The sequence below is a fragment of the Stigmatopora argus genome, chromosome 11 (assembly GCF_051989625.1).
Source record: "Stigmatopora argus isolate UIUO_Sarg chromosome 11, RoL_Sarg_1.0, whole genome shotgun sequence".
NCBI classification, from domain to species: Eukaryota; Metazoa; Chordata; class Actinopteri; order Syngnathiformes; family Syngnathidae; genus Stigmatopora; species Stigmatopora argus.
Genome location: NC_135397.1, coordinates 6,733,747 through 6,836,512, shown reverse-complemented (window position 1 = coordinate 6,836,512; position 102,766 = coordinate 6,733,747). Strand labels below are relative to the sequence as shown.

Below are 102,766 nucleotides of genomic sequence, written 5' to 3'. Positions count from 1 at the left end.
AAGAATGTGTGATCATTTTCTTACCACTGTCACTTGTTTACAAAAGTTGGAGTCAGCATGCAGAGGCTTGTCAGAATATGAAGACGTTGTTTCCGCGATAATTTGGCATTCTTAACTTTCCTGAGGTTGCAGCAATCTAAAAAGCTAAGACAGTAAAAAAGAAGAAGATAAATGTCATTGCAAAACCAGTTAAACAAAAACAAAATTGCACCTCACAACGCATTAAAACAACTAATTAAGTAAAAACATTGTGAACCTTTATTTGACAGCAGTATGCATACTTGTGTGTATATATCCATACAGAACAGTGGAATTTTGCTGAAGCAGGTAAAAAAGTCTACAAGTGAGTGCCTAGCATTCATAAAATCATCACACTAAAACAACATATAAAATCAATTTCATAAACAAAGGCATTTCTTTATGTTCCAAAAAAAGTTGTAAAAATTTAAAAAAGGATCCTTCATTTACCAGGCACTTAATTAGTTGTGGTGACTGACAGTCACTGTTTTGACCTTATTTTGTAATTTGTGTTAGCATTTTAGCTGCTTGGCCAGACTATGCACACATTGAGCTGGACCTAGATAAAAAAAACAAAAAAACAATGTATATATAAAATAAAATAAAAACAGGGGCTTCAATATGAATCAACGAGCACCTGCAACAAAGAAGGATGTTTAGATAAAGTTAGTGCAAGGCCTATACCATTATGTACACTGGTCCCCTTTTGTAGCATTGCACACACAAAAATAAGTGGACCTCTGCACATAAAGCAAGTTTAAACACACTCTGGATGGATTCCTGCCATTCAAACACCATCACGACAAATATACACGTTACTACGGCGCATTTGGAGCACCTCAAGGTTAATAAAAAGCGAGAAAAAAACACAAATAAAATATACAAAATGTCCATGGAATCAGTCTCATCATTCTTGGAATCAGTCTCATCATTCTTGGGTGTATACCAACTAAAAGATCCAGTTTATTGTTGCTTGTTTTCTGCAAGTCTGCTCATGTTGCAGATCTGAAGTGTAATTCATGTGCAGAATGGAGCTTACATGGTCCAAACACATCCACAGAACTGGTTAGAAGGGGATGACGCGGGCTGGATAGAGCGTGCATTTGATGGTTTTGTTTTTTCGTTTGTTTCTTTTGGACCGTACTCAAAAACAGCTTGTGCTTGGGTTACTGATTGGAGCTGCATTTGAGAAGGGAGTTCATAAAGAAACTCAGATTTGATACATGCAGGAAGTTGAACAAGAAAGTGGTCCTCCATGTAGTGTTTTTAAGGCAAATGTAAACTGGCGGCGCTGCTCTGAAGTAAACAGCCATTCCGGGAAGAAAAAATAATAAAAATAATCAAAACAATGTGAGCGTGTGCCACTGATGTGGCAAACTCCTTCACATCCTCCTTTCATAAAATGTCAGAAATGCATATTTGAAACTCTTCTTCCCTGAAATGTGTGACCTTGCTGTCTTTATTTGAAGGGGCAAGGGTGTTCCCCCCTTCTTGATGTTCTCAGACTTTGCTGTCAGAGGGCAGCTCCCCCAGACTGTGGACGATGTCACTAAAGGAGGGGCGTTCCTTAAGGCTGGGGGCCCAGCAGCTGACCATCAGCTTGTACATTTTGGAGGGGCATCCTTCAGGGGGTGGGAGCTTCAGCTTGCCATTCTGCAGGCCTAGCAGAGGGAAGAAAAAGCTCAAGAGTTTTTTTATTTTATTTTATTTTTCAAGGACTCAAACTTTTCTAAACAGATGGAATGCAATTCAAAGAAAAATAGCAAGGAAAAATAAGTGGTATGACGTGAGAAAAGATGCGAGACTGACCTTCTAGCACTTCATTGTCTCCAAGTTTGGTGTACGGCATTTCCCCGAGACTGAAAACCTCCCACATGAGCACTCCGAAGGCCCAAACGTCAGACTTGGTGGAGAAGTCGTCCTCAAACACAGACTCTGATGGAAGCCAGCGTAGAGGGATCCAGGCTTGTCTGTAGTGATAGTACTCGCTGTGTAAACACGAAGAACAAGCACTCTTAGCAATGATGTCTACATCAGGGGAATGAATACTCGACTCCCAACGACTTGTCTGACCACTTATAAACGTCTTTGCTGAGGCTGAGCGCCGATACTTTGACGCGTCTCTGACTGCTGACGAGGCAGTTTCGTGCCGCCAGGTCTTTGTGAACGAAGCGGTGATTGGACAGATGCTCCATCCCGTGAGCGACTTGGGCACAAATGGAAACCTATGGAGGAAGGTTCATGTTACATTTGATGTGGCAAGCGTTACACGTAAAAATAGCTTTCAATAAAAAAAACAAATCTGTTTCCTAAATAATGGTCAGATTTGATTTGATTTCATTGTAGGTTATTTTGATATTTAGACTGCAATTATTTAGTGTAAATTTAGAAGGAATCTAATGACAACAATAAAAACAGGGGGTATTTTAATTCCATCTTTCTCTTAAAAATATGCAGACTCTATAACAAGGATGCTAATCCACACCACTTACTTTGGTTTTAGTGCTGATAGGCTGAGATTTAATCTTGTCGTCTTTGTTTTTGGAAATCCTCAGGTACTGCTTCAAGTCTCCCTGGTTTGACAAAGACGAGAAGAAGACATTTGAAATGAAGCGGAAAATCTTTAGAAAAACATTGGCAGGTATCGTCGAGTGAACCTACTAGGTCGTAATATTCCAGAACCATGTAGTGGGGCTCGGCCTCCCTGCACAGACCCAGCAGGCGGACCACGTTAGGGTGGCTAAGCTTGCCGAACATCTCCGCTTCTCTGCGGAAGTCGAGCTGGAGCTGCTCGTCTCTCGACTGGAGGCTTTTCACCAGGACCACCGTTTCCTCCTCCCTCTCCTCGACGCCCTTGGCTTTGGACAGCAGAACTTCGCCAAACTCTCCTTTGCCTGCGTCACACGTGGCAGTTTGCTCACCTGTCGATAAACTGATTTCCTGCTAAATGTTTGCATTCGGCATTTTGCCTCACCCAAAGTAGTGATGGTTTGCAGGTTGGCGCGAGGGAAGTATAACTTGTCGCTGTTAACGTGGCTGTGGCGCTTGTCGGTTGTTGCCATGGTACCCATGTTGGTGAGTGCCACCGCCTCTTGGATCTCTGTGGTGGTGTGGCCATTTTGTTGAACAGCACCTCCTGATAAACACAAAGCACTTGATCACATCAATTGAACGATTTTAGAGAGTGCAGATGTCATCATGATGGGAATCCAACAAAACGTGGATGCATGCATTCTATAAACTGTAAATAAAAGGAATGAAAACATGGCGTACCACAAAAATGTATACCTAAATAAGCTGTTTCCCAATATAGCCTTATTCCAAGAGATGGTCGGGCATATAAATGCCCATTTAAATTAATTTTATTACATTTGTATCCAGGTATAATCTAGTGACATGTTCAAATGAAGAGTGATTTTTCACAAATATTTTCTTATTGCACCAAGATCAGCCGCTGCCAGCCTCTCCCAGTCAAAATGAGTTGGATATCTGATGCCGTCAATAGCAAACAATGAGTAAAACAAATACAAAATATTTTAACTGATTTGCATTAATGTATGCATTAAAGTGTAATATTCTAATTTTCGGACGTTTACATCACCTCCAATTGTCTACTCTAGCATCAAATGAAATATTATTCTCAGTAGTTCACAAATCAGACACCAGATAGCAGCAAAAACATTCCAAAAAAAACGACAACAGAGGGAATTCAAGCTACCCCAAACCCAACTTTTCATTCCCCCCAGCAATGTCTTATCTCCTAATTAAGAAGCTCCGAATGAATGAAACGTGTGCAAATCCTGGTGTACATAAAAAAAAGCATACCATTGAGACACTCCATCTCTGGTTCCTCTCCATCTGGACGTTTGTGCAATCTTTTGGCATTGCGCCTTTTTTTGCAGTAGAACATGAGGCCGAGAACTACGATGATGTACGCCACGGCCGCCCCCACAGACAGGCCAATGGTTTGAATCATCTTGTAGGGTGCTCTGTCCTCTTCCTCATCGTGCGTCTGTGCTGGTTTATCTGTCGGGCGCAGACATCCAAGCAATATATATTAATAATGACTAAAGTAGGCTTAAAGAACAGCTAATCTCTTGTAATTACTGTATGACTAAGCAAAATGTTTACACTCATTTGTCTCTCTCTTACAACAGCTATGTGTTTATTCAAGCATTTGAACACGCTGAATTTAACAGTCGTAAACTAATGGGTCAGCGTTTTATACACAATAAACTAACCGGTCTTCCACCGTAGCGGGCGCCATGGGTTTACCTGCTATAAATTGGAAATGGAAAGCGTGACGGCATTTAAGTCTATCTGAGCTTTGGACAACACACAGGAGACAAAGTGTTATTAGATTTATCGCCTGCCCAGTTCCATGAACCTCCCTGACAGTCAAAAGTAGCCGTGGTTATTAACCTGTCAAGGTGGATGACAGAAGGAGTGGGGAGATTTAATGAATGCTTTCATCCAGCATGTGGATTTGTGCCCTGTGTCCACAGTGTGCTCTCATTAGGCGAGTGTGTGTGTGTGTGGGTGTGTGTTTAGAACTCACCAACAACATAGAGCTGAGCCACACGGTCTTTGATGCTGCAGCTGTTTCCAGCCACACAAGTATATCGTCCGGTGTCGTCGGTTGTGACGTCAGAAATCACAAGGGAACCATTGGACATCTTCTGGATCCTGAAATGAGGAATGAAAATTTTGAGTAAAGTATCTTGTTGTAAAAAGTAGTAAAAGTTTGTTTATATTTACGGGAAAACTTAAATGATAATGATTAGCTTTATACAACTGTTCATACACTTTTCCTGGCAAATAAGGGGATAAACATTTTGTTCCATTAGGGCAAGGGTGTCAGACTCGGGTTGGTTCGCGGGCCGCTTTAACGTCAACTTGATTTCACGTGGGCCGGACATTTTTAGATATAATATTTAGATATTTTTTTTAAATAAATGGATTAAAAGAACTGGATTAAAAGCACTGAATATTCCGTTTTTTATAGATCTAAAACAATGTTTATTTTAGCTTTTTAAAAATATATATTTTTAGATTTTACAAAATGATTTTTGAACTAAAAACAGAAAAAATGTATTAAAAATTTACAATTATTGATTTAAAAGGGGGAAAATCAGGAAATTTAATATACATCTATACTCTTCATTTTAATTTGATCCTAAAACAGAAAGTCGGCACTCATCATTTACTTTCTCGGGCCACACAAAATGATGCGGCGGGCCAGATTTGGCCCCCGGGGCGCCACTTTGACACGTGCATTAGGGCTAGATTTATTCAAGAAAGATCTCTGCCAACACTCCGAAATGTACTGAACCTCCTTCTATGAGTCAGACAAATGGAAAATACCGACTTAATTTCCGACATTAAGAATAACAAATGAAGCAAACCTTTTTTGGCTAACTCTAAGAGTCCAGAAATATAGAGTATTCCACATTTGAATACTAAATTGTTGTTGAAGACACTACAATGAGTCCAAACAAAGCAAGTTGATGATATCAAATCGTTCTTACCGTCTGTTCTTACTGATGTCCAGGGTCTTGTCTTTGACCATCCAGTGGATGTGAGGTTCAGGATTGCCAGTTGCCTGGCAGTGCAGAATGGCCGTGTGCCCTTGATACACTGTGGTATTCTCAGGCTCCACTTTAAATCGGATGTACACTAAAAGCGTACACGAAAAGAATTACTACGTAGACGCGCACACACATTATTCCTTAGTTACTCTTTGTTCCCAGACGGGCAAGTACTAAAAGGCTGTGGTGACTGTGGTTGCTCAAAGTCACACTCTGCTGGACAAATGTAATTCATTACTAGACTGTAAAAAGGCCACCAAGCGCCAGTAAATGTTGCCGCTGACTGAGGGCGATCAATGAATGTTTCCTCGTGAAAGTCTCCTCAAACACACTGAAACCACAACCACTTGCGAGGTGGGAGTGGCGGCTAATGTGGTAGTGCAGTTTTCTCTTGAAGATCCCTGCTTACACCTTGACGAATGAGAACTTTACCTGCCACTGTGAGGGACACAAAGGCTCTGATCTCCCCCTGAAGGTTGTTGGAGGCGATACAGGTATAATTGCCAGCGTCACTGCGGGTCACTTTGGAGAAGTGAAGCTGGCCGTTTTTTTGCTCCACGTGGGGTGGCAGATCTCCCCCATCTACAAATAGGCAATAAAGGACAGAGCTATGAGTATATTCCATTGTGTGCATTGTCAACAAAGTGAAACTACACTGATACAAAGATTTCCGTTACGCCTGCACGTGTTGTATATTGTGATCTTAAAGCTCACCTGCTTTCGACCAGCGGATGGTGGGAATTTCTCTGCCTTTAGCCGAGCACTGGATGGTGATGTCATTATCTAGCTCCAGGCACTGGGAGGGCTGGGGTGTCGGGGTGAACTTGAGCTTCTCTGAAACAAGTCAAAGAACACACATGTTACTCACGTGCGAAACAAAAATGCAAAAGGGCGAAATATGTCAGGCTCATTCATTGCGTTTCAGTCAGTTGGCTGTTTGACAGTAGTCATTGTAAACATTTATAGCACTTCATCCAAAATCAAAACAATTTTTGCAACTTCAAAGATTTATATACAACTGAGAGAACCCTGTAAAACCTGTAGTAGAGCCTGCGGGCTGCACGTTTAAGACCGCTGTTCTAAATCGGAAAAGCAGCCAAACATAATTATATGTCAAATCATCTATAAAAAAAAATACATCTTCGAGATAAAGTGACACAATGGAGCTCAGACTAAAGCTGCTTTGCATGAGTCATGTTAAACATGTCTGTGGGTGTCCTCCAATGCTTCCTATTTAAAGAAACAAACACAAAGGCCCACAGGCATTACCACATTTGTTTTAGATTTTCTCAGGGCCCTTTTTTTTAAACTTTTTTCTTGGAATGACTCCAAACAGTGTAGGTAAGGTAAATCTCTCTGTCTTACCCAGCACAGTGACTCGGGCCTGGCCAGACAGTCGACCACCCACGGTTTTGGTCTCGCAGCCATACATCTGTCCGTCATACACCTCCACGCTGTTGATCCTCAGAGTACCATTGGGGAACAGTTTAAAACGGGAATCCTGACAAGAAAATAAAATAAAAAATAAAAGACAAATCCACCTAAATTGGAGGAAAATGTGTAAAACATTGTGGGGGGCAAAAATACAATATTTTTTCCACATTGACTTTATTTATCATTATTATATTAGATATATATTATTATTGTAGTCATATGAAACTGTGGAAAATTCCTGCATTTTTAATAAATATTGATTCTGTTCAGTTTATCCCCTAATAGGGCAAGTGACTGTTTTTGGTAATAAAAAAACAATATTAACATTTGTTATACATATATAAGTAAGAGAGGCGAAATCCGCGCTATGGAGTAATGCTAACTTTGTTAATGTAATTTTTTTATGATGCTTTAAAGACAAGGAAGAATGTATTGACACTAGTGTAGTCCAAATTAGCAGTAGAAGTACATTTTCCTCAAAAGTTATTCAATTTAATGCACTGGTGTAAATGTAACGCATTACTAGACACCGGTCTATAATGGGTTAAAAGCATGTTCAACGGCAAACATTTTGCAGTACACTGTGTCTTGAAGTAGATCATAGACAAGTCAATCACACTGTCAATATATGCAAGGGAGAGAAAAAAAGGCATCACACAAGTCAGTGTGGCCTGTGAGCGTGACAACTGACCTCTGGTGTGATCATGATGTTGTTGCGAAGCCATGTGACCTCGGGTTCGGGAGTGGCCTTGGCGTGACAGTGCAGATAACCCGGTTTACTTTCTTCCAAACGACTGTCTTGGGGCCTTGTTACCCACACTGGGGAGGCTGCAGGAGAAGCAATCTACGTGTATCACGTAGGCTCAAACATTTCACACTCCCTCTCACAAGGACAGTGTAATTATAACAGCTATGTATTTGATTGGATGACAGGAAACGTGGACCACACAGGGCAGAGGTGGCAAACTCTTTGACACGGGCCACATTGTAGTTTTGGTTTCTTCGGAGGCCCATTAGAACAGGGGGTGCCGTTATAGACTGATCATTGGCAGTTAATTGATTAAACATTATTTCAATTAATTTATATTATTTTATTAAACATCTAAAATGCAAACAGTAAAAAAATAAATATTATTCATGAATACTATTCTACATTTAAAAAAAAGAAAATATTCAGATTTTTTGTAGTCTTGGTTCTTTCATTGAGGTCTACATATATTGTATTTACATTTTATTTACGTAAGAAACACAATCGATACGCGATTGACTTTAGCGGCCACACAAGAGGATGTGGTGGTCCGTAAACAAAAACTTGAAAACATAAAATGTATCGTAATCACTTCTGAGTGTGACCCTCTTAAAAAAAATGAAATGTCAAAAAACGTGCAATGTAATGAGCTTGTTTTGGACTCACTTGCAACAGTGAAGGTAACTTCCTGTGTCCTGCGACCAGCCTTATTCTGAGCCACACAGGTATAGACTCCAGAATCGCCTGCCTCCGTTGGACTGAAGACCAGATCCGAGCCATCCTGGTGCACTCGCCCTTCCAAGGGCACCCGTTGACCTTCCCTCTCCCACCAGACTTCGGGCTGGGGTCTTCCTCGTGGGGCGTTACAAGGCACCCGCTGTAAGGTGTCTGCAGTGAAGACCCTTGACATTTTGGACACCATGTCATCGATCTCTGTCGTGTAGAGAAGAGCAACAAACAGAGCAAAGTTGTGAAATTAGAGTCATTTGAAATTTTCAAAACAATAATCTAACTTATTGAACGTCTTGATTCCCACATCTATGTTCCAGTTATTTCAATACAATTCCTCTGGCAAACAAAGGCAACAGTAGAAAAGAGCGAATAAGTTGTTTTAAGTAAGGGAATTAAATCAGTAAAGGGTTTTGTCAAGTGAGCCATATAAACGCGATTGAGTGTGTGATCTTTGCTACAAAGACACCCAAAACCACATGGTTTTCTACGACACAGGATGGAGTGTTTTTAAGGATCTTTAATACTCTATTGTACAATGAGACTTAAAAGTTGGTCAGCGGTCTTAAACTTTTACAGGCAGTGATCAGAATCAGTTAATAAGAACAGAGGGAAAATGCACATATTTCAGCAGATGAAAGCGCGCTTGAGCTGGGAAAATTGGAGGTGGGCTAGCTTGGCTGGGTATTCAGCCTGGGAAATGAATGAGGTGGAACCGTGATAGAGAAACTATTTAAACTTGTCACCAAATAATGACTTCTATTGTGACACAATCCCCTTTAATGCCTGGAGGGATTACCACCCGATTAGCTGATTTAAGGTATTTAAATGGGGCTGCAGTTCACTGGGTTAAAACTGCAGATGTAGTCATATTTCATTTCACTAGAAAATAGTGGTTTGAGAGAGGGAAAAGTTCCCGGGATGGTCAAGCAAAGAAATTCCATCCTTAAGCAGGTTCAAAATATTTGACTTGTATGCACTTACATCTGAAAAGGGAGTATGATTAGTAAAATGATTACATTAGCCTGGCCACACAAAGCTTCCCCAACACCAATATGCGATACAGCGTATGGTAGTTCTTATACAGTTTTGTTTTGACGTGGTAGGTTAAACACATCAAGTGGAAGAAGCAAAATGTTTCCAGATATCGATAAGTAAATGAGATGATATGGTGAGATATGGTTTGCAGTGAGGGACACTTCAGACGACTTTCCATAATTGAAATGCTTTCACACAGTCAGATAACCCAATTTGCTTTGGTGTTTTTCTTGAAATTGTTCTACAGCTACAAATTTGTTTGTTTGCGTTTACCTGCGATGAGCAGGGATGCCTCGTGTGCGACTTGGGAGCCGCTAACGCCACGGCCAACACACTTGTACAAGCCTGTGTTCCTGGGTTTGACCTGGGTGATGAGCAGTGATCCATTGGACAGCAGAAATATGCTGGAGGAAAAAAAAAAAACATTTAACAATCCATGTCTTCCCATTCTTCTTCATTCTTCTCGCTATTTGTTTATGTTTGATCAGCACGAGAGGCCCCACAGCACAGTGGGATCTGGCATAATTCCTAACCCCGCTGATCCAAGGAAACATCTGGGGAATCAAGTTAGTTCTAATTAAGGCCAAGAAAAAGCCTCTAAAAACAACAGTTAAACCCTGCGAAGCAATCTATTTTAAAATATCTTTGATGTAGGAAACCCGTCCTAGTGGCCCAATTTGACCTCTGGCAGTGGTAGCAATTCAAGCAGCACAACAAAACATAGCTTCAGCGACATGTCAATAATGTATGATGAGTATGACGAGGGAATTAAGGGAGATTAGTTGAAGCCAAAGCCTTAATTAATTAAAACAATGTGAAATTTGGATGAGTTAGGAATGAGTTTTTCGCAGTATACGATGGCTTTGTCATTATGTATTAATGCTCAAATGTGTGCATTTGATGTAAATGCTCTAATATACTGATGATTGTTTTTGATATGGTACACCTGTATTGTGTGTGTGTGTGTGTGTGTGTGTTTGGGGGGTCTTTTGACTGATGACTGAGCAATAAAGTCCTCTACAAATATGAGAAGAAAAGAGTGAATTATTGAGCACACAACCTGAATTCCAAAGAGGACTTTCTCAAAAGATGCATTTATGCAAGATTTATCTCTATTCATGGTAAAAAAAAACCAAGATCTGACACTGTCTTTGTTTTCAGAGAGAGGGATGACTCATAACTGGATAACACATTGCAAATATCCACAAAACAGTAGAACAAATAATGGCTATCAATCTACAGCAAACGCCTGAGTCTGGTGCTGAAATGACTAATTAGCAATTAGCTGTCTAAATGAAGCCGCATCAGTCCCCATTTAATTACTGGAAGCTGCATCAAATGGCCATGTAGGCCTATAAATTTAATTTTAAAAAATTGCATTCAATGTTAGACTGCAAGCTTCAAGTCAGGCAGCCACGGCAACAATGCAGCATGTCCCATCTTGGGTCGCATAAACGCAAAATGCATTCCTTAATGTGTGATTCATCTTAAGGCTACGATTCTAGGCTTATGGGGCACAAGGGAATGCCCCTCAGCAACATAGTTTATCAAATAGAGGTGATGTATAGCAGATATACAATAGTGCTGAAGTTAGGCTAGGGATGAACTCTGAAAGGGAAACACAACAAGGATACTGCAATGAGGATTTACCGCGTTTTGTTCACCAGCAGCTCACTTTCATGGTACCATTCTAGAGCGGGCGGCGGCACGGCCGTGAACTGGCAGTGGAACACAGCTTCTTCATTCCTCAGAACCACCTGGTCCTCAGGAGTAACCACCAGTCGAGGAAAGCTCTTATCTTTTGAAAAAGGGAGACAGACATCTTTCACGATTAGATCTGCAGGCATTAGACCATCAAGTTATATCGCATCTGCGCACTTATGAAAAGCTGCCAACAGCAGTGCAGGCCTTCAGGTGCTGCTATGTGTCAACACCTAAGGGGCCCCCAGGCAGACTTAATTAGGTCACTGAGTTTTTCATTGACCCATTGCTTATCAGAACCATCATTTCTATGGCAGGTGGAACATAATGATTTTTTTTTTGTACATGAGGACAAATTCTACACAGAAATTCACAACTTGTCAAACTATATTTTCTTTCCTCTTCTTTTATTATGTCAGCTTAGCAAGGCTGGGTAAATATTGAACTGAATCCAAATGAATTCGAGTACCGTAAATTTTGTTTGTTTTAAATAGGTCAAATTTATGGGTTCAAATTTATACAAAAACAAACAACTCTCACAGCACGGTTTAATTGCCATAAAGTTGTTTTTTTAAAACACTAAATTATTTGCTAAATATCCAGGCTAGACTGAAAATATTTTGAAACTCAGTATTAGCGATCTTGGCTATGTGTTCTGATGCCAGACTGGAGAAAAAAATGTGAATGTTGCAAAGAAAGACTTCTGAACAAGCCGAAGAGATGAGTAGCACTAATGACAGCTCATGAATAATTGAAACTTTTTCCTTATTTCGATGTGGCCTTATTTGACATGTTTTAAAAAAATATCTGGGATATATCTCTTTTAGAACACTAACTGTAATACATTTGGATGTGTATGCAGCATTCAAGAGATTGGCTTTCATTTATTCTTTGCCACATGAGAAGCAGTCTACAAGATTAAAGGCCAAATTAGTCTACAGAATACTCATGGGGTATGTATACATTTGGTTACCCAAGAACTTTGTGGCAAGGCTGTAACTGCATTGAAAACCTATTTAAAACAGTTGACCGGTGCCTCAAGGTGAAACCCAATGGCACTACTGAGGGTGGTTAGTGGGTAACCAGAAACTAAACAATTATCTATCTTGCCTCCACTCTGCATTACAGTGTGTGTGTGTGTGTGTGTGTGTGTGTGTGTGTGTGTGTGTGTGTGCTGCAGGTGGCTAATTAGTGTGATGCTGGCATCAGGTTTCTCAGACAGATGCTGAATGAACAATACTGTAATTCTCTCTTTGGTATATGGAAAAAAAGTGCCACATAAGCACATACATTGAGGATAAATCGTAACAAGGAAAATTACAATTACAAATAAATTCATGATTCATAACATTGTATATGGCTAGTTTTTTTTAAGATGTAGAGTACAACGAATCTGTTTGCCCAGCATTAATAGTGTACTTCTTAGCTGTGTTTTATTACCTCAACGCAAAATTTTCCCTGCCTGCGAACTGTGCAAAAGCAAACACTTGATGCAGAATTCAATTTCGAATTTACCTATTATGTTGAGAGTGAAGTTACTGTTGCTGCAAACATGGCCAGCTGCGTTTTTGGCACAGCAAAAGAACAGACCATTATCATCTGGAGTGGCGTTCTTGATTGTGAGTGTCCGCTCCTTGTTGTTGATCTGATGGCTCTTCTCAGTCAGTTTCACACCATCTTTGAACCATTGGCAGGTGGGACTATCAGGAAGATGTGAAATGAGATTGAGGAGAAGGTTTAAGGAAGAGGTGTTGAACATTGACAAGAAAAAAAAAATCGTGATGAACCTCCTTTTTCTTGTACCATCCTCATAATAAATCCATGCTCTTTAGGTAACATGGGACACTCACCGTGGGTGTCCATCTATATGACAGCGAAGCGTGACTGGGGCTGAGCTCTCAATTTCCCCTTCAGGCTCCTTTAAAGTCACACCTCCGCTTTCTAACCCTGCAAGAGCACAAAGAATGAACCTCTTAAGTGGCAGGATGGACAAACAGAATGTGTGAAAGAGATTGCCCGGTATTAAATGCTTATTTTGTTATCCATTTAAGATAGACAGCTCGCCATGCGGGACGAGGTGTTGCAATGACACTGTAGGCTAATGATGGTTAGTTTTGGTCTTGCTCAGGTTGTGTGTCTAAGTCAAGGTCACTTCTGTCAATGGCGGAGATAACTTTGTGTATAGGTGTGGGGAGAAAGCTACAAGGCCCACAAGACTTAACTTTTAATTGGTTGCAGAGAAGCTCAAGAATTCTAATAAACCCAGATGGGCTAAACACCGAGTATCAGAGACTTCAATTAGTATGTCAGACTGAGTCAAATCTTTCTAGAATGAAAAAGGGAATTTGTTCCAACCTGTTCAGAACAACAAGTGGGAGCCACATTCAGGTGGGATACAGCATATGGGCTGGCTTTTAGCAATTATGAAAGAGCGTTTGTTTTTTCTAACAATGAAAAGCATGTTTCAACCAGGAGCCATTCAGACGTAATCTCTTTCTAATACAATTGTATAGAACGACCCAAAATGCCTTGCTAAGTCTAGTGACCTTCGGTCCACCTCTGAGTGATTAATTATTTGACTCATAGGTAGTATGAGCCGAGACTGTCATCATCACATTACAATGAATGTGCAACAAGGGTATCCATAGAGAGGAACCCTGGCTCACCACTGACCTCCGTGTACAAAAACCCATTCATATTCACAATAAACCATTGACACATTAAACCTTATTGGTTAAGCTACTCGATTACTTTGGTTCTTGCCAAAACTAGATTTCTTGACACTTGCACATTCAACAATTGAGTCCCGAGCTCAGGTTTCTCCGGCTATCCACTTGACAAACAGAAGGCACTCTTTCACAACCTATTAAGAAGCGCACATAGTACTTGCTCAGAATGGCTGACTATGTGTCTAAATGACTATGCACTCGCCTGGCCTTAACATCATAATGAAGGGGGTATACACACGGGTAATTATTATAATGCTGGAGGAGAAACAGGAAGCCAGATCAACACGAGGAAGGATTGAAACAACATAGTAAAGGCAGCTTGTTTGTTGCCACATCCTGGTTGCCTTGTCCAGGCAATATAATCTGGGTTTTTAATTTGAGTGGCAGTACCATATGTGTATGTAAATGCAGGCTGGACACATGCAGTGAAATGAATTCATAAATACAAAATTAAGAATGCCAGGGAAAAGCAGGGTGTCAGATTTGATCAGCTGTGCTCGACAAAAGGCCAACAAGCCACTACTTCAAATTCAATCAACACAGAGAGATGATCTTGCTGTCACATGGTGGCACGCAGAGGTGAGCAGCTGCATTGTGTCAGTTCACATAAAAATATTAAAACCGAGGCGTGTGTCCATGACAGAATATTCGATAGCCAGCCGATTTGTGCAAGTGATCGGTAAGGATGTCTTAATGGCAGAACTGAATAAAATGTAGGTTGGGGACACTCACAGTGACCTTAAGATGGTGTGGGTCTTTGCTTTTGTTTGTGAGGCTGAGTGCGGCTTTGTAGATTAAATAGGGTGAACAAAATTATCTTTTTTTTTAAATGCCATTTTCACAGCACCTAACATATCGCCCAACTATTCTATCGCCACATTCCGCGGAGTCAGGCGAAGCGTCGCCAGAAGGACCGACAAATATGCTGACAAAGGCGAGGCACGGCCCCGACGCCTCTGATGGACGCGGTCTCGCCATGGAGACCCAATGACCAGACAGGACAAAGGGACGAAGGGGGGCTGAACCTCTATTAGTGAACACAGAGGGGGATAATTACTCTGAATAACTCTCAACTGACAGGATTTGCTTACCCGCCATTGAGAGTAAGATAAATTAACTCTCTCCCTCTCGGGAAAGACTTGAGTGGGGGAGATGGGCTGAATGGAGATGGGGAGATAAAAATCTCCTGTGGTACTGTACATGTAGATCAACCTGGCCCTGCCCCCATAGCTCATATTTACAACTATGCACGCAATATAGCATACAGATGAGTGAACGCTTCGGCAGAATTAGCACCAGAGGGGGTCTTTAAGAATTGCGTGTAGCTTTATCACCCGTTAAATGTCTGTTGGGGAAATATGAGAACATTTGTCATAACATGATCTGCTTTATGTAAAGCGATCCACAGACAAAAGCCAACCTGCGGATCTTGGCAGAGACAAATGAGTTGATACGCAAAAACAAGTACGGCATCCACAATACACAATAATAATGGACAATTTGTTCATGAAAAGACAACAGGGTCTTAGAGTCAAGTGGAGTTTGGCCATCTTTCAGGAACCAGATATGTTTGACCATAATTTACTGTAACAATACTTTTGATCTTTACATGCCACTTTGCACTGCGATTAACAAATCCTATGATAAAAACCTTCCAAGATTTAAAATAGAGGAATGAAAATTAATCGCACACAATCCCTTTGAACAGAAGGCTAAGCACTCATGTGTAAATGTCACAGAAGGAATGCCTAGAAGACAAATGCAATGTCACGGCGAGTTTTCACGGCATCATGCTTTAACAGTCCTTAATTTGCATTTTCTATATGAACAATAGAAAAAAAATATCATCTTAATCTATTCGATTTTTAAGTGGGATGAGAGTTGATTGGTAATTTGGTAAAATAATGAAATGCTTTTAAAAAAATCATAGGAATTGCAATTTAGCCCATTTTTTTTTCATATATGAAGACATTTTAGGCTGTGGTAACTAGTGACCCATAGTTGCCAACGACTACAACAATCATGATGAGCTGTTAAAATAGTTTTCTGTAGTGTATTGGTGAAAATTGACCAGCTTCTTTATGAGACATTACAGTAGTATCTGTATAATTTTTCCATATGCTTGCTCATGTTTTATTCATGCTGCAATTTCATCAATAAACAGTAAACTATGCAAGTAATGCAAGTCACTGTTCTAAGGGGATTAGACACTGAGCTATAAATAAATGGGCAAAACGTGGTAATGCCACAAGATATAGATGATTTTGTGCCATGAGAACTGGTGTTTCATGTTTGACTTGTTTGCTGGGCTTTATTAACAGACTGAATCATCTTCAGTTACAACAGATAAAAGGAGTTTTCTTTATCGTTAGAAAAGCTTTAGAAAACTTAGGAGTTCATTCTTGGCAATGACACAATGCGGTTAACATCACAGGCCACAAACAACAGCTAGTAGTGATGCATGAAATCAAGCTTAGCCCTTATCTTCTATGCCTGCCAACAAGAAAGACATGCTCATTGGCAATCCTATCCATTTTCCATAAAGTAACAGAGGGCAAGAAAAAAGGTGAGAAAGTAGAACCATTTCATCACCTCTCTTGCTGCCATTTGTTTTGTTTTTCATATCCATAACCTAGATGTACATCCCATGATGAAACCAAAGCTCAGGGGTGTTCAAACCGGTCCTCAGGGACGGCAGTGGTCACATGTTTTTATTCCAACCGACAAAAAAGACACATTTTCATGAATCTGGTGTCTTATAAAACTATAATCAGTTAAGTGCAGTCAGGTGACGCTTCTTTCAGGAGAAAGCTCATCTGTTAAACTGTCCATGCTGGATCAGTTGAAACAAAAAGCCAGAGCCCACTGCAGCCCTTTGTGGAATAGTTTGGCCCTAGCCATTAGGAAATTTCCCACAGGAAATCCAGGTGCTTTCATAGATAATGGTTAAGACATGTTTTGAAATTGAACACTTACATTTAATGTTGAAAGAGGCATTAGTTGAATGGAGCACCTCTCCTGTGGCTGCGTTTTCCGCCACACACTCAAAGTTTTCTGCGTCCAGGAGGCGGTCCACTGCGTTAAACTTGAGATTGCTACCCTCCTGGTAGCGCCTTTCGCTGTTTTGCAACGGCTGCCCATTATGCAGCCAACGGTAGGTGACGTCAGTCGGATCGCTGACCTCGCAACGGAGCATGGCGCTACGGCCGTGCAGGGCGTCCTGTGACTTGGGCTCCCTGGTGAACTGGATAGCAGCCTGGATGGACAAAACTGAGAGAAAGAGGGGGAGTAAATGACAGGAACAATCGGCCTCGTAGGAGATTGTCTTAACATGATCTGAATGCAAGGAGGAAAAATAGTTCATGAGATGAGGCTGTGAGGTGTCAAATTGAAGGCACAGCCATTCAGTTCCATTAACACATACCCACGCACGTACAGAACATACCAGTCAAGGGCCATCAGTTTGCAAAGACGGCTCTCAAATGCGGCACTAAGTGGTGTACACACACACTCCCGCACACTTGAATCTTTCATGACACGTCTACCAGGACTGTGACATGCATTTTTTCTGCTCTATTTAACCACATCGCACTAGAGGGAATTTAAAGACTGAACCCTGAACCGAAGCTCCAAGAACACGATACAGCCGTGCAATGTTTTTAACTTGTTATTTGTGAAATTAGCTTTTCTTGACTGGAGAGATAATGTGAATTAAATGAGTTGCATTTCAGTCCACTAATATAATTTCTCAACAATAAATGGAATAGCATCCAACTGGGTTTAGAAATGTGTTCCGTTTATTATTGCAGTTGTAGATAGTAGTGATTTCAAAATGCACTGAACCATACTGAGATACGTTTCTTTCATTTAATTGAGCTTCATATTAGAAACATCCCTCATTATCTATTTTGTTTGTTTTCTCCATGTTTGAACTGAAGCACTAATCTCTCTTCATGCTCCAAAAACTACCACAACGGACCATTATAATCTGTCAAAGCAGTCTTCATCAATGAGTTAGCATACCTGATGTCAACTATGTTATCATAAGGAATGGTCCACTGCTAAGAGTTGATGAAGCGTACAACCAGCAGTGTGTGGGTGTTGTGTGTTATGGGGGAGGGACGTGTCACCACATATTGAAAAAGTACAACCTGGAGCCGAGCCACAGGAGAAATCTTTCAATAATGTTAAATCAAAAAGATAATTGAAGCCTAGGCAATAGTTCAATGTTGACCCTTACCACCCTTGAGACCGCAGTGTCTTCGCCATCATCTGAAGGAACCCACTTGATCAAACCAAAATCAGTGAGACAGCTGGCAAAATAACATACAGACACAGCTATATTATCTTTGCTTCTCACCAAAGTGATATATTTTTATGAGTCGAGTGGCATCAAATAGTGCAACTTATTTTAAATCTTTTGACAATGTGACAATGAAAAGATATGTGGGTCAATCTACATGGTGGTCACAGTCTGGTGGGCATCTATCCAATCAGACTACCAGGATGAGAAAACCCTAAGTTCCTCAGGTGAAGCCCCTCCACCACAGTGCTTGTACATACAGTATATACTGTCTGCCGTTTTGGAATGTAGAAAAGGAGCATTGGAGTTGAGTTGATGGTTTACTCCATACATATTGATGTAAAGTTTCAGGGTATGTGAGCGGGCATGCCTGAGTGCACAAAGAGAATAACTTCCGGGAAAAGTCCCTGTAAAGACAGCCAGTAGACAGATGAGGTATTTACCAGAGAAAGGCTGACGAGATGAGGAGAGTGATGAGACGGAGGGAGGGACCGTCTATCACATCTGAGGATGTCTGCCGAAGTTACCGAGTTGTAGCTCTAATCATAACGAGCAGGCGCCACGACCTACATCTTTCAAACACACTACAGTCCTGCCTGTCTCAAAGCAACAGCCATGCAAAGGCTTTAAAGATGGGAATTATATATAAATTAATACTATATACAAATTACAACTTTCACTGCATAAAATGATTCTCTCTTTGCCTGTGTAAAGGAATCAAAACCTGTAATCTGATTCACGCTGCCTCATTGAGTAATCATTGACGAATGAATGCTTGCTTGGTGGGAGTGCACAGAAGGACATATAAAAAGATAAGCAGGACAAACACTATCTTAACTTCTGAAGGAGCTTCAAAGGGAAAGGAGTTGAAAGGGAAATTTTGAGCGATAATGCTTGAACAACTAGGAAGACCAAATCCTATCATGTTAATGTTCAGAAAACACAAATAGAAGTAGAACATTTGAAAGTGAAATCTAAATCACAGACGTCATTAATATTGTTTTTCCATTAAGATGCTATATATAAACAGCGTACAGGAGATAAATTACATTTCATTTTATAAACAAAAAATCCAATCACTAGTGGTAAACTCAAAGGAGAGTCACATTTTCATTAAATAAAAAATGAGTCAACAGGTGGTTGAGTTACAACATAAGAAAGGCTTCCAGAAGCTCCTCAATGGCCACCCATGCAAGTGCCCTTCCCGTTGTTTCCTTAATCTGCTGCTACGGCGAGCCAAAGCCCTGAAAATTAATGGATGGGAAAATTGGCTTTGCAACTACAAAGCTGAGTGCGTACTCCTGGCTATTATAGGGATCAATACACACTCTCAGGGAATTGCTTACAATATTACAGTAATGCACCGGTGAGAGCTGCAGGTCCTATGCAATATTAACATCCATTTTGATGAAGGTAACTGAACCAACGTGGAAATGAAAAAGTAGGTTAGCAACACTGACGGCAAAATCTGCTGAGAGCATACAATGTTTGTGCACAGGGATTCTTTTCGATTCACTGCACAGGAAACCCTATTAAGAGTCCCTTGCCTATCTGAAATATCAGGTTAAGGTCGCACTTAAGTCAGCTTGATGCCTGTTAGCAAACACAAACAGGACTTACAAAGTTCATACTATACATCTCAAAAATTGCATATCATAACAAAATACAATTACCGTAAGCTCTGGACTCGAAGTGGCAGTTTTTTTTGTTTATTGCTGATAAGGAGGCCAAGGAGGGGCTTCTACTTAAGTGCACTGAACAGCAGAGATTCTATCCGACTTTTCAAAAATGCACCGCGACACTAATGCACATAGCTCTAGGAACACTTTACTCTTTAAAAGCATCTAATCGGGCCGATGGGGTGTCAGGAGCAGTAAGAAGAGTAAACAACATGGTACAGGAAAGGAGAAAAAGATGTCCTGTGGCCAATTAATTGTAACGGCTACATTGGAGCACAGTATTTGGATGCCCATGTACAATATTTAGGCTTTAGGAAGCCGCAGGGTGTTTTTTTTTAACCTCTGCATTGGAATGCAAAGTCAGAAAGGATGCAAAATGAAGTATAGCACAAAATAAAAGAAATAATAAGAAGAAGATCCTTTTTTAATGTTAAACTGATAAAATGAAAAGGCATGGAATGATAATAATTCCATGATCAAATCTTAGAAATCTACCCTGGATGACAGCCCGTAAAGAATTTTTTTGAGAGAAAACACAGACCATCCATCACTCTGCAGGCAAGAGCTTGAGAATTCTCAAAAGCTGAAAAGAAAACCTAAGATGAAAATCACTGATAGCTTCATCCTCAGATGGGTTTTCAAGCCCAGATGCCTGCAAGATAAATTGGAGTGAGAATGAAGGGTAACATCATGGGGGAACTGGATCGTATTGGCAGATCTTTCCTTGCCTTAAAAACAATACTGCATCAGTGTGTGGCATTTGTGTGTGTAACACAACAGATTTATGTTCATATATTCTATGCTAGAAGAACTGCCCTGAACAAAAATAAATAGGAATGGCTACTCCTATGTATGTGACATTGCATCATGACAAATAAATCCAAACTAAGGGAAATAAAATTGGATATCATGGAAACAAAATTATTCTGGAAATAATATTGTACATTTCTGGCATTCTAAGTTTTTCCTATGCACAAAATGAATAATAAAAATGATATGCCTCATAATCCCCCAAAAATGCTGTAAATTAAAATAAATGAAGAAATATACCTTACAGGGACTTTAAGGTGCCGTTTGTAACCACTGATCCCCAGCCAATACTATGGTACCTCACAATGCAGTGTGTCAACATTGGGGTGGTATCTCCAGCATTAACTTCACAAAGAAATCACCAGAGCATGAAGCTGAAATGTAGCCTAAACAAAGAGGTCAGGCGTCCTTCTTTATCTTGACAACAGGGACGTTTAACAGGACAAAATCAGACTAGGTACAGTGTCTCCATCAAGCCATTGTAACCACAGTGACAGTTATGCGCACTATGGACTGGTCTCATCATTGACTTGGGCTTTTTTGATCTGAAGGTTTTGCTACAAGGTTAAAAACAACGGAGCTTAAACTGGGACCTGAAGATCTCCATACTGTTAGTGAAAGAACTCAAATGTTTCATACATCAGGACACTATACACAATATTGTACTAGGATCTTGGAACAGATGAATATAGCTTAACCTTGAACAATGAAAATATTAAAAGTGAACGTACAAAAGAACAATTCCCGGCTGCCTTATTCTAGAGCGCCGTTAAAACGATGCCTGCTGGTACTATTTTATATCTGCAGAATGGATCGCTGTGTTCATTCCACTACTCCTGAAGGGAAACTCAATTGAAAGAGGATCATTTCTTACCTATGCCATGGGTATGTAGAACCTGCTACAATATTGCAATCCCTGCTTGCATTGTACTCGGTAATTGCAATGGGTAAGTGATATGCTTTTGCAAGGGAAAAAGGCCAGGCTATTATGACAAAGGTAAATGAGATGTCCTTCATTTTCTGTATGGTGTTCCCTTTTTAACAATGATAGCAGGCGGTAGCTTCTGCACTAAAGCAGATAAAGGTAACTCCTAACTCCCTGCTTATTACCAGGCAACATTGGCCTAGCAACCAATATGCAAGAACTCCTGATAGACCAGATCCCATCTGATTTGTCTTGTCTACAGCTCAGCAAACGTAATCTATCTGATCTAAATTTTGACAGATGTACTGCAGATGATAGCTGTTTAAATGTCTTGTTTACAAGTTTTGCCAGCGAGTGACTTTCTTGTTAATGCTCCTGAAAGTATATTTTGACACGTCACCACTCCATCAAGAGGTCCCATCCATCCTAACAAGTCTGAGCATGCCTTCACTCTGCACTTCAGAAAGGAGGAAGTGTTCCCACATGGTCTCCATGGCAGAAATATGAATAGAAAATACTGACACAACAATGTGTGAAAGAGGTTGAACAGCCATCATTATAAGAGGCACACTAGGAGGGTGCCAAAGGCTTCAAAGTGTTTGTCAAGCTTCACCTATAAACATCTAACACTGTGTTTTAATAGGCCCCCCGCTATATTCCTTGATTTATGTTAAGTAGGTAAAAAAATGAGGACAATAATTTGACCTCTAGCAAACACTACTCCGATGTCTATTAAGCAGTGAGCAGGAAGGCGAAAGGAAAAGTTTACGGTGGAAATGTGTAGCTTTCATTATTTATGTAACAAATTAGAATGCAGCAATATTATAAATGATGTAATATTTTTGCTTTGTGGAATAGGGTGAGACAATCGCCTGAAATCCATGAGTCTCCATTTCAATGCTTAAGAGTTGAGAACACTGCGAAAGCAAATCATTGTTATGCTATTTCTTACTATGGTATAGTGTGTGCCTAAGTGGCAGGTTGTTCATGAAGAAATATTGCACAAATGTGTCCCTCCACACCTGCCTTAATAACTGTCAAGGTGTATGTCAAAGCTACACCTGAATGCGGCGGCTTGACTGACCAGATTTCAACACCCACTCATAAGAGGCCTAATGTTGAAAAATAAGTTACCTAATTTTTCCCCACGTGTAAATGTTGAACGCTTGAGGACAAAGAAAGGGTAGGCAAATTGAGGGGGGAAAGTACAGCAAGGAAGTTTGACAGTAAATTACAGAGAACAACTAAATATCAGTAGTGGAGAGATAACCTTTGTGGCATGTAGACATGTGTTCCTCAAAGGAACTGTGGGTATTATTACCCATGCTAGACAAACCTTCTGAAGTAGCCGCCATCCTGTAGCACTGCTTTTATGAGACAGTGAATTTGGAGGCAATTATTAGATTAGGTTGGATTAGGCTTTGCTTTGGTGAGGGAGACTGGGCTGCACCGTCCGTCTAGGGTCTCAAAACGCGGCACTAATCTGATAATGAGACTTCTCAGTGGGAACCCTGAAAAGAAAGGCTACTATTCCTACTTGTTTTTTAAACAAAATTTCCATATAATCAAGAAAGCCTAATGTGCGGTATTTACAGAAGAAAGTGTTTAGACTATCCTGGAAATGGTCTGGGTTAAACTTAAAGGGTCTGTTATTAAATACAAAAAGCACAGTAGTGTTGAACATCTGAGGTTATGCCCTGCAATTTTCCAAAATCAGCACCCGAGCAATGGAAGATTAACCTGAAGTGGAGCAGAGACGTTCTGCCATTTGCACCCAGGCTAAACACACAAGCCTGATAGATGTTACGGACCAAAGAGTCCAATTTTTAAGTGGGCATTTTAAGAAACAAAAGTGGCTTCGAGTTCAAATCTTTTCCCCTGGGTTTTGAACTCAGTCTTAATAAGTCTTACACAAATTCAGCAGAGAAAAGAAGTACTGGAGAAAGTTTAGTATTCTTTTAAAACAGACTATTTAGATTTACTGTATGTTGGGACAAAATACGACAAAGTATTAACAGAGCTGCCCTGTGAAATATAACAAGCTTGCAGCAAGATAGTTTGGCAATGCATCTCCAGAGTCATTTTCTCTTCATTATAATTCATGAATGAATGAAAGTTAAGTCTCTTGTAGCAGAAGCATTTGGCCAGAAAGTCTGGCTGTCAGTGCTGCTTTCTTCTCCACAGGCAGCATATCTCAGTTATGTGAAAGCATGAGTGCTATCAAAGAATATGGTGGCAAAACACTGAGGACAAGGGAGTGGCCCAAGATAACGATGAGGCGCCTACCATAAGACATAGGACAACAGTGCTGCAATTAGGACTTGTGCACTAAAGTTCTAAGAGAAATCAAAGGTGACTTTGAACTAATCTGGTGATAACTGTATACAATAGCCCTAAATAGGCCATTGTGAGCATCTTTAGCAAGGAACATTCCTGAAAGACAGTTTTTGGTTTCGTTCTCAGTCATTTTAGTGTCTTTACCACCACACTACAGAGATTACACACGAGTGTAAAGTAAAATGTGTGAAGGAACCATGAGGGAGCATTTTACATTTCAAATACCACTTGGGTACTTTTACATTTTGTAGATGCAGTGGGTTTTGCAATGTGCGACTTGCAACATTTTCAACACCTCTGATGATTTGAATAACAGTGGAAGGGCCAGGGTGCTGCAGACCTCCTACATGCCAGAGCAATTACCTTTGAAGGCAACATTACCATTAGCATAGAGCGAGGTGTAGGCACTCCAAACATCGTTGGGTAGGTAAAGGATTAGAAGTTAAAGAAAAGAACTATTTTCCCAATATTTGTAACTAAAATATGTAAACAAAATGCATGTAAGTATTTGTTTAAATGAACGGCTGCTACTGTTGTAGCTCTGTGGATGACTTCCAATGTGGAGTTGGCATGTCTTTCCCGTGCCAAAATACATTCAAGGGCTCCGGCACCCCGGGGAGAGTGAGGTTGAGCATTATGAATAACGGATGAATTAAAAAATCTTTTAATTTTTATTATCATGTATGATTAACTGTATAACTAATAACTTACAAAGTCTGTTTCTTGGCAACAAGCGCTACTTCTCATCTTCCTACCAACAGGTAAAGCAATTAACATCCATGCTAAACCAACGTTGTCATCATATTCTATGATTTGATATGAAATTAGAACTGTATTGTAACTGCATTTACACATCAGCAAACACAAGCAGGCTTCCTGTCTTTGTAAACGTAGTAAGCACTGGAAAGCATTGAAGCCTGACTGGCACAATGACCTCCCTCCAAGTATGCTGTCACTCAGATTCTAGGAAGAGACCTCACACTGCAGGAGACGGCGCAACCCCCCTGAGACTTCACGGAATGACACCTTTACAAGATCGCACACTCGGAGGCCACTAATTGGCTTGCCAACAACGGTGTGTGAATACTAACTGGACGAGAGGGTAGCAGCTGTTGTTATAGGCAGTTCCCTCAAATGTGAAAAGCCACAAAAGAGAAACGTGACTATACCCATATACATGTCTGCCTGGGTGGAATAAAAGGGAGGAGTATCACAATGAACAAACACCATGCCTACAACTAATTACTTGGATATGAAGTTGGAGCCCGCCTTCTAATTCCCCTGGATCCTCAAGTGTTGGGCGATTTTAATATTGAGATCGTAGATCTCTTTATTCTGTGATTTAAGGGCCAATTTAAGGGTGCCCTTATACTACAAAATGAATTGGACATTAATATCTGGTAATGACAAACTACAGTATAATCTAAACCTGTACACACTACTCGGTGTGTAACAATCTGATCTAAATATTCGTCAAGCACAACGCAAACAAAATGGGTGGAAAACGCCAAACATCAGCCAATTTAACTCGTTAGGATATCTTAACCACAGAGTTTCTGCCCACCCTGTGAACCTCCCTGACATGCTCAGAACACACTGCTTCATTGCCTGTAAAATAGACACAGTGGCCTATTTATAAAGGAGGATTAAGTATAGAAAAGGAGTCCGCAGGAGGGCCTTATATTGGTGCCAACACTCCCAGCCCAAGGGAGAGAGTCCATTACTAACACAAAACAGCACATATACATAGCCTGATGTGATCAGTAGTTCAACACAGAGCATTCTGAGCTCAAGAACTATTTTGTGAGGTGATCGTATTATAAGACTGTGGCTATAAGAAAATGATCAAAGTAGCATTATCCCAAAAGTGGCTTCTGGGCACTGTGACATCATTGGGACACTGAGATGATTCAGTGAAGTGCAAAGTGGGTGGGGCTACACGATCCAAGTTATTTTGAAAAACAGGTGAAAAAAATAGTCGTCTTCTTTTAGAACTTTTACATTTACTTTCACATTTATGCTATACTATAATGTTATACTTCTCATGTGTCAACATAGTGAGTGGGACATCATGGTGTATAGAATCCACCCCATATTATAGTACATAACCCAGGACAAGAGAAAAAATAAGAGAAGAGCTAAAACCATGAAATAAAACTGACACATAAGATACCTTTTTATTTTCATCAAGCATTTCATAAAGAAATATTGATCTGAGGCGCTTTGCACCATGAGGTCCAGACCGAGACATGCCCCTCTAATGATCAATGGGCTTACAATCGGGGAGGGATGTGAGCTGCATCATAAAGAGAACTGTACTTTGCTATACAGTATGTATAGGGAAAAGCCTACAGGTCACCGATCTTATTATGTAAAGTAAAGAAATGAGAAAATACAGTTAGTTGGGTTTTCTATTTCCAGGTTCAGAATATTTCTTGATCACACACAAACACAAAATCCCTAGCCCTACTATTCTGCATTTTGGTCTTCCAAAAGAGTGCTCTTGGTGTTCCAGGCATTTCCATGCGAACATAGCCACACCCTGGGAGATGATGGCAAAAGTCAATTAAGGGTCATTTATTTTTCTGCGGGAAGTGATGAGCTTCTTATCTTTAAGTGTCCACTCCCATGGTAGAAAAGCAGGGTTTCCACAACACATTATCCATGAAAATTTTTTCAAGCTGCTATATTTTCAAGATTTTAAACTACTTTGGTTGAAAGCAAGAATTCGGTCGGACACAATTTGGGAAAAATACATTATTCAAAAGATATTTGTGTGGAATGCTGTTTGGCCTCAATCCCCTCAAAGGCATCGATTCTCCTTTTCTTCTTCCTGTACAGTTGCTCTGTTCGGTCAAGTCAACCTCTATACAACCTTTGGTGACCTGAATATAAACACATCTAAACCAATTCCCCAAGGCAAAAGAAATTGATGGGAATAACCTCTTGCATTTCTATTAAGTGCGCAACAAAAAAGAATGGAGCAGCCCAAAAGCCTGGCCTCAAGGGTTGAAGGCTAGGGTGTCAGTGAGGGCCAACAGTGAGATGTTTTGATGCCATGGGAATGTCCAGGATACGTTTGACAAAGCTGCAGGACTAAATTGACTTAAGCCCCCAAGCCAAGGCTTCAACAGAGGGAACAACCGAGTCTTCACATCTTGTTAGACCAGCAGCACTCAAGTGATTGTCAAAACAAAATCAGAATCAGCATAAACACGCCTGTACAATTCACAATGGAATCCATCAAACTCCGGAGATACTGTAAAAGTAATTCCAGCAAATGACATTTACTGAAGAGTTATTTAGATGCTATCGGCGGCCCATGTCTTTGTGTTAAGGGGATTAGCACTAGTGTGCCCAGTGTTGAAAGGCGCCTTTGTGCCTTCAATCTTTAGCGAGATGCTAGTGAGGTTCTGATGTGTGTGGAGGGTGTCAGTTATCAGGGATCCTGCCATGCCTTGCTAATCTCTGGCTCGGCAGAGCTCCCGAAACTTGGCCAGTCTGTTTTTTCCGAGTCTTAAAGAGTTTGCTCAGAGTAGGGGGACAATGATAGGTATTCACGGCGAGAGCCACAGAAGGGACCAGCCTCTCTACTTAAGGAATCATTGCATGCTTGTATGGGGAAGGACAAATCTCTAAAATGTGTATTTCTCAAAAATAAAATAAAAATGAAGGTCAACGACCAACTTGTCTTAAAACTATATTAATACCTAATTGATGTTATGTTAGTTCCTACACAACATATTGGTCAAGAAAGTGTAGGCCTTATGGTATCAATGATCAAAAACAGACATTGTTAATACTTAACAATAATTTGTATACTAACCAAGTAGAATGTGTTTCACTAATCAGTAGATTAATTTAATATTTTTCTACATCATGATTTTTTCAGTAAAAATTTGCTTAAATATTTAAATAGACAGGGGAAAAGAAATTCAGCATAAAAGTGCTTCTGACAGAAAAATCTTCCATTACACATTTTAAACGCAGTAATAGGTAATTCAACAATGTGCAAACATTGTTGCTGCAAAATTAATGCAAAATGTCTGCAGGGTACACTAGTTAATGAAAAAGTAGGTCACAAAAATGCAGTACAACTACAATGTATTCACTAAATATGAGCATTGCTACACCCGCCCAACTCTTCATAAGTCTAATGCCTTAATTAAATAGAAGTAGAAGCGCAGGGAAAAGAAAAGATAAGCAACTACGCTAATTAACTTGTGATGCTTGCTGATCAAGATTAAGAGGGGCATAATGGCTTAGTCCAACTAAATGAAGAGATGATTAAAAATGTTTTTTTAAATGCTGAAGCTATTTAAGTTTCTTTTATATTTCTGCAGGGGTGAGAAAAAAACCTCCTTTCCACTCCACCGGAAAAGACTAACCCAGGGAGGCGATCGTAAACGCTTGGCTGCCAAACTTCACAGGGCAGCATCTCAACTCCTCCTCAGGTGTCCTGTCCTTGTTGTGCAGTCCAAGTTCAGTGTCTGGCACGACCCCTTGCCAGTGAAATGGACACACACAATCTACCCTTTTCAAAGTAACAAAGCCCTCACAGATTGTTGTCTAGTGTTTGTAACATTAAAGCCTGCATTGTGAAACCTTAGCATATCCTGAGAAAGTCGATTTAGTGAATTATTATAGATGAAATGATGCAGATTCCTACTGCCATCTTATTTTTGGTGTTGGGATAATATCTTTGGAATTTGTCAGCACATTATGAAGCGGTTTGGTGATTGGTCCTTGAGGAGTTCTATGTGTATGTGAGCGTTCATTAATCAATCATAAACAATTTTCCAATTATCATCGATGGAGTAATTGTCTGTTACTCGTATTCTATTACAGCAAAACAATTACCAAATTCCTAAGAAACTGTCTGTGATCAAAACACTAAGGATACTGCACACAAAAAAAGAAACCTGAAATGTATTAACCTGCTTGACAAAAGAACAATAATGACAAATCTTATTGGCCTTGACAGCGTTGAAGAAATGGAAGCCTCCTTCAGTGAGCTAACAATGCAAACGCGTCACGATCGAGCAATCCGTAGCGTCCCAATAACAAATCGCAGCGCTCGTCGCGCACAAGCATTTTGGCACTACAAGTGGAATGTCGCTTGGTCCTATCCCCACACTTTCCACAAATTCTCTTTACAAAAGCAGCCTCCCGGATGAAAGGAGTCGAGTTAATTGCCTTATCTACAATAGAAACCACCCTGTGAGGACCTCCCATTTCCCCCCGGCAATTAGTGCTACTTCCCTCCAGGTACAAGTTGTGGGGTCGCACTTATATGGCATCAACGGCTATCCCATTAAGAATGGAGCATAATGATATATTTTGTACCAGGTAATGAAACCAGTGAATGTCACATGAAAACATTTATATCTCTCGGTTCGGTTGTAACCCGGTCTTTTCCCTTCTCTATCTCACCGCGAACAACAAAAACACTATAAACAATAATTACACGCTGGGAAGCCCGGTTAACCAACCACTCTAGTGAGCAGTCCTAGTTTTTATGATTACAGCACAATCGTTCAAAGCATCTACTTCCTGCTTTACACCCCCAGCTCATGTGAGTTGTGCACACAGAACAATGTTTTGCTTTTCCCATGATTTAAGCTGAAGGGGGTAATGAAGGAAGTTGGGTTGATAAAGAAGAGGTTTGTGACTCTTATGAGACTCGTGAGGATGTTTTAAATGTTCATGAACTGTGCGGGAAGTGAGTCACGAAACCCTCTGTCATGGGTTCTTTTATATGTACCCCACAGCCTTCTTTATACTGGACTGGGATTTGCTGAGTGGTGCTCCCCTCATCCCCAATGGGCGGGCTGCAAAACTTCCAACCCTGCAACCCTTTTGAAACCTCGAGAATGAGCTGTTTACAGTTGTTCTACACGGAGCCTTGTCTGCATGAATATGGCTAACAACTCACTCAGAGTGGGTTGAGCAGCAAAGATTGCATACCCAACATACCTCTAACAAAAGAATGTTTAATTGAGCAGCCTTGTAAAACTAGTGAAAAGACTTTGGTATATCACATACTGTACTATAAACTAAAGCACAATGCCGCACAGGGCATCCATGCATTTTTCGGCATTCTCCAAATCTTCTCAGACTTCATATAAGCTAGCATCAAGAACACAATTATTGGGACAACCCAAAAATGCTACTGAAATATTGCCAGCTTAAACATTTATGATAACAACAGTTGGATAATGCAAAAGACATTTTCTATTTTGACCATTTCTTTGTCTAAGGGTTTGGAGTTCATACACAGTTGAAAGTTTTGATTGATAGCATTTAATAATTGCAAAGTATTATGAGGGGTGAGCCAGAAACAGTTTATAGTGATGTCAGGTTAGTACCAAAAATCTAGTCGAATGAAGAGGTAAAACTAGTTTATTGCTCTAATTCAGCAATCCACACCTGACTGGTATTTTGACCCACTCCATGAGCAGACTACACCACGTCTCATGTTTAAAGGGAGTCTTTCATAAACCCTATTTTAAAACCCTCCGTAGATTTAGATTGATGGTGTAAAATTTACAATTACCATGAGAGCTCGTGAAAGTATCTTCAGGGAGGGGAAAAAAAAGTTGTTTTATTTATTTTTTGTATTTTTATTATTTGCTATAAACGGTATTTTGTCCCAGGGTCCCTTAATAGTGTCAAGTGAAGCAATGCAGCTACAAAACATAAATGAGCATTCTCTTGAGACATTTTTCATAGCACTTTGCACAATATTCTTTTCTTGATAGGCCTCACTTTTGAAAAAAAAAAGCTAATCTGACTACCCAAAGAAGTTCTAATTTTGTTGTATCTATTAAATGGCCCTTTTTAAAGAAGTAACCTCAATTTCCAATATGAATTTTGGACAAAAATATGTATTCATGTAAGGGTACAACCGCAGATACCAATCCAAAAACCATCTAAAGACTAGCTATTTGAATCTATTAGAGCCCAAAATGTTCATCCATTACTTGATATACCTAGTATGTGCATGAAAAATCCTGCAGGCTTTCCTGCAAAGAAATTACATCTGAAGTGCTGAGTTTCACTCACCTCTGTGCGTAAGGGAGTATTTTATTTTATTAAGGGGGTGTTTCGGTACAGAGAGCAGCTGTCGCCCCAGCCGGAACTGTACCAGTGGGCTAGTAGGGTGCAATAACGTGGGCGCTCTGACCCTGGAAAAGTGAAGCATGATACTTTGGCTCCTTTAGAGTAATGTTATTTCTATTAAAATGCCTTGTTTTTGTTTTTTTTTAAAGCCAATGAACACAAGTATAGCAAATAAATGACCTGTTTTATATCAAGTTTCAACGATCAGATTTGCCACAAAGTCAAAATGTGACAACTGCGCATTTTCTTTTGTTTTACTAGTATTAATATGACGACAATACGCATCCCATCAACAGGCACACTAGCCCAAGGCATGCTGATGTAACATAAATCTGTCCCTCTTCTCTCCACCCCTCTCTTTCTTCCTCTGGCTGCCTGGGCAGTTGAAAGTCAGACACCCTGAGAAGCTGGCAGTGAATGCAGTATGGAGTCTGCTCACATTTCAAGACAAAGCACAATCCTCTTTCAGAAAGGAGACACTCTCTAAACCGCTATTTATCACCTAAACCAGTTTTTCTGCCTTATTTCACACCCCTGCCTTACAATTCTACCTCAGTGAAAAATGCTGTGATTTTGAGTATAACGTTCATTTGTAACAGCCTACTCATAAAAAAGGTTTAATTTTGCAAGTTTTAAAAACATCTTGCTTGCTTCAAGCGGTTTTGAAAAAATAGGAGAGTTACTGTTTGGATATTCAAATAGAACATTATGTCCATCATCTGATTGCCCTCGCATGTGTGACTTAAAACAGTTTTATGAATATCCATTGTTGGCACATATAATGCGTGAGTCACAAAGTGACACTGCTGGACGTATCAGTACCGCTACATTTTGGCAAATAAGTGGTAAAAAGAGAAATTCACATTAACCACATCCGAACATGGCTGACCTCACCGCTGTCAATAAATGAATGTGCAAATACATGTGACTTAAAATGATATTCTCCTTTGCTGTTTGATACTATCTTGATAATCCCCCCCAAAAATAGAGGAAGCGATCTTTTCTGTCTGAGACAGATGGTGAATGTGAGCAGAGTCTGTCAGTGAAAAGTGACAATTTGTCAGATTTAAAACCTTGTGGCTGGTTAAGATGGAGTTTCCTGTGTGAAATTACACGATGGAGATAATCAGATAATGACCCTTTAAGAAGTAGATTTGCTTGGTTTAAGGGTGAGAGGTCATGTCAGAGAGAGGCCCCAGTGTTTCAGGACCTCGGGTTGAAACACAAGTCGTGGCCTTTGATCCTAAAGTTTTAACTCTGCCCAATATGTTTGACACGTAGCCAAGAAACAAGACTGACACTTACAGCTGTGGGTCAGGGTACTCGTGTCAGAGTATATACTAACAAAGAGCCATTGATCGGAAAAAGCGATTTCGATTGTGTTCCATGTGTTTAGAGGCACACAAAGTGTGTCTACACTTTTAGCCACTGTAGGTTGTTCTTATAACAAATACCGATGAATGATCTTAATTTGAAATTAGCAAACTCTGTTCGGTGTTAATATTTTGTCTTTCAGAGACTATAATGAAAGACAAATGAACCTGAATTAATTTATCATATTCATCATGCTTTACACTCTGACTTCATGAGCAAAATATGAGATGCGAAAAACCCAACGGTTTCATTTCAGCGCAGGTAAGCCTGAAATCATTGCAAGTCGATCATAAATAGCTCTGAATGGCCTTTTTAAAACGCCATCATAAAATGCTGAAAACGGCCCTTTGTATGTGGAATGTATCGCGCAGTCAGGCACAGCTATTTAACCTGATCTAAAGCAAAGGCACATTTTCACGAAATAAGAAGCATATGGCTCGACGTTCAATTACACCTATTTTCTCTCTGGCTTACTCCTAACAAGAACCACTTGTTCTCTGCTCCTATGCTTGTTGGAGAATCATCTGGCTACACAGCTTGGGTTGAACCCCATAAGATAGACACCTAAAAGCAGCCAGAGTTTATAAACAGACCTTGAATGGACATTACAAACTTTGCTAGAGCAGGACCACATAAAATTGGCTTTGCAGGCATACAACCAGAAAAAAATATGAGAAACACTGACTCATCGTAATGCCATGAGTCAGCCAGTGTTTCTCATAGTCCTCAGTCAACCAAAGTGAGTTTAGAGAAATTCTAAAAACCATACAACAATAAAAAAGGTCACTTACTAGGGTGAATGTTTGAGTGAACATTTGAGGCTTTTAATATAAGATCTGATTAGAATGCCAAAATAATATCAGTATGGTGCTGGTCAAAATCAAGTTCATCACCAAGTGCCCATATATTCTGCAAATGAGTAATTACATGGGAAATTGGAAAAATCCATATATCCTGCAGCTTTTCATTTTTCAACGTATTTTCTTAACTGCATTCATTTCAAAAGTAGGTCATAAGTCACTAAACGGGATCCGATGCCACATCAAAAAGTGATTTTCAAAGAGAAGGCACATCACTATGATGAATTACGTAACCCAGACTCAAGTTAATGAGAGGCAGCACTGAAGAGTAGGGCAAAAGGAGGACAAAAAGTTCTCGGGCTATGTTTCTGGAAACCGTAGTGTCCAAACGGAGATAAAAAGATGAATTCCCGCAAAGTCGTATTGTAAATAATTTAGCATCAAGTTATTTCTTTGCTGACAGTTGGTTCTACAGAAGAAAAAAAATCTGCAAATAGAGTCAAGCTGTTTCCTAAGAGGGGGGAACGAAGAGAAAAAAAGATTTTGATGTACTATATGTCTATCTTTTTGTTGGCTCCTAATTTTGCACGCATGGGCCGATTTTTCATGCTGGCATAAGGCTCCTTCGAAGTCTATACTTCCTGCTGTAGACTGGTTTCAAGTCACTCGGAGTCCATCTGTACTGAAATCTGAGCTGGTGACCTCAACTTGTCTCCGACCTTCTAACCTCGCCTTGGTCCTTCGTCATCTTGATGTCCTGCAGCTGCCCAAACCACCTTCATTCAGGCCTGAAATTTAAAGTTTTTACCGAGGCGCAATGGAACCCTGTTTACTTTATCCTAACACTTAAAAACTGAGTGCGGCCAAACCACATTTTTTACTTGTGGTGGCTCTTAAGAATGGAATTATACCCCACCGGATAAGACCAGTCTTTTAGGTACTGTATAGGGACAATAAATAGCCTCAGTATCTTTTTTTCTTTTAGAAATATTCTCCACCATGAGAGCTGTAATCTGTGTTTTCATTACATTTTAGGTCATTGAATTGTTTGTTAACTACAACCTTTATGCTTGGTCTCTATCTTGAAACGCATTGAGTCTACGATAATAAAATACCAGAACTCTTTCTGGCCCACACTGAGATTGAGAGTACTTTTTCTAAACAAAATTTGAACATGAACCAAAAAACCGATCCCCCACACACAAAACTAAAATTGCAATGGCAGACAGATGGACGGCGATAAATTCCTAGCATCCCGACAATTTTCCGAGGGCGGAAATCCAGTATGCCTTGCCCAAAATGTAGTTGCTGAAGCAGGAGTTATTCGATTTTCCATTTCATTTTAAAGTAGTTCACAAAATACGGTACAGAGTAATACCATACATAAATCCACGCACATTAGATGGTCCCAATGGAATCAAATGAACACATCTGTAAAAGGAAAAAAAGTGTTTACTGCCAGGGTGTGTGAGGGCCAAAGAAGCTGTGGGAGGCTCAGGTCTGGTGTCTGGCAGCATATTCTGTAAATGTCTCCCTCCATTTCCGAGCACAAGGGAACCCACTCATGTTTAATGCCTTTTGAACATGTTCGGCGTTATGGAAAGAGTAACATCGCCAGAAAAAAGATCAAACAAAAGGCGGAAAAGCTGCAGGACATCCACTCTTTTACTTGGAAGACATGAGAAACATTGATTTAGAGCTACGAATAGTACTGCTGGCCTAAATCGTTAATAGCCTCGTAAAATACAGTTGCCTTGTCAAGTTGTGTCCAGGCGGGCGTTTCTAGGAAGCACATAAAAGTATAACTTTGCTCGAAGGTGAATATGGGTTTAAAAAATTTGATTCAAGATGGGAAATAATTACTAAAGACTCGAGTCAATGTCGGGTCAGTAAGAGACGCCAGTGGGCAGTGATCGGCTTTACAAAAATGTGGTGAGGATTTTAGGACATTAAATTAAATAATTTTAAAACCAAAACAGGCTATTTATTCTCAATAGACTTTATAACCATCTGTTGTGTATCTTGTACAAACTAATGAATACTGATTTGCAATGTATATATATCATTACTTTCACATTAAAGTGTCACAAAAGTAAACTTACAGCCCAGCAAAAAATATATTGGCAAGTAAACTTTTCTGCTCGCCCCAAAAAATAAAAAATAATAATAACTGTGTGTGACAGCCTTGCCATTTGAAAGTACAGTAATCATATTTTTCATTCCTAGCCTGGCAAATAAGATGTATAACTTCTGAAAATAAAAAGGTATCAAAGGAAAAAAAAAAGGGGGGGAAAGGAATTGTGGGCGAGTTTCATCTACACCCAGGGCTTGTGTGTCACCTGACCTCGATTTAATTTGGCGCCCCTGCGGTTGTCGGGAAGCCAGCGGTGTACCTTTCAAGCCAATCTTTTATTTGCTTCAAGAGAAATGACAAGCTAGGAGGAGGAACATGCACAAAAGCAGAGTCAGTCATCTGCCTCGGATCCATCCATAATGACTCAAGGGCAAATAGCAAATACCGTAAATTCCACACTATAGAGCCTCGCTAACAATAAGCCGCTAAATCTGTCATTTTAGAATGAATACTTCCTAAATTTAGGTTATACACCAGCTGATAAAAGCCTGGCACGTATAAAATACAACCAAGTTTTGGCATCTCTTCTTGTAATACGCAAAAAAAGATAAAAGGAACTCGTGTTATTAGTTGGAGTCACTCCTCTTAATTACAGTACATCCAAAGCTCCCCAGGCATTTAAATTGTCAAAAGTGCAACGCTAAACATGCTGCATATAAACACGGTGATCACGCAGAACTAGAATGAGCACCTTACTGCCAAAGGCTATACGATACGGAGGCCACACACCAGAATCAAACAAAAGAAATTCATCAAATCCATACACGCCATTTTCTTCTTCGCATAGTGACAGTGTGCAATGAAATTTATTGAGGGATCTACGCCTCCTCTAGTTTTTTCAGCTTCCATCTGCACAACAGGAAGCCAACAGCCAAACACGCTGCCGTCATCTCCTGCGCCTGCTGTTAACCAGGCCGGCTGGGAAGACCACAGATTGTGCCTTTCATTCTGACCACACACACACACACATGCACACACGAACCAGAGACCTCAGGCCACGTGGTTCTGAATGAGGAAGGCCAGGCTATGCCCTTTGGACTAAACATAGATCTGGATCTACAGTGAAAAACGACGCGTGTGGAACAAAGAGGACCACACGGAGGTCCCCATCCGCTATGATGTCAGGCTGGGAGGAAGCAACTAGAGCAAAACCGAAAGGTCCTGCGTTAGCTGGCCCAAGAGGTGCACCCGGGGACCATTCGGGTTAGACACAACACTTTAGTATCTCTCATCACTTATACTGATAACAACAGGAAATGTTCTCCTGAGCTCCCGCACCTGCACAGAGAACTCCATTGTTACGGGATCTGTTAACGTTTGTCCACTGTAGGAATTTAACCTGTTGCTACTTTGGAACAATGATGAATGCAATGCACCACGCAAGTGCTGATAATCATGAATAAAATCTATGGTCTGATGTATGGGACCAACAAAAGTTTCAAGCTTTTTTCTTTCTCCATTTTATGCCTCAAAAAGCAGACGTGTTTTAGGTTGTTGGTAGCACAAAAACAAAAATCAACGGTTCCGAATTTTCATGATAAACAAAAAACAACAATCATAGCAGAGAAATTCCATAACTTTTGGGGTACTGAAGTGAGGAAGGATGAAGAAAAGAATGCAGGACAAACAGGAAGCACCTTTGTATGCGGGATGGGGAATCATTCATTGACCATTTGAGATAAAAAACCACAACAGGAATTCAATTTCCTGGTTGTAGAGAACTTTCATTTGGAAGAACCGAGAACGTATTTGGAAACGATAGACTAAACATTTAGATTGAAAAACTGCCGCCCTTCTGCTTTTGATGTGCCAGAACTTGATACATACTCCAAGGGAGGCGAGAATTCAGCCAAGCCGAAAGCAGGGCAATGTTTAAAGGGATCTACTATGTGGCACGGTTGTGAAGCTAGAGCGAACAAATTGAATGGAAGCTATGGAAGGTGAAGTAGAGTGCAAGTCGGCCCTTTGTGAGAGCAGAGCATGAAGCCAAGGAGGTTCTTTAACATAATTGAAACTACAAAAAAGACTTTCTTTCTCTGGAATATTAATTATGATTGACAAATAGAGCAGTTGGTAGCACAAAAACAAAAATCAACCCTTATCAATGTTTTCTTCACTGTCTATTAAGAAGTAATTCGCCAGTTAAGTAAAACTGACTATATACAGATAGATCACTTATTGAATTTACAGTAGCAATGTCGTATTAATCATTATTGTGCACATGAAAAAGTACAATCACGATTAAGATTTTGTCCAGATAAAAGGGTGGTGCTGTTGGGGTTCCATCAAACCACAAGAATTTAATCAGTTTAACAAAAATTATGGACTCTTAAGCTGCAAATAGTATAAAAGCAAGGTTTGCCACAAGGTCCCCTACACAAACAATAATTCAGACCAACTGCAGTGTTTTGTTCAAAGACTTAAACGGTCCAGCCGCCAAAGGCTGATGTTCAAAACCAAAGCTGCCCTTTGTTTTTCTTAGCAATTTAAGAGTGGACGTGTAACATAAAATCTCATAAAGGCAAAGCAGAAACGTGAGCCGGTTGATTTCTAGTAAAAGAATCCTGTGTGTGTGACGGCTGTTCCGTGTCTTAAGCTAGCAGAGCAACGGAATGAGACAAGCGTCGCTTTTCGGGGCAGTGGAACAAAGACAACTGACCTAAAAAACGACAGAAGAGAGCTTTAAAAAAATAAAAATCAGGGGCACTCTAAAACTTGGTTGACATTCTAAATAAGTGAGCATGAAATCATGTATTCACATAGTGACGTATTAAAAAAAAAGAGATGCCCGCCGATGCCTTGTCTTTAAAATGGGTGACTGTAAATGTGTAATAATTGTAATACGCATCACGATAATAAAAAAACGTTCCCATGATATTTCACTAGAATTTTATATTATCACTGTGTCAAGCGCGAGTGGAAATCTGCCAAGCCTCAAACTTGCGGCACATTTTTCCTCTCCTTTTTTCATTTGTTTTAATATCGGTGTGATTCGGGGGTGGTTTCCTTGTTTCTGGCAAATTAAATCCTGTCCAACTCCCACCCCACTGTGCAGTGTGCCAAACAGAGTTTGTGTTACCACGACGACTACGGACCACGCTACGGGTGACCACTTGTCTTCAAGCCTGGCCAATTGTGAATAGAAATACGTGCCAAGAGCAACTTCCTTGTATTTTTGCTCACAGGGGTAGTCCTGAAATGACATTTGGCGCTATGTGAATGTGGCACATGCAGCAGACACATCACCAAACACAAATACTCCAAGGTCAGGGGCTAGCCGGTTATCCCCGTGAACTTTAAGATCCGGCGGAGTTAAAGGCCCATCCTATTTAACGCCAGTGTCCCTTTCACTCGGTTTAAATCTGCTAGTGCGGTGGGCCGATTGAGAGGTCTCTGGTGTCACTCTGCCTGTGGCCCGTTGCTATGATGAGTTCATTCAGCCTCGGCACACAAAGAGTTAATGGCTGCCGGGATTATGCAATGACATGCCAGACGGCTTTCTCCTCTCCCGCTGTCCTTTATTCCTTTCCCCTGTTCTGATGGGAAGGTGCCCAAATTCGGCATTCCTGCACGTTTCAATCTGGGGCATCCGAATGCGACGGCAGTGCCCCGCATGCTTGGCATCGGTGGGGGAACAAAAAAACAATTGTGTTGCGCTGTGAGGAGACTCACACCTGCCCTGAGGGGAGGTGTTGTTGAAAAGGTTTACAGCAATGTGTGATATCCTGAGGGGGACAAACTACTATCAGGAAAGTATAAGGACTAATCACATCCTTAAAAAGAAATTGATGTGTTATCTATAATCGCTGAGAGATTGTCCAGAAACGGCTCGAGACTGCCTCCGATAACATTATGAGAGAAAATACAGAGCTTAGTTTTGTGTTTGAGGTCTCGGGTTCTCCTTTTTGTGAGACTCTGAGTTAAGTTCTATTTTACAACAATTTTATTTAATGCTTATCCAAGTCAAACCACAGCATCAAGTACCGAAGATGTGGAATGTTGACTTCACTTGCAACCACAGAATTCATAAAGAAGAGATGAAAAAGCCACACAACAACAGAGGAGTAGTCATAGTCTAGAGGTTGTGGTCAAAAGTTGTAGGCCACGTGCCAATTGGAGCTCTGAGTGTGGTTGACGACTCGCAGCTTAGGTCGCTCGCCAATGACATTATGAACGCGAAAGTCATTTTCATCATCTTAACATAAGCCACATTGTGGGTACTTGATTAAGTGTATTCTATACATAACCCTCTGCTTGTCTTGTTAAGGAAATTCCTAAAACATCATTCGTTCACTTTAAATGTAGACTTTATATTCAAACCTCTACAAGTCTAAAGCAATTCCAATTAAGGTTTGTAAAGCATGACAAATGAAAATAACGGAAAGCGTGCAGGTAAAATGATTTACATTATCTTTATATAGCTCATACTCCCAAATTATGAAGAAAAGCATGTAGATGAAGAATAAGCAGCAACTCGATTCTTATAGCTTACACAAAATCCATTTACTAAGCCAGACTATTTCTCCATTCATTTTTTTGGTGAAGAATTTCCACTCAGCCAAATTGGTGCTGCTAAATCGCTGCACTTCCCTCACCTTTTCCATTATCAAGAATGCAAAAAGCAAGCGATTACAGATGACCAACTTCCAAGATCGAAATGTCCTCGTGGAATAAGTATATTGAACTACTTCAGCAAGGTAACACACAAGAACATTGTAAGAGAGGCCGCCTGCAAAAACATTCACTTAAAAAATAAGGGCAACTATTTTGAAGGTAAGACATAAAAATAAGAACTTGCCCTATAAAAGCCTCGAGTTATCAAATGAATAAAACTATTTGTTGCCCGCAAGAAGATAACGGTTCCCTGGTGTATAATGGAGATGAATCATGTCAGAAAAGAAGTGGAAATGGTTAAACTGCTTGAACAAAATAAATGGGCAGAGAACATTAAAGAACGCTACAAATTTGGCAGAGTTTTAGGTTGTGAGTCAGACAGGAGATAGAGCTGCAGGCACCGAGTGAATAAACATCAGAGATCCTTCCAGACAAGACAGGCAACACCAGAGCCAAAGAGACCCGTAACCACATAGGAAGGAGAGCTCTACAAGGCCTGACTCTAATCACAACCACAGGATCCAGAGCCAGCACAAAATCCAGAGCCAGCACGCACACTTTCTCACACACCAACACGGGTCATTAGGTGCAGTAATCATCATTTAAAGTGAGCCGCTAGGCCGTTGCAGTCATTTTGTTGGCTTTTGTTGCCCGCAGAGCGCAAAAGCCATGGGGAACTGAGGCTTTCTTTGCCACAGATATTTGATCTGACTCCAAAACTCTGCCAGAAACCGTATCACCGAATAGTTTAACCGCCGCACATAAACACATCCATTCCTTTTATTATTTGTCCATCAACTAAGAAAATGGAGGAAAATTGCTCCCAAAAGCATCCACTTTTTATTTTAGGTGGGGAGATAAGCCAAAATAGGCAAACTAGCCTCTTTGAAGCTAAAGGTTTGCAGTCCGAAAGTCTTATGTGGTCTAAAAAAAACTTTGAGGGTATAAAATTAAGGCAAGATGCGTAACATATCCGCTCGTTCATCTTGTGGCTAAATTGAGTCGTTTGATTAAAAGTCACGGACACACACTGTGCTTTTCAGCCTCCATTACTCCTTTAAAGGAAACTCACTTAACCAAGCTCAACATCCTTAAAGACGGAAGACCTGGATTATATTTCAAGGTCACACACTGGAGGGAAGAGGACGGCGAACGAGAGAAGACAGACACATCAGTTCCAAAATGACAGAGAACCCCAAATCTGAGAAAGTAAGACATCATGATTGGAGTGGGGGCAAGAAGATCCCCCCCAAGGGGGAAAATGCGTCATAATGGGGTACGAGTCTACGCCGCATATATCAACCGTTTGGAACAAAAAAAAGTGGACTCTCAAGTTCAAAAAGCCTTCGTTTAAAACAGAATAAACACGGTTGATAAATGACCAGTAACATGAGCTGCATAAGACCGTCAGAATTCCTCCCCCAGCCCCACATTCCCCGCAAACGGGAAAACGTTATGATGTGCACAACGAGATCTTATTATCATCAGAGTCTTTTCAGTCGGTTCTCTTTCTTTCTTTCTTTCTTGTGGTTAGGCGCTTTTGTTTTGTTGTCACGCTCAAGTCCTCGAGTGGAACACCCTGGCTTGGCTAAAGAACTACGATTTAATCAGAGTTCCATTTCTGAGTGCAGGTTAAGCCACAAGACAAGCTGGTCAGCGGGTTTTTTTGTGTGTGTGTTCTTAAATTACACCATCAATCAAAGCCCAACTTGTTTTTCACCTGAAATTTAAATCTATGTAAAAACAATAATTTCAAATAAAACATGACTACTGAAGTGAACTACTTTGTTGTTAATGCATTACCTTTGGAAAAATGTAACATTTAGTGATGAACAAAAGGGCGATGATTTTACGTAGCGTGAGATCTACATTTGCATACACACATTTGTCATTTTATTGCATGAAGATTCAACTAATTTATTTGAGTGATACGACAGGGCAATATCACACACATGACCTTTTTTGGGGTCCGTAGTTTTGGGATAACATTTTGAACAGTGACACCCCACTCACCTTTCTCCTTCACTGTGTCATAAAATATTTCATGCATTTATTTACTTCTGCTGAAGCTGATGCGGCATTAAAAACGCAATGTAGTGAAAGCCTCCTTACAAGCAACACATACCAGACCAGATACAAAAATGTTAAAAACAGTAAAACTATAGTACAGCATTTTTTATGGAGGATAAGTTCCACAGTGCAGTCAGATCAGTGACACGTTAAACATCACAATCTCAAGCCTTTTTAAATGCGTTCAAACACCCTTTAAGCACACTTCATCGCATCTCCAAAATTGCACATGACATTACTCAGCATATCATTACATAGTTTTTGCTCCGTGCTAATGACTACTATTGAAATTCTGAAGACCATTTTGACAGCTTCTTTTTGAACTTCTAATACTACGTTGTGTTCTAGCCTATCTCAGTGCTGCCTGGCAACGTAACACTACATTAAATGAACGCAACTCTTGCTTGAAACTTGCCTTAAAGCTTTTAAATGCCCTGAAAAATATTATTAATACAGCTGGGATTTACCGTACTTGTAAAAGTAGCAATTGGAAAAGACAATTTGTGCCAACAAGCTTCTTTTAAAAATAAAATAGTATGAAATAGGACATTCCGAAAGTAGGCAAAGAGCCCTGGCTGTCGCGATCGTACCTGGCTTGACTATTCATGCATCTTGTAAACAGCCGCCGGCTCTCCTGCTGCCCCGCACACAGAGCTCACATTCATCCCAAAGTGGGCACCCTTAGTAGGTTAGACGGGTGGGGGCGACAGGCATACTTCAACTTAAGAGGACACCCGGCCATTTTGACGACGCCTAATGCAAATACGCGTGATGCGCCATGTTCCACACATCGTCTGGTGCTCAGATTATGGTCACCATTTAGATACAGCAAAAAAGATAACGAAAAAAGTCACTTTTTTAAAACAAAAAACATAAAAATCACTAGCAAGGTAGCGACGCATCAAGGCCAGACATGCATTATGAATTGCGCCCATAAAGATACACTTCCCCCATGAATATTTTGTATCATGTAAAATGGCATTTCGAGTGTGCTGTAAGGGCACAGACCGAGAAGCACCGAGAATACATTTAAGTCAACGTGAGGATGTATTCAGTGATGCGTGGATGCCTGCCATCATCCTACATTTCCTTGCTTATCATCATTGCAAATCCGTCAAGTCGGATTGAGTGACAAGGCTGCGCTGCTTAAGATAACAACCAAAACGCAAAGAGCATTGGGCACGCTCGTGAGATATTACGCCATTTTAAAAGACTAAAGTGAAGATTGATTTAAACTCAATAGGGAAAAATACATTTCTGTAAAATGAACTTCAAATTTCAGACAAAAGCAAAAATGTGGACGGCCCATTTTGTTCAGATGCCTATTGGTTTTGCATGGATGCTAACATGTGGGTGGAATTTTAATAATCACAGTATACTGTCTTCTCAGATTAATACAGAACAAAAATAGTCACGACACCCACTCTGCAATTATATATAGGGCATCTTGCATGTTTAGGTATTTGACACGACACATTATATGAAGCTTATCTTCAGCATTGTTATCAGCTTGATCACAGAAAAAGCAAAAAGGCAAGTTTTCAAGCACAGGAGTAGGATTGTTCCCCAAAACCATAAATAGCTACATCTCAGAATAGTGAATCACTTAATTGGTTGAATAATAGTAAAAAAAAACATTACATCTTTTCCAGTGACGCAGTTAAAGAAGCAGGTAAAATTTGACTTTCTTAAGTAACCATAGGCACACAATTTTCTTATTGCCTGCCATTGACGCCAATAGACGCCCAATCCATTTTGAATGGGAAAAATGCATTGAACATCCATCGCACATTTTACCAACACAACATCATATATACTCTGTGAAAATTGAATATTGAAAATATCCTACCTGGCCCGGCAGTGAATGAATGAAGTTGTGAATCCATCTTTTCACAAAACAACAACAACAAAATAGTGTAATCGTGTGAATCAAATTAGCTGAAAAAAGATTAAGAAACTGTTTTTAAAGTATACAGGAGTTTTACTACTGTGCGTGATAGATGCATATTAGTTTGTGCAATGAATTGTACGGTAGAAATGCAGTACCAACCTTGTAAGCAAATGAGTACAGCGATTGCGTAGAGCGGGTCGATTCGGAATCTTCTCCCGTCCTCTCCGCGTCGATTCCCGGCCTCTGTTGTTAGATCCATGTCCTGCTCGTGGAGCTCCGATGCTCCTCTCCAGAGCCGTGAAGCGTGACCAGGAGGCGTTAAAGGGATCCGTGCGGGTCAAATGACCGCCGGTACCTGCGGTGGTCCCCGCGTGATCCGGCTTTGGAGCTCACCTGGTCGCGAAGGTTGATTAGCGAGAACGGGACATGTGGGGACGGTTCGTTAGCTTCCGGAGGCCGGCCGTTCGAACGGAGCACACTCGGACCCAACTCGATAGAAGACGCGCAGAAAGTTCGGCCAGGGAACTTAGGGACTTCTAACGACGGAGATTGGCGATAAACTCAGGGTGCGATGTTTGATTTCAAACCGGCGTTTGTGGGTCGCTCCAGGCCGGTTCACAGAAGCGCAGACCACCGAGGCGCTCGTTTTCACTGTGGGGGAGTTTGTTTCATTCCGTCCGCCGTGTTTCCAAGTTGGCGTCCTCCCACTCCCCTCAATCAATGTGTTTGTACAACCCAGTCAATTGTGCGCTGGTGAAACAAATGTTTCCTGATGTATCTTTCAAAATAAACTTCAATTTTATCTCTTCTTTTAAACTTAATGTGTGGTTTGCTGATTGTACTTATAATTCCTAGATTAAAAAAATATATCCATAACATTTTTTTTACTTTTGTCTCCCTGATAAATCTGAATTGAAAACGTGCTTAAAAAAGAATACATTTTTTATCATGTTTCCCAAATATGTTTGAATAGCCATCATATTTTATTTAATGTGTCCTCATGTGACTTCACTTCCAGCCGTTAATGACGCCATTGTTTCTAAAAACACGATTACTACATCATACGCTACAAACATTAGCAACTTCCGGGAGAGGTCCCATAAACAAAGAACACAACGTCGCCCTCTGCTGGTAAATCAAAGGCAGACGCTTCTGTTTCCAGCTGGACTGGGCGTCTACGACCGGTTATTGCGCAATCATTCGCTGTCAAACCTTTCAGCCATTCCAAATTAAAACAGGAGGAATTATATTTTCTAAAAACTATCAATATGGTACGTATGTACATATTTTTTTCTCCATCAAAAATATTACTTTGTCTATCCATGTATGCAAATAACCAAACAGAATTAACGAAGCACACCAAACTGTGTTAAATGGGAGTCACATCTGCCATTACAATGTGTTTTGGATTTAGTGCATTTTAGACAAAATATATTAGACTATATGGCAAAGCATGACTTTGGCAGTGACAATTTAATTTCTGAATCAACATTTACAGTGAATGTTTTCACTATTTGAAAGCAATCAATCAAAAGAAAGCCCTAATCCAGTATCCTGTTTTGAAAAAAAAATCATAAAACATTTCCCCAACATTATTTTCTTTAGTATCTTCATTTAAAATTATGATATAGTACTATGAGTAATGTGCAAATCTATCACAAATCACATTGTTGAGATCTAAACATGCATCACATCCTGATCAGTGTAAACAATTTGAAGAAGTCACGAGTAGACCACTTTAGACTACATGGCACTAGAGATCATTCAAGGAGGGGCAAAAAGTTTGCCAAATTTCTAAATCTTTTCGTGTATGTATACCTTTAAAAAAGTAGATCTCAGGGTCGCGCCTCAAAACTTTTGTTAGTGTTGTGAACACAGATATGCAGCAGAATCCATACATATCTCCAACCTAAAAGACAAAAGTAGCAGCCTATTTGACTTACAAATGTCACATGATGACAAAAAGGTTTCCCCAAACCCTGCACATCCCAAAGCTTTAACCCACGGTCACATCTCAACAGGCAAATATGAATTTCAAAAATAAAATTACTGTAATAATAATCGGACATAGGCTTTGTCATCATCATTGACTGACTCAACAAACAACAACAATAAAAGCCTAATTGTCATCATACCCAGAAACTGCGTATGACGAAATAGATATTGAATTGAATCTGAAAAATCATAGCAAATTAACAATACGTCATTTCCAGCTTTACACAACTCACATCTACATTGAGGACCAAAACAAAGTGATGCCTCACTGTGAAGAAAAAAAACAAAACAGAAATGGCCACCCAAAGGGCAGACATTTTCCAATTCAAATGGCAGTTCTATTTTAGCCAATCAAACGCAAGTTTTCCCGCTTTTCCCTCTTACCCGTGACATTTTTTAATACCCGAATCTGTAAAAGTAACACTGTTTTGTCCATGTCTTCACTTTGTCTTTTTAACATCCATATTGCTTGGGGGAAAAAAGGAGAAGGCAGTGAGGATGTGTGGGTATAACTGATGTCACAATATCTCTTGTGTTGTCATTTTATTTAATATTATTATTATTTTTTGCCTTAAACATGATTTGCCCCCTGATCAGAAGTCAAATAAATTTGCATTTGGGATACTTACAACAACAAAATCTGCAAATAGTTATTTATACTTCTACTTCTTTTTTAAAACCGCTCAAAGTGCACAGTGATGATGAGGAATCAAAATGGTGGCAAATCTAAACAGGCACAATGACAAAAACTCCCCGTGCATTCCTACAAATGAAAGGCTCTTTGGATGAGTGTGTCAGGAGAAAAAAAAAATCTTTGGGTCCAATTGGATTTCAAGCTCAGTTTCCCGAGTAGAGATTGGTGGTGCTGGAGCTCAGGCCTCGGCTCACCCTCAAATTATTACTTCCTCGAATCTGTGACTAGATAGAAAGATTGTTAATGCCGTATAAAGAGACATCCTTCAACGTTTTATGTCGTAAATATTTTACAGCAAGTACCACCTCACAAATAACAATCAATGCCTTACCTGGAATGGCTCATCGCCCGTCTTGTTCAAGTAGTTCAAGGAAGCTGCTCGCTTCATGCTGGAAAAAAGAGCAGAAAGTCATGACATGTCGATGACACGTCTTGATTTTTTCTGTCCTGCCGTTCGTACTTGGTACTACGAGGTTCAGGTGGTCCGTTGCCTTGCAGCTTCTTGACCAGCAGTTCGCTGCTGCGGCGTAGGACATCTCGCAGTTTCCCCAGAGAGCCACTGCGTTGGAGACTTCCGCTGCCGTCCTGCAGACACACACATACGCAATCCAACTAACCCATTGGAGACAACCTCACAACACACTAAATTCTCAAGATAAAAAAATGGATGATTAAGAGTATGAGTGAAGACATGAAAGTAACATAAACCATGCCATTAGCAGACTAAATACTGTCATTGTCTCTGTGTAAGTCATTGACATCATTTAAATAAGATTCATCACCGACAGGGGGTGCTGTATTGTACTTTAAAACATTAAAAGTATACAACTAAACACATCAAATCCATTTCAACACTAACAGTAACATCGAGTGATATTGTTTCACTGTCATTGACAGCGATGGATGTCCAATCTAGTTTGACTGGGAGGGCCAGAATCAAATAGGAAGGGATGCCTATCACTGTCAATGGCAGAAATTGAGTTAAGAGTAATTCATATGCAAACATCATTTGCCAAAAATAGCACACATTTGAGTATAATATCTGTAATCCGAGCATTAACATTAAATCTTAATATTCTGTTTGCACCACAGATGATTTCGTATATACATTATTATTTTATGAATGAAAAGTTATACAATTATGTAGTAGACACATTAGCTGGTTTACAATTTTTTACTCAAAATGTGCCTTGAAATAACAAATTTCAGGAATAAAAATAAATAAATAAACTTGAGCAGCAACTTTTCATTTGGGTCAAATTGGATTGAGTAATTTTAAAAACTCTCATTAATTGCAGAAAAGTTGGTTTAAGAGGTTTAAGAATTGATCGCATTGAGAACGCATGTCTTTGACATGAGGATAATTTTTTTTGTACTCAAATTACTTTTTATATTTTACCAGTAGGGGACACAAACATTTCATGCATTCTGAAACAAAGTGTGGAAATGAGCATAAAGTTTTTGGCACCATTTTTTTAACATGTAAAAATGCCAACGCAGAGGAGCAAGTTCACAAATGAAACAGAACTTTATTTGGGATACCAACAAGAGTTGATGCAATCATCTTCACAATGCAAATTGGTAAATATGACGCAGAACTACTACTACTGCTACAAGACCTAATGCAATGTTCTTTCACTTTGGGGAAATAAGGTCACACTATAGATATATGTCAAGAGTAGACAGTTCAATAAATAAGCATTCCACTAACACAACATTATTGATATTTCAATTAAGTGACGCACGCGCATGGTCAATTCTATAGCTGAGAATAGAATAGAAGCAGAGGTACAGATGCTCTCATCGAAAGGAATGAAGGCAAGTAGAAGACTGAAGCCAGAACGTGAATGCACCACAAGGACAGCCAACGACGACACGCTCGGTGTTAAAAATCATTATACATTCACTCAGCAAAATGTGAACTTTCTGAACCATGTCTTCTTAATGCCGAGGTGTTGAAAAGAAAATATTTCACCTACGTGACCATGTTTAGTTTGATCGCTGTGCACGCAAACACGCAAACGTCAATTGCGACTGCGCCACGGCTTCTAAATGACAACAATAAGAAAAGGCAATAGTGCGTGTTTGAGACCGTTACGTCTGATTTTCATCTGAAATTGGTCTGCTTACAAAGGATGCAGCTTCACACCACCTTTTCCAATTTACAAATGCGACCTAGCAGTCAAAAAGTCTAAAGACAGTAACAGCAACCGCATAATGGCAACAGCTTGATGTCATCTGATAGTTTGCCATCTGAATCCGATCATTCTTTACCTGTTCGTATACTGCTTTCGGAATATTCAGCCCAAAAATGTGCATAAAAATGTAAACAAATCATACAAAATGACATAAGCTTTTTTTTCTGAACCTACACGACAGAACTAAAAAGGCTCCGTACTTCTGGTTGACTCCAATATTTTGATACAAACGTGAAATGTTGTAGTACCATACTAGTTTAGGCATTTGATCTGGACATTTACTGTAGTTCATAACAATGAACATAAAAATATATGTCTGCATATAAAAAAAATATGTGGGTAACTAGAGAACTTGAAAAGTTTAAATATGTGATGTAAAGTTAATGATTTAAGAATAAATGACCGGAAATAAGGCTGGATTCACACTGCAGGAAAGGTAAAATTAATGTCATAAATGCTTGTTTGTGGCATAAATAAAGGAACATGATTTTAAAAAAAAAATTGAAGACTTGTCAATACAAGCTTTAAGTCACTACACCTTGCTGTAAAATTAAATGTGTTTAACCAATAGTGAAAAAGTCAACGCAGACCACCTGAACTTTTAACATTCATATTCATTACTGTTCAATTGCATCTTCTCACTAACCGTTGTTGGCATTTGTGGCGTATTCTACATGCAATTCCGGTCGGTATCTGCACATGCGGCTAGTTTTGTTTCCCCCAAGGGGAAACGTGGGCGAATGAGAAAAGTGTGACTTAAAATGGTTTGAGTACTTGGACCTGCAGTGTGAATACAGCCGCCTATACACTTTGTATGCGTAACATACATACGGCTAAAGCAAGTGGAGGGTAAGAAAATGAAGGAAGGGAGGCAGAGGTTGGTTACAAGTGCGCACCCGCACTGTTCTGCTCAATGAGTGAAAGTTTCCAACATAGGGTTAGTGGAAGGATAGGAAAGTGGCAGAGAGAGGAGATGGAAAACCAGTAGGGGCGAAGACGAGAAGACCAAACGTCCCGGCAGCTCTCGGTCGGACAGCGGACTGATGCGACAGCTGAGGGAGGGGAAGAGGGGCTTTCTCTGCTGGGGAGGGGGGCGCACCGGGGAGGAGCGACAACATATATCCTTTAGCTATTGGTTGGAGGAGGGAGAGAGGGATGGAGGAATAATCTTGATGGCTTAGGCCTGATAAGAGAGAAAGAGAAAAAGAGAGACAAAAAAAGGGAACAGGTTGTAAAAAATGACCAGCTCAGGGTTGGCCTTTCTTCCTCACATCACTCCTACTTCTGTCTAAAAAAACTTGGCGCAGTGCTTGATCTAAACTACAATTTGGGAAGTCATTTGCAGTCAGCAATCAGTGGAATTGAAGAAAAATATTCTAAAAAGGGCCACAATATTGTTTTAGACACCTTCCCGAAATGTATCTTTCAAATGCTTCGTGAATGAAGATATTGCCATTTTCATGCACGTTTGTCTGTGTCAAGAAGGTTCATTATAATTATGAAATATCTTGCTACAAATGATTTGTTAAGTCCTTTGATTAACCACTTTGAAGATTGTCATAGTATTAAACGTGCATAGTGGAGGCCCATATAGTTAAAGTCAATTCTAAATTGAACTATTTTGTGAGAGGCAGCCCGGTGGAGCGAGTGGTTAGCATGCCGGCTTCACAGCTCTGGAGTCCTGGTTTCAAATCCAGGTTGGTTCACCTGTGTGGAGTTTACATGTTCTTTCCGTACCTGCGTGGGTTTCCTCCGGGTACTCCGGTTTCCTCCCACAAAAAAAACATGCATGGTAGGCTGATTGGACACTCTAAATTGCCCCTAGGTATGGGTGTGAATGTGCAAGGTTGTCCGTCTCCAGGTGCACTGCGATAAGCTTGCCACCGATTCAGGGTATCCCCCGCCTCTGGCCCAAAGTCAGCTGGGATAGGCTCCAGCACCCCCCGCGACACTAATGAGGATAAAGCGGTTCAGAAAATGAGATGAGACTATTTTGTGAGACTCAGCAATTGTAATACTAACATTACACTTGCTGTATTTTTACTAGAACCGGTTAGTTTTTAATTTTCTTACTTTATTTTAAATACATTGTTTTAAAATTCAAACAGCATCGTGGAATTGGTATGTTGGGAGTTTAGAGGTTCCACAAACTAACATTTGGGTTGTTTTTTGGGATTACTTGATAAAACTGGTGGGTTTTAGGAATCCGTTAAGGTAAACAAATGTAATAATGTACTGTAAATTTGCATACTTTAAACACGCACCCAAAGAAACCAAACAATGACCTTGCATGCCTCAGGTTTTGGATGCGGCATGTGGGTGTTTGCAGTCACTGTGACTCTGCAGTTTTTGATTCCTCTCCGGGTCAAAGTCTGAATTTGGCACAGTGTAGCCTCCAAGTAAGTGTGCGCGTTGCAGAGATGGACCATTAGCGAGCGTCAGCACTGAAAAGGACACTTAAAATTGAGTGTCCATTGACCAGATAGGATTATGAAACATCTTGCAGTAAGCCAAAACAGGATCAAATTCACTGATGCAAATTCTCTACTCTAATCCTTCACTTTCCCTGGGCACTAATACACCAAAACACTTGACTAGATTCCAACCCATCCGAGCTTATTGAATAGAGATTTAAGGGAGAGTACAATCCACTGAATGAGGAAAGGAATTTTGATTGACAGGCTGATTGGTTGTCATGACAACAGTGACGACAAGGTTAGTAAGAAAAGAACAAAAAGCCAAGGTTGAGGACGATGTCATGCAAACAGAAGTAATGGCGAGATAGAGAAGCCAGATCATGCTTTTTATGAAAACACATTCAAACACATTAACAAACAATTGCTAAAATATTTGGCCAAAGACCTTCCTTGCACACAGTGCAGTTCGTCGATGAAAAATTCGATTGCATCACTTGTTTTTTGCGAAGTCTCTATCAAGAAAGGTTGCTAGGCAAGAGTTTAGGCAACAGATATGCTTTCCCAGATATGAGATGCATACTGCCTGCAGCTTTGTACAAAAATGATGGCATTAATGTTATATTGCTGTGAAATTTGTGTCAAAAAAACCTCTGAAAAGCAATATGAATTTGTTGTGTGTGTATCAATCCCTTGTATTTTTAGGCACTATTGTGTAGCATTTGTATTAAAATGTGTGTCGCAAAAGAGATGCACCACCTTCCCTTCATGTCAAAATGACTCACTCAGAGAAACAAACACCAGGTTAATATGGCACCCATGTGAGGGCACACGGTCCATTAGTGTGCTTGGTTTAGTCCTTGGACGGGCATGGCGGCATGCATGTTTAAATTGGCTGGAGCGGTGAAGGGTGAAGCTGCATAGTTTGTAAGTGGCACAGGCTCGGCGAAGGCACATTTACTGGCACTCATGTAAAATTCACCATGGGCTTTCTTTTAACTAGGACACACATTTACAGCTGGGTTTCTCTTAACTGTACAAATTGTCTGAAATGAGAATTGACACATGATACTGTTTAAAAAAGACGCAAACATTAACCTATTTCTACAGCATTAAAACAGCAAGTTGATTGTAATCTGCTAAGTAAATTTATTATACACTGCAAACAAGTAGGTAAATCATATTTCATGGTTGATATAAAAAAGGATAACGAGGGAGGAATTTAAATCTGTCGGTGAATGCCCGAGTAAATTAACTATTGTGATATGTAGCCGGGATGCCTGAGCATGAGCCTGTGCCATCTTTTTTTTTCGCAAGTGCTTTCTTCCCTTGCAGAAGCAATGCCAACAGAACCGCGACAACGTATTAAAATGAGACAACGGCAAGCAACATAACACAAAATGGTATTCCAAAGCATATGGAGACACTGTCAAATATACGATATGTCGCCATGCCAAGACACTCAATCAGCTTTATCTTTCATCAAAAAATATTTTGGTAATAAACCCTCATAGGAAAAACAAGGCACAAGGGAGCTCGTACATTATCGTCACTAATTGGTGAGTTTCTGATTATGTTTAACAAATATCCCAATGAGGCAATTGCAGTGTTAACACTCCCATAAGACCACCTTGTTCTTCCCTTAAGGTCAACTAGATTGTATATAACTCAATTCAAGTGGATGTGTACTCACCCCGTTCCATTCCACGCCCATACTCACTTCCTCGCCAGTTTCTGAGCCGCTCTCATACTTGACGCTGCTCAGGCTCTCTCTGCTCCTCCGCCTATCGCCCTCAGCATCCTTCAAGATCTCCACCATACGCGTCTGGTGGACGGGGTCAAAACCCTGATGGGAAGAACACAAAGACAAAAACAATTCATAATCGCGTTAGCAATAAGTAAACATTAGCCTGGTCGTAATGGTTGAAGGTGTGAAGCTAGCAACTATTCAGCTGAGACAGTGATACATTCATTAAATTTTTTTATTGGTATGAGATAAGAGTGATATTCAAGGAGAAAGGAGGCGGCTATCACTTACTGTGTTACTCTGGATCCAAAGCAATGTTGAGGGAAAGGGGAGAAATATAGTGAGATTGACTATCCCATTTAGACAAGAACAGGGAGCGATAAGCTGTTTCACATGTAAGCACATTCCATATTCCCCCCCAATGAGGCTGACCTGCTTGCGAGATCTCACAGCGCACTCCTCCAGGGTTTCGGCAGCTTCCAACTTGCCCTGACGGCGGTAGAGAGCCCCGAGGTTCCTCAGTGTAGTGTTCACGGTGGGACTGAGTACACAGAAAAAGCAAAACAGTGTACGTTTAGCTAAAGGTGATTTTAAAAAGGCATTCGTGAAATCAGATCTATTTGCAATTTCTTTAAAGTTTGGCCAGTGAAACATAAACAATGCAGTTAAAAATGTGTCATAAGATGCAAGAATTTAAAGGTGCTACTACAGCAAGTGACTTTAAAATGGCAGCACAGCATATTTTGAAAACAAATCCACCCATAAAAGTGACAGCCTAATAACGAAATAAGCTCCAAATTAGTCTTCAATATTCAACTGTTTTTGGCTTAACCCACTCAAAATATCTCCAAATAAAAAATGATGTCACACACAGAATGAGCTGCTCACTTTTTATCTTAAGCTTTTACAGCCATTGTACATTAAAATTGCATGCGATTGGTGAAATGACTTGGAAAAGAATGAATTGGAAGACACGCAAATATTTTATAACACCCCTCCCACTTGAAAAAAAAAATAACCCTGCCGATAACAACCTAACGCTGCATGAAACATAAGTGCCACACCTGTTTACTTTGCAAGCTTTATACCAGCCTCCATATTCTCCATAAGGCGTGTTATCCCTGTGTTTGCCCTGGAAGTAAAAGAAAACAGGTCAATGTGAATGGGAGGAGCATTGCAAACCAGACCAACAGCATTTTTATGTTTTATGTTTATATATAACAATGGTTTTGCCTAAAGCTGTTTTGGGCTGAGTCAAAAATTGTTTTTTTTTTTAACCCATGAAAAAGACCGGATTATTTTCCATGATGTGAACTAACCTAACCTGTTCCTCATCAATGATCTTGAAAAATGGCATTGTTCATTTATGGACTATTTCTAAAAGTCACAAAGAGGACATGGGCATCCTCACCTTGCTCATCTCCTCTCTTTCCTCAGCATGCATCCAGATAGGCTTGTTTTCAGCTGTAGACACACACACGAAATAGGTTCGACAAACTGCGCAACACGACTAGAATACACCACACACACACACACACAAGATCCCTTGAGGCTTCTCTGAGTTGATGATGAACAAATGATGATTCACTGAACTACCTGAGCACGGCATATTGTCCTTCAAGCAGGGATGAATCTGTTTTACGTTATCTCAGTCTGCTTTTCGACGATTGTAATGTTCACACGGTAGAGAAATTTTAAACAACTAAGAGATTTAAAAAAATCATGAGGATGCAGATAGCATACATATTTTGCAACCACATGTGGTTAAATGCAAATACGTGTTTATTTAAGTAATATTACGAGTTGCGTTTAACCTTTTGTTTGATTAAAATCTGAGCAAATTCTTGAAGGTTACCCTCAAAATGTCAGAAATATAATCACTTTCATTTGTTACTGAAAGAGGATTGCAACATTGATTCTTTTTAACTGCAGTAAAAGAGAATGCAATTGTCATAGTTCAGACAAACAAACTTTTTATTTCTCCAAAAGCTGTTTGTTAAGAGTCTTTGAGTCCTTTGAATGTTGAAGGCATGCACCTGCTTAGAACATCGTCCACTTTTTAATCACCTGTCCATCACTCTTCACTGGTGTGAGATAAATTACAGGTGGACGATGACACATTACTGGAGATGAACAAGAAACAGAAACAGCTCTGATGGGCAATTAAAAGTAAACTACTGCATGATTTTAGCTGCTTTTTTCTGTTATTAAATCTTTTTTGAAAGTCAACATTCACGGCATAACTTAATCCTTACCATCAACTGATCCAAACTCTTTCTCATGGGCACGAGTCAGAATTTCTTTGTACAGAATCTCCGCCTCCTTGTATTTTCCTTGTTTGAGAAAGCAGGACGCCTAGTAAACAGAGAGAAATAAATCCAGTTTAGGGGGAAAAAAAAAGAAAATGGGGCTGAGACGCCAAATAACCAGCAATTAGCAAGACAGCACAAACCACTTCCACCAGGCACCGTTACTCATGCAAAACGTCATAGCAACACATGGCTTTTATTTCTGTCTTGCAATCACCGCATTGAGGAGCCACATGAATAAAATCAGCTGACGTGATTCCGCTGACTATCGCGCAACAAGGACATTAGTATAAACACAAAAAAACCCTCTTCTTGATGGGTCACATGACAATCTTATTATTTTAACTTCCATAAAGGGCTACCTGAGAAAAGATCATGTGACATACCAGGGCAATTTGTTTAGAACACACACACACGGTATCCAATAAATTTCAGGCAATTAGTGGTGTATGTCTCACCAGGTTATTCTTGGTTTTGGCCACATTGGGATCATCCGGGCCCAGCCTACATTCGTAAATCTCCAGGGCACGGCAGTAGTAGTATTCAACTTCCTCATATTTGCCTTGATTCTGACACAGCAGAGCCAAGTTGTTGAGCTGTTTGGCCACATCTGGATGGTCTTTCCCAAGCACCTGATGATTGATACATACATTTTGGTCACATAATGATACATCTGCCTCATGACTTCTCTTTGCAATTGACTCCTACAACCCTGAGATGCTTTGATCAGGATCCGGTGGGTGGATTTAATAGCTTCGCGATCAATAAAGATAGATGAAGAATGCTTCCGGGCAAAGGCAGACGCGTAGGAGCCTGCTGAGAAATGTCCAATTGCGTTTTCATTTTACAATTGTATGCCATTACATTCAAGCTGTGTTCTCGAATTAAACACAGTAACGTCTTTCCCACAGAGAGTCAACATATTAAAAAAAAGATTTGTCTTTTGTTAGGGCCCCTGCTTTATTGTTGAAGCGGTGATGTAGTGCAAGGGCTGTAACTCTACCTTCTCTCTAATCTCTAGAGCCCTCTTGCATAGAGGTTCAGCCTCCTTGTACTTCCCCCTCTTTCCGTACAGCACGGCCAAGTTGTTCAATGTTGCAGCAACCTGCCCAACATATTCAGCAGAAATGAGCAATTCTGAACACTAAAAGAACATTTCCACGTCCTTATGAAGGTATAGCTGCCATGGCAATTCTTACCGCGGGATGATCTTTTCCCAAAGTTTTCTCTCGGATGGACAGAGCATCATTGAGAAGATGTGCCGCTTCTTTGTATTTATTCTGATCCCTGAGAGGTGAAGATGGAGAAAGTTCACAATGACAAGTGACACAAATGACAAAAAAAATGATATAACTCTCGTGTGGAGTCATTGCTGACCTATAAACCAACGCCAGGATGTTGAGCATAGTAGCCACATCAGGGTGGTCATGTCCGGAGGTTTTTTCCAGATCTTCCAAAGCTTGCTTACAGAGTGGCACAGCAACCTCATACCTCCCTTGAGAAGCATACTGGATGACCAAGTTGTGCAGCGTTCTCAAGCGAGCTGGGATCTCATAGCCTCCCTGTTGGGCTGCAGCCACGGCTGCACTGTTGTGTTGATGTTGCACTATGAGGAGAAAAAAAGTAAAACAGGCATAAGGCCTAATTCTAGAGGGTAGTGTCCATTAGCAATGGAAAAGTAATGTCATTGGTCTTACTTCCTTGCCCGTGCTCCTCTTCGTCATTGGGGAAAAGATCATCCAGAGAGTCCTTTGGTGTTTCTCTGTCCTTTTCCTCCTGCTGAGATTAAAAATACATGTTTCTCATCAATTAGAAGATTTGGTGCCTTTGACGATATTAGACGCCCAATGAGACATGGCAAAACGACTTACAGTGGGGGAAACGTCTTCGTCGTATTTCTTGAGCTGGTTCATGAACTCTAGATGTTTCTTTTCCTCCTCGAGTTGAGCGACACTCTGCTCGCTCTTTTGCAGCTTCTGTTGGGTGTTGGCCAGCTCATCCCGCAACCACTGGTTCTCCTGGCAAAGCCTTCTCACCTGCGCACGCAGCTTCTGCTTCTCGGACTCCACCGCATTTAGGTGGTTGGAAAGGGCCATCATGACCTAAGGATGATGAAAAACATTCAAAAAAAAGGATTGCGAAAAGGCTGTGAAAAAATGTCTCAGCAGAAACTTCCCAGTGTACCTGTGCTTCACCAAGTCCAAGCTCAATCATCTCTACTGACTTGCGCAGCAGGTTGGATTTCTCATGCACAAGGTTGGCCTCCTCATCCTTTTTCAGGCACTTGATTGTCTCCAAGAGACTATGGAGAATTGAGTTGTGCTCATTTTTGAGCGCTTCCAGACCCTGGATTACCAGTTTGGTGTTGGAGATAATTTCCTCTTGAGAGAGCTTTTCAAGCTTTTCTTCGCGGGCATACACCATGGTGGACATCTCTATGAGTGCTCAGGGAAACCTGTGCGCATTACAAAAAAAAAGTGCAACATGGTATTACAGAACTGATAACACCAAAATGAGAGCAGGATGAATCAGCTCGACTCATTTCTGGATGATGTGGTCAAGAACAGGTTTCTGTAAAATGAGGCATTTTGCTCATTTGACTGAGTAGGGATCCTTTATATAGTGGTCCCCCAAAAAAACAAAAAGTGAAGCACCTACATTTTACCATTGAAAAGAGATTCCAAGTTAATTTTCAGTTCAAATAGTACATTTTTTGTTGAAGTAACAGCAAAAAAAGCCATAATGACACGAATAAAAACCCTTCAAGCAATCTCTAGCTGGTTTTAAAACCTTTCAGAACAACAGTCCAAACAACATGAGTGCATGTTAGGAAATACAACATTGTCCACACACAATGTTTAATAACAGATCCTAATATTTGTCAATCATTGTATTAATTAGTTTACGTGCAAAAGTCGATTAATTGCTAGACTAGTGTTTACTGCGTGTATGTAAGTGCCAAGCCAAATCTTGGCTTTGCTGAGATGAGGGCGTTAACAGTCCTTTAGTGAGCCAATGGAACAAGTAATTTTCTCAGTTGTATTACTCATTTAGTAACATCACATGCAGAAAGGGGCTGATTGCCCTTCCATCTGGGATCCAAGCAGCTGTGAGCATCAATAGGAAAGATAAAAAGCAACTTAATGCTGGAATAATTATACTCTAATATATATTAGCGGGGTACTACAGGCTCTGATACCTTTTCCACTTTATCAACTTGAATGAGAGCGTCGCCATCCACAGAACTAAAGCTGATGAATTTAGAAACTGACTCAAGAAAGGGTTTGGCCTTTTTTTATTTTTATCTTCACTTTTTTTGTACAAAATGCAGCTGGACTTGGGGACAAGTTAATATCCTAAAATCTGAAACGGCTGCACTTTTTTTAAAGCACAGACCGCAGTGCCTTGAAATAAAATACTAACCTAGCAAACCCAGTGAAAGCACTCAAACTGGGTGTGTCACTACTTTGTAATAATTATGGCTTTACCTTAATGTTAGGCATAGCACGTCACATAATCACAGCTGAGTTCTGTCAACAGAGTTTTAATTATGACGCTACTACAAAATGGCACCAAATTTAGCAGATTTTTCACTTCATTCTCGGGTTCATGAGCCTGCTTATTCTAATCTCCTAAAGAATTTATTATGCTTTTTGTGTGACTGGAAAGATCTCTTACCTTAATCTCTTACTCTAGGTAGATTATAGTTTGTTAAATGGGTTGTGTCAAGTGATACACGAAGGGGAGGTTTTTACAGAAATGAATCAAAATGTAATGTTATAGTTTTAGGGCAACAATTGATTTGGGAAAAACAGGCCTACAATATTTACTCTCTGCATGAGTGGTTAACATGTGATAAGTCATGTGATGCTAGCTACTTTTCTAAGCACAGACAAGGAAACAAAAATGTTCACAGCAGTAGAAATAAAAGCTGCTTTCGGACAAGAGATAAAGCATGCATTTTGCATGCAAAGTTTTTATTGTTCAAGTCTTTCAAGTGAGACGACAGTCGATCAGACCTCATTTAACCTTTAACATCCACTTTGTTTTCACATCACAAAAATCGAAATCCTCAAGTTTGATCAATCTACCTATGAAGTCACTTCTCTTTGAGAGGGAAACATTTGATGTTGCGTTCATGAGAGTCCTCTCAAAAGCTATTAGACGTTCCTCCCACAACTCAATGCAGTGTGTTAGAAATAAGCCGGCCTCAGCGTTTCATATAACGTAATAATATGCAACACGTCAACATGACGCACAATAAGAGATGTTTGTCTTCTTTGCTCCAGCAGATATCTTTTCAATTGCGTTATAATCTCAAACCAGAAGGGCAGAACAGTGCAAACTGTGTAGTTAAATTAATACACATTTATATCCAGTAACAACAAGATGAGAACTAAAATGATTTCTTCTTGGACTATCTGAAGTCTGTTAAAAATCAGCCTTGAAACGAATAATACGAAGCTGTTTGGTAGGAAGGTAATCAATGAGCCGTCGCAAATAATTCGTGCTTGCAAACAAGACACTAACCTGTCCAGTGGTAAATCTGAGCCTTATGAGTCTGGAATGGAGAATAGCTGATTTCAATAATGCCGCGTCTTCCAGCAACAGACAACCACACACAAAATTAACTATGCTCATCCGCAGAGATTCTTCTAGAAACGAGAAAGGACTGCCTGCGAAACACTTTAATGCAAATGAAGGACATTGAGGGTGGGAGCGAGGGAGAGACGAGAGAGCGAGCTGGGGTAGGAAAAAAGAGAATGGCGCTGGCTGTAGGATGACAGTGACCTTCCTTCATCGCAACAAACATATTCAGCTAAGGGCGCACATCCAAAGATAGCCCCGCCCAACGCAGGAGGAGTCGCAGAGTGCAGAAGAGCAGGTCGGATGGGGGGAGCAGCCATGGAGACAAGCTCCTCTGCACTCAGACACAAGGGAAAAATGATGGAAGCGATGCAACGACAACTGAATAGCCACAAAAGGAGTTTAACATCCCTTCCAGTTTCAGTATTGAAACCTATGCAAATCCTATTTCACACTTTCTCTTTCTGGAGTAGTACATTAACTCGTTAAATCACCACACGGAGTAGTGAGATGAGGGCTGCTGAAATCTTGCTCAAATGTGTTTGTCTCATCATCAACAGACCATAAATATGATGTCTTATATTAACACCCCAGTTTGGGATTCAAAGTTTTCACATGACAAATACATACATTTTGACTCACAAATGATCATGCGAAGCTGCTATTCAAAGTTTCATTTTTTTAAATAATTAGTTAGACCAGGCATGGTTATACTACTTTCTTAGATTTTTTTGCTCATCAGATTGTATAACTAGAAAGTATAGCAATGTAAAACAGTAATTAGTATGAAGCAGAAGTGAGCCTTTGTAGGGTGAATAATTACCAGAAAGCAATACAAAGTCGCTGATAAGGCAAGCATGTCATGTGTTTTTTGTTGTTGTTTTACAGACATGATGACTCGGGTTTACTAGAGAGCCCAACATAATGTGGAATCATAACACCCGTGAATACAACCTAATGTAGCTTTATTAACAAAAATAAGCAAAACATAGTTTTCATAATGATAAATCCTAAAGCGACACGAGCTGTCGTTGTACTGACAATCCTTTGTTTTAGTAAAACTAGTGGACACAGCCTGGGAAGTGTGTGGTGCATTTTGAAAGTGTGCCTATTTGTTCCATTGACAGTAGATGGGATGACTAAGGCTTGAAATGGAAATTGGATCAGAAATGAACAGGTGCTTCGGTATAACGATGTGATGCTAACACACATTTCTAGATCACATTGCGGATATTTACATCATCGTTCACGCATTTCCAGTAAGCATTGTACATAAAAAGCAGTCAGATGACTGAAGTAGTCACCCAGGAGGGTGTGGCAGGATGACCACAAAGAGAATGAGACATAGGTCACTCATTCATACTGCGTCTTCATTGTAAACAGTGAATGCAGCAGATGCCATTTTGCCACTATGAGCTTCCCCTGATGCATACTGTTTTTGGGGGGTCGTGAACAAAAAATTAACATGTACACAAACTGCTATTTACCTCGAAAGCCAACAAGAGCTGATTCATAGCCTAGATGTCTCCAGCTCAAATGTAAGAAAAAAATGTAATTGTATCATTTGAATGCGTTTGATTGAATTGAATAAGGTATTATTTTTAATCCATTCACAAAGAACTGGCATCGAACATTTAATGGTCCATTTAAATGGCCATTATTACCTGAAGATTAGATACTGCTCGTGGTAGACCTTCTGCATTCCAGTGAACGCGATACGACATTAGGCATAAAATAACAATTCCATGCATTATCGACATGCCACGTTGTCCAGATCTATGACGTAATGGATACTTTGTTAAGGATATCGTTCTTCCTTACGTAGCTGTAAACATCCACGGAGATGTTTTGAGCAATGTTAAAAGTAGAGCCTTTAAGGTCGGTTCCGCGTTGTCGTCAGTGACTGTTTAGCTTAGTTAGCCTGTTAGCATCACCACTCCCTGTTTGCAGCAGATTCGCCGCGTTTAAACGTCATCGGTGGTGGCAAAGCGTGCAATTGTGAAAATTATAAGTATATTGACTCAATGTCAAACTGAATATGAAATCCTTTGTGATATAATAGATAGAAATAGAATGTTCTTACCGACAGCCAGCACCTTCGCCCAGCCCAGCCCCTTTAAATCCAAAATGTCTCCAATACCGCAAAATTCACCCATCAGCCCGTGCGGCGAAGCAAATCTCAGTGACGTAATGTTTTGTTTTTGTTTCTTGTCATTGCCAAATAGTTTTTAGATGTAAATGTTGATTAAGATTGAGCATCAGGAATAAAACATTGAGCATTTACAGGGTTGAACACGTGTCTGGTGATTTGAAGTAAAATTAAAACGAAAACCATAAAGCAAATACATAATTTTGGGACAACATGAGCGGGTACTGCCATCTAGAGGTAGAGATGGTCATTGGCATCACGTGACTCTGAGGCTACATTTGTACTAAAATGAAACAGGTCATTTTCTTTACAGTCATTCATTATTTGGTGAGGGATATGAAATTATGTATCAATGGCTAACCCATTATAATACAACGAAATAAACAGAAAAAAGTTGAAGAAACGTCGATGGGTTTGCCACCTTGACGCCATCAGCATGCGACGGGAAGTGTTCGCGTTCACTCACGAAGGACGCGAGGAAAGAAATTCTCATTAACTAAGGGATCAAGGTTTGTTTTGCATTTATTACCACATCTTATATATTTGATCTAGCTTTTTGAACGTGAAGATTTATTTATTCTGCTGGATGAATGCGATCACAGGCTTTTTAGACTGTATATTCAGCTTGCCAATTGCCATTTCTTTGCAGCCACACGTCGACTAAAGTTAAGATTGACTAAAGATGGTAATATATATTTCCTAAATGAAGGTGATACTATAGTGACCATATGTAACCACAAGTGCGATTTGTACCTAAAACACATCTGATTGAACTGAATTAGTCAAAGGATTGCAGAGGATCAAATAAATCCAGTATCTAATTGTACTTTATTTTTTTATTCTGTGCAGCTTTTGGAGGAGTGATGGCGGTGTCTTGTTTGGCTCGAGCCCTGCGGTCCCTTTCCCTCTCCCAGCCAGCCTTGCTGTCCTCTCAGGTACCATATTTCATTCACATTTCACCAGTGCAAGCAGCTAACGTGCAGTTTGTTTTGACAGGTCAAATTGGGTGTCATGTCGTGTGTGCCAGTGTTATTACCATTTTCTGCGTCTGGTGCAGCTCCTTTCCGGGGATTCCTTACCACAGCTTCTCTGGAGCAGAACAGAACTTTTTGGAAGTACAGAGAGAAGTACTCAATTAGACCAATGGGAATGAAAAAGACTGGCGGAAGAGATCACACGGGTAAGAACACGTCGGTGGGCCTGTATTTAGAACGATTATTTTCAACTCTTGGGCTGGATGATAGTCATTTACACCTGTTTTGTCACTCTACAGGTAGAATTAGAGTACATGGCATCGGTGGCGGCCACAAGCAAAAATATCGCTGGGTTGACTTCCAACGTCTGCGCTATGATGAAGATAGCGAAGCAAAAGGGCAGCCCTTTGACGAGAAGATTGTTTTAGTGCGATATGATCCATGCAGGTGAGTTCTGTTCCTGCTGTTTGGTTTAAGTAGATTGTCTCCATCTCCATTTTCTTTCCAGATCAGCTGACATCGCCCTGGTGGCTGGCGGCAACCGAAAAAGATGGATCATTGCGACAGAAAACATGCAGGAGGGTAACATCATTAAAACATCGCCCATCATTGGACGCATGGCAGGTATGAAAAGTATTTTAGCAGTGGAAGTAGGTTACTGCCAACACGTTGACATGTTTTATAGTGAAGGCAAATGAGGGTGACTCTTATCCCCTCGGAGCACTTCCTGTGGGCTCCCTGATAAACAATCTGGAGGTTCAACCTGGGAAAGGAGCAGAGTACATTCGAGCTGCAGGTAATTTACAATGAACAATTCTCACTTTTATATAGGACATATAACGGATGTGATTCCTAAATGTAACCACTTCACTATCCATGTTCTCAGGCACATGTGGTATTCTCCTCCGTAAAGTAAATGGAACAGCCATTGTTCAGCTTCCATCAAAGCGGCAGGTTCAGGTGAGCTAACATGTGGAATGTGTGACCGGACAATTCGCCGAAAGACGTTCCGTAAAGTAGTAGCCATTTGGACACGCAATATAATTTATCAAAGCTGGGGATTGATGTCCGACACTGGGAAAAAACAACACTAGAAGACTTATGTGAAATTCTAAGTGCCTTGGACAGACTAGAGGGCTTAGAGAACAATACCTGAAAATGCAATGGAACACACTTTTAATTCTAGTTCAATTTTAAATAATTTCCCATTATTTTAGGAAATATATATTCAAAATGATTTGCTGAGAATCTTAAATCAAAGATTAATCTCAACGTTTTCTATGCTGGTATAAATTTTCTGGAGTAGGATTTCTGGATTTACAATTTCATTACAGTAGTACTTACTGTTAATACTACTTTATTTTCTCTATTTCTTCTGTCACGTACTGTTCTGCGTGATCCTCAAATGGCTACTACTTTAAACGCAAGGACAAAATAAAAAATATGAAAAATTGGTAGCACATTGTAGTATTTGTATTTAGAAATATGTCCAGTGGGGGGCAGTACATGCCCTTGTTATTCCTAAATGAATGTTATCTGTAACAGGCCGTATATGGCCCGCGGGCCGAGGTTGAAAAACATGTACACACATGATCCGGGGGCGGGGCGAGCGCGCAAATCCCGTTTCGGCGAACTGTCCGTCGGCGAAACGTCTTTCGGCGAATTGTCTGAGTACCTGTGGAATGACAACAACTCAAAACGTCAACAGCTAAGAAATCTTTGTCATATTTACCCACACAGGTACTGGAGACATGCATGGTAACGGTAGGCCGCGTGTCCAACGTGGATCACAACAAAAGGATCATCGGGAAGGCGGGCCGCAATCGCTGGCTCGGAATCCGCCCGTCCAGCGGCTTGTGGCAGAGGAAGGGAGGCTGGGCCGGACGAAAGATTAAACCGCTGCCACCGATGAAGAGTTTTGTCAACCTGCCTTCCATCTCGGCTAACTAAATGACAGACATATGCTTGGAATAAAACAATGCATGTTTGTACAGAAGATTAAAAATTTTATTAAACACAACTGCCTGTGAGAGCATGGAAAGAAAAGAAAACAATATAAAAATTCAAAACATATTTACAACTATAGTAAAACATGCAGAGTAACCCATATTTTTTTTAGTGGTAAATTTAAAAATACTGTTACGTCCGTTAAAATAGGGTTTGTGCAAAGACACTGGGTGGCATCTAAAGCGGTGGGACCAAGGAAATGGTGTGCTGCCGTCTTACCAGTTGGATCGCATAATGTTAAATTTAGGATAGTTGTCAAAATTGTGCAGCCCATCATTGGTCCTGCGCCTTATAAAACACCCCCATGCTACGGCGAGATTTAGAGCAAAGCTGGACTTTGTCTAATACATCAGAACACTTGACACTTATGCCCACCGAGTCTTTTAAATCATTTGGAAATCTTCCCCACAAAACTCAATGCTGCTTCACAGCCAAAGTTCCATAATATATTATTTAAGGGCCAGTGGGTGTGCCAGCCAAGACAAGATGGTGACTCCTCTATAAACGCAAGTCTCCAGGCAGACGGCGTGGTGGCGGCTACCAAATAAACAAGTGACAAAAGGCTATAACAGATGGCCACGATGCACTCAGAACACCAAAAGGAGCTTGAAGCCATCAAACAAACACTTGACACAACCGGGAAAAAGTTATCACATCAATATAGGTAGTGGTATACGTTTGGGAAAAGAAAACCTCAAAACCAAACTGTCCCAATTTGGGTGTCAATGTATATCACACCACAAAAAAAGTGCATTACAAAGTAAAGGAAAATGTAGGAGAAAAGACATACTTCTAGTGTTGTATTCAATAAAACAATTTCTTGAGTTGTGGAAACGTGCTGAATTTGGCATTTTGTCAAGAAAGAAAGGGAAGCCATTTGTGCTTTCAATTTAGTCAGAGGGCAGTTTGCAACTCATAATAGTACATATAGTATATATTTCTATACAATAGATCAAAAAAGCTTTTCACTATAAAAAGCAACAACACAGAATGCCGCTTGTCCATTCTTATTGCAAAAAATTCACGTAATAGGGAGTACCATCAAACATAGGGCACAACTATACACTCACACGCGCACACAAAACACAGGCAGTGTTAAGGACATCTGGCAAGACTCCATAGACTTTTCACTGTAATTACAATAAGCTTGGCAGTTGTCTCAAAGCAGGTTTCCAATCACACCAACACTTGAAATAAGAGGGAGGGACCAATTGACTAGAATGATTACAAATTATGTGCATCTAGAGCCACAGAACGCTGTATAAAAATTGGTTAGGATGTACAACCCTATTGGATTGCTAAATACGTCGTCGGCCTCACAGCTCTGGGGTCCTGGGTTCAAATCTAGGTCGGTCCACCTGTGTGGAGTTTGCATGTTCTCCCCGGGCCTGTGTGGGTTTCCTCCGGGTACTCCGGTTTCCTCCCACATTCCAAAAACATGGTTGGTAGGCTGATTGGACACTCTAAATTGCCCCTAGGTATGAGTGTGAGAGTGAATGGTTGTCAGTCTCCTCGTGCCCTGCGATTGGCTGGTCGCCGATTCAGGGTGTCCTCCGCCCGCCTGTGGCCTAAAGTCAGCTGGGGTAGGCTCCAGCATTCCCCGAAACCCTAGTGAGGATAAAGCGGTTCAGAAAATGAGTGAGTGCTAAATACAATTTAATGACTCCAAACTATTCAGTGATACTAATTACCGTTTCTAGCACGGGGGAGTGAGAACCAAATGTGACTTTGGCACATCACTGCACATTAGGATTTGCCAGTATTTGTTAAATTAGTAAGGGCTTGTGAGTCGCCAAAGAATCGTGATCCGCTCTGGTTCTGTTAACCCCAAAAAAACCAAAAAGTCAAATAAATTACAATGATAAACACATCAGGGCTTAGAAAAAGCAAATTTGGCATTCAGCTATTGGGCATTTGCTTATTCTTGTGTCATGATATCCTGTTTCTAGGTGACTGTTACTATATCTTAAGCACTGGATTTACTTGATGTGTGAAGTGATTAAAAAATATGTGCACCATTTAATTATAGCCATCTCTTAAAACACCTAAAGGAGTTGTTATTTTTGCTTTGAAGTACACTCAGAAGTTTTGTCTTGTGAGAATTGGGGAGGGGAAAAAGAAGCAAATGAATGCGCAACATAAGCAAAGAGCCTTTCTGTAAAGTTTCACAGCAATATTCCATTGACTAACTTCAAAATCTCACGCGCACACACGCACACACACACACGCACACACACCACTGCACATCACCATCGCACCCTCCATTTTCTACAGATTAACAATACATGTAGAATTTCACAGAAATAATAACATGTTAACAGAAAAACAAAGTGCAAACATAGCTGCCATTATCAAAATGTGGCAAATTGTCAAACAAGTCAAAGGACCTCCAAGGCGGTAGCACAACTTACAAAATAGTACTTGATCTTTTTGTATTGTGTAAAAAAGAAGAAGAAAGGAAACCAACAAACAAGAGCCCACAACATTTAAAAGACCAGGAGGACAACATGAATGTGTGTATTGAACACATGAATGCAAAGTCAGTAAGATTTCCACAGGAAAACTATTACTGCCATTGGCTTTCCCTCAAATTGATGAGACGAGAGCAGCGCAGGAGAGACTGGCGGTCCCGAGCGGACGGCTGCTCAAGTCACACAGGTTTGGTGTAACCAAAGATTCCCACCGGGAAGTGCTTGACGTGAGTTGGCCACTGGGCAGCAAGTTGGAAAAACTTGACATCGTTCCACTCCACTCCATCAATTGTGACTAGGAGCGATGACAAAGTAAAACGAGGGATTCATTTAAGATTCGAAGGAAGTTGCAGATACAAACGCCGTTGGTTCCATTATTACAGCGGCGATAAAACTCAGATTTCAGACTAGGATGTTAAAACAAATTACAGTAATCCCTCGATTATCACGGCTTCACTTATCGTGAATTCAGTACTTTGCCATTTTTTTCCCGCACTTAATTAAAAAAGATATATTTATAAATATACATATATATATATACACATATATATTTATATATATATATTTATTTATATATACACACACATAAATACACACACACACACATATATACATACACATATATACATATATATATATATATATATATATATATATATATATATATATATATATATACACATACATACATATATATAAACATACATAAATATATAAATACTTATCTATAGGGCCAAATATGGTAAAAATATAAAGCGCATCCACACCAGGGGGCAGTATTACCTCTCAGCATTGTGTGCTGGTGTTTGGCAGTGCAAATCAACCTGCTAATTCCATCGATCACTTGGCTCTTTGAGTCCAGCTCTTTCTCTTTTGGCTTCTTGCTGAGAAAAATAACTGCAGGGGGAAAAAGAGAACAAGGGAACATTGAATATATTTTTTTTGTGCTTGGCTTCCTTTTCTATTAGTGTGAGACCCAAGTAAGCAAGAGTAAAATTTCCTCCTGCTTGACTTCACTATCGTCAGTAATATTGTGACCCTCGGCCCCCTCCCCAGCGACCCTTTGATTCCTTGTAACACCCGATCTATAAATCATTCCCATCTTCAACTGTATTATAAACTATGTTCATGGTTTAACCCCCCAGCCCAACAAATCCCCTCAGTGTAGTACCTTTTTTGTTCTTTTCCTTGGTGACAACAGTCATGGCCATACTAGGTGGAGGGGTGACATCCCCAGCACAGGGCAGCCGACTGACTTGGAGAGATCGGAAATTACTCTTCAGCGTGTTTTTCAATCCAACGTCTCGTTTCTCGCCCTCTTTCTTCTTCTCGGGGCCTTGCCACGTCCAGTAGTCTACCTGTAGACCCATCACTTCGCTGCCAGAGCACGGAGAACTGCAAAGGTAAACACTTGCAGTCACATACCACAGCTGCTCAAACAGTTACCACAACTTGGAAAATGATTTAGCTCTTTTGTATAGCATATCAGAGATTATGATGTGTACCCAGCTCCGGAAAGGGCAGTGGACACAGAGGGTGACTGTGGGGGCGTTCCCCCAATCTCCTTCCCGTATGGACCAGCCGACGGAGGAGTCGGGGATGCCAGGATGCTTGTGTTTGCCCCCATCGCATCATCAGAATCCACTGTGAACAGAATAGACAATCTTAAGACACATCTCGAAAAACAATCTTTCATGTGCTTAGTGACATTTTTTAATCTCTTTTGGTGTAAACAGGGTCCTCGCTTTACAACACGGTGGGTAACATAGATTGGTATTCAAGTCATAGTGTGTTTAAGTTGAACACTAAGTAGTAGTCGACGCATTATTCCAGTAGAAATGTTTTAAAACCATTTTTTAACCTTGAAACATTGCACTGTTAAATGTCTATTTCAAGGTTTTAGTAGGCACAAAATATAGTATATAATACATAATATTGAACAGTTGTACATGGGTAGGTTATGGACTAAGATATACCGACATTTTGCAGCATTATTGTCATGGTTGTCCTTGATCGCAAAGGAAATATGAATTATTTATTCAGACGCATCAATATACTGCTGTACATTTAATTTTGGATTAATCCGAGGGCTCTGTTCTTAGCCAAATCAAGTCACAGGTTAAAAAAAAACCTACCTAACCTAATGGACTTTAAAAGAGTTATACAATATTTTTAAAAAACAGTAGTAGAATGCAATCAAATAAGTGCATCTTCTTTAACAACGTAACGACATCATTGTCTTATCCTACTGAGCAAACTGCATTCCTTTCTTAACCATTAACTTTAACAATCTCTTAACCCTACGTCGTGACTGCCATAAACCGAAAACTCCTTGTATGCTTAAATCTACATTTTTGACCTTTTTGTAAATATGTGGTAATTTCATTTGGCACGTGGGTTCCACCTTACCTGATGTTGAGAGGCTTTGCTCTACAATACCAACTTTCACAACCTTCAAACAGAAAACAAATGCAATCAGAAATTAAATAAAGGTTTGTAATTTGTTTAAAAAATAAATAAATATAGACATACCCCAATAAATGGCACAAATTTCTGACAAGAGTCTTCATCCGGGCTGCGGGGAAAGACAATAAAGAGGCAGTTAGCTTGGTGGAAGTAAGGACAACAACACTCCAAGGTGCAACACTCAATGGTCCTGGAAGGGAAGATGCCACTATGCCCCATTGTATCAGAAATGGCACATGATTGGCTTTGAAGTGGAATGATCATCTTGGGGATTTTATGAGATGAATGAGAGAACCGTTCCTTACAACCAACGTTTACACGAGGTATCGTTCAGTGTGAACATCTTGAGCCATACATGCAAAAATACCATTCCGTTCTCCTCACGGGAAGGAGCACAAATACTACATTGTATATTATATCTATATATAATTGTTTATTCCTCTACGTAACAACCAAGTCATCTGGGTCTATAGTGTGAATGCAGGTGCAAGATCTTGCCCCACATGAAGCTTACCACCTCACTAACTTCTTGCTTTGTGGAGTAGTGACTCTAAACCTTGGGAATAAAATAAGACTTTATGGATAAAAGTTTTTGGACACATTCATTGCAAGTACAAGAAAGTGAAAAGTAAAGTAAAGTGACTTCCACTCATGGAGGAAATGCCTTTACAATGTTTGGGGGCCGTGTCCCAAAACTTAAAACCAAAAAGTGCTGTCTAATCATCAAAAACAACATTATTAGTGCGCCTCACATGAGAACCAGAAAACCATCCCTGAGGATATTCAGGATTATTTTGTGATTGTTAGGCAAATTATCACAGCAACAACACTCAGGGCACGCCAAGTAAAAAAGAAATCGTGCAGATTGACATCATGATAAGTATTAAAAGGGAAAAGGAGTGTTAAGACATGGCAGAAAGCAGTGAGGCGAATGAAAAAAGGGAGGGGGAAGCAAAAACCAAACAAGAGACAAATTAGATACCTGATGTAAAAATCAAAATACAAACTTCTTTTCCTTGAAAGCAAATCAAAGGGGCAAAGGGAGGAGGGAGAAGGAATGCAAAAGGTGTTAAATTGTGTTTTATTTGATATCTTCTGACTAAAATGGAAGCCACTGTTAAAGCAAAAAAGAACACATGCAAATGAATGAGACAATGAGAAGAGTAATTGAGTGGTAAAATCCTGGTGTACCACAATCTGAAATCTAACCCTCTAATTACAAATTAAATGCAAATGAATATACACATGTCAGTAATGCACATCAGACAGCCACCTTGAGGTGGATGTTTTTTCATGACTCAATGTTTGCATGCAAATTGTGGATTACATATTTTAATCCACCTCCACAATCTGATGAGTTCCAAAATCAGGCCTGTGCCAAAGGAATATAATGCGGTGTCATTCGATGGTGGGTATTTTTTTTCAAGTTAGAGCTATGTAAATTAAATATTTTATGAGGCGGAAAAAAAAACCAAAGGTATTCCCTAAAAGCTTGACAACCCTCCAGCACTGAAAAAAGAGAAAAACTGGGAGGATACAAAGCACTAGCGGCTAAATTAATGGAATTGCAGGGCTGGCTGCCAAGTACTTACTGTGTTCTCTCTTGAACAATAATTTCACATTCTTTACAGTATGGAAAAAGGAAGAAAATAATCTAAGCATAGCTAGGCTGGGATAAGCTCCAGCACCCCCCTGACCATGGTGAGGAAAATGAATTAATGCATGTTTATCATTAAGGTAGCAATATTTAACAGCAAAGAGCAATATGAATAACATGGCTAACCTTTTAAGATACCAGTACATAAAGGAGATAATGTAAGTTTGGACGTTGAGTACATCTAACATGGGATTGTGTAAATAGAAAAGCTAAGTGATTGTTAATTCCTCAAAGCAGCTCCACAGGGGAGGTCTACTCAATTTTGCTGAGAGGATTAAAAAGGATCATCATATTAAGTTTGGAAATCATACAGACAGACATGCATAGAAACAAATGCTATGCATGCCCGCAGACACACTTTGAGGATGTTTGGTATGAAATAACTTGACGTTACCTTTTCTGTTTGTAGGTGAGCATGGCTTCCGAGATGGGAAACTGGTGGGAAACATTGGCACCAGCCAGGTACTGAACCACCCGCCCTGCTACATCGATATTATCTGCATGTGGAGTAAAAATAGTGGTTAAAAATGCATTTCCAAGGAATGAAACGATCACAACTAACTAATCACCCTTTGATTCATTTTGCTGTTATTCAAACCACTGGCAGTAGGCAGCAGATAGTGGAAAAAACAGACTAAAAAAGATAATAAATAGAAAAAAACCGCAAAACATATGACAAACAAAGGAAGGCATTTGCTTTCAATTTTAAATGCCTTTTAATTCAAATTTTGGGTTTAACGTTGAGCCTTTTAATCTTCTTACGCGGCAACAGTGAGAGAAATGGGTGTTGCCGTGGTGCCATGAAGCAGAAAAATTCCCTTCACATTGCAGCTATTTTTTCGCAAACGGAAAACATCTTTCCATTCATCCGTCCGTGACCCACGCTTTGATGCCCTTTCTTTCATTTTCGAGTTGACCAAATGTTTGACCTGCTGCCATGTTAAATGTCTGTCGCCTCGGACCACAAGTGTGGACGTAAATAGCGTCCTACCTGAGGCGGGCCGTTCCGTCCTGCAGAACAGCTCCCTCCAGGCTGTGTCCATAAAGATGCTGTTGAACTTGCTGTCAAAAGAGGCCACATATTTGGCCAGGGGATGAGAGCCTGTGCAGCAATTGCGTGAGAAAAGGTCAGATTTCTTCTGAAATATGTGCTTCACTAAACCTGGCGTGAAGTCAAATGATTTGTTGTGATTACCAATGGGGATGACCAGGAAGCGTATGTAGCTGAGCCAGTCAGGGGTCTTGTTAGCTAGCTGCTCCACAAAGAACCGCAGGATAGTGCTAAGGTAACTCTGGTCACCCGTGACTGCCACTTTCATTGTTGGCGGAGTTTGCGCATTACAGTTACAACTAAGGAAAGTAAAAGAGAACAAAACAGACAGATTTTAATGATTCACATATGATGCAAAGTGAAGTGCAATGCGAAGATTAAACAGAAAATAAAAACTCATGAGTAAAAGGGTTACAACTATTGGTGAAATTTTAACATTCTGTTAGTTAAATCCACATGTGTCAAAGTGGCGGCCCAGGGGCCAAATCTGGCCCACCAGATCATTTTGTGTGGCCCGGGAAAGTAAATCATGAGTGCCAATTTTCTCTTTTAGGATCAAATTATAATGAAGAGTATAGATGTGTATTAAATTTCCTTATTTTCCCCCCTTTAAATCAATAATTGTAATTTTTTAATGTAAATTTTTAATTTTTTTGTGTTTTTAGTTAGAAAATCCTTTTGTAAAATCTAAAAATATATAAAAAAGCTAAAATAAACATAGTTTTAGATCTATAAAAATGGAATATTCAGGGCTTTTAATCCAATTATAAAAAAAATCTAAATATTATATCTAAAATGGTCCGGCCCACATGAAATCGAGTTGACGTTAACGCGGCCCGCGAACCAACCCGAGTCTGACACCCCTGGTTTAATCATTTGAAAGCAAATCTCAACATCACATTCCAAAAACACTAATGGACTGAACATCTTAACCGATGAGCAAACCACGTACGTTTCAGTTAAAAGTGACAAAGTTTAGTGTTCCACTGTTGTAATAAGATTGGTGAAGTATGTCGTGACGAATAAAGATAAAAAAGTGATGTTTTAAGATGTTAATTTTGATGACCCATTTGCGCCGGCTATTATTCATGACTAGTCTGAAGCCACTCACAATCTCTGGATTCGAGTAACGATTGTGTTGAAGGCAGCCTGGACATCTGCGGCAGAGCAGGTGGACACAATTGGCTGGGCCTGTTCGTGGAGCAGCTCTGCAACATACTGCATGGAAGCAGAAACACAAAAAGGACATATTGTTACAAAAACTGGGATTGATGTATTTAAAGGGCAACAAAATAAATCCAAGCAATTGACCTGTCCTTGCCACTCCATGGTGTTGATGAGAATGATGCTCTCAGGCAAGCGTTCATCAGAGATAAGGATCTGGTTTAACTGGTCATATACAGACTTCCTGGGAACCTTTTGGATACGTGAATTGAATGAATGGTTACACTTCAAACAAAAACAAAGATTTGGGCTTGGGAAGTTATCTACCTGTGCTATTAGTCGTGACTCTGGGGAGCACTCACTATCTATACTGCTGGTCCGGTCACTTTGAGCCTTGGAATTCTGCCTATCTTTCATGGAGGTGCTGCGGGGACGCCTCTGAAGCCTGTTCTCCATTTTACTGAAAATATGGAGGTGAAAATGAGTTCCGCAGAAAATAAGAGGAAAAAAAGAAAAGTCAATCCAGTTGAACAATAGCACTCGTGTGAATTGAGGAAACTGTTGTGTGCACGTTTGCAGAGGCACAGCTCAGCAGCGTACCTTGGAGACATGTGGTTTTGGGACTCAGTTTTGCTCAGCTTGCCAATAGTGCTAGTCATCCGTTCAGTGTTGACGTCCCAGCTGCTCACCTCCACTGGCCCTGGCCCGCTGTCCTCGGTTTCTGGCTCCTAAACCAAAGAGCAGAAATGCATTCAAGTGACAGTATTGCAGAGAACAGTGCTGATGTTTACAACATAACAGCTTCTGTCATGACTCTTTGGAACCTGTCAAGTCTCCCACCCAGGCTCAGCACAAGGTCTGGAGCCAGCATTTCAACATTTTGGCAAGGAGGTGCAGGTGAAAGTTATGGCCACTCAAGAGGAGAAAAACAACAGTCAGAAACTCAGAATTGGGAAAAATAAAAATGCATGATGGCATGATCACTACATTTTCAGAGTATAGAAATCGGGTGGAAAAGATCAGGTATTCCAGATCTGCAAGGGTATTGCCAAAAGCAAGAAACAAAATTCAATAATTGCTTTATACAACACACATCACAACACAGGCGAAAAAGGCGAAAGAGCAAGTAAACAACGTCAGCAAGTAAACAACGTCAGCAAGCGAACGTTCTGGTTGCTGTTGCGGTAAGATAAGGCCAAGATAGAGTTGTATGTGAATGATAATCTTTGAAGTACAGAAATATTTTACATTTGTACTCGTTTCACAGGATTTAGTATCGGGAAATCTAAAATGCCAGGTGACTGGGGTCCAAAAATATGTGATTATAAATCATTGTGTTGTGGCCCTTGGCAGCCAGTGTTAACAATTGCAGCTAAAGAAAAAACTGGTAGATTAATCGCACACTTAAAACACCAACACACGTGAAACCAACCAAATAATTTAAATCAGATTAATCTTTTTTTTCTTTTTTTAACTAGTGAAAAGAAATAACTGTGACAATGGTTAATTACACTTCATCCTGGCCCTTGCACACCCCCACCCTCCCTTAATTTGTTCCCGGAAAACCCCAAGACCCATGGGAGGGAACAAGCACTCAAGTTTCAAGGATAAGGGGAGTGCAGAAGAAAAATGGGGAACAGTGCCCGAGGGACATATGGGCAAAGAACTAAAAAACATACCCCGATGGTCGTGTCTGCGACGCTTTCCTCTTGATAGCGGCCCCCTTGCGGTTTACATTTGTCCACTGTTAGAAAGTCTCCACTCTGAAAGGAAAAGAAGCCAAATTGTTGAGATAATTTCATGAGGACTAAAGTTAAGTCTACTTAGGTTTTCTAAATGAGAAAATATGATTGGTTAAAAATTTTAGACGGAGACACTGTCTTGAGAAAATGGATGACCTACTGTTTGGAATGTTCTGGGCTCCTTTGTACAAGCTAAAATGGATTAAATGGATTCCAATATATTTATAAACGGCCCACCCTTGTCCTCCCCTCGGACAAAGGCAGACAGAATTTATCTCCTGCGGTTCTTTTTGTCTGCAACAGGTCATAAATTAGTTTGGGAATTCTTTTCCCAATCTTTACCGCAAGCATAGGTGCATATTTGGGTCTGTGTTTGTTGATAGTGGTGTATAGGTCATTTGAAGTCACTCTCTATAAATAAACAGGGGTGAACACAAGGTAAGAACAGCAAGGGGGTATTTTAGTTTACGTCTCTCCCATTCCCAGGATTTTTAAAATGGTTCTTGGGAATCCCTGGACCATTCAAAGCAACAGGGCTGCCAGACATTTTACACACTCCCTGGGGGCAATTACTTTGCATAACACTGTTAACAACATGATCCCATCCAGAATGACCAGAAGGAAGAACTTTATGGCTACACAGCTGGACTGACAGGAACCAGAGCAGGTTATTATTGCGCCAACAATTGAAGGCCTGGTGATCGACTTACCGCATATATCAACTCTCTTTGTTGACTTTTTTGGCTGTGTATGCTTCCGATCTCTGTCTGTGAGCTGGAATGAGACATGCCCTCGAAAAAAGGCCTGAAAAATAAATCCAAAGAAAAACTGTTGTATTAACTGGAATGAACATAGCCACAGAGTATATACACGTTGAGACTTTGAGACATAAGAGTTTGTTCAAAAATATTTTGACCCACAAACACAATTGTGTTTATTGCAAAGAAACAAAATGAATGAAAACTCACTTGAGTTTAGGCTTGGGTGTACTCAAGACACTTTCATTGTCCTCCATCTCCGGCCCACTGTCACTCTGGTTGTATACTTCAAGACTGTCGTAGAGTAAGTCCAGATCCTCCTCTACTTCTTGAGTCTGGTCCACTGGGTCAGAGTCTAAGACCTGCCACACAACAGAAATATTGAAAACACATGCATCAGCTTCTAAATATTACAATGCATTACAAGAATACAAGCCATGGTTGAAAATAATAAAAATGGAATGCTATGTAAAGAAGAAGGAGGCTATAAATACACCAATGCTTTTGAACTAACCAATCAGATACCACACACACTGCAGCATTGAACTTTGATCTGCAGGCTCCCCAGTGGGGATGCATTTCATAGGAAGTGCACACAGACAGGCTTGGAGACTAATCAGGTGATTAATGCCACTCCATAAGTGCAAGAGCTGTCAGGCAGCAGATAAACAGTCTGTCCCTTTTCTGGTTCCTAGGCCATGTATTTATAGAATGGCGGGCGTACACCCTGTCCAGCCACAAGGAAGGGATTAATGGCAAACAATGTGGTATAAGATCATCAGGCTAACTGAGGGATGCAGAACCAATAAGTGTAGCCAAAGCCAGGATGCATCCAGTCCCTTAAAATGTTGGTAAGTGAAATGATGTACGTGTCAATCATGTAACGCTAGCAAGCATGGCCTCGCAAGACCAGCAAACCTACAAAAAGTGTACTGAAAACTGAATTTAAGTATACAAGTATTGTTTTCAATGACAGTGCTTTGTTTAAACACTCAATTGAAAGTCCAATATTAATAGTCCAGTCTAATCTCTAATTGACATTAAAAAAAGATAATACATATTTGATGATGTGAACTATGGCATGCTTTTGAAAGAAAAATGATAAACAAGCAAAGTATATCACTCGTTACGATTTTACAGTACAATAAATTGATTATCATTTTAAAGGTCTATGGTCAAGATCTACCACAGTTTACTTGCTAATGGACATCTTGCTGTTGGTCCAGACTTCCGCTGTCAAAACATTAATAAGCAATTTCTGTTGAAAGTCACTATGTAAAGATATCATTAAAATCGCTAAAGTATGTATTGTACATTCATTCAAAAGGACTGCTGAGAGGATAACTCAAATTTAAATACAATGGATCATTTACCATTGGATTAAGTCCTGGAGAATAAATCCCTCAATGGATTCATTATACATATCGTAGCTAATGGCAATCTATGAATTATACATCCATGAGTGGGGGCTAATGCAGGCGAGCACCATAATGACGATTGAAGCTTTTGATAGCACACGCACGCAAATCTACTCTTGTCAGGAATACATTAGCAACAATCTAGCTCGACGCTGTTTCATCAGTCAATAATGATTACAATTTTTAACCAACAGCAAATGAAAACTTTTCAACGGCTGTCTTATTAAAGGCTTTATAACAGACTCATGAATCCCATTTGGCCATTTCCCCTCTAAAATTCACTTTCAAGTCTAGTGCTATAACCTGGAACACAGTCTCTGGAGTCTTAATATAATCAAAGCGGCTATTCCAACTCACCTCATCGGTTACCTTGAACCTCTTCAACAAGGCCACAAATTTCTGTTTGAAATTTGGTTGCTGCAAAAGAGAATAGAAATAATGTAAATATGACCAAAAAAAGAATGCCCCAGTAAAAAAAAGAAAAGAATAATTCTACCCATTAAATTCTCCTAGGAACCTTCTGGCTGTTTACATATCTGCAGTCACTTCAACGATCATTTTAGTGAGTCCACTGAACCCACACTCCTCATTTACATGCTCATTCACATCCTACTAATGGCTAGCATAAATGGAATACACTGTGTGCTTCCCCTAAAAGCTGCCAAGTCAGAAAACAACAGACTTGGCTTTTGCCTGCGGTCAGTGATTAGCCAGCATGAAAATCCATGTGGCACTAGAAAAGGCAACTAACCCTTGTCATGGAGGTTGTCCGAATCATTTTCCTCCGGGGTTTCTTGGGCTTGCGAAGCTCGTCGTCTTCATCATAAATATCCTGAAATACACAACAGGGGCCCCCGTGAGCCTCGTGAGGATAAGCAGTACAGAAATTAAATCAACATGGAAGGGTTTTCTGGTAAATGATCTAATAGTGTTACCGCATCCTACACAAATTGTTTAAAATTCCTTCAATTGTGTGGAATTGAAAGCTCATTAAACATGCTATGAAACATTCAAGTGAAATGGAATTGCTGTAAACAGCAGATGTGCTGCTGCTTGAATTTCTATTGTACTACTTTTGAGTGTGTAATTCATTATTATTATTATTTATACTTTGTCATTCCTATTTTTTCCACTCACCTGGCCATGGGCTGCATCATCACTAGCTTCTTGTTCCGACGAATAACTGTCATCGTCCTCCTCAGAATAATTGTCCATATCCGGGGAGCGGTCTAAGGAAAAAAAAGTGGAAATATGGTGTTAAAAACAAGAAATTACAAACACAAGCTGGCAGAAATCCAAGGCCACTTCAGTTAATTACTAACTGACTGTGCTTTCTACCATGATCATCAAACCAATTTACTTTGACCTTCCTCAGCCTGAAGAGGATATTGCTGTTTAAATAGCAAATTTCATTGGAGGAAACAGCCAATTTTATCAGGGATTTTCTTTTCTTTGTAATCAGTGTGTCTGCTCTATCCTCTTAAATGGGAGGGATGCCATAAAAGATCATTGCGAAGAGGAGCAATATAAACTTTGTCTCAAAGAGACACAGGCTTTAATACCTAGTACATGAGCTCATCCGTTATGTTTGAGTGACCTCCTTAATAACAACCAGAACAGCGAGGACCAGCATAGCAGGATGAAGGCGTGGAGCCTAAGCTGGGCCAAATATTTTCCCCACTGTCCAGAATTAGAGCAGTGTAAGGTAATAGGCTCGACATCTGTTCAACTCACAGATCAACATTACAACCATAGCAAAAGGGAGTAACATACTCTAGGACTTAGGCTGGCAAAGTATTATCTGACTTCACTTTGTCTCCATTTGCGAAATGGAATGAGGGGCAAGAGAAAAGCTGTCAATCACTATTACGCAAGTCCACGAGTAAAAGGGTAGGGGGGGTCACAGTGCCCACCTGAGATTTTAGTCTTTCGTCCAGTCTGTCCACTGCCGTCCTCATGGTCAATGGGCTGGCTGGAAAGCGAGTACACACTGATCTCCGCCACACGCACCGGAGCTTCCTTTACGTTGCTATGGAGACCGAGAATCTGGCCCCCGTCTGTCGGGTGTTGCATCACCTGAACATAAAGACATTATCATAAAATGAAAATAGACTTGCTAATTTCCATATGTTTCCACCTACATGATTCTTCATGACATATTTTCTTACACAACTAGGACAGGTTCACCTCATCCATCTCAATAATGAATTCTCCTAAGCAAAGATGGAATCATGTTTTGAGCAATTTCTGCATGGATCAATTACTCAGCAGAGACGCGCTGAAGCTGAAAGATGAAAGATTGTTGTCTCTTTCTTCACAGAACTAAGACTGATCCAGAATAGGTAAGATCTATTATAGATTGTTTTAAACCAAGCAAATGATCACAGGCAGCAAAGCTCTCTCTCTCTAAATTAAAGTAGACACCCACAGAATTGCTTAGTTTTCCATCTCAATTGTGTAACAGACCAAAGCCAATTTGCTTGGATGGTACAAGCGGTGTAAAAATTGTATTGGTTTTGTTCCAATCCATATCTTGGGAGTCATTGAAATATTTTACATAAGAATTCCTTTTGAATAAGATCATGTCCCTCAAACACTCACGTTTTGCCTAAATTCAAAAAGAAGGCACAAGATCAAATTTAAAAAACTGCTGGAATTGCTCACAAAGAAAAGTGAGGAATAATATATATAATGTTCAATTGAGTCTTACAGCTTATGCAAGTTAGTGCAAAAACTGAATGTCATTCTAAAATGCAGCAATGCATTAATCTTGTTTTCAGATATGAGCAATAATTCCAGTTCCCAGGCTATGACTAGAATCTTTTAATATCAAAAAGCAATATGAAGCAAAGAGCTTTGCCTGACGTAACAATATCCGTATGGGAATTAACACAGCATTTCACTGGTTATAAGTAATGAAACAATAGTCCTCGCTAACAAATTCTTAACCCCAAATGACATTGATTGAGGACTTAAAACAAAACCACATTTCCATTGTATAAACATGCACACTGGGCCATTACTTCTACATATCATGGTTCAAAGCATCACTTTCAGAAAGAAAATATACTTTCAAAGCCAGTTCCAGATGTGCTCACTGCATGAATTATTTAAAAATCAAGTGTAAGACCAGACAGGCCTTTCCCTGTCAAGACAATCAAGGTACGAGGCTATGAATACATGTCAATAGCTGTCAGAGAACAGCAGCAAGCCTTATTTTTCAGAAACATAAGGGATTGCTTTCCTGTGAAACTAAGCATACAAATACAAAATGCAATACCTCTGCCATATTGATAACTCCCACTGCCAAAGTCTTGTAGCCCAGGATGGTTCGATTCTTGTAGCGTTTCCTCCTTTGTAGCATGATCTGTAGTCTGTTGGCATCCCTCTTCAAAAAATGCGGGTACTACAAATGAAAACAAGAAAGATCATGGCCATAAATGTTACATTTCCACACCTGTGGATGACAACATGGAATAAAGACATATGCTTGCCATCGGATAATATTTTACGTATCCATTTGTTTAACCACTCAATTCAAACCATTGTGAATACACAGAGAAAACGTGGAAACTACTGGGTCAGTCCGCCATGGCTTGAATAAGTAATTCTGTGTTTAAAGAATTTTCCAGTTTAAAAGCATTGTAGCAAATACCTTATCAGGTCATTAAAGTGAGGAAAACTGGAGAACAAATAGGAATTCAAGAGGGTATACAGTTTTTCCACCATTTTGGACACAAACCCTACTATTAAAGTACTTACTTTCAACTCTCCATGGAATCATCTGGAGCTCATTTATCTTGGTGCTTCCTTACATTTGTCACCTGTCTGTGACACTTTTATACCTTTTGGGCAGTCTCAGATCACTAAACAGGAAATTAATGTAGCCTTGAATTGGACCACAGACTTGTGGACGAGCAGTAGTTCAGCATTTTGAACAGATCCTATTCATTTCAAGCCAGATTAATTATGTCCATTATTAGATAATGGAATGTCAACCTTAACAGGTAGATTAAATTAAAAATGATGTAATCTTTCTTTTTCAATCAAGATTAAACAAAGACAAGTTACAGACAAATAATACATTTCCAGCCTGCTGATTCAGTGATGTTAAATCATCACATAACACATGAATTCTGTATGAAGTCATGTATTTCTTATTTACACTTCCATGAACAGACATACACACAAAGTTCTGAAACACAAACACACTACCAATGGATTTGCAAAGAGTACCAGAATGGCAACAAGTTACTCTTCACTTAAAGTTGTCAAGTAACCGCCGTGTCAGTGGGAGAATTCACAGCACAGTGACAAAGTCCTTGCCTGTAGTGAGAATGTGAGTTCCAGATCAGTCTCCATTAGTCCACTGGGTGGGAGGACATACTCGTTGGATCGTAGAAGACGCTTTGAACCCTAGAAAATAGAAGAATAATAGAGTCACACTTTTCATCGCAAGCCAAAATCAATCATGTGGATTAAGACTGTTGTTACACTGGTGTAATGAATTGTCTCTTTACAAAAGGTCTCTTCTGTGAAAATTGTGAATCATTGGAATATGCATCCCGCAATGTTGAGAAAGACATACTGTCACAACCTAACCGATGGCTGCAGCACTGGATTTATTATGTAGAGAGCGGGAAGAAAAAGAAAAATTGCAGTCTGTATCTGACCTTGTCACTAGTTCTTTACAAAAGGAGCCTTGTTCGCACTGTTTTCTCATGCTCCATAGCCAGGACAATGAATCAGGGCACAAAAGCCAGAGACACTCTCCAACTGCCTGACATGCATTTACATTACACAGTCTTGGCAAGAAATGCCTGTAGTCAATGTCCTCATCACGCTCTCTCCTTTGAACTTGTGATCTGTAACAAGCCTTTCCCCTCCTTTCGTGCTGTGCCAAATGGTGGAATGTAACAAGTCCAACTTCACTAAAACTCTGTATTTGGATAGGACAACACATCTATATTTAAAACAACTACGATGTATATATTTAAATAGCCAAAACAAGGGACAGTGACAGTGTAGTCTCCGGGATGAGTGACAGTAGACTACAACAGCAGTCACTAACTAGCAGGCTACAGTCAGGGAATCTGTACATTATGAACTACAGCTCAATAGTCAATATTATGGCTTTACACTAATGGATTTGTGGCAAAAAAAATGCAATTCAAAAACATAGGAGTTAAGCCATTTAATGCGACCCTTATTCAACCAATCAACTCTGCATTTCAACTCAAACGTGATCAATTCTGTTTCTACCTGCCACTTATTAAAAATTTAAATGTGAAATGCCATTGCTAAACAAACTATTAAACAATGAACAGACATACAAATATCGCTCAGTTTTTCCATGCTAAAAATCTTGAGTAATTGCGATTATTAAATTATTATTATAGTGTGATTTCTACTGAAACTGCAGGGAAAAAGACATTTTGCAGGGGATTTAAGATGCCACTAAACAGGAGTGCAATTCATCTCTTAAACTTCAGTTTTAATTATCAGTCTGTCTCTCTTTATGCAGTTTCAATTAAGGTTCGTCAAAGGAGCATTATGTAAGATGTGCACTTCAATTATTGATTAAAAGGGCCTAAAATGTCAATAGACATTGAAAAAAACATGCTTTTTAGATACGGTTCTAATGCGGTTCTCAATGGTTAAGCAGACATTCTCCCATTTTAAAAGATCCCTTGCGACCATGAAAGGTTATTTTTTTATTCTTGTTGATAATAAGCATTTAATAATGGCATTAACCAAACAATAAAACACAATGCATCCAATGTGTTGGTGCATGTGCATGAGTCAGTTTTCTTTTGATTTCAAGGCTTAACACTATTTCTGAGTCAACGCCTGTTAAGGTCACAACCCAAAGTCATGAATTTAACATTTTAAATCCCTTCTAAGGTGCTAATACACCTGCCTCGTAGTAATGTTAGTCTGCTATTTTAAGCATGTGAGTGGATGTGAGATTCCAAAGCTGCCTATGCTAAGAAGGCTTTTTATCAATTGGCAGGATTAGAACCATGTCTTATTGTTAACCAGACTGGTGATTAGGTTGAACAGCGTGCAGCGCAAGCGAAGAATTGTAGAGCAAGACTCAAAAGATTACACTGACTCACCTGTATTTTGACAGCGATGGAAAGTGAATTCAGTTCTTTGTCCAATTCTTTGAGTACGACTAGTTTTTTCAAAGTGAGGCTGCAGAGCCTGTGTGAAAGAGGAAACAGGGTTATAGAAATGAAAGAAAATATGCGCAATTTTAGGCCTGCAGGTATGACTAAAAATGGAGCAGATCTGAGAACCACATATCCAAGTAAAAATGGAAAGTATGTGTCATCAAAAAGCAATTCTTTCACTTTGTCATAACAAAGTGAAGCTATATTCAGGAATGGCCAAACATAGCACCAAGGTTTAATGAGTTTTTACTCATTGTAGTCAAGGGATCTTAAGCATCTTCCTAAATAACCTAGACGGACGGCATTCATCTTAATATCTGACATTTGTGCAGAGTACAGAGACCAAATAAGTACAAGACTCTTAATCTTTTTGGGGGAGAAAGTGAAGAACTTTCAAACGAGGTTTGCTGAACTTCCTCGTGACCTACTTTTCCCGTCAGCCCTGTTGCATTAAATTATGATCAAAGGTGAGTAAGAAAGACAACGCAAAAACCCAGCTATGAAGACACCCACTACCTTTAAGCGCAACACTCAATGATTTCACTCAAGAAATTTCCTGCTTGGCAAGTGTGATTCAGACAGGGACTGAAAAAAATGATAGCACAAGACATGTCTGCTGTATGGAGGAACTACGTGTAAGTGTGAAGTACCCATTCTGTTACTTCACTTTTGACTTTAAAAGCCGCTTTTACGACTAAATGAACAGAAAACTGCAGATTCATTTAAACCTATTATCTCATAATTATGAATGATTATTTATATTCATTGTGCCAATGATGGCAAAACACACGTTAACGTTTCAAATGTATGTGCGTATCTGTTAAAATACCGAATGCAAAATCTTTTTGAACCAAATGTTAATTAAACCTTGTAGAATGTAAATTGCCGTATAGTAAGGATGAGTCACAAGCAGCAGAGCTCTATTTCAAGAGGGGGAAGGGTAAGAAGAAAACAGGAATGATGGCTAGACAACAAATGTCTTTCTCGTCATTGCTCTCATTCTCTGACTGGGATTCGAGTGTAATTTCAAAAGGCTGCAGGCATTGAATGGGTCACATCAAGAATTTTATTTTTTCCCCTATTTGTCAGAAGTGTTATTCATCTGCACTTCTGTCAGACACTAGATTGTGTTGGCGGTGTAAATTGAAGCCATCTGGTCAGGGCTAGGTGCAAGTTACAATTTGCCACCTAAACAAGAGTAGTGACCGATTTGGTGGTTTCCAAAAATCACATATATTTTTTTGTTGTGTTTAATTTAGGGATGTACAAATCACATATTTTTGCACCCCAGTCCGAAGAGCCTGATTTTGAGGATCAGACAATACTGAATACCAGTCGATGCCTCAGCCATGTCAAGGAAAAGAGAAAAAATCTTTTTCCACACGGCATTTATCAGTTTTTCAGAAATGTTCATAAATTATGTCAAATAAACTCAAGGTGATAGTCTGTGCTTGACCTTTTAGCTTCATTTAATAACTTCATACATTTAAAAAAAATCTTGTAGTTAAATTATTATCTTTGCTTTTTATTTATTTCATTTAACCAGGTATGGTAATTGACAATATATTTTAATTGGAACTGGAAAAGTATGGTTGGGTTGAGCTGCAGTTTCATACTACTTTGAATAGGAGGTGAGAAGTAAAAGATAAGATTTTTTTTCTTTTTTTAAACATTCTGTTTACAAGTTGATAAGAGCCCACAAGGGGAACTCCTTTTTCCATTTTTTCTACTCACACAAGGTGTAGTGAAGATCTTGCTAACAGCTTTAGGTTACATGGCATCACAGACTGTGACATGGTCGAGTCAGCTAAGCCCATTAGAATGGCCGTGTCATTTGTTCAAACTTTAGCACACTTGACCTTATCGCATTCCACAATGGAGCACTATATTCTAAAACAAAAGTACTACTTTCCTCCATACAGTCACAATATTTCAAACACTGATGCTCAGAAGTTGAACAGGGTAATGTTCTAATCCTTTATGTTTAAAACAATATAGGTTTAATTTGATTTGATTTTGTAATAGAATGACCACGTGCCTTTTGCCATTTAGAGGACAATAAAGAAGACAACCACTGCAGTCTGTGTATTTTAGGAGTTAGTGAATCTTATCTGGTAATTCATTTCAACAGCCATTGTCAAATATTTGATTTTGATAAGAGCTCTGTGATGAAAGGCTGTAAAGCAAAATTCATTAGCTTCACTGCAGCAATTACAGAAAGGCTTGAAATGGATATCAAGCATTCATAATGTTTACAAATCTAAGTTGCCTTCAAGATTACCACATTATAAATATATTTAGAAGATTGCTGTATTAATGTGCATTGTTGAAAGCAAAGAATAGACCACAACAGCTTCATTGCTCTAACTCACAGTCAATTTGTTTTGCCTAATTTCTCCATCTCTGCAGGTATCTCCGGTCCAGCTCTAGGTAACGTCAATGTTGTCATTATTTTTGCCACTTAATAAGAACTGATTTCACCATGCTCCATACTCCATTCAACTATTAAATAGAACAACAATAATACAATGAGTGAAAACAATGGAACTGGAGTCATGATGATTATTTCTGTAAAAGGATTTGACAATTATTAATCGCCAAATGTAATTGCATGTCTTGAACCATTGAACATAAATGTTTGCCTACAGAACGGTACTTAAAAGCATCACTCAGTGCATATAGCTCCTCAAAAAAGAGCCTTCTTAGATGTGCAGTAGAGCCCCAATGGCTACTAATGCATCACTATTTCTGGACCTCTTAAGTGATAGCAACATCTCAAGTATCATGGTGATAGAGGTCCTGTTTAGATAAAAGAACTACAAAGAGACTACTGCTGGGCTGCCCCTGGCAAAAAACTTTCTCTCTCTCTCTGAGGGGAGGGGTGGCAACAAAATACCACCGAAATGAAACCTCTGAACTGAACAAATGACTTAGTCGCCTAAACACAAACACACTTTTGTATTTATTTTCCCTTGGTCAGCACTGTGCTTGATGTTATGCCAGTTCCATGCCTTCGCATCGCTGCACGGCAATTGTCAAAGGCACAAAGCAGGAGGAATGGAGAATAGAGTGATTTGAAAGAGGAATGATTGAAAAAGACTGAATATATGCTCAGTAATGGAGGCTACAGCTAGATGAAGGGGAAAAATCTTATAATGTACCACTGCTCTTAGTGTTCATGGGAAATGCATATGGCATTAGTTCTTTGTGGCAGAAAGCTGAAGTACTTTGTTATTTCATGACAGATTTATACACCTAGTTCCATAATTTAGTCCCAGATAAAGGGCGAGTTGCTCTGAAAGCAACTTGTGAATAGTTCACTCTTGTGCAAGAGCCGCAAAAGAAATTCTATCCACTACGAGAATGAGATTTGCCGTGCAAAGACTCAATCGCTCTTTTTAAAGTTAAACATCCATCAATCTGTACCCTAACCCGTTGGGGCGCCGCGGTGGTGCTGCAATCTATCCAAATTGACTATGGACCAGGAGGTGAGCTACACCCAAAACTGGTTGGCAGTCAAAAGACACACAGGACAAGAAATGCAAATTGGGCTATGTTCAAACCACAAATTACCAGTTTTACTGTCAGTCACACAGTGATAGATATCTAATTCATTTGATCGGGGATTGGATCATCATGAGTCAGGGACAATGATGGAAACAAACACGTAGTAATTATATGAAGTATCATTAAAGCCTTTAGAACAGTAATAAAGCTAATGTGTTCCTTACTTTGAGTGTTGTGGGTAGTAATATGCCAAGATGGTGTGCGTTGAATGTTAAAACAGCTCATTTTTAAAAATAACTAGTTTAATTGTAAGAAACATCCATAAAAATGGATGCAATATAAAAATTTTAATCAGGAGAGTAGTATGTATAGAAAGAGCTTAACTTGCATTTAGGCTTGCACGCAAGAGGCATTTCAGCCCCCAATATCTCGTGATGTGTCACAGATGGCCATATGCTCTTTAGGCTTTAATACCACAAAAGAAACCTTCTCGAGCCCGCATTGAAACAGGGGAAATAAGCTCCGACGAGTGCATACACAACAGCGGATGCAGTTTTCTGTTGCTGTATATTTTGCAACAAACTTCATGCCAGCAGGAGCAAAGGCGGGGAAGTTTGAAGGTTAAAGTAAATTTAGTACAGACTAGAAGAATAAAACACAAATTGTCAATGAATTGTTGAAAATTATGACACAAGTGTGGAATTAATTAATGTAAAATGCTTCATTTCCATTTTGCTGCGATTTTTTTTGTTCATCTCTTAATAGCAACTGATAGTCAGCAGCTCTATGTTTCAGTCCATTGTAAGACATAAGTGGGAAAGGCATGTTTACAGCCCAAATCAAACAGGTCTGCTGTATAAAGTAAAAATATTGTATTATTGAGTCAATGGCACACAGTGAGTTAGGATGATAGACTAAAGATTTCTCCCAAGATTTGTTTTCCTTGACTCCTCATTGTGATCTTTGGTTAAGAAAGAATAGAGTGACATAGAATAGTGTTAGGGGCTAATTGAGCAATTGAATGTAAAAAGAAACAGACAGTTCAGACTCCTTAATCTGGGATTAGACAAGTGGGCCAGCTAGAGCATCAGTGCTGTTTGAGAGTTGACGCACTAAATATAGATCTGTTCTTAACCAGTCTTAGTAACTTTTTTCGGACCTGAGAATGTGTGAATCCTTGTAGGAAAATAACTGAAAAGCTTCCCCAACTAACCGATGTCTTCACGAAATTGCTGATTCTTCAGGACACCAAAACATTTTCTATGCCACAATTACACATCTTATTTTCAGATGGTCTGTCAGGTGCTTTCATTCATCCACACAACTTAAAATTTAATCTAGAAAAAAATAGTGTTGTTGCTGGCACATCCAACTCAGGAAATGCCTGCATGGGAGAGGTGGGAAATAAGTAGAGCAAGAACAAGGCAGAGACTATAAAGATATTCACTATAATGGCAATTGCTGAGTTTTGCAATACAAAACGGACGCAACTTATTGTGCGAAGAACCCATTATTCACCCAAAAAAGATCTAAACTGTATTGCATTCTGACATCATAGCCAACTGGCCTGTTCTCAAGACCTGGGACGAATCAGCAATGTTTTTACATGGGTGGGTTATCCACAACATCAATCCTGCCTCAACTCCCAACGTGTAGGTCGTTGGTCAACAATGGAGCTCTTCGGGCTCAGCGCAGTGACCTGTCCCAGCAATTCTCAAGTTGCCAAGAATGCGAAATGCTCCCCGAGGAAATTCCTCCATCTCTGGGAAGGAAGAGGAAGGAAACCAAGAGGATTTTGACACTTTTCAAGCTGCGGGAGGGATCATAAAGGGGAGAGTCAGGATGCTGATTGGTTCCCTCCTAAGGACAATGCAAACACCTAGTGAAACACGGTTCCCATTTTTTCTACCACCCACATCTGTGTCGAGTTACTTGTTTTGAATATCAGACAATTTTGAATCCAGAAACCCCCTTGGCAGATGCTTTGAGAACATATGCTTTTGTAATGGGTGTGTGTGCGTGTTTGTCTGCCTACGAGTGTCATATAGAAATATTTACCCATTAACATTTTAGAGTTCAGCCGGTTTGTTGAGACAAATTCCAGCCTTTTCAGCCAAGGCTGTCATAATGATATTAATCAAACCTTTGCACCGTCAACATGTATGTCGTGCTAAATGAATTGTATATAATCATCATAGTCCATTAACGACACATACTTTGCTTTAATTTTACCTCTTAACATTCCAAACTGTTTTAGAATCTAACCAAAACAAATAACTGCGCTTCCATTAAATTCTCATTTTAATTCTTCACCACCTAATAGAGTGGGAGCAATAAAATGACGTGATCCACCGTATTGTTACACAACTGCTATTTGTATCTGTATCACAATTCTAAAAGGCCACTCGAGATAGCTAATGGGGCTGTTTGTGATTTAGGAAGCAGAGGATTACACTGCGGTGTCTGTATACAACATTTGATTACTACCTTTGTTCTTCCTGTTAAGAAAGTACAACGATACACCTGAGAATTAAAAAGCAAAGCAGTGAATTGGCAAAAAAAAGATGTCATTTTTTTCGATTTTCAAATCAATGTCAACCAATGTCATTGTTTGGTCTTTCATTAGGGTTCATAATTCCCCAACCATGTCGGTTGTACAGATGCTCGGAGGGCTCCTATATTGGTAACACTAGATAAATCATTCTATATAATATTTAAAATTCCAAACATTATTTTGTTGGCTGTGCTTTCACTGAATTATGGTGTGCATTTGAGTTATTTCGGCAGGTGTGGGTGTGTTCACACCACAGATACTGTAGGTGCACTGAAACGTTGTCAAGCTTGCCCTGACAGGAGATATGTGTTTCTTTATGAGGTTGCATTGTCTGATATCTGTGTTACATCTAATTTTTATCCACAGGCTGGCTGCTCAGTAGACTGATTCAATTACACACAGAAATCAATTTCACTAAGCCAAATTTATGGAAAATGACGTAGCTGAAATCATAATGACTAGCATGAAAATGACCTGACAAGCTTGCGAGATGGGCTACATTTTGATTCTTGTTCTCTTTCACAATCAAGCGTTTTTTTTCTTGTGTCATTTTAAACTATGAACAAAAAGAATGTTAGTCACAGCACCAATAGGATTCTGATCAAAACATGATGCCACTGTGACGTTCGTCTTTTGTTGTCGAAATAAAGAGAATGTAATCCTTCCATCAACTGGATTACACTCCAACCCCGAAAACCAAAAAAGAGTAGAAAGCAACATTCATATATTTTTAATCTCACCTTGTTCCACGTCATCTGATCTGACGTAAACGCTCAGTAATGCTAATGTGAAACCAATGAGCTTGGCAGTAAATAATTCATGTAGTTCACATGTTGTGACTCCATTCACACTTGCTTGCATACCCATGCAGTCAGAAACCAAACACACATGCATGCACGCCCATGAAGAGCAGAGGAAGCCCCCCCTTTGCAAACCCACTTTCCCCCCAGTGAGTAGAACAGATCTAGGTCAAAGCTGATTAATGTACCCTCTGCTCCCGAGAGAGGCTTCTGGTCAGGTGGCAGCTGTGTGCATGCACACCTTCGACGAATACTAATACTCACAGAAGTCTGCCTGAAAAAAAATGATATTGTGGGCTTTCCATCAACACTAAAGCGGATGTCAGTTAATATGCGTGGAACATGACTGGTCCTAGAAATGGTGTAAACATACCGAGTGCTTTCATGGTTGGACTTGACAAGTTAGCCCTGAGAGCACATAAGACGCCTGAAGAAATTAAGATCATTCCTTTCGGATCCGATTTGTTTACAAAGTGCGGCGAGAAAATGCAATAATGCGCTACGAATGAGGCAAACGGCGCCCCGCCTTGTCTTCGTGGATCTCGAATCTGGCTGTCAATAAATCCAAACAGACTCAAATCTACGGAACATGTTTAGAAGTCAGCACACATTTGCAGCCTTCTATCACTCATGTAAGATTCTTTGCCATCAGTAGATAGAGAAACGAGTTAAACCCAACTTTGCTAGCTACTTATAACTTCATCAATCAGATTGAAGGGGAAAAAAAACAAAAACAAGGCTCAACTGTCATGGTGATTATAACAATCACGTAGAGCACAAAGCGTTTGCACATATCTGACGTCGATCGTTAACTATGATAATTAGCGATTGCAAATTATTAAGTCAAACATCAGTAATATCATGGCTGAAGCTTTTAGCATTAGCATTCTCGCTTGTTAGCTTCAGGTTTAGCCAAGTCAACCGTAGTAAACCAGAAATGCACAGCAGCTCGTTCGCATTGCTTCACGTTCGTCGCGGAGGGCGTTGTTTACCCAGCAGCAGCATCAATATAAATCATCAAATTGAAAAAAAATGGAAACATATCCCTCAAGTGAATAACATCAACCTTACCTCGGCACGCAGTTGGGAGATGATCGGTCTATCTCCCAGGTTGCAAAAAGGTTCATGGGGACAGGCATGCCGCCGGAGCCCGAGCCCAGGACGACAGCCCCGGCAAGGGCTCCGGTAGTAAACGTCGATGGCGCCGGTATGCAGCCGCCACCGCTGCTCGGGCTCAAGAAAGCGGCCCGACCGCTTCCTCTCTCAACAGCCGCCGCCATCATCACCTCGACTGCCGCCGAGCGAGCAGCACTAGCAGAGTGTCGGACGTACGCGGGAGCCTGTGAAGTGCGCGCAGCCTGCCCAGCTCCCCCAGACTCCCGATGACCAATTTAGCGTGGACTTAGCCCCCCCATACTGGATATTTAAATAAAAATCACTATTTCATTCGTTTGTGCTGCGTTTGTGCCGCAAAAAGTTTGGTTTGCGCCCGAGCCGAGTCCTCTCGAGCCCCTCGCGGAGATGCTGATCGTCGGGGCGGGGCATGCCAGCACAGAAGGGAGGGGCGGGGCGGGGAGGGGCGGGGCTGCGCCTCCTTGCCTTGGGTAGTTGTCAAATTAGTCACATCAAAACAAATGCATAATCTCCCATGTTGGATGGACATTTTAATTACAAAATGCTAGCTGATGAGAACGGCTATAGTGCCTATTAAACGTGTGGCCATATGTTGATATCAAAAAGAGATTACTTCGATTTTCATGTGATGTAAAGCACTCAGAATTGCTTTGTGTTAACATGTACTTTACAAATAAATGTCCCTTGGTTTGCGTGGGATTAATTCAGTATAGGATTTCTACTGCACGTCAATTTCATTCCTTACACATTCACCCTGCCCTGACATGCCCTAGTCTTTCCTGTCCTATCGTTTAACTAGCAAATCCTTTCCTCACAAGGTGTCCCCTCGGTAAGTGGAGTTGTAACGATTTTGTAATGCTACTTATAGTCTGATAGCGTGGATAGGCAATCATTTTTAATACCCAAATTCCCCACACTTTTGTCTGCTCACTTAGACCCTTTCTGTCCTTCTAAATGTTGACGTTACATCTCAAGTATGTATGTCTTGCACAACTTTCAAGGAACAGCAAAATCCATAACGAATGTTTCATGAATTTACAAAGATACAGTTCTATTTGCTAAATTAGAAGTGATATTGAACAAGTCCACTTCATCATGCTGCTCAAATCATGAGACAAAGACAATAGTATACTGAATAAGTGATAATCTGTACTTTACCTTTGTATGGCTTCAAAGAGGATGTTCTCAAAGGGAAATGACCAATGAGATGAGCATGTCCGAGTGTCATCAGCAGGTTAAAACCGAGATAGGGAGACTGCAAAGGTCAAACAAAAGCACATAAGATGATATTCTTGAATTGGATCAAACGGAACTATTCTTAAAATTGTGGGCAAAATGTCCCTGATATTTTACCATGCAATCATTGTTTCATTATGAAGAATGAGAAATGTTTTGATTGTACCAATATTTATTTATTTATTGTATTTGTTTCAATGAACACATTTAGAATTATTTGGAATTTTAGAATTAAATTAAATCTACAAAAAAAAGTATTGCTCTATTTAGGTCTCAATCAATACTTTTAAAGAATTTAACATTTGAAACAATTAAATGCAATATTAGTAGGGATTTTGAAGGAGTTGAGGGGAAATCAATGATGATCTTCTAAACGTCTTGGTAAGAAACTAAAACTCAGATTTAATCCATAAGATTATTTTTGAAATCAGATCTATGATAACTATTTATTAGAGATACTGTGACTGATGAAAAACATTTAAAGGCTTGAATTAATTCTCAAACTATTTTTGCATGGACTAAGATACTATTACATTATAAGGACACTGTCTCTTCATCTCCATGTAGTCAAACACTGAACTGCCAAGACTTGTTTTTCATTATCCTTAGAAAGGTATTATGAAAGTCAAACTTTGAGAAAAGTGAAACTTTAATCAACTTGACAAGACATGTTCTCGAATATTTGTATAGTGAGCAATCACATATTCCCGGTCTTAACACATAATACCAAGAAGAATATAACTCATATCTTGCCATCAGCTATATTATCTAAAATAATAACCTCCACCCACGTCTTACTGCAGGCAGTTTTAGGAATATGGAAACATTTGGCATAATCAAAACCATACGCACACACGCACACACAGTTATTATATGACACAAGTGAATGTTGATCATAATGGATGACATATATACCCATATGTAAATATGTGATAGGCATTGCCACCAAGTGTTTGAAAACAACATTGCATATTGTATCTTTACATTTCTTTTTTTCCATTTGTGACCAATAGATGGCACACTGACTGCATTGGTAGTGTGATCTTAAACCAGTGCCACTCATCTCATCTCATTTTCTGAATTGCTTTATCCTCACTATGGTCGCGGGGGGTGCTGTAGCCTATCCCAGCTGACTTCGGGCCACAGGCAGGGGTCACCCTGAATCAGTGGCCAGCCAATCACAGGGCATAAGGAGACAAACAATCATTCACACTCATACCTAGGGGCAATTTAGAGTGTCCAATCAGCCTACCATACAAGTCTTTGGAATGTGAGAGGAAACCGGAGTACCCGGAAAAAACCCACGGAGATCCGGGGAGAAGATACAAACTCCACACAGGTGGACCGACCTGTGTTTGAACCCAGGTCCTCCCCAGTGAGGCCGACGCGCTACCCACTCATCCACCAGGCCGCTTCCAGTGCCATCCAACGTCCTAAAATAGTCATACTACCACTATCACTGATATTTCCAAACTACACTTTTGTTTTCTTGTTACTTTCAAAATTATAAAATAGCTCAACAATTAACAATAGTCCAGTTGTGGGGAGGATATAAACAAATATAATATATATTTGTACAGTCATCTGCGGGTGATAGACTGCTAAGAGGGAATGCACAGTCAGGAAAATAATTTTCTAAAATGCTATCCATCTTGGGCTTGTGACATTGGTTTGCCGACCACGCCCTCAGAACAAGTAATAGAAAAATCTAGTTATTTCAGGCTGAAAAATATTGTGGAAAAGATAAAGTGGTTGGAGCCATACTGTTAATTGACAACCTCAAAGCCTTTCAGTCTGTGCTAAACTTGTAAAACCTGTCAAGTGCTGTTAGTAGATGATGAAAAGTGATAACGTAAACATTCAAAGGGACTCAAGGTTGTACAATTTGGACACGATCCAATAGCCTCTGAGGAACTTACCTCAACTGTTGCAATTGCAACTACACTTTCTGCAACATTGTCTTATGTGTAATGTACAGAAGTCAACATCATATAAAAACTTCAGCCTAGTCATCATTAAAACATTATCTTTTTCATTGGACCTTTTCTTTATCATGACTCCATAGAAGGGACAGCTATTTGATGTAAATGTGACTTCATTCTTCGCGTTCACTTACGACATGGACACAATAAAGCTTCATGTTTAACAGCAGCGTCTTAATGTCCCCTTTCTTTACTCCCAAGCTGTCAAAGTCACTGGACCAAGAAGCTTGTAACCAGCACACAACGAGACGAATAAAACGGTCTGCTCCTTTCCAAGGTTCAAAGTGGAGGACACAAAGGCCCAAAAAGTAATATATGGTTGTTTTGCCTGTTAAATTCAGCCAGACTGCTGGATGGGAGGTACATGGCTCAATGTATTAGTAGTTTCTAATCAATATTTCACTGGTATTATCAATGGTATTGTATTTGTATTTTATCCATATTTCCCAGAATGTGCATGGTTTAGACATTTGTCATGATGAGTAAAATTTTGCAAATCTTTTTAACGAGATAAAAGAAAAGACTGTGGATATGTGCATTTGGCTTTTCCTGTAATTTATGTGACAAGCGTTTTGTCAGGAAGCCTGAATATTTTTTACTGGATTATCGTATTGACTTTTTTTCAAAATCCGTGTGGGAAACAAAATCCTTTGTGAAACAAACCACCAGGTTAATGAACTGACCTCTGTGGAACTATGCAAAGTTACTGTAGAGGACTATGCATTAATTTGAATTCATTTGGATTGATGTTGTGCAATAGTTGCACTGCATTTACTTTAGGTGATACCTCACAGTGAGTGATAAAATAAATAAATGTGCGAGCTAAACCATTAAATCTTACTTTTACCAGACTCAAGGAAATTGAACCGGATGAACCAGAATGCCGATTTATCATTATTATTATCTTAAAGAATCATTCACACACTAACTGAAGTGATTGCCTGATTTTGCCGACCTTTTTGATGCTGTTGGTAGGACATCTGTTATGATGAGGAAAAACTCCAATGGACCTTCAAGCCTGTCCGCATCAACGAAACCTTCCTTAAACACAGACAAAGTGTTAAACAAATTGTCATTCACCACTAAAGCTGTGAACACAGACTCTGCTATTTCTTATTATACACATATATTAAGCCAGCTCCTGTCACTCAACATGTCTCCATCTCTGGAGAGAAGCCAGACACAGTTTAAACATATTATCGTCTACATTTCTATGCAGCAGATTGGAGAAAAAAAACTTGTACAGGAGTGCATTTTTTTAAATTTTACTTGGAATGTGGAATTTTGGCATTGCAATAGTTTTACCTGTCTCCCACTAATTTTCAGTCTGGGTCTACAAACTGCGTATGTCTCCTTTTGTTCAGTGGTGTGCCGTCAAGGCCTTCAAGGCTTTCTCTGCTGGCCTAAGAAATGTCTGAATCACAGACTGATGTTAACTATATTTTGTCCATGAATACTTATTAAATAATTCCAAATTGTCTGTTAGCTTCCTTTCATTGCTTTCCCCCCTAGTTGCACTGCTTCTGGATGTGTGTTTTCATATTGAAGCATTTAACCAATCACATTTCAGCCATTATTTGTTGCCAGGGTAGAAATCTGCCTCAAGGCCTTCACAATCAGTTCTGCATTAAGGAGGATGGATATTGTGTACAGTTAAAAATGATTTTTTGGTGAGTAAAATATGGCTATATTCCTAAATATTTCAATTGTATGAGGTTATAATTGATTATTTTTTATGTGTCACAGCTGTAGCTGCAGTAGACGTTTTATAGACATAAAATATTTTTTGCTGAAGGCATCACTAGGAAATGCACGGACTGCCACTGCTTTTGTTGATTGTATTTACTCTCTTTTTTATTTAATTGAATTTTTTAAAATTGTAATTCTTGGTCCATTTAATTGAAGTCTTACCTAATTCGCCTCCTCACTATCTTCCACACTCTTCCCAGGACATTCATTGTACTTCCACTCTGGACAATAGAGCCTGGAGAGACAAGAGAGGCAGAGCTTCAAAACCATTCTGTATCAATATTAGCCACAGAGACAATACAAAACGGCTCACAGCATCTTCTCTAAAGGCTGACCTGGTCTGACTGCTGAGCTACAAAGGACAGCTCTGGACACAAGCCAACATTAGGGGAAATGTCCACTGCTATCAAAATGCCCATTAAGGCAGAAGTGCCTGTGCCTGTTTGCCATCTCTCCTCAGTGTCCCTAAATGTGCCAGGTTGGAAACCTTTATTGAAAGGAACCCTTTTGCATTTAGATTTCCCAGGACAAGAACAGGAAGGCACCATTCTTGGCAAATGTTTTTCCCGTCGAAGGTGCATCTTGTCTAACACATTTTCTCTGGCTGTTCACCAAACATACATTTATGTCATATCCAGCCAATAAGGTAACTCACTTCGCCCTTGTCATTGTTGTTGAGGAATCTAATGAAACATTCTATTTTTACATTATTAGTGGACAAATTGGAATAAAGTTTGTCAAGAACTTTCTTCTAGAAATGTGCATGCTTCGATCTTTTGACAAACAGCTACTTAAACAATTTGTTTTGTTCCTAAAATGAGGCTATGGTACGATTTTAGAAACATAATAAATAATGACAAATAAACATTGCAGGAAATTCTACTTCATTTTTCCGGAAAATTCTTATTTGTTAGAAATACAGTAAATAGACCATTGGTTATTATCTAAGCCGAAGATGTATACTAGTGAAAGGCTGCCTGCTATAAGTCATCAAAGCCATTCATTCTGTGTGCAATGGTGAAAGTGCTCAAAATGAAAAATGTTTTACTTCAATATGTGTTTTGGTTGGGTCAGCAATTACGTGTAGACTGAGAATTGTCTCAATGCCAATAATACACAGGCAGCCTGTTACTGGGTCAGTGAGTTCACTGCTGCAAGTGCATTCTTTTTTTCTTTCACAGACACTTAACAAGCTGCAGAAACCTTAGCTTACATGCTAGAAATGTGAAAGTGGAAATTGGTACTTGGTAATTTGAAGAAAAATTGATGTGAAATCTACAATTCATTAATATGATAGGAGATTTATCAGATTAAGCATAAGAATTTAAAAAAGAATTTACTCAAAATTCAGAGACAAGGACAACTAAATAAATTTGTACTGAATTTTCGGATCAAGCTGCAAGCCGGATTCAATTCCCATTCATGGCTCAAGGACATAAAACAACAAAATTATTGTTTATTATATATTCATCTTTTTTAAACGTATACTACGCTCAACAAAATCCGACATTGTAAATAATCATTTTCAAGATGTTTTTTGTTTATAAGATTGAACATTAACATTCCGCTTGCATTTTTTTTTCCGGACAATTTACACTTTTCTGCCACACATTATTTTAAACATGTATTGTATTTTTTTTCATGGCGTCAGACGCAATAAAATTGAATTGGCTCTTTCAAAGCAATGTAAAAGGCTCATTTGAATTGAAGATGAGCTGTAAATGGTTGCATATACATTTAAGACATTAGGCCATTAAATATGATACTGCCATTGCGCAGTGTGAATACTAATTGCTAATTCAGAACACAGTTTTGGCTCATTTGTAAATTCAGGTCATACTGAGCCTGTGGGTAACAGATGTGCACATGCAAAGAAAATGAAATGTTTTCCCTTACTCAAGTTTTGAGTAACAGAAGATTATGCATTATATTTGCATTTGGCACCACATAGAGTAATTAGAAGGATTTAGAAAATCATCGGAAGCTAAGATTGGAGATGGCGTCATGCTTGCGATGAGAGGCAAAGCAGACGTTATCTTTCTGTGCGAAACTGGTTATCAGAATATGGAGCACATTTATTGGCCTTCTGTGGGAGGTCATTGGAGGTTTGATTATCTTATCCTCACAGACACCTCAATGACACATCTTTTCTTTCTCAGCTGCCTGCATGATGCATTGTTGCAAAGCTGCTTAGGTCCTGTCACATCATGTATCCTAGAATACCAGTCCTGATTTTTTTCTTATCAATATAAACATGTAGTAGCTTGTTCCAGAATTACTTTGCTTGGCTATCAACCTTCATACTGCTGCTGATAAGAATGAGGACAAATGTCCTTGTTAAACCTCCAGTGAATGCAAAATTAAACTTTTCATCTTATATCATGGTGAGCCGGTAGACGAGTGGTTAGGGCGTCAGCCTCACAGTTCTGGGGTTGGGGGTTCAATCCCAGAAAAAAATGCAGGCGGATTAAGGTTCAATCTTATAAACGAACAAACATCTTGAAAATGATTATTTATAATGTCGGATTTAGTTACTGCGTGAAGTTTGCATGTTCTCCCCGGGCTTATGTGAGTTTTCTCCGGGTACTCCGGTTTCCTCCCACATCCCAAAAATATGCAGGGTAAGCTGGTCGGGCACTATAAATGCCCCTAGGTATATGTGTAAATGGCCGTCTGTCTCCTTGTGCCCTTCGATTGGCTGGCCAAGGATTTAGGGTGTCCCCCGCCTGGGGCCCTGTAGTTGGCTGGGATAGGCTCCAGTAACCCTTGTGAGGATAAGCAGTTCAGAAAATAAATGAATGTTCTATAGTCCCCCAGATAAAAAACAAAAAGAGCATTACGTGCGGCTGTCTCGTAGCTGTGCAGTTCCGTGCCAGACCATCCAAGGCGCTGCAGGTTATTGATTTTTCCTCTCCACCACAATCAAGGCTGACCTTGTCAAAGTAGTTTCTAATAGTTTCACAAGCACTTTGAGATTCTGCTATGATGTCAAGTCAAATAAAAATGAAATGTCTTTTTCGCCAAGGATCAAGGATATGTGCCTTTGAGCAGATTTAAGTCCCACTGAAGAAGATTTTATAGCACACACATCAAGTCACATGCACTACTCCCAACCATAGTATTAATATATAGCTAGTTGTCACTAATATACTGTACACTTAGACAAGATATTCTCAGAATGTAACATATTTTTCCAAGTAGTTTGATTCTTTCCAATATGAAATATGTGTTATGCTCAATAAAGGTTGAGAAATACAGCCCTAAACAACCACAAAAACTTTTTATGCCATGGGCTGTCCTTTCATGTGTGTACTTTATCATCTCACTCTTCACTGTGTGTGTGTGTTTCTAAATGATCCCCAGAACCCCTTGACACTGGTGCTATTTATGTGGTTTTAAATACAGAATATTTAATCGCCTTTCTTTTATGTCTAGTGCATTTCAATTGGGGGTGGCAATAAACATCAAGAAGCCTCTTTTTTGAAGAATTGTTGATTATCTGTCAAATTACTGCTTGTGAAGTGAGTTCACAGCGATCATACAGTGCCAGCATCTCAAATATTCACCCTCCAAAGCAAAAAATGTGGAAGAATGACTCCTAATATAGAGCCCCCCCTCTATATTAGGAGTCATTCATCCACTTTTTTTGCCCCTGGAGGGGGGTGGGGGAAACCAGGTCAATAGTATTGCAAAGGCCGGGTATAAAAAGAACAGCTTCCAGTATAATCACAGCATCATGTAAATGACAGCCACTGAACTGTACTATCTTTGTGGAAAATACTAAATACTTTTTACAACTCATATTGCATATCATTATAGTATGGAAGTAGTCATAATGTTGTGGCAGGTTGATATATGGGACTAAAAGGAACTTTGAGTGACAGAGACACTGTAATAAATACTCCAATAATTGAAGTATTTAATTTTCTTGCATTCAAACAAGTGATCTATAAAATCTATTTACATTTCCTGATCCGTATGCCTTCAATCACCAGCATGAACCAGTACGACCCCTTTATAAGATCTATGGAGGACACATGCCCACATGACTGACTGTCCCATAGTGTTAGTGCCACAAGAAGCTAGCTGTCTGTCATTCATTATTGGAAAGGAAGCTTGAACATTATTACTCGAAGAGAAGATACGTCTGATTTATATTCTGCCCCAAGTCTGGTGGTAGAATCCAATTTTTCAGCCATTGATTTTCACTTGTAATGATATGTTGCATTTTCACATTCCTCAGTTTGAAAAATGTTTAAAACTTCTTTCCAGAAATGCAATTTGCCACATAGACCAGACACTATTAAACAATTCTGAAACGACATAGTGGAGCTGATTACCTGCGATGCATATATCTATGTTCCAAGTAGACGAGATCAGAAGATATGAAGCAGGTGATGGAGCGATGGCAATTTGTTTGCTAATGAATTCTCTGTGCTAGCTAGGCCATCACCGCCTCTGCATTCAGATTGTGCACCAGCGATGACTTTAAGATTGCCGATGCCAGGCTAAATAAAAGCCTGCAATGTTTACTACCCCTGCTCTATCCTTTGAGACTGCCATTTTTATTATTCAGCTCAGGCCTACAGAGGGCAGTTGTTGTTTTTGACTAGGACAATGTCTTGGTGAAGATGACAGTGGACAGGGCTTAAGATTCCCCCACTGACTGAGGATATAGAATGTCTTACAATTTTACATCCTTCTGTATGAAAATATCAGTGAACAGCCTGGTCTCTTTTTGATAAAGTAAAATAATGTAACTTCTTTTTTTTTTTTTTTAATCATTGCATGTTTTATATCGCGTATCACCATTAGAGAACCATGGAGAACTTGTTAAGATCCTGACTGACATAGCTTCTTAAAGGGACAACACATGCACATACTAACTCTACACTCACACGTCGGCTCAGTGAAACTGCTCATGGCCATTGTTGGCTTTTATTGATGCGTAGACCGTGATGTTTTACCTTGTTTTGTCGGTGGTCTTTTGGTCGCCGGTCTTTTGGTCGCCCGTTGTCGCGGTCGGGGCCACCAAAAGACGGCGACCAAAAGACCGGCGACCAAAACACCGGCGACCAAAAGACCGGCGACCAAAAGACCGGCGACCAAAAGACCGGCGACCAAAAGACCGGCGACCAAAAGACCGGCGACCAAAAGACGGCGACCAAAAAAACGGCGACCAAAAGACCGGCGACCAAAAGACCGGCGACCAATCGATCGCCGACCAATCGACAGCACACGTCCCAGTCCACTATGGGGATCCTGATTTGGAGGCAAAAAGAGATGGACAAACAGTCACCCTCACACTCATGTCTCCGGGCATATTATAACTAGTATAATTTTGAAGTGAAATCATCTCGAGGCAGAGGTCCTGTATATGACATCTTTTTCCTCATTCTAGTGCATAAAAACACATTGGACTGTGACCACCCCCTGCTGAAAGCATTCATGCTTCTATCAAAGGAACTTTTCATCCAGCCTACACATACATTTCCTGCTCAGTGGTGAAGAAAATCTGCTTTGTTTCGGCAGCTTTAGCAGAATCCCTTATCTGCACATGTGAGGCTCTTGGTCACAGATTTGATATATCACGAATCATTCTGTCTAGCTGAAAAGTAATCTGACATTTGTGCTGTGAAAATGGGCTCATCTAAGCGAGTCATGTTGTTGCACTTCCATTTGTTTTCTCGCTACCGAGAAGCCAGTGCCTTTGGACTGCATACTAGAAAAAATATTGTGGAGTGTCATCTTGGAGGATAATGTCATATTGTTGTGTTTTTTTT

At 39.9% G+C, this 102,766-nt stretch overlaps 4 protein-coding genes across 13 annotated transcripts; 1 reads left to right on the top strand and 3 right to left on the bottom strand.

Moving 5' to 3' along the window:
• Nucleotides 1-235: 235 nt before the first annotated feature.
• On the bottom strand, nt 236-44,775 carry ptk7b (protein tyrosine kinase 7b). 2 transcript variants are annotated; one of them, XM_077613704.1, is made up of 20 exons: nt 44,204-44,775; nt 16,962-17,255; nt 13,107-13,203; nt 12,772-12,956; nt 11,206-11,353; nt 9,829-9,959; nt 8,455-8,721; nt 7,732-7,868; nt 6,972-7,107; nt 6,321-6,440; nt 6,039-6,188; nt 5,547-5,694; nt 4,577-4,704; nt 3,844-4,044; nt 2,993-3,154; nt 2,680-2,912; nt 2,511-2,591; nt 2,092-2,243; nt 1,828-2,006; nt 236-1,679 (listed from the first exon to the last, which is right to left on the bottom strand). In XM_077613704.1, exons 1-20 carry the CDS (start codon nt 44,301-44,303, stop codon nt 1,519-1,521), a joined length of 3,210 nt encoding a protein of 1,069 aa, XP_077469830.1. In that variant the 5' UTR covers nt 44,304-44,775; the 3' UTR covers nt 236-1,518. The 2 variants fall into 2 exon arrangements, with proteins under 2 accessions (XP_077469830.1, XP_077469831.1); XM_077613705.1 differs by having other exon boundaries at nt 2,993-3,151.
• Nucleotides 44,776-45,498: 723 nt separating this feature from the next.
• klc1b (kinesin light chain 1b) lies at nt 45,499-62,256 on the bottom strand. Of its 8 annotated transcripts, none has more exons than XM_077612874.1 (16): nt 62,072-62,256; nt 57,586-57,856; nt 57,273-57,503; nt 57,099-57,177; nt 56,779-57,007; nt 56,601-56,688; nt 56,405-56,506; nt 55,860-56,033; nt 55,348-55,447; nt 54,504-54,556; nt 54,157-54,224; nt 53,525-53,633; nt 53,066-53,191; nt 47,194-47,318; nt 47,065-47,122; nt 45,499-46,957 (listed from the first exon to the last, which is right to left on the bottom strand). In XM_077612874.1, the coding sequence occupies exons 2-16, from the start codon at nt 57,832-57,834 to the stop codon at nt 46,877-46,879; spliced, it is 1,872 nt and encodes a 623-aa protein (XP_077469000.1). In that variant the 5' UTR covers nt 57,835-57,856; nt 62,072-62,256; the 3' UTR covers nt 45,499-46,876. The 8 variants fall into 8 exon arrangements, with proteins under 8 accessions (XP_077469000.1, XP_077468998.1, XP_077468999.1 ...); XM_077612872.1 differs by having other exon boundaries at nt 53,039-53,191; nt 62,072-62,254; XM_077612873.1 differs by having other exon boundaries at nt 57,099-57,180; nt 62,072-62,253.
• A 268-nt stretch (nt 62,257-62,524) lies between these two features.
• mrpl2 (mitochondrial ribosomal protein L2) lies at nt 62,525-65,131 on the top strand. The gene is made up of 8 exons (XM_077613076.1): nt 62,525-62,646; nt 62,987-63,072; nt 63,134-63,317; nt 63,411-63,558; nt 63,620-63,735; nt 63,797-63,907; nt 63,998-64,071; nt 64,852-65,131. Exons 2-8 carry the CDS (start codon nt 63,001-63,003, stop codon nt 65,059-65,061), a joined length of 915 nt encoding a protein of 304 aa, XP_077469202.1. The 5' UTR covers nt 62,525-62,646; nt 62,987-63,000; the 3' UTR covers nt 65,062-65,131.
• Nucleotides 65,132-67,183: 2,052 nt separating this feature from the next.
• On the bottom strand, nt 67,184-92,403 carry LOC144084541 (phosphofurin acidic cluster sorting protein 2-like). Of its 2 annotated transcripts, XM_077613074.1 has the most exons (25): nt 91,954-92,403; nt 83,965-84,052; nt 82,172-82,261; nt 81,126-81,251; nt 79,759-79,921; nt 78,983-79,074; nt 78,597-78,677; nt 78,203-78,262; nt 76,638-76,789; nt 76,380-76,473; nt 75,607-75,690; nt 74,528-74,655; nt 74,255-74,387; nt 74,075-74,179; nt 73,875-73,981; nt 72,908-73,062; nt 72,704-72,814; nt 72,107-72,209; nt 71,038-71,070; nt 70,122-70,164; nt 69,999-70,041; nt 69,095-69,233; nt 68,761-68,984; nt 68,373-68,486; nt 67,184-67,884 (listed from the first exon to the last, which is right to left on the bottom strand). In XM_077613074.1, the coding sequence occupies exons 1-25, from the start codon at nt 92,163-92,165 to the stop codon at nt 67,769-67,771; spliced, it is 2,796 nt and encodes a 931-aa protein (XP_077469200.1). In that variant the 5' UTR covers nt 92,166-92,403; the 3' UTR covers nt 67,184-67,768. The 2 variants fall into 2 exon arrangements, with proteins under 2 accessions (XP_077469200.1, XP_077469199.1); XM_077613073.1 differs by lacking the exons at nt 71,038-71,070; nt 82,172-82,261; nt 83,965-84,052; nt 91,954-92,403 and having other exon boundaries at nt 81,126-81,459.
• Between the last annotated feature and the right edge of the window lie 10,363 nt (nt 92,404-102,766).

Bases quoted from the DNA above. Each gene is read 5' to 3' on its own strand.
- ptk7b (XM_077613704.1), bottom strand. From the start codon at position 44,303: ATGGATCTAACAACAGAGGCCGGGAATCGACGCGGAGAGGACGGGAGA. The intron at 8,722-9,828 runs GTAAACGCAAAC...TCTACACGACAG, and splicing joins GGCATCCCTGCTCATCGCAG to AGATCGATGACATGGTGTCC. The intron at 6,441-6,971 runs GTAAGACAGAGA...GACTTGTTTCAG, and splicing joins GGCCCGAGTCACTGTGCTGG to AGAAGCTCAAGTTCACCCCG.
- klc1b (XM_077612869.1), bottom strand. From the start codon at position 57,834: ATGTCCACCATGGTGTATGCCCGCGAAGAAAAGCTTGAAAAGCTCTCT. The intron at 57,181-57,272 runs GTAAGTCGTTTT...TTTTAATCTCAG, and splicing joins ACGAAGACGTTTCCCCCACT to CAGGAGGAAAAGGACAGAGA. The intron at 47,123-47,193 runs GTACGAACGGCA...TCTTTTTTCCAG, and splicing joins CCTGAACCTCGTAGTACCAA to CATGAAGCGAGCAGCTTCCT.
- mrpl2 (XM_077613076.1), top strand. From the start codon at position 63,001: ATGGCGGTGTCTTGTTTGGCTCGAGCCCTGCGGTCCCTTTCCCTCTCC. The intron at 63,559-63,619 runs GTGAGTTCTGTT...TTTTCTTTCCAG, and splicing joins GTGCGATATGATCCATGCAG to ATCAGCTGACATCGCCCTGG. The intron at 63,736-63,796 runs GTATGAAAAGTA...CATGTTTTATAG, and splicing joins CATCATTGGACGCATGGCAG to TGAAGGCAAATGAGGGTGAC.
- LOC144084541 (XM_077613074.1), bottom strand. From the start codon at position 92,165: ATGATGGCGGCGGCTGTTGAGAGAGGAAGCGGTCGGGCCGCTTTCTTG. The intron at 68,985-69,094 runs GTACACATCATA...TTACCTTTGCAG, and splicing joins ACTGCCCTTTCCGGAGCTGG to TTCTCCGTGCTCTGGCAGCG. The intron at 68,487-68,760 runs GTACTACACTGA...TTCCCCCTGCAG, and splicing joins CAAGGAAAAGAACAAAAAAG to TTATTTTTCTCAGCAAGAAG.